This window comes from Pecten maximus, chromosome 2 (genome assembly GCF_902652985.1).
Source record: "Pecten maximus chromosome 2, xPecMax1.1, whole genome shotgun sequence".
NCBI classification, from domain to species: Eukaryota; Metazoa; Mollusca; class Bivalvia; order Pectinida; family Pectinidae; genus Pecten; species Pecten maximus.
Genome location: NC_047016.1, coordinates 11,188,596 through 11,332,774, shown reverse-complemented (window position 1 = coordinate 11,332,774; position 144,179 = coordinate 11,188,596). Strand labels below are relative to the sequence as shown.

At 35.7% G+C, this 144,179-nt stretch overlaps 1 protein-coding gene across 2 annotated transcripts; it reads right to left on the bottom strand.

Annotated features, from left to right (window-relative positions):
• Window positions 1–24,758: 24,758 nt before the first annotated feature.
• On the bottom strand, window positions 24,759–127,705 carry LOC117317425 (sonic hedgehog protein A-like). Of its 2 annotated transcripts, XM_033872238.1 has the most exons (5): window positions 127,572–127,705; window positions 77,968–78,226; window positions 61,862–62,837; window positions 31,495–31,756; window positions 24,759–27,493 (listed from the first exon to the last, which is right to left on the bottom strand). In XM_033872238.1, the coding sequence occupies exons 3-5, from the start codon at window positions 62,159–62,161 to the stop codon at window positions 26,820–26,822; spliced, it is 1,236 nt and encodes a 411-aa protein (XP_033728129.1). In that variant the 5' UTR covers window positions 62,162–62,837; window positions 77,968–78,226; window positions 127,572–127,705; the 3' UTR covers window positions 24,759–26,819. The 2 variants fall into 2 exon arrangements, with proteins under 2 accessions (XP_033728129.1, XP_033728135.1); XM_033872244.1 differs by lacking the exons at window positions 77,968–78,226; window positions 127,572–127,705 and having other exon boundaries at window positions 61,862–62,941.
• Between the last annotated feature and the right edge of the window lie 16,474 nt (window positions 127,706–144,179).

The window sequence follows — 144,179 nt, the reverse complement described above, 5'->3', positions numbered from 1 at the left end:
TCGTTGCCCGATATGGCGCTTGACGTTATCATAAATGTAAAAGTAGAGAGTATAACGTCACCTTACTAACTCAGACTAGCGGAAATTTCCCTATGGTCTAGTGGTATGATGTTTTCATTGAGAGCAAAAAGTCGCCAGATTTTCACTACTCCTTCTTATTACATTAATATACCGGCTCGTTCCATTGTTAACACTATTTTTTTTATTGAATCCGTTTCATTGTTTTCTTTCTCATCTTTTATCGATCTAGCTTTAGAATTTGTGTTTTTTTTTGCTGTTATTTTCAGAAGAGTTAATACTGTATGCTGTAACAAGTATGCTTCCTCAGATTCCGAAAACAGCAAATATAACAACACCGGGGGAAAAAGCCGGCTATCACTCTTCCACAGAGGGGTACCATTGGGAGGAGGATGGGCGACACCCAGAGTATCAGGTAGGTCTCTATGTTTTTATCTTGTTTGATTTATCATTCTTTCCTGAAACTTGATTAAAATATATTTTATTTAAAAAAGGGCAAACCGTTTTATTCTGTTAAATACGGTAGTACTGTGTGGCCGGTCATAGACTACTCTGCAGACATATGGGATAACAGGACATTTAGTTATATAACAAAAATTCAAAGTAAAGCATGATGTTCCTTGGGACTTGGGAGATATGCACAAAACGTTACCGTCGGAGGAGATATGGTATGGACAACATCCCCCGTCATGCAGAGGAAAGATGTATATAGACCTTTGGGACACTTAAAATATATATGGGTCAAAGAAGTGATGTAAACGATATTTGTCCGGATAATACTGGCTCCTTGCAAAGGTATGTCTGCAGGCGGAGGCTAGCGTGACATGTACAGAACCGAAATATATACGGTATCCCAGGAATAAGAACTGGCACACCTGTGTAACAGACTCATACTATTAAATTTGTTCGTATACGTATTAAGTGGACTAGTCAACACTAATGATCTGTTACGTCAAAATAACACTCATGAAATGAAAATTTTCGGAAAAAACAATGGAATATGGGCATTAACAGAAGTGGCTCGATAAACGGTGTTAATGGTGGTAACAAGCTACTAATATATAAATAATTCAAAAGTCATTATGGCGTGGAGCAGTGGGTTAGTTTATATAAAGTGTAAATTACACAGAAGTGCAATACCAAACATTAGATACGATGTGGTATGGAAACGGGCAGGTGCGAGCCTTTATCAGTAAATAATAGACTGCGTTTTCAGATAAAATAGAATCAGAATGTCATTTTTTTATTAGAGTGCCTTCTTGAAAATAACTTGAGACGTGAACTAGTTGAGAGTGCTAAGTATAATGTGGAAAAGTTTGGATAATAAATATATATTACTTGTAGGGGGTAGTCCAGGTAGGATTGCTTTCACTGCTTCGGCTGATATTGTACACAACCTCGGGGCGAATCAAGTGATCCGATTTCCCTATGTAATCACTAGTGATGGAACCTCCTATAACACAACATACCGGCGTGTTTACGTGTGGTATGGCGGGAACCTATGTCTTCTTTATGTCCATATTAGGTGAATATCAAAGTCACATCCGGACTGCTCTTGTCAAGGACAACATCGTCATCATCCACACACACACTCCTGCGGTCACGCATGAGTATGCAGGTGCAAGCAACCTGGCCTTAGTTCATCTTCAGGTAGGCGATTCCGTTTGGGTGAAGACAATAGATACCATTGTAAATCAGAATGTGAACGAATGGTCGACCTTCAGTGGATTTCTGCTGTTTCCGGATTCCCCCTAGATTTAGATGGAAACATTCATAAGCAGATAAAAACATTTGTATAAAATCTTGGACGATGTTTTGTTCTGTTTTCAATATAACATCTTTTCCCTCAATAGTTAAATATATATATTAGTAGGATTGAACCAGTTAGTCTACCGATGTGTTGACTGAAAATCAAAGTGCACTAACCAATAGAAAAGCGTGTTACAAACAAAATGCAATTATCCTCATACAGGTTTATGTTTAAATTGTTTGTTAAAATATTACTCCTTTGTCCATTTTTTTTCCATTAAAAGAAAACAAGTAATCATGAATGCGGATATTGTCGTCGATAACTCCCGCCTAGCTGTCGTGACATGGTTTGGAACGATACACCTTTTAGGACAAGTCCATGTAACAGGGAAACTACAACTAGACAATTGGTAGTGGTTTGTTTGAGTCTTTATGGTATGACAACATCTAAGGTCATATCAAAAGAGTAATTGACGACTCATGGGTGGTTTAATAGTACTATCATAATGGAATATCATAACCTACATGTAGGTACGGTAGACTACCCACCCAGTCACATAATATAATAACTTAAGTACGGTAGTCACCCCGCCGCGTCACATAATATTATAACTTAAGTACGGTAGACACCCCGCCCAGTCACATAATTTTATAACTTAAGTACGGTAGTCACCCCGCCCAGTCACATAATATTATAACCTAAGTACGGTAGTCACCCCGCCCAGTCACATAATATTATAACTTAAGTGCGGTAGTCACCCCGCCCAGTCACATAATATTATAACTTAAGTACGGTAGTCACCCCGCCCAGTCACATAATTTTATAACCTAAGTACGGTAGTCACCCGCCCAGTCACATAATATCATAAATTAAGTACGGTAGTCACCCCGCCCAGTCACATAATATTATAACTTAAGTACGGTAGTCACCCCGCCCGGTCACATAATTTTATAACTTAAGTACGGTAGTCACCCCGCCCAGTCACATAATATTATAACTTAAGTACGGTAGTCACCCCGCCCAGTCACATAATATTATAACTTAAGTACGGTAGACACCCCGCCCAGTCACATAATATTATAACTTAAGTACGGTAGTCACCCCGCCCAGTCACATAATATTATAACTTAAGTACGGTAGTCACCCCGCCCAGTCACATAATATTATAACTTAAGTACGGTAGTCACCCCGCCCAGTCACATAATTTTATAACTTAAGTACGGTAGTCACCCCGCCCAGTCACATAATATTATAACTTAAGTACGGTAGTCACCCCGCCCAGTCACATAATTTTATAACTTAAGTACGGTAGACACCCCGCCCAGTCACATAATTTTATAACTTAAGTACGGTAGTCACCCCGCCCAGTCACATAATATTATAACTTAAGTACGGTAGTCACCCCGCCCAGGCACATAATATTATAACTTAAGTACGGTAGTCACCCCGCCCAGTCACATAATATTATAACTTAAGTGCGGTAGTCACCCCGCCCAGTCACATAATATTATAACTTAAGTGCGGTAGTCACCCGCCCAGTCACATAATATTATAACTTAAGTGCGGTAGTCACCCGCCCAGTCACATAATATTATAACTTAAGTACGGTAGTCACCCCGCCCAGTCACATAATATTATAACTTAAGTACGGTAGTCACCCGCCCAGTCACATAATATTATAACTTAAGTACGGTAGTCACCCCGCCCAGTCACATAATATTATAACCTAAGTACGGTAGTCACCCCGCCCAGTCACATAATATTATAACCTAAGTACGGTAGTCACCCGCCCAGTCACATAATATTATAACTTAAGTACGGTAGTCACCCCGCCCAGTCACATAATATTATAACTTAAGTACAGTAGACACCCCGCCCAGTCACATAATATTATAACTTAAGTACGGTAGTCACCCCGCCCAGTCACATAATTTTATAACTTAAGTACGGTAGACACCCCGCCCAGTCACATAATATTATAACTTAAGTACAGTAGACACCCCGCCCAGTCACATAATATTATAACTTAAGTACGGTAGTCACCCCGCCCAGTCACATAATATTATAACCTAAGTACGGTAGTCACCCCGCCCAGTTACATAATATTGACATGGGAATATCATAACCTACATGTAGGTACGCTAGTCACCCCGCTCAGAGCTAGGGCAGTGATTTCCTTCTGCATACGATCAGCAATTCCGGGGAACATGGCACTACCACCGGAAAGTGCACGATTGGCATAGTCTTTACGGATCTCGACATCACATTTCATGATACTGTTGTATGTGGTCTCGTGAATACCATCACATTTCATGATACTGTTGTATGTGGTCTCGTGAATACCATCACATTTCATTCCCAAGAATGAAGGCGGGAATAGAGCCTCTGGGCACCTGAGCCTATTGTTGCCAATGGTGATCACCTGACCGTCGGCATATTCGTAACTCTTCTCTGGTGATCAGGAGGAAGCAACAGTTTGCACTTCCCGTATCTTTGTATGATAACACTCACCACAAAATCTAAGTCACTGATAACATGTACATCGTTGTATGATAACACTTACCACAGAATCTAAATCACTGTAACATGTACATATCTTTGTATGATAACAATCACCACAAAATCTTAATCATAACACTCACCACAAAATCTAAATCACTGTGACATGTACATATCTTTGTATGATAACACTCACCACAAAATCTAAATCACTGTGACATGTACATATCTTTGTATGATAACACTTACCACAAAATCTAAATCACTGTAACATGTACATCTTTGTATGATAACACTTACCACAAAATCTAAATCACTGTAACATGTACATCTTTGTATGATAACACTCACCACAAAATCTAAATCACTGTGACATGTACATATCTTTGTATGATAACACTCACCACAAAATCTAAATCACTGTGACAAGTACATATCTTTGTATGATAACACTCACCACAAAATCTAAATCACTGATAACATGTACATATCTTTGTATGATGACACTCACCACAAAATCTAAATCACTGTAACATGTACATATCTTTGTATGATAACACTCACCACAAAATCTAAATCACTGTGACATGTACATATCTTTGTATGATGACACTCACCACAAAATCTAAATCACTGTAACATGTACATATCTTTGTATGATAACACTCACCACAAAATCTAAATCACTGAACACTCACCACAAAATCTAAGTCACTGATAACATGTACATATCTTTGTATGATAACACTCACCACAAAATCTTAATCACTGTAATATGTACATATCTTTGTATGATAACACTACCACACAATCTAAATCACTGTAACATGTACATATCTTTGTATGATAACACTCACCACAAAATCTAAATCACTGTGACATGTACATATCTTTGTATGATAACACTCACCACAAAATCTAAATCACTGTGACATGTACATATCTTTGTATGATAACACTCACCACAAAATCTAAATCACTGTAACATGTACATATCTTTGTATGATAACACTCACCACAAAATCTAAATCACTGTGAGATGTACATATCTTTGTATGATGACACTCACCACAAAATCTAAATCACTGAACACTCACCACAAAATCTAAATCACTGTAACATGTATATATCTTTGTATGATGACACTCACCACAAAATCTAAATCACTGTAACATGTATATATCTTTGTATGATGACACTCACCACAAAATCTAAATCACTGAACACTCACCACAAAATCTAAATCACTGTGACATGTACATATCTTTGTATGATAACACTCACCACAAAATCTAAATCACTGTAACATGTACATCTTTGTATGATAACACTTACCACAAAATCTAAATCACTGTAACATGTACATCTTTGTATGATAACACTCACCACAAAATCTAAATCACTGTGACAAGTACATATCTTTGTATGATATCACTCACCACAAAATCTAAATCACTGTGACAAGTACATATCTTTGTATGATAACACTCACCACAAAATCTAAATCACTGTAACATGTACATCTTTGTATGATAACACTCACCACAAAATCTAAATCACTGTGACATGTACATATCTTTGTATGATAACACTCACCACAAAATCTAAATCACTGATAACATGTACATATCTTTGTATGATGACACTCACCACAAAATCTAAATCACTGTGACATGTACATATCTTTGTATGATAACACTCACCACAAAATCTAAATCACTGTGACATGTACATATCTTTGTATGATAACACTTACCACAAAATCTAAATCACTGTAACATGTACATCTTTGTATGATAACACTTACCACAAAATCTAAATCACTGTAACATGTACATCTTTGTATGATAACACTCACCACAAAATCTAAATCACTGTGACATGTACATATCTTTGTATGATAACACTCACCACAAAATCTAAATCACTGTGACAAGTACATATCTTTGTATGATAACACTCACCACAAAATCTAAATCACTGTAACATGTACATCTTTGTATGATAACACTCACCACAAAATCTAAATCACTGTGACATGTACATATCTTTGTATAACACTCACCACAAAATCTTAATCATAACACTCACCACAAAATCTAAATCACTGTGACATGTACATATCTTTGTATGATAACACTCACCACAAAATCTAAATCACTGTGACATGTACATATCTTTGTATGATAACACTTACCACAAAATCTAAATCACTGTAACATGTACATCTTTGTATGATAACACTTACCACAAAATCTAAATCACTGTAACATGTACATATCTTTGTATGATAACACTCACCACAAAATCTAAATCACTGTGACATGTACATATCTTTGTATGATGACACTCACCACAAAATCTAAATCACTGTGACATGTACATATCTTTGTATGATAACACTCACCACAAAATCTAAATCACTGTGAGATGTACATATCTTTGTATGATGACACTCACCACAAAATCTAAATCACTGAACACTCACCACAAAATCTAAATCACTGTGACATGTATATATCTTTGTATGATAACACTCACCACAAAATCTAAATCACTGTAACATGTACATATCTTTGTATGATAACACTCACCACAAAATCTAAATCACTGTGACATGTACATATCTTTGTATGATAACACTCACCACAAAATCTTAATCACTGTAACATGTACATATCTTTGTATGATGACACTCACCACAAAATCTAAATCACTGTGACATGTACATATATTTGTATGATAACACTTACCACAAAATCTAAATCACTGTAACATGTACATATCTTTGTATGATAACACTCACCACAAAATGTTAAATGAATATTTTACGGAAGGTATGCTTCTACCGAATGGATAATGCTAAATAACCCCAGTCAAAACCTGCCGGTCAAAGGAAGGTTAAAGGTTATTGGAGTTGTCGCGCTTTGGTTGTAATGATATTATGGTAAATAAATGTGATTTTGTGAAATGAGAACATGTGTTATGGAAGTTGTGTTTTTACAAGCAAAAATTCACATTTGTTTTACTTCAGATACTATGTCTCATCAGGTTCTGCTGTATTCTCCTTATTAATTGAATTATGTGTTGACTTTGTTCGATGTTTTGTTTATGGTACATACTTATGCTTTACATAAATGCGAAAAACTGCATAATCTCATCAACATGTCTGCATGCTTAGTGTGTATTTTGTATTATTGATACATGTATGAATACATTGTAACTATACTTTCATTTTAAAATTTTCAAATGATGTGTGACCGTATAGTACAATCACATTTACTTCTCAATGATTCACTTTGGGATTCTAATAGAAAGTATCATCATAACTCATTCTGAGTATTATCATCATTCATCACATTTTTACTAGTGAAATATCGAACATTATTCATTCTATAAGTGATATTTTTCAGTAGTGAAAAATATCACTTTTCTGATTTGACCATTGAATCAAAACACTGCTTACAAACGACTATGGGACAAATTGAAATCTGACCGGGTAAATTTTGCTGTAAAAATGTAATAAACAAAATGTGCGGCTAATATTTTGATATTTTTTACTAGTGATGTGCGTGAAAAATTCCAAAATATTAGCCCCACCCATGAAACATATTTGGTATCACTAAAAACACTGTTAGATATCCTCTATTTATTTGTTTCGCTGATAAATGTTACCCGACACATTTTACAGAGACACGCCTTCAGATTGCTGCACGTTCCTCACCTCCTACATGTGGATTTTGAATTCTGTTTGACTACTCAACATTAATCCTGTTTTAGGGAGTTCATTATCATCTAACCATGAAAGTATAGTCATCAAGTCAACAACACAGTAATACATTTAATGATAAAACTGTACATATAATGATAACAATGCAAAGGTCATATATTTTGTATCAGGATCGGCAAAACATTGAAATATCTTCGCAAACAAAGGAGATTATATACTAGTCCTTCGTAAACAAAGAAATGGATACTTGGATAAACAGATATTTCACTCCTTAAACAAAGAAATGGATACTTGGATAAAAGATATTTCACTCCTTAAACAAAGAAATGGATACTTGGATAAACAGATATTTTACTCCTTAAACAAAGAAATGGATACTTGGATAAACAGATATTTTACTCCTTAAACAAAGAAATGGATACTTGGATAAACAGATATTTTACTCCTAAACAAAGAAATGGATACTTGGATAAACAGATATTTTACTCCTTAAACAAAGAAATGGATACTTGGATAAACAGATATTTCACTCCTCCGTAAACAAATAATTGAAGTAACTGGATAGACAGGTATTTCAGTCCTTAAACAAAGAAATGGATACTTGGATAAACAGATATTTAATTCCTTCGTAAATAAAGAATTGAAGTAATTTGATAAACAGATATTTCACTCTTTCGTGAACAAAGAATTGAAGTTATTGGATAGACATATATTTCTTCTCCTTCGTAAACAAAGAGGTTGATACTTGGATATATATAATAGACACATAGTCCACTCCCCTCGTAAACAGAGAAGTTGAGTAATCGCATAAACGTTTTCTCGTTCATGGCAGTTATGTTTATATTCTTCGACCTTGTACATGTAGAGTTACTTGGTACAATTTTATCTTTTCAATTTCAAATATTATATAACATACGTGGTATTTGGTATGCATTTTTTGAATTATCAATATTCTCAAGGCCTGCTATAAACGCCACTTTCTAACAGATGTTTATCAAGTCGTTATCTCTCAAATTAGTGCATTTTCCAGAAATATCACTACATTATAATCGGTTTATACCAATACCTATGGAAGGTCTGTTATTAATACGCAGAATGTTCCCAAGTGGTGGTATAGTGTAAATCAGATTGTCCATGTGGGTGGTTTAGCGCACAAGTTACAATAACACTTCATGTTAAAGTATAATGTGTTTCCTATAATTATCCAAACAACAAATAAAAGAAGATTTTCAATCTGGAAATAATTTAGTATTTACGAGATGTATGTATATGATATGACATTTCATTTCTCTCTGTAGATATGTTCTGTATCATACATGCCGAAGCCTTCTGCTTCCGGAAACTCTACCAAACAAATCTTTACTATGTTTAGTTATCAACACGAGTAGTCATTCTCTAATCTTCCGTCAATCCTTATGAAATAATACAGAGAAAAATTAAACACTTTCCTATCTGATTGCCATTTAACTCGACATCGAACAATTAAATTTCATAGGACTATAATGACAGACAACATTCATTGCAGGAACCCCTATATACCACTTACCGAAAAAGTACAAATCACACGACAAGGTGCCTTATCGTGGAAATGATTAGCAAACAATGAGAGAATGAGAAGGCGTATGTGACACGCGATAATATCTGATAGGTACATCGGCGTATCGCCCTAAAATAGTAAGTATAGCAAATTACTGTTATAGTGACGGTCAGCTTCTAATGGGAAGGAATTATGTTATACGACATGCTATTGTTGGCTTTCATTAACAAGTCAACATCTAATAATGTAATAAACGTTAAAAGAATAATGAGATCACATTACAATAGCAATAAATCATTTCAGTTAATAATCCTTTTATCCAGAAACATGTCAACGTAGACAATTTTGTTTTTATCTCGTAATTTATCAATGGAATAAAGGAGCGTGGAAATTATCGACACATTAAATTATGGACTGGGATGTTTGTTGCACTAAAGATATTTACCTGAAAAGAGAGACTTGACCAATTTCCCTGTTGTTGATTTTCCATTTTAATAGTAACATACCTGCTTCCTCTACCTACGGTGTTTACATGTCCCAGTCGATTCGATATTCAAGAACATGTTCCCAGTATTAGGAATTCCGTGACAGATATCCACTGCTGACGAAATTTTAACAAGACCAGAAGGTTTCTAGAGATACAGGTTGATAAACGCTATGTAAAAAAAAAAGATAGTCAGCATCATGATCTCATACGGAAATAATCTACTTCCTTGTACGTATCAAGTTTGACGTATTCGATACTTTGTTTTGTTGTCACCGTCCGGATCTTATTTTGATATTATGGCTTCAACCGGATTTGACCTAGATTTCTTTGACAGGTGTCGTCTATTCGACCTAGATTTGTATGGCAGGTGTCGTCACTTCGACCTAGATTCGTATGGCAGTTATCGTCTATTCGACCTAGATTCGTATGGTAGTTGTCGTCTATTTGACCAAGATTCGTATGGCAGTTGTTGTCTATTCGACCTAGATTCGTATGGCAGGTGTCGTCTCTTCGACCTAGATTCGTATGGCAGTTGTCGTCTATTTGACCTATATTCGTATGGCAGTTGTCGTCTATTCGACCTAGATTTGTATCGGAGGTGTCGTCGATTTGACCTATATTCGTATGGCAGTTGTCGTCTATTTGACCTAGATTCGTATGGCAGTTGTCGTCTATTCGACCTATATTTGTATCGGAGGTGTCGTCGATTTGACCCTAGATTTGTATGGCGGGTGTCATCGATAACACCTAGATTTGTATGGCAGGTATCGTCGAATAGGCAGAAGACGTTTGAAGATGCATAATCGTATTTTTCCAGTACTTTTTAAGAGCTTCCGTGCAAATCGATTGTTCTTGCGTTCGTAATAACGATTTAGAGTTAGAATTACAGTTTCGTTGCTATGTCGGTATTCTCTGATGAAATAGGCACATAATCATTAATGGAAGAAAGTTTTCAGAAAAACATTTAAGTCAGTATTCAAAATTAAATAAGGAAGTAGCGATATTTAGTAAAAAAAAAAGTCATTCTTACATGGAATCAACCTAAATATGTTACGACGAGAACATGTCAGATACACGGTAACACAACAAACTGACAACTCGTTAGGACTCATGTCCTTATTTGTAATATTGTGTTGTAAACATGTCTTATAACATTAAATCGAAATAAAAATAGCATATATTCTTAAAATTTGTCCTTAAAATAGCACATATTCTTAAAAAGTGTCAGTGAAATGACATACATTCTTAAAACTTCTCATTAGAATAACACATATTCTTAAAACTTCTCATTAGAATAACATATATTCTTAAAACTCATTAAAATCTGCCAGACAACCGTTTTAGTTAGTGATAATGATGTGATCTATCTGTACTTACAGACGATATTTTGTACGTTGTTTTAATTTTTATAATATATCCTCGTGTTTTCATGGTGTAGTTAGTGATAATGATGTGATCTATCTGTACTTACAGACGATATTTTGTACGTTGTTTTAATTTTTATAATATCTCCTCGTGTTGTCATGGTGTAGTTAGTGATAATGATGTGATCTATCTGTACTTACAGACGATATTTTGTACGTTGTTTTAATTTTTATAATATCTCCTCGTGTTGTCATGGTGTAGTTAGTGATAATGATGTGATATATCTGTACTTACAGACGATGCTTTTTACGCTGTTTTACATTTTTATTATGTCTCGTGTTGTTATTCTGTAGTTAGTTATAAGCATGTGATATATCTGTACCCCTTGAAAATATTTTGTATGTTTTTGCAGTTCTATTAGAAATAACGAAGAATATTGTAGATTAAACTATTACATAGAGTACAACATTGGAAAATGCACTCATGTTTGAAACTATGTATTTTTGAAACTTATGCCCTTAGCGCTTGTAAAAAGAGAAAAAGAATCCGGATTAATTGTCAGCTCAACCAGAAAGAATTCTGACTAAGGTTGTGCACCATATACCACGCTGATAACGAGGCTATTTTTCTCTAGGCTTAGATTGGAGTAAGTTCAGCTACGTATATCTCCGGGTCATTGAAAATGACAATAATTGGTTATGGCATTTAATCCCGATTTGATGTTCTAATTAAAATAATCACAATTCTACATCGAACAATTTCCCGCTGACCACTTAAAGACCATGCCTTAAGGTAGCAGTGTGGCGCCACCTGTTGGCGCTGTCTGGTACCACCCAACCTCTTACCTGGCGGTATAAGCAAACCTTACCTGTCCCGTAACACTGTTATATTAATAATAAAACATCTTTTATAAATATTACAGGCAAAATTTTAAGATCGGCGCCTTTTGAATTAACGGGATGTATCAAAAAGTTTTATCGGGGCTCATCAACTCTGTCGGAGAATGATAAGGGGCTGTTATCGGTCTTATAACTAGAGGTCACTGGCCTGCTGTGCGAACCAGGGGCCTAAACAATATTAAACTTAACCGTATCATTAAAACAATTTCGTGTGTTGTATTGATAAAATCGAACCTGTATGTTACATTTGTTGATACACGTACGAAAACAAGCCAGATGAATTAACATTACTTACACCCTGCAGGGCTGAGTACAGGAACCTCCCACAACTTACACTGACTAGGCCCACAGATACGCTATCTCCACCGCTCCTTGTTATTGATCAAGCCTATCTGTATACACCTTATCTAATTAATTCCTATGTATTTAATAGAATTGTTTATCCTGGTTCTATCACGCACCTGGTCCCTGGATTAGACGTGGGACACAGGAGGGTTCCGTCTCACCGGTAGTCGGTCGGAGACCTGTTATACCTCTCAAACATAATGTAGCAAAATACAAAACTGCGCAGAATATATAAAATAAGGAACCAATATATCAGGGTAAAATCTGTGTATATGAAAACTTTTTACTATTCCCTCAGATTCTAATTGCACATTCTTTCTAGGACCTCGAGCTTCTCTGCAATCAAGAAAAAGACGATTGCATTTTAGATAGAACGTGTTTAGATGGCCCTTCTTTAAAATCAGCTTCAGTTTAAGAAGACCCTGCATGACATTTTAACTCTGATAAATAAATATAGGTAGAAGAATCAGTTCATGGAATACCCACGTATGTCATGCCCTTTTTAACTTATAAATACATGTAGATAAAAATATTGGGCCAGTGCACCACTTTTTTGTTACATCCACTCATACATATATTTACATTTGTTGAAGCTAATTTTGATACATTATTACAATCACATTTTACCAGTGAAATAACGGAATTTAACAATTTGAACAACAAATATAATATCATCATTACTGCAGGGGTAATATAGAAAATCACGGCGATTATATACAATGTAACTTGTTTTTTGCCCAGTCTGAAAGGCGATTTCTATTCATCGCACTGAAATCCATCGATTTTTCAGTTCAGATGCAAATGATTTCCTGTTGAATATAACATATATTTCAATCATATAACAGAAATTTCAATATTGCACTGGAGAAAAGAATCGATATTATGTCAATATGCTCTAAATTTGCTGAAGGCCATTTTGATTCCCCGACATCCCTTCTGGATTCCTGCTTATTTATCATAATTGTTGATACACAGAAAGATCAAAATGTAAAATGTGTTAATTCTAACATCACTGACGATATTCAGTAAGACCAAAATGTAAATTGTGTCTTGGGCGCCTATGAAGTTTAAACCACGGAAATCACGAAGCCTTATGTTAAAGAAAGGTCGAATTTGCCAAGTGAGGATGAAGGTACAGGACGAAGAGATCCCTACCCTTGTAAACAACCCAATCAAATGCCTAGGAAAGTGGTTTGATGAATCACTCACGGATAACATCTCGGTGAAGAAGACGCTTGATCAAACAAAGGCTTGGAAGAAGAAAGTGGAGGGAAGTGGTCTCCCTAGGAAGTACAAGGCCTGGATTTACCAGCATGGGACCATACCTTGACTTATGTGGCTGCTGCTGATTTACGAAGTTCTAGTTACGAAAGTGGAGGGGTTAGAGAAATCAGTTAGCAGTTATCTGAGGCGATGGTTGGGAGTTCCACCAGGTTTCACTTCTGTTGGGCTGTATGGAAAATCAACTCAACTCCAGGTACCAATTTCATCCATAGTCGAGGAATTTAAGGTCGTAAATGTCGCCTCGTCATGACCTTGAGAGATTCTGCAGATTCCAGAGTCAGCGGTGCAGGCGTCCAAACCAGAACAGGAAGGAAGTGGTCGGCATCAACATCTGTAGACCAGGCTGAAAGCATGTTGGAACTGCGAGACATTATCGGAAACACCTGTATTGGTAGACAAGGACTGGGAATGCAGCACTTTCAACAGTAGAAACATGCATCAGTTACAGAAAGACGAGGGATGGTTCAGAGTGAAGTAAGGAGGATAGAAGAGGACCATCGGAAAGCAAAAGCAGTGGAGCTTGGGAAGCAAGGAGCATGGATGAAATGGGACTTACCCGACAGGAAACTATCATGGTCGGAACTGTGGAGAAAGGACCAGTAAAGGATAGCTTTCCTGTTAAGGGCCGTGTATGACACGCTACCGTCCCCGGCAAATCTTCATCAGTGGCGGCTTACTGAGGACCCTAGTTGTCAACTGTGTGGGAATCGGGGAATAATGTACCACATCCTATCAGAGTGTCCGGTAGCATTGTCACAGGGACGGTATGGATGGCGTCATGACAAGGTACTTGGTGAGTTTGCTATCATAGTAGACGCATAAAAGAAGGAAGAAGCGCCAGAAGACAGCAGTAGGTCAGGAAAAGGTCTTCTTGAGACAGGGGAAAACAGCAGAGGCGAAGAAACCAGTTAGTCCATCGTTACTGGACAGAGGAAGGGACTGGGTGTTGAAAGTGGACCTGGATCGGAGACTTGTGTTCCCAGGTATTGTGGAAACAACAAGTCGCCCAGACATGGTTCTCACAGCGACCCAGTCCAAGATTCTCATCCTAGTGGAACTCACTGTACCATGGGAGGAGAATTGTGAAGAGGCACATGAGAGGAAGAACCTGGAATACGCTGACCTGACATCAAACTGTAGAGAAAGGGGCTGGGAGGTGTGGATGTTTGCATTTGAGGTCGGTGGCGAAGGGTTCCCAGCACAGTCGGTGAGGAGGCTGTTGCAACAACTAGGAATGCTGGGAAAGGCCATGTCATCGGCCTTGAGAAAACTGAGAGGCAGCAGAAAGAGCATCATGCTGGATATGTCAACGTCGGAACGACAAAGGCTGGAAGACAGGATCCATCGAGAAGTGGCTTGGCCACCACTACTGACCCACCAACCAGAGGATGTCGTGGTTCAGGGTTGAAACATCCGAGTAAAGTTGGCGACCACCTGATGACGTTGGAAACTGGTATCGAGCACCACGGGGCAGGAAACCAGGCATTTACAGACGATGCCAGGAGAAGAAGCAGCAGTAGGTCGACTGTAAGTTATCATTGTTATTTCTAACACCACTGACGACACACAGAAAGACCAAAATATAAAATGTGTTATTTCTAACACCATTTACGATACACAAAAAGATCAAAAATGTAAAATGTTATATCTAACAACCCTAACGATAAACAGAAAAAAAAAAAAAAAAGGCTGTATTCACCTTTTATGGTAAAATGTCTTATTCACTGGTGTGGCACATGATTATAGCAGATACAATTCAAAGTAAGATGAATGATAATAATAGGAAAATAGCATCACTCGGACAATATGAGTCGCCATCCCAAGTAACAAAAACGTTAGTACCGTTTAGGCGCTTTTTCATGACTGATTGTAATAAGCCACCAGAAATGGATTTAGACATAATTATCGCTATTTCAACAGTTGTAGACATAATTATCGCTATTTCAACAGTTGTTTAATGCCAGGTTTAAACACCAGAAGCCTCATATGCAGTGTAACACTTTGTACACGTCTGTCAGATAAGGGCGATAGCTGCTGTGACGACATGGCCGGTACTGCAGAGATACAAGGTGATACTCGGACCGTGACGTGCTGCAGCCGGAAATAGGATCACGTGAGACACCCTTAGTGACATCATTGTCTCCAAACTGCTGTGAAAATCGATATTCCTTCCGATAGCAGAACTGTAAGCACTCTTCCCAGTCAATGAAACAGTAAAACTATATTGACTTGTCAGAAAGGAGTGTAGTTAATTACGCGTGAACGATCAACTAGGCATCATTAATATTGTCCTTAAATAAAGTTGACACGTGTGGGGACAATATGTGACGTAATATCAGATATCAGTCGTCATCAGGCAGTTAACAAACCTTGTCACAGCAAGCAATTACCGACACAGACTGAACACTGTACATCAAGTGGTTAAATCTGTATATTTATACTGACACAGACTGAACACTGTACATAAAGTGGTTAAATCTGTATATTTATACTGACACAGACTGAACACTGTACATAAAGTGGTTAAATCTGTATATTTATGCTGACACAGACTGAACACTGTACATCAAGTGGTTAAATCTGTATATTTATACTGACACAGACTGAACACTGTACATAAAGTGGTTAAATCTGTATATTTATACTGACACAGACTGAACACTGTACATCAAGTGGTTAAATCTGTATATTTATACTGACACAGACTAAACACTGTACATCAAGTGGTTAAATCTGTATTGTTAAAATGGTATCAGAGTTTAATGTGACGTTTATTACAATTTATTAATTGTACTATCATAGTACATGTATATAAAAAATGTACTTTAATCATCCCAGTATTATAATCCTCATCATCTCAGTGTTATAATTCTCATCATCCCAGTATTACAATCATCATCAAGTATTTGAAATCTTATCGTCCCAGTATCATATAATCCTCATCATCCCAGTATTATAATCCTCATCATCCCAGTGTTATAATCCTAATCATCCCAGTATTATAATCCTCGTCATCCCAGTATTATAATCCTCGTCATCCCAGTATTATAATCCCCATCGTCCCAGTATTATAATCCTAATTATCCCAGTATTATAATCCTCATCATCCCAGTAGTATAATCCTCATCATCCCAGTATTATAATCCTCATCATTCCAGTATTATAATCCTCATCATCCCAGTATTATAAACCTCATCATCCCAGTATTATAATCCTCATCATCCCAGTATTATAATCCTCATCACCCCAGTGTTATAATTCACATCATCCCAGTATTATAATCCTCATCACCCCAGTATTATAATCCTCATCATCCCAGTATTATAATCCTCATCACCCCAGTATTATAATCCTCATCATCCCAGTATTATAATCCTCATCACCCCAGTATTATAATCATCATCATCCCAGTGTTATAATCCTCATCATCCCAGTGTTATAATCCTCATCATCCTAGTGTTATAATCCTCATCATTCCAGTATTATAATCCTCATCATCCCAGTATTATAAACCTCATCATCCCAGTATTATAATCCTAATCATCCCAGTATTATAATCCTCGTCATCCCAGTATTATAATCCTCGTCATCCCAGTATTATAATCCCCATCGTCCCAGTATTATAATCCTAATTATCCCAGTATTATAATCCTCATCATCCCAGTAGTATAATCCTCATCATCCCAGTATTATAATCCTCATCATCCCAGTGTTATAATCCTCATCGTCCCAGTATTATAATCCTCATCATCCCAGTAGTATAATCCTCATCATCTCAGTATTATAATCCTCATCACCCCAGTATTATAATCCTCATCACCCCAGTGTTATAATCCTCATCATCCCAGTATTATAATCCTCATCACCCCAGTGTTATAATCCTCATCATCCCAGTATTATAATCCTCATCATCCCCAGTATTATAATCCTCATCATCCCAGTATTATAATCCTCATCATCCCAGTATTATAATCATCATCATCCCAGTGTTATAATCCTCATCATCCCAGTATTATAATCCTCATCATCCCAGTGTTATAATCCTCATCATTCCAGTATTATAATCCTCATCATCCCAGTATTATAATCCTCATCATCCCAGTATTATAATCCTCATCATCCCAGTATTATAATCCTCATCACCCAGTGTTATAATCCTCATCATCCCAGTATTATAATCCTCATCATCCCAGTATTATAATCCTCATCATCCCAGTATTATAATCCTCATCACCCCAGTATTATAATCCTCATCATCCCAGTATTATAATCCTCATCACACCAGTGTTATAATCCTCATCATCCCAGTGTTATAATCCTCATCATCCTAGTGTTATAATCCTCATCATCCCGGTATTATAATCCTCATCATCTCAGTGTTATAATCCTCATCACCCCAGTATTATAATCCTCATCACCCCAGTGTTATAATCCTCATCACCCCAGTATTATAATCATCATCATCCCAGTGTTATAATCCTCATCATCCCAGTGTTATAATCCTCATCATCCCAATATTATAATCCTCATCACCCCAGTCTTATAATCCTCATCATCCCAGTATTATAATCCTCATCACACCAGTGTTATAATCCTCATCATCCCAGTATTATAATCCTCATCACACCAGTGTTATAATCCTCATCATCTCAGTATTATAATCCTCATCATCCCAGTATTATAATCCTCATCACCCCAGTGTTATAATCCTCATCATCCCAGTATTATAATCCTCATCATCCCAGTATTATAATCCTCATCATCCCAGTATTATAATCCTCATCATCCCAGTATTATAATCCTCGTCATCCCAGTATTATAATCCTCATCACCCCAGTATTATAATCCTCATCATCCCAGTATTATAATCCTCGTCATCTCAGTATTATAATCCTCATCATCTCAGTGTTATAATCCTCGTCATCCCAGTATTATAATCCTCATCATCTCAGTGTTATAATCCTCATCACCCCAGTATTATAATCCTCATCACCCCAGTGTTATAATCCTCATCTCAGTATTATAATCCTCATCGTCCCAGTATTATAATCCTCATCATCCCAGTATTATAATCCTCATCACCCCAGTGTTATAATCCTCATCCCGGTATTATAATCCTCATCATCTCAGTGTTATAATCCTCATCACCCCAGTATTATAATCCTCATCACCCCAGTGTTATAATCCTCATCCCGGTATTATAAATCCTCATCATCTCAGTAGTATAATCCTCATCAATCCTGTATTATAATCCTCATCATCCCAGTATTATAATCCTCATCACCCCAGTATTATAATCCTCATCACCCCGGTATTATAATCAAGATCATCCCAGTATTATAATCCTCATCATCCCAGTATTATAATCCTCATCACCCCAGTATTATAATCCTCATCATCCCAGTATTATAATCCTCATCATCCCAGTATTACAATCCTCATCATCCCAGGGTTATAATCCTCATCATCCCAGTATTATAATCCTCATCATCCCAGGATTATAATCCTCATCATCCCGGTATTATAATCCTCATCATCCCAGTATTATAATCCTCGTCATCCCAGTATTATAATCCTCATCATCCCAGTATTATAATCCTCATCATCCCAGTATTATAATCCTCATCATCCCAGTATTATAATCCTCGTCATCCCAGTATTATAATCCTCATCACCCCAGTATTATAATCCTCATCATCCCAGTATTATAATCCTCGTCATCCCAGTATTATAATCCTCATCATCCCTGTGTTATAATCCTCATCATCCCAGTATCATAATCCTCATCCCTGTGTTATAATCCTCATCATCCCAGTATTATAATCCTCATCCCTGTGTTATAATCCTCATCATCCCAGTTTTATAATCCTCATCATCCCATTATTATAATCCTCATCATCCCAGTATTATAATCCCCATCATCCCAGTATTATAATCCCCATCATCCCTGTGTTAGAGTCATCCTCATCACCCCAGTATTATAATCCTCATCACCCCAGTATTATATTCCCCATCATCCCAGTATTATAATCCTCATCATCCCTGTGTTATAATCCTCATCATCCCAGTATTATAATCCTCATCATCTCAGTGTTATAATCCTCATCATCTCAGTGTTATAATCCTCGTCATCCCAGTATTATAATCCTCATCATCCCTGTGTTATAATCCTCATCATCCCAGTATTATAATCCTCATCGTCCAAGTATTATAATCCTCATCATCCCAGTATTATAATCCTCATCATCCCAGTATTATAATCCTCATCCCTGTGTTATAATCCTCATCGTCCAAGTATTATAATCATCATCGTCCCAGTATTATATTCCTCATCGTCCCAGTATTATAATCCTCATCATCCCAGTATTATAATCCTCATCATCCCAGTATTATAATCCTCATCATCCCAGTATTATAATCCTCATCCCTGTGTTATAATCCTCATCACCCAGTATTATTATACCAACCAGCCTGTTTGCTCCTTACTTCTTAGCATTATTCTTAGTACCAGACAAGTGTTTTCACATATATTCCCGAAAAGAGTCTGAACTGAAATCGAGAGTAGCCAAACATCAGATATATCAAATTCAGTCGTGTACCTTCGATAAGAGACAGCAATAAAATGGCTGTAAAAAAACGTATTTCTGAACTAGATTCGATACCATGATAAGAAAATACAAACAACAGATAGATTAACACTGGGACACTCAAAACGTACTGTTAGACGAATGGAAACTTCTTGCGATTCGTAGTAAAGGATGAATGTATATTAGCTACGACTGTAAGATAACTCATGGATATCAATGAGGGTAAACGAGCAAGGTCAGATTTTTATAATTTAAAAAAATTGTTAGAGTCAGAATGGAATGTAGACTATTTGAAACATTGAGTTTCTGAGAGTTTATAACATTTTTGTTTAAGTGATCAAAGTTTTCATATCGCTAGTAAATACCGTTTTTATAACGTCAAAAGGTTTTCCATTTTTTTTTTTTTCTTAATAAATTTCCTCTCTCGTTTTTAATCTTTGGCGCTTTTGATGTTTTCAAAAGTGTAGGAGTATGAGAGGGATCTACAAATATGCACGCATAATGATGTATCTTAAACATCAGGTATCTCTGTCGGGCAGGTACAATCAACGTATTTGTATGTTTGAATTATTACTGGAGATAAAGGGAATTTGTGTTCGGTTCATAATATAGAACAGACTAAACTGTGATGTTCAGGAAGTGTAAGCACGAGTTCTATGTACAGCAGAGTCAAAAATATGAACTTAACTGTATCGTACAGTTGTTTCATCCTGATATGACTTGTCAGTGATGTAAGGGACGTCATACAGCTGTCTCATCCTCATATGATTTATCAGTGATGTAAGGGACGTCATACAGTTGTTTCATCCTCATATGACTTGTCAGTGATGTAAGGGACACCATACAGCTGTTACATCCTCATATGACTTGTCAGTGATGTAAGGGACATCATACAGCTGTCTCATCCTAATATGACTTGTCAGTGATATAAGGGACATCATACAGCTGTTTCATCCTCATATGACTTGTCAGTGATGTAAGGGACATCATACAGCTGTTTCATCCTCATATGACTTGTCAGTGATGTAAGGGACATCATACAGCTGTTTCATCCTCATATGACTTGTCAGTGATGTAAGGGACATCATACAGCTGTTTCATCCTCATATGACTTGTCAGTGATGTAAGGGACATCATACAGCTGTTTCATCCTCATATGACTTGTCAGTGATGTAAGGGACATCATACAGCTGTTTCATCCTCATATGACTTGTCAGTGATGTAAGGGACATCATACAGCTGATTCATCCTCATATGACTTGTCAGTGATGCTAATGGCTTAAGTACCGACATCTAGGAGGTGATGGGAGAACTAAAAACAGGTAGAATGTCGATATTTTGATTGGCTATTTATAAGGATTCTTATGAAGTTTAGGAACCCAATATAAAGATATGTATAAGAAGATCCGCATCCTTCTTTAGAAAAAAAAACCCACAGCGACCTAAACTGTGTAGGTAGTGTTCTCCGGGTTGTCAAGGAAATGTCATAGATTTAGTTAAGAAAAGCTAAAAGCTATTTTTTATAATTCAGATGTCAGTTGTTTAGACTGACGGTAAGTGACATACTTCCAATACTTACAACGGAACGAACAGGGATATCTTTCAACTAAGCTGTATGATAAACGAATTGATTTCAGTTGACCAATAGTTAATTTTCCCTTTCAAGATAGCAGCATCTCGACATTCCTATCTATGGCGTTAACATGTCCCAGTTGATTCGATATTCAAGGGCGTGTTCCAATTATCACGATTTCCATGACATATGTCGATTACTGACGGAGAAATTAACAACAGAAGTTTTCGAGAGATGCCGGTTGATGAAGACCATGGGGATGATTCATTGTCGACATCATCGTCTCATCGTCTCGTTCCGTTGTCACCACTCTCAGCCCGGATTTGACCTAGGTTTGTATGGTGGGTGTCGTCAATTAGACCTAGGTTTGTATGGTGGGTGTCGTCAATTAGACCTAGGTTTGTATGGTGTGTGTCGTCAATTAGACCTAGGTTTGTATGGTGTGTGTCGTCAATTAGACCTAGGTTTGTATGGTGGGTGTCTTCGATTTGATCTAGGTTTTTATGGCGGGTGTCGTCGATTTGACCTAGATTTGTGGTAACCTAGGTTTGTATGGCGGGTGTAGTCGATTTGACCTAGGTTTGTGGTGACCTAGGTTTGTATGGCGGGTGTAGTCGATTTGATCTAGGTTTTTATGGAGGGTGTCGTCGATTTGACCTAGGTGTGTGGTAACCTAGGTTGGTGGTGACCTAGGTTGGTGGTGACCTAGGTTTGTATGGCGGGTGTAGTCGATTTGACCTAGGTGTGTGGTGACCTAGGTTTGTATGGCGGGTGTAGTCGATTTGACCTAGGTGTGTGGTAACCTAGGTTTGTGGTGACCTAGGTTGGTGGTGACCTAGGTTTGTATGGCGGGTGTAGTCGATTTGACCTAGGTGTGTGGTGACCTAGGTTTGTATGGCGGGTGTAGTCGATTTGACCTAGGTGTGTGGTGACCTAGGTTTGTATGGCGGGTGTAGTCGATTTGACCTAGGTTGGTGGTGACCTAGGTTTGTATGGAGGGTGTAGTCGATGAAGCAGAAGACGCTGACTCTTACGGAACACCAGGCCTTATCATCCTTGTACTTTATGTTGAATTACGGTTTCGCTGTTTTGTCGGTATTTTTTCTCTCTCGTATGTTTTGATATTCTATTAAGTTCTTCTATTTGAATGCCCTATCACGTAATCATTGGTCAAACACGATTAAGGTTAGAAGGTTCCCAGGATTTGCCGTTCACTCATTAATAGTAAAATGAAGCAGACATTTTGCATTAAATGTTAAATTCTTACGTGTTTAGTCATCATTCGTTTGTAATGAAAGTTGAAAACTTAAATTTGTGGGGTTTTTTTTCAAACTTTTGATATGTTTCACATCTTTGTTAAGTTGTTTCTACGTTTAGTTCAATTTCCCTCAAATCAGAGAGCACGTGTTTTTCGTAAACCTTTTCTCGTTATATCAGTCAGTAGTCGTTGTACCACTGTAAAGGACCAAATCTATCTGGTACATCAGTACAGTTTAAACGTCCTCGTGTACGCTTATATGGGAATTGGCTTGAAAACGATCTATGTTAACGAGTTAATCAGAACTGTACCCGGATTGATAAAATGCATTGCAATGTTTATCCTATCTTCAGAAAACAGTCTATGATTTGATCATTGTTGATATCCTTAAACAGAGCTGACTATGGTGTTGGGAGCCGAGCCCTGCAGGTAACGGGAATTTTGTCTGTTGCTCTCATTGCACTTTTCGTGAGAGGCGATTGAATTATTTTTTCTCTTATTTCTAAACAACTTGCCACATAATTGGTTCTCTTGAAACTACCTAAATATTGGCTTTTAGTTGAATGCTTCCTAGTTTGAAAGAGGACTCAGGATCAAATTGGTACTTTCGGGGAGGTGGTAATACTGGTTGGCTGGTTTTCCCGTTGTCAGTATGATATACAACACTACCGTATCGAGGTTAGGTGGTAATACTGGTTGGCTGGTTTGCCCGTTGTCAGTATGATATACCACACTACCGTGTCGAGGTTAGGTGGTAATACTGGTTGGCTGGTTTGCCCGTTTTCAGTATGATATACCACACTACCGTGTCGAGGGGAGTTGGAAATACTGGTTGGCTGGTTTGCCCGTTGTCAGTTTGATATGTCGCACTACCGTGTCGAGGTTAGGTGGTAATACTGGTTGACTGGTCTGCCCGTTGTCAGTATGATATACCACACCACCGTATCGAGGTTAGGTGGTAATACTGGTTGGCTGGTTTGCCCGTTGTCAGTATGATATACCACACTACCGTATCGAGGTTAGGTGGTAATACTGGTTGGCTGGTTTGCCCGTTGTCAGTATGATATACCACACTACCGTATCGAGGTTAGGTGGTAATACTGGTTGGCTGGTTTGCCCGTTGTCAGTATGATATGCCGCACTACCGTGTCCAGGTGTGACATTCCGGTGTGACGACACTAATTTTGGCGTCGTCTGTGGTCCCAACAGTCGTGGACACCGTCCTTAAATTACATGTTTGTGTTGGTAAGACGTTAAACGATACCAAGTTGGTGTCTTTTAACTTTTGTAGACCATGTTCAACTCATTCGTAGACTAAACAGTGTTGGACTGTTCGCTCTCTCTGACAACATGCAAATAAAGATTTTCATGTTATGGTATTTTCTGGAACACCTCCTTTCAAACAACGCAAAAATAAACACATATATTACGTAAAACATTATTTATTTAACATCATTTTCTGTTTCGAAAACATTTTAAAGCTAAATAACAAATATTAAGCAATACTTACAATATCTTGAAGCCAGTATGCGTGTCTGTCACATAAAATGATCTAAAATGTCACTCATGAGGGGTGCTACAATCACTATGACGTCAAAGGAATCGATGGCAATTGCATGCGTATACCGTAACTAAACACAACTCCGTTTACGGACACGTATAACTAAACATGGTACCAGTATTGCGCGGTGAACTACCAAACAACATGTTATAAGGTTTCTAACAGTCGCAGTTCATATTAAATAGAAATGAGTCAAATATGTGAATATACGAGTCGAGTAAGAATGTAAACGGACGAATGAAAAACACATATTTTGTCAATTTTGAGAGAATGTAGAATGCATGCGCATGAATTGAAAAGAATTAAAAAAGACCAAGTTGACGTTAGATAATGTACATATATAATCTTAAAGTTTTTGCTTTGTCCTAATATGGTACCAGAAAGGCGATCTATGTCTATAGGTGTGTTACACAGCCGTAACAACAGAAAGGGGGGAAATGTTAGCCTTCAAGTATTGGAATGGCATGGAATGCATTTGAATACACGAGTCATGGCTACAACTGCTAAAATCAGGAATCGAATGAATAAGCATGTCAACTAAAAGTGGTCAGACCACGTAGGTTTTGGTACATAGAAGTTCAAGATTCTGTTTCTCATATCTGCGCGTAAACGTTGGATTTACGTGGTCGAGAGGAGAGAATGTTAGTTTTCAGAGAGATAATGTGGAAATGGTAAACTAAGGAGGTTAAAGCCAAGAACTGAGCGAATGAGAAAGAATAGTACACATTTACAGGGTTCCGTTAGGGAAATAGTAATCAAATAGACGAATTCAATATGGTGTGCAGGTGTTATTTAGTGACAAAAATACAATCGTCTCCAACATTAGATGAAAATATACTGTATAAAATATACAGATAATGTTTGTCTCAGAATAATGATCGTTACAAATACAGCAACGAGGATTCCGTGAAATTACAACGTGCATGCCTAAAATATGATATGAATGAGTTGACTGATAACTCAAGGTGATATGAAACACAATTAAGGTTGTTCATATTACAGATAGCAAGTACTTCATTATACAAAATGCAATTAGACACATCTAAAATCACAATACAAAAAATGTACTTTTATATACAAACATTAAGCAAAGTCTTAAAGCCTTGTTCTTATAAAAGACCATAATATACTAGAAAAATAATTTAAGTCACAAACGTCGTATGCATTTCATGGATGACAAACAAATATTAAATAAACAATTTATCTACTGGCAATGAAATAAATTAAAGGACAATTATATTGACAACGATACTCGACGAAGTAAAAAAAAAATAACACGTGTTTGTATAACACAAACAGCCTCGGTTTGATGTAGCATTCATTTGAGTTTTGACTTTAAAAAAGTCACAGTTTATGAAAACTCCCGATTACTGATCTTTACAGTTAAACACATGCCACAGAAAACCAAACCAGTCAATTGTTTGATAAATCGGAGTGATTGCATCGAACCAAGGACGCAGACAGGAACGACATTTTGCATCTTCTTAATCAATTTCCATGAGCGCAAGAACACATTGTTACACATACATTACTCATAATACATATCTTTATATACACAGTCACCTTCCCATCTAGTCAGAATGAGGAAAAGTGAATTTCATGCATGGGGAATAAAATAAATGTCTTGTGTCACTAGCCAAACTTTGTGTTCAGAAGACAAACAATCCTCATAATTAATGCACCAATTCGCCATGAAACAGGTGCGATGGCAATCATGATAAATTTTGTCATTACTTGAAGTCAGTTCTTGTAGCCAGTCCGAGGGAAATGTATCTTGGTTGAAACCAAGCGAACACAACCTCCATGTACTCAAGTTATTGCTGGAGAACCGTTGGCATGCGTACGAGTCATTTCCTGCTTAGCAGCGTACCATCACGCTGTTAAACGTACAATTTTCCGGGTAGTAAGTTACGCTTTGACACCAAACTATACGAGGTACAGCGTATCTCTGTCTAAAAGGTATTTACCAATGGTGTAAAGGAACTCGGCGTACCAATTCACACCTTCCTGGTGCCGATGCGTTCCGTTAGAATGTGTTTGAGTCCACGGTAATGATATGTGTTGTGAAATCGTATGTAACATTCGCGTTGGTGCAAACACCGCATGCGCAATAAGTTCACTATTGATCACACCGTAGCACGAGGCCACAACGTCATCCACGACGATGCTGCCCTCTGCCGTCAAGGGCGCGTACACACCATCTTGAAAAGCTATTTTTAAGTCAATAATTTTTGATGGTTTAATTACTTCTGTCTTTTCGGCAATTAAAACGTATTGCCCTATTTTAACAGTATCAGCGTATCGTGCCTGGAAAGAATGAAAGGTGGTTTCGTTTGACTGTGAGGTGTAAATGAGATGTTTATCAGTGAGAGTTATCGTTCTTTCGTCGCTTGTAAACAATGTGTAGTATAAACCGGTTCTCTGTTCGTCCCTGTCCAGGAATGTGATGACGTCACTGTATTGAAGAGTTCCAGCTTTCGTCATGGTCAAAACTTGGTCTCCAACTTTGATCTCAGAAATTAAAACGCGTCCTTTATCTGGCGTTTGTACAGTTCCGGAGCCTGTAAAACAGCCTCCAATCTTGATTGCGGCGGAAGATTCTGTGGAAGATAATATACTTTATCAGCAAACACACAAGAAATAAATACAAAATAGTCTAAGAATACATAGACCATGTAGTGTTTGAAAATAAATCCTAAAAATAAATTTCTCATTAAAAATCTAACGTCTATTCAATACTATTACCGCAGTGAACAATGACTTACAAACAAACTGTGGATCTGGTGTGTATTTAGCACTGTTATTACACTTGTTGTCGTTTACATATGAAATATAATGTGTATTTAGCATAATTATCACGCTACAAACAGCGATTTCTTTACAATTAAAATAGTCTGGAGTGGGCATCGGTTCAGTCTGTCAATCGCTTTGTTTAACAAGACTCTGTATTGCTTGGTATTATGTGATAACTCCGATCATGTTGTCAACTTAATTGATGAAAATCGTATTCAATCAAGGAGCTAGCTGTCAGATCTGGCTTCTTATCGAGTACATGTTCAACACGACGTGATTAGCGATGATGACATATGTGAGGGTTTCCTACATATGACCGACACGTCCGTCCCCGATCTACCCGAGTGTTTACCCAACACTTTTCACTGTCCATACTAGTATTTGGGGGTGTATGGCCCTTTTACAAACATTCAATCAAGAAGAATAATTCTCGGCCCAGTTTGAATAAGTCAAAGCAAAGTTTTGATAGACGCACATGAAGGGTATCGTCACCGCGTGCCTTGTAGACTTTGACTGAGTTATATTTGGTCTGGTCGAAGGCGTCTATACCAACTCCTATACACAGGCCACCTGACGTTAGTTACCACCATAACAGGTAGGTAACGACACAATGTCACAGACATGTAATATTGAAATATTTTTAGATTTCGTGAAAAATAAACATAAATGTGTATTACTTACAGAAGAAAAGATTAAAGTAATTCAAAAGATTATCAAAACTTCGCATTTCTGTCCTAAGAATATTATCCAGACGCTAATCGCGCGCTTCCTATTTCTTAATCCCGTGTATTAGATATATTTTACGTTAGAATATCAAAGACTTTAGGTGAAGGTGTGCTAAAGGGTTATACACAGGTAGACTTCGACCTTGACACATTCGTAATCACTCCACATCTCTGTGAAAATATGCCAACATTCTTCATTGCTGTCTTTCAACTTTTAAAACTATTTCGTTCATCCAGTGTTCCTTTCAGACAGAAGGATTCAGAACGCTTTGTGGAATGTTGATTTGCGTGTATAGCGAATGCGCTATTAAAATACTTCCCTATTTCCCTACCGGGGCGCACTGGTAAGGTCATGATATCGGGATGATCATTGGCCGAAATCCAGGCTGTGTAGTGGGGTCAGATCGGTGCCCATTATATCATAGCGTGCAATAACTCTCGGTAATATATAATGGTATCCAGTATTTATCAAATCTTTGCTGAGGTCCATATGGTCGATATAACATTACATTTATGTCAGTCGGAATAATGGGTTCTTAATTTTCACATTTCATGTGTTCATATTAAACAATAATTTGCCTGAACAGGTATCATTTGAAATTTGAATGACCAACAAAATACCTTATAATCAACATTTTTTAAAATGGTTTATTGAAAAATACTAAATAAAAACGTGAGGCAAAGAAAATGCTTTAATTAGAATGGCTTAAAGTATCTAAGGCAAATACATCATCCTATTCCGCCATTTTGTGATTATCAATATATTTATTGTTAATAGTCAATTGTTCTAAATTTAGAAACAAGGAGTCCATATAATTCGGTTGATCTTATGTACATGGGGGCCATATGCTCTGGCTTTACTAAGTTAAGAACCATCAATATAATATAACGGTATACAATATACCGACATACCAAAACGGTATGCTCCGGTATTACCGACTTCACAAGGTTATCCTTTGGTATAATAAAGCTACCCATGTTCTGATAAAACAGGTGCAGGGGTGTGTCCCGAGATTGACAGTGACAAATTCCACATCTACACGTTGATATTATTTACTGCCAGTAATCGTATATCTCTGTACGCAGCGACGGTGTAATCGTCACGCTCATTATTTACCGCGAATCATCTTTCCAGAATATTGAGCCTGAAAATGTTTGAAGAAGACGAAAATCGAGAGATGATACTGTTTTTTCTGGTTAACTTATCTCCGATATTAAAACACTTCCTAGTAGGTCGACGTACGCGTACTAGGTCGGTATTGTAGTTCTTGACAGCGATTCTATCCTCAAAAAACTACTGTAAACTAATCTGCGAGGAATTCACGTAACCTTCGGTCAGTAATACTCCCGTTCAAAAAAACATTTAGATAAAATGTCGTCATGAGAATCCGACTGACCTTAAGTTTGAACTTAACACGTAAAACGTGAAGCATTTCAAGTCTGCCTAATCCTCAGTACACATCGGAGTGGTAATCCGCCACTCCATAGGTGTCTTTACAAGTATGGGGCACCCGAGCGGTCGTCCCCTACCTGATCATAGGAGAATTGCACCGGCAAATTACAGTATTGACACCATTTTGAAACGACAATAGGTAATATTTAGAAGAATTCTATCTAATAATATATTTAAGTGTCATTCAGACCCACACGGCTAACCGAACCTCCTCAGTAACTTCTCCGAAGCACCGCCTCCGTTTGATGGGAGTTGTATATTGTAGCAGGACCAACGCTTGTCCCCGATTTTCTGGTTTGGATGTTTTACGGGATGAATCGTGAGCCTCATTCTTCCCAATATCTGGGCTACACACCTGGCCGAGGTATAATTGTCACCAGCTTTTGAAAAAGAGTTAAAACGAAGAGCATCTCTTAAACTTCAAGGGGACAGAAATAGGCGCTTTACAAGTGCTATGATAATGACGATAGCGTTTTAATAGAGGCAGTAATACAAGCGGGCGTTAGTCGCGTAGACTGTGACTCGGGTCGCCATTGTGTAGCGCCTAAAGTGCACGGTAGTGCTAACAGGTAGCGGCCATGGAATGTCAAACAGGCCAGTCAAACATCGATAACGTCTGTTATGTAACGGACAGATCACCTGTGAATTCGTCAGTAGGATTGGACGTTGAATTAACTCCATGTAAATACTGCCATCCACCTGTTTCTGATAACGTGTCTGCCAGACAAAAGGTTGATGTAGCTCATCGATTTCCATCTTACAGTAAGGGATTTTTCTTTCAGATGATGACGCGTACATTGGTCGACTTTCTCGTGCCCTACCTTATTTCTTTACGTGTATATAACAGCGAGTGATTTACATGTAATCTCACGCGGTAGAACATACAATCATTTATAAACGCCGTACAATTGTGACGTTGAAATCATCCGACTGATGTGTAATGTCTCCCAAGATAAAACATTAGGAATGCCTATCGACTATTAAGATCATTTAACGCCAAACTTTGGAAAATGGGCCAGTAATTATAAATTTGAGTATCGAATCCGGGGAATGACGCTGGTGTCAAATCTTATGTACTCCAGATATTTGTTGATTTCTTGCGATTAGATCACGAAATAATTTTACATTAAAAGGTTACACTGTTTAGCATATCATGGGAGTGTACCTTCAAGTATTCAATAATATGGAAATCAAAATTTCTTTCTTTTCCATTTGAATGAGTTTGAGGACAGAATCTCATCTGAGCATTATACTGTTTTTATGAACCTCCGGAAATTGAAAACATGCTTCCATAAAGTCGATGGTCATAGCCCTGATGCAGGCATATTTGTGATTGACCTAGGTAGTCTAAAATCACATGTTAACAGGTATATGACATCACAATAATACATATGTCAGATAATTGTAATATTGTTTGAGACAATTCCAACATCATAATTCTTCGTTGATGCACGTTTTGACTTTTTTTTTTTATAAAAGCGGAACTTGAGAACGAAAAAGTAGGGAAAGTATACATGAAAGCTGTAAAAAGCGAACCTCATATGACTATGTAGAAATACGAAATGCTCTCTTAATTAAACTTTATAAAATCTTTTCCATGGTTACAGATACAATGTGTAGCTATATTTACCAGATTTTACTGAGCAATGGATGTGGCCACGTGATTCGTAATACACCCAATCAAATCCAGCTTCAACAGCGAGTCGGGCCAGCAGTCCATATTTGGTTCGGTCCCTGTCGCTGGTGGTGATATCTACAGCTCGACCCTCGTAATGGAGGGAATTCTTAGCGTGGTGGTCATCTTCATCCCAGGCTTCAGTCACGCGCAGTTTCACGTTCGGCCAAGTGTTCATCACGGACACCGCCAAAGTGTTAAGTTTGTCCTTGCATCTCTGAAATGACAAAGAAAAGTCAAACTCAATCACTTAAGACGTTTAAAGAAAATATGTCGAAAGTTTATGTTGCCCTGTCTGATAATTCCTTGGTTACATTATCATCTACAGTATCTACTGACTTTGTAGAAGACGCCTTTTCTATCGGAACACCTGGTCTTATTCTCATTCATGCAGATCTATATTTTTTGTGAATATTTCGCCAACGTTTTATCGATTTTCAGTTAGGATAAAGTTTTTTTTAAGTCGGTATTCTGTGTTGAATACCATTTAATCCCGATAACTGTAATATACCGGCAAACCACCGCTTCCTTCAGCATTATAACTAGATGTTTGATTTACAACTCTACGCAATTTATTTGTCTTTTTTGTTTATCCTTGTAAACCCATAGCTGTACGATAAACCTGAAACATTACGATGAAAATGTTTTAATGCCATACTCTTTTGTCCTGCCATCTTGGCTTGAATATGTAATGTTTTTGGTGGTACCCGTGGCGCAATTGAATGTGTTAAGCTGAAATTAAAGGTACTCGTCGCCTAGATGAATGTATTTTGTGGAATGTGGTGGTCAACGTCGTCAAATATGATGTCAAGTTAAGATGCTCTATCTTATATATATCTATCTCGTGTAAATGAAAATCCTATTCTAACTGGTTATCTATCAGAATATCGTACAGGAGTATATACTACTCTAACTGGTTATCTATCAGAATATCGTACAGGAGTATATCCTATTCTAACTGGTTATCTATCAGAATATCGTACAGGAGTATATATCCTATTGTAACTGGTTATCTATCAGAATATCGTACAGAAGTATATATCCTATTCTAACTGGTTATCTATCAGAATATCGTACAGGAGTATATATCCTATTGTAACTGGTTATCTATCAGATAGTCGTAAATGAGTTAATCTATTGTAACTGGTTATCTATCAGAGTATCGTACAGGAGTATATACTACTCTAACTGGTTATCTATCAGAATATCGTACAGGAGTATACATCCTATTCTAACTGGTTATCTATCAGAATATCGTACAGGAGTATATCCTATTCTAACTGGTTATCTATCAGAATATCGTACAGGAGTATATACTACTCTAACTGGTTATCTATCAGAATATCGTACAGGAGTATATCCTATTCTAACTGGTTATCTATCAGAATATCGTACAGGAGTATATATCCTGGTTATCTATCAGAATATCGTACAGGAGTATATATCCTATTCCAACTGGTTATCTATCAGAATATCGTACAGGAGTATATATCCTGGTTATCTATCAGAATATCGTACAGGAGTATATATCCTATTCCAACTGGTTATCTATCAGAATATCGTACAGGAGTATATCCTATTCTAACTGGTTATCTATCAGAGTATCGTACAGGAGTATACAATTGTGTACATCCTATTCTAACTGGTTATCTATCAGAATATCGTACAGGAGTATATATCCTATTAATGTAATCGACATCATTCATCAAACTTTCCGGATCATAAACAATTCAGAAAAATACCGTCAGTCTAATGTCTTACGCTCTGTAATAAATCCAAAATATTGGGCGCTTAGATTTCTATAATATAAGGCTTTTTCCCTTCATTTGTGAAAATAGTGACATGCGCACACGTCGAATGGCTACGTGTCTGGCGGTAGGTGACTTTTATATGTCTACTAGTCTACTACTGTCGCCTTAAAAAGTGACATTCATTAGAGGATATTTGACAGATCCGTTGCCTAAAACAAATCGGTGGTGATCCCCCACAAAGTCAAAACAAACAGAAAACACTGTAATTGTTGCCCTGCCTCCGACCGTGATGTAGGTAGTTATGTTCGCCTGACGTTTATGATGACGAGATCGGCGATGATCGGTTTATTGTTGACTAATACTATGAACCCTAATCAGGCTTTGGACAGAATTGACATTAATGAATTGCTGATGAATGGTCGTACGGTGTAATAATAACTGTCCTGTACTACCTGGTCTCCTAATTACTCCGAGTGGCGGCACATCTCGTGCAGGTCCATCAGATATTGTTTATTTCCTGCACTGGTCCAAGTATAAACAAATCCATCCGTACACAACAAATGTAAACATACCAGATGTTTATGTATTTATCTTTATTATTTAAGTAAGTCTGTAAGTGAAATTGGTCGTACTTTAATTTATGACATTCCATCGGTCTAGAAAATGATCTTATACAATGGGATAACAGCTGTTAATGTCATTGGAATAAGAAGTTGTTGATAGTACAAAATGTACTATATAAAGGCGCTGGTCTTCGCGTGTTCCATGGCTTTCTACAGCGCCTGGGAACTTGTTTATAAAAAGGCTGATATCACTTGGAATTACAGTGGACTAACACTGAATCCATGCCCGACTCTATATACATGTATGGTCACTGATACCGGGCCGGGAACAGAATTTAATAAAATTTTCTTTATTAGATATGAAAATAGAAATACTTTGAACAATGTAAACCTGGGATGTATGTCCTGGAGCTATTTAGCCCTTACTATACCAATATGGTGGTGTAAAAACTAAATTATCAACGAGAGCGCTTACGTGTGACAAATGTCTCCCAACATCAAAGCTCCTTGGGTTGATTCCCCTGACTTTTGGACTATGTAAGTGATAAATGCTGGTACGACAGGCTTACTGGGATAAACCAGAGTCGTTAGATAAAACAGTGAGTATCCCAGTTATGACCTACCCAACTCGATCACGCATCAGACCAGGCACGAGCATTTCTCAAATGTCTTTCACTATTTGGCTGTGAAAAGTTCCCGTAAACACGATCAAAAACGCTTTAACAAAATTGCTTGTTGTAAATGTGACATTCCCCACCCCGGAATGTCTGTGACCCTCACCAGAGATAATGGCGTAACGTAGCCACTTGAGAAAGCTCAGTCCAAAGTGTTCGTTCCCGAATCACCAGGTAACACTAGTGTTTAAAAAACTTTATAACCCCTATTTACGACGGTTAATGTTGTACGTCGCATGTTTGTGTGTAGGTTCAGTGAGAATACAGTATCACAATAAAACAATCACACTGCACCTCAAGGTGTCACTGCAATACCCTAACTCTATATCTTACTCCCATGTATCACATATATACCCTAACTATATATATCTATCTCCCATATAACACTACAATACCCAAACTCTATATCTTACTCCCATATAACACTACAATACCCTAACCCTATAGCTTACTCCCATATATCACTACAATACCCTAACTCTATATCTTACTCCCATGTATCACATATATACCCTAACTATATATATCTATCTCCCATATACCACTACAATACCCTAACTATATATATCTATCTCCCATATAACACTACAATACCCTAACTCTATAGCTTACTCCCATGTATCACATATATACCCTAACTATATATAGCTATCTCCCATATACCACTACAATACCCTAACTATATATATCTATCTCCCATATACCACTACAATACCCTAACTATATATATCTATCTCCCATATATCACTACAATACCCTAACTCTATAGCTTACTCCCATATATCACTACAATACCCTAACTCTATAGCTTACTCCCATGTATCACATATATACCCTAACTATATATATCTATCTCCCATATAACACTACAATACCCTAACTATATATATCTATCTCCCATATAACACTACAATACCCTAACTATATATAGCTTACTCCCATGTATCACTACAATACCCTAACCCTATAGCTTACTCCCATATATCACTACAATACCCTAACTCTATAGCTTACTCCCATATATCACTACAATACCCTAACTCTATAGCTTACTCCCATATATCACTACAATACCCTAACCCTATAGCTTACTCCCATATATCACTACAATACCCTAACCCTATAGCTTACTCCAATGTACCACTACAATACCCTAACCCTATAGCTTACTCCCATATATCACTACAATACCCTAACTCTATAGCTTACTCCCATATATCACTACAATACCCTAACTCTATAGCTTACTCCCATGTATCACTACAATACCCTAACTCTATAGCTTACTACCATATATCACTACAATACCCTAACTCTATAGCTTACTCCCATATATCACTACAATACCCTAACTCTATAGCTTACTCCCATATATCACTACAATACCCTAACCCTATAGCTTACTCCCATGTATCACTACAATACCCTAACTCTATAGCTTACTCCCATGTATCACATATATACCCTAACTATATAAAGCTATCTCCCATATACCACTACAATACCCTAACCCTATAGCTTACTCCCATATATCACTACAATACCCTAACCCTATAGCTTACTCCCATGTATCACTACAATACCCTAACCCTATAGCTTACTCCCATATATCACTACAATACCCTAACCCTATAGCTTACTCCCATATATCACTACAATACCCTAACTCTATAGCTTACTCCCATATATCACTACAATACCCTAACCCTATAGCTTACTCCCATATATCACTACAATACCCTAACTCTATAGCTTACTCCCATATATCACTACAATACCCTAACTATATAGCTTACTCCCATATATCACTACAATACCCTAACTCTATAGCTTACTCCCATATCATCATACAATACCCTAACATATATAGCTTACTTCCCATATATCACTTACAATACCCTAACCCTATAGCTTACTCCCATATATCACTACAATACCCTAACTCTATAGCTTACTCCCATATATCACTTACAATACCCTAACCTCTATAGCTTACTCCCATATATCACTACAATACCCCTAACTCTATAGCTTACTCCCATTATATCACAACAATACCCTAACTCTATAGCTTACTCCCATATATCACATACAATACCCTAACCTCTATAGCTTACTCCCATATATCACTACAATACCCTAACCTATAGCTTACTCCCATATATCACTACAATACCCTAACTCTATAGCTTTACTCCCATATATCACTACAATACCCTAACTCTATAGCTTACTCCCTATGTATCACTACAATACCCTAACTCTATAGCTTACTCCCATATATCACTACAATACCCTAACTCTAAGCATCCCATTATCATACATATAACCATGATCCCGTCCAGTAACATAATATAACTCCCCAATTTTCCTATTATTATAATATACATACAAACCTAATAACTTTCCGTTACACACAATACCCTAACTGGATAATCTATGTCCCTACCGGAACTATATTTACCCTTACCACTACATACCCTAACTATAGCTTGTAAACACTAAATTATCAGAGAAGGCTTACTCATATATCCTACAATACCCTAACATAAAGCTACCCATAGTTATACATACCCTCCTATACTTATCCATATATAAAATACTAATTATTACTCATATACACTACAATACCGATAAACCTAAGTTACCATTAGATAAAACAGTAAGTTCTCCCATTATACCTACAACCCAACTCATTCGATCACTACAATAACCCTAACCTAGATTACTCCAAATGTCCTACATCCTATTTAGCTTAAAATTCCTAAAACTAACTCAAATACTCTGTTATAACATAAATCTTGTACAATCACCCTAACCTATAGCTTCCTCCCATTTCACTACAATACCATAACTCTATAGCTACTCCATATATCAATACAATACCCTAACCCTATAGCTGTATTACTCCAATGTATCACTACAATTACCCCTAACTCTAAGCTTACTCCCATATATCACAACAATACCCTAACTTATAGCTATCCCATATAATTCAATACAATACCCTAACCCTATAGGTGACTTTTTTTTCCCCCATATATCACTACAATACCCTAACTCTATAGCTTACTCCCATATATCACTACAATACCCTAACTCTATAGCTTACTCCCATATATCACTACAATACCCTAACTCTATAGCTTACTCCCATATATCACTACAATACCCTAACTCTATAGCTTACTCCCATATATCACTACAATACCCTAACTCTATAGCTTACTCCCATATATCACTACAATACCCTAACCCTATAGCTTACTCCCATGTATCACTACAATACCCTTACCCTATAGCTTACTCCCATATATCACTACAATACCCTAACCCTATAGCTTACTCCCATGTATCACTACAATACCCTAACCCTATAGCTTACTCCCATATATCACTACAATACCCTAACTCTATAGCTTACTCCCATATATCACTACAATACCCTAACCCTATAGCTTACTCCCGTGTATCACTACAATACCCTAACTCTATAGCTTACTCCCATATATCACTACAATACCCTAACTATATAGCTTACTCCCATATATCACTACAATACCCTAACTCTATAGCTTACTCCCATATATCACTACAATACCCTAACTATATAGCTTACTCCCATATATCACTACAATACCCTAACCCTATAGCTTACTCCCATATATCACTACAATACCCTAACTCTATAGCTTACTCCCATATATCACTACAATACCCTAACTCTATAGCTTACTCCCATGTACCACTACAATACCCTAACTCTATAGCTTACTCCCATATATCACTACAATACCCTAACTCTATAGCTTACTCCCATATATCACTACAATACCCTAACTCTATAGCTTACTCCCATGCATCACTACAATACCCTAACCCTATATCTTACTCCCATCTATCACTACAATACCCTAACCCTATAGCTTACTCCCATATATCACTACAATACCCTAACTCTATAGCTTACTCCCATGTATCACTACAATACCCTAACTCTATAGCTTACTCCCATGTATCACTACAATACCCTAACTCTATAGCTTACTCCCATATATCACTACAATACCCTAACTCTATAGCTTACTCCCATGTATCACTACAATACCCTAACCCTATAGCTTACTCCCATATATCACTACAATACCCTAACTCTATAGCTTACTCCCATGTACCATTACAATACCCTAACTCTATAGTTACTCCCATATATCACTACAATACCCTAACTCTATAGCTTACTCCCATATATCACTACAATACCCTAACTCTATAGCTTACTCCCATATATCACTACAATACCCTAACCCTATAGCTTACTCCCATATATCACTACAATACCCTAACCCTATAGCTTACTCCAATGTACCACTACAATACCCTAACCCTATAGCTTACTCCCATATATCACTACAATACCCTAACCCTATAGCTTACTCCCATGTATCACTACAATACCCTAACCCTATAGCTTACTCCCATATATCACTACAATACCCTAACCCTATAGCTTACTCCCATATATCTTTACTCTATCCTATCCCCATTGCCTAAACATATGTATCTCTGCTATACGTTTACCCTATGACGGGACAATAGTTTTACTCCCATGTGTCAATACAATGCCTCTCGGCAAAGTCTAAAATATATAACACCAACTTTGAAGTGTTACTACAATACCTACGGTAATAGCTTATAGGGGTATAGTTAACTCTGCATTACCACCAGCTCAATGTTATGACGTAGCCAGAGCTGTAATCTGGTATATATAAGTCATCCGTATATTATATCTATTTTACGTGCTAGTTCAGTTTGTTACAAATGAGATTATACCCTTTTTACCTTTTTTCTACAGTGACAATGGTATTGTTTAAAAAAACTTCCACAAACTTGTAAACTGGTTGGTAAACCCTCTAATGGGAGGTCACCGTTAACATAGATACGAGTTCATGTTTTAGCTGCACTTAAGAAGTCAAGTTGTTGTTAGCATACAGTAAAATGCTCAAAGCTTCCACGATACCGCTTAATAATGTCGGACATCGTACATCTCACCAGCCCGCCTCTCTACCTTCCTCCAACACCGTGAAAACATATACATTGTAACCGATAAGTGGTCGGTACATATAACGGACCTTACTTGAAACGAACTAATTTTTTTGTTTTTGCAAAATATTTTTATGAGATAAAATCGGCTACATGTTAGCCTCTGCGTTCAATGGTTGTGGAGGCCGTGCCTGCTGGTCGACCCAGAGGTGCCGCCGTTTCCTAAAGTTCAGAAGTAGGAAGTGTAATGGGACTTTAGTTTTGATTTCTCTTTTTTTCTTACGTGTACTTTACAACGGCTCGTGTTTTTTTTTAATTTTAATGGTGTGTTTATTTCCGTCTGACCCATATGCACTCGTGGTAGTGCAATAATGAGATATTTAGTTGACTATTAGCTAACGTGGTTTATTAAATTCCTTTTCGTTGACTGATGGCGTCTCACTGATTTTTATATTGGATTGACAAATCGACATATTGGTACTTAAACTGTATCTATCTGATGTGTCTTTTTGACACCGGCTACCTTAACTGTTGTCTGTGTCGGCTACACTTAACTGTTGTCTGTGTCGGCTACACTTAACTGTTGTCTGTGTCGGCTACACTTAATTGTTGTCTGTGTCGGCTACACTTAACTGTTGTCTGTGTCGGCTACACTTAACTGTTGTCTGTGTCGGCTACACTTAATTGTTGTCTGTGTCGGCTACACTTAACTGTTGTATGTGTCGGCTACCTTTAACTGTTGTATGTGTCGGCTACCTTTAACTGTTGTATGTGTCGGCTACCTTAACTGTTGTATGTGTCGGCTACCTTTAACTGTTGTCTGTGTCGGCTACACTTAACTGTTGTATGTGTCGGCTACCTTTAACTGTTGTATGTGTCGGCTACCTTTAACTGTTGTATGTGTCGGCTACCTTTAACTGTTGTCTGTGTCGGCTACACTTAACTGTTGTCTGTGTCGGCTACATTTAACTGTTGTCTGTGTCGGCTACCTTTAACTGTTGTCTGTGTCGGCTACCTTTAACTGTTGTATGTGTCGGCTACACTTAACTGTTGTATGTGTCGGCTACACTTAACTGTTGTCTGTGTCGGCTACACTTAACTGTTGTCTGTTTCGGCTACCTTTAAATGTGTCTGTGTCGGCTACTTTTAACTTTGTCTGTTAGCTAAACATTCATATGTGTCAGTGATCATCATTTGCCCTTTTCCATTTAATTCAACCACCAAATCATTGAAGCATATTTGTGAATAAATTCACGTATATATAGGTTTACAACGAGTTTTCGATTAACCTAGTTATCATTAACCATCGTTTAGCATTAGTTCAACAATACGTGACATAGCTATCGGTGAGCATTAAGTCTACGCAATATAACCACTTAATATCATTATCTATACGCTATTTAAATTTTCAATTTTAATTAAGCCACACATTATCATTGTCTGTAAATCCATCACTAGTTATCAATAACTTAAACACTAGATATATATCTCGTACAACGTCTGTTACGTACAATATAACCTTAATATACCAAATGTATCACTGTTACAGAAACATGTTTACCGCTTCAGTGTACCAGTTTAAGTAATGCATTAAATTAATTCCACATACGGACTATATTTAGCCGATAATGACGACGAAACTGTTCCATATGAATCATGTATTATATTAAGAAGGCGTATAATATAAGCCACAATACTATGGAAACGCCACTTGCTTTTATGTTTAAACATCATAATCGAAAAAGAAGTAACATGAGGCAGCAATTGGATTAACAATGCATTGCATGAATATATAGCGCATTTTGATAGCAAACACCACTGACATGGCGTTATGTTGGGGGCGTGGTTTTGCTACAGCGACGATACAACAAGTAAGTATGCACCAATTCATTACAGAGGCATTATCACGTGCAGCACGGCCTCACGCGGCCTAGATTGATGTGGAGCCGTACCATTGGCGGCTAAATTTGGTGTTCCGGAATACGCAACCTCAACACGTCTGATGCACAGCCTCGACAAAGCGTGCCACAAGCACAACGCGTTTCGTAGATATGAGACAACCAATCGTTATGCAATGGGGACTATTAGAAACACCCATAGAGTAACCTGGTGTAATATTGACGAAACAGCAATTTGTTTAACAAAAGGGAAATAAGATAATATTGATATTAAAATTTCAAATATAACGTAATAGTTGACAACATCTTGAAAGGGGAAACCACCGCTCAATGTTATGTACAGCTAGTCGTGTTACACCGTATCATTACGCTTTTTATTTCTTATGAAATTCATAATAACGTGTGCAATTTGAGATTCGTTTTATATCGATTTAAAAATGCATTTAACGTCTCATTTAGCTCGGGAGTGCATTGTGTGTATGATGAGTGTAATGACAGAAGGATGACATCTCTACCCACCTCACACTCATTAATCACACAATCATAAATCAATAAATGGCAATTTAATAATTTGTGTACTTTATCGTTTTCTTTTTGAAATATTCCCCTTGTTCATTAACATGAAACCAACATTTTATAAACTCGTCAGGGCTATCGTTAAAGTGCAATCAGGAGTCTTAGTACACACCCACATGTACCATTGTGTTGTTCGTCTAGATTTGGTACCGGCTTATAAAGACACTTTATAAAAAAAAGGTTCTAGCTTTGGATGAAAAAATATGGTTAAGTAATTGTATATAAAACACAATCAAATTAAAACAATAATTTTACAATAGTAAAATGGTAAAACACCACAGACACACATCGCCTGACTTTAACGACCCGGAGCATTGAGATATCCCTAAAAATGACGACCCGAGACACATCCCCGAAAAGCAGTAAAAGAGCATCGATACCAATGACGGCGGTGAGTTTATTGCGCCTGTGCCGGGGCGCGGGGACCTTGATCCTATTTTAGTATGCAGCCACATGGGTGCCCGTCTTTATTGATAAACATTGTGCCGTTTTATTGGCGAGTTGGAGTACAAGAACAAAGCGCTGCCGATCGGTTCGACAACACTATAAAACACTTGAACACAGTCATGTCAACATAGTCTGTCAGCATAGCACTCTCGGACCAACTTAAGTATACAAGTGGGACAAACTGTGTATTTTTAGACCTGTTGAAACGAAATTACTAATTGAAATCTTCAGACACTCTACGTATTGTTAATAAAAGCCTCACCTACTTAAAAGGAATGAAGGTTTCTTATAAAAATTTAAACATTAAGATTTCCTTTAGTGTAGTAGAAATCTTAACGAAGTGATTCTACAGCCAAAATACCAATCATTCTTTACAGCAATATGTAAATACTGTAAACATTAGTTTTGACTCATGGTAAACGATACAAGCAGACCAAAGTACTATAAAGTAAAGTGTTATTAGTGTGTAAATATATATAGAAAAACAACTTATAATACATAATATACCAACGCGTCATCACAACGGCACGGTAAACCACAACGTCATCACACAACGGCACGGTATACCACAACGTCATCACACAACGGCACGGTATACCACCGCTTCATAACACAACGGCACGGTATACCACCACGTCATCACACAACGGCACGGTATACCACCGCTTCATAACACAACGGCACGGTATACCACCACGTCATCACACAACGGCACGGTATACCACCACGTCATCACACAACGGCACGGTAAACCACCGCGTCATCACACAACGGCACGGTATACTACAGCGTAATCACACAATGGTACGGTATACTACATCGTCAACACAACGGCACGGTATACCACCGCGTCATCACACAACGGCACGGTATACCACCGCGTCATCACACAGCGGTACGATATACCACCACGTCATCACACAACGGCACGGTAAACCACCACATCATCACACAACGCCACGGTATACCACCGCGTCATCACACAACGGCACGGTATACCACCACGTCATCACACAACGGCACGGTATACCACAACGTCATCACACAACGGTACGATATACCACCACGTCATCACACAACGGCACGGTATACCACAGCGTCAACAGTCAAAGACACACACAAGGCACAGTATACTACAGCGTAATCACACAACGGTACGGTATACTACATCGTCAACACAACGGAAAAGACATAGCGTCAACATGTAAGGAGACAATGCTCCATATCACAAAACACAAAGTCATGGTATATCACACACTTTAACTCATACCTCATCGTCAACACTAAATGAACAATTGCACCACGCCGTCAATAATAAGGGCACAATATACCGAAGGTAACAATAAACCTTTAAGGCAAGACACAGAAGCAAAGTATATTATAGCGCCATCACGTCAACACACACTGACATAATATACACAACAATGTCAACACACACTGACATAATATACACAACAATGTCAACACACACTGACATAATATACACAACAATGTCAACACACACTGACATAATATACACAACAACGTCAACACACACTGACATAATATACACAATGACGTCAACATACACTGACATAGTATATACTACAACGTCAACACACACTGACATAATATACACAACAAAGTCAACACACTGACAAAATATACACAACAACGTCAACACACACTGACATAATATACACAACAACGTCAACACACACTGACATAATATACACTATGAAGTCAACACACTGACAAAATATACACAACAATGTCAACACACACTGACATAATATACACAATGACGTCAACATACACTGACATAATATACACTACAAAGTCAACACAAACTGACATAATATACACAACAAAGTCAACACACTGACAAAATATACACAACAACGTCAACACACACTGACATAATATACACAATGACGTCAACATACACTGACATAATATACACTACAAAGTCAACACACTGACAAAATATACACAACAATGTCAACACACACTGACATAATATACACAACAATGTCAACATACACTGACATAGTATACACAATGACGTCAACATACACTGACATAATATACACTACAAAGTCAACACACTGACATAATATACACTATGAAGTCAACACACACTGATATTATCTACACAACACCGTCAAAACACACTGACATAGTATACACAACAACGTCAACCCACACTGACATAATATACACAACAACGTCAACACACACTGACATAATATACACAACGACGTCAACACACACTGACATAGTATACACAATGACGTCAACATACACTGACATAATATACACTACAAAGTCAACACACTGACATAATATACACTATGAAGTCAACACACACTGACATAGTATACACAATGACGTCAACACACACTGACATAATATACACAATGACGTCAACATACACTGACATAATATACACTACAAAGTCAACACACTGACATAATATACACTATGAAGTCAACACACACTGACATAGTATACACAATGACGTCAACACACACTGACAAAATATACACAATGACGTCAACATACACTGACATAATATACACTACAAAGTCAACACACTGACATAATATACACTATGAAGTCAACACACACTGACATAGTATACACAATGAAGACAACACACACAGACATAATATACACAACAACGTCAACACACACTGACATAATATACACTACAACGTCAACACACACTGACATAATATACACTATGAAGTCAACACACACTGACATGATATACACAATGACGTCAACACACACTGACATAATATACACAACAACGTCAACACACACTGACATAATATACACAATGACGTCAACACACACTGACATAATATACACAACAACGTCAACACACACTGACATAATATACACAACAACGTCAACACAAACTGACATAATATACACAACAACGTCAACACACACTGATATTATCTACACAACAACGTCAACACACACTGACAAAGTATATACTACACCGTCAACACACACTGACAGTCAACACACACTGAAATAATATACACAACAACGTCAACACACACTGACATAATATACACTATGAAGTCAACACACACTGACATAGTATACACAATGACGTCAACACACACTGACATAATATACACTACAACGTCAACACACACTGACATAATATACACTATGAAGTCAACACACACTGACATGATATACACAATGACGTCAACACACACTGACATAATATACACAACAACGTCAACACACACTGACATAATATACACAACAACGTCAACACACACTGACAGTCAACACACACTGACATAATATACACAACAACGTCAACACACACTGATATAATATACACAACAACGTCAACACACACTGACAGTCAACACACACTGACATAATATACACAACAACGTCAACACACACTGACAGTCAACACACACTGACAGTCAACACACACTGACATAATATACACTACAACGTCAACACACACTGACATAATATACACTATGAAGTCAACACACACTGACATGATATACACAATGACGTCAACACACACTGACATAATATACACAACAACGTCAACACACACTGACATAATATACACAATGACGTCAACACACACTGACATAATATACACAACAACGTCAACACACACTGACATAGTATACACAACAACGTCAACACACACTGACATAATATACACAATGACGTCAACACACACTGACATAATATACTCTATGACGTCAACACACACAGACATAATATACACAATGACGTCAACACACACAGACATAATATACACAACAACGTCAACACACACTGACATAATATACACAACAACGTCAACACACACTGACATAATATACACAACAACGTCAACACACACTGATATTATCTACACAACAACGTCAACACACACTGACATAATATACACAACAACGTCAACACACACTGACATAATATACACAACAACGTCAACACACACTGACATAATATACACTATGAAGTCAACACACACTGACATAATATACACAACAACGTCAACACACACTGACATAATATACACAACAACGTCAACACACACTGACATAATATACACAATGACGTCAACACACACTGACATAATATACACAATGACGTCAACACACACTGACATAATTTACACAATGACGTCAACATACACTGACATAATATACACAACAACGTCAACACACACTGACATAATATACACAACAACGTCAACACACACTGACATAATATACACAACAACGTCAACACACACTGACATAATATACACAATGACGTCAACACACACTGACATAATATACACAACAACGTCAACACACACTGACATAATATACACAACAACGTCAACACACACTGACATAATATACACAATGACGTCAACACACACTGACATAATATACACAACAACGTCAACACACACTGACATAATATACACAACAACGTCAACACACACTGACATAATATACACAACAACGTCAACACACACTGACATAATATACACAACAACGTCAACACACACTGACATAATATACACAACAACGTCAACACACACTGACATAATATACACAACAACGTCAACACACACTGACATAATATACACAACAACGTCAACACACACTGACATAATATACACAATGACGTCAACACACACTGACATAATATACACAACAACGTCAACACACACTGACATAATATACACAATGACGTCAACACACACTGACATAATATACACAACAACGTCAACACACACTGACATAATATACACAACAACGTCAACACACACTGACATAATATACACAACAACGTCAACACACACTGACATAATATACACAACAACGTCAACACACACTGACATAATATACACTATGAAGTCAACACACACTGACATAATATACACAACAACGTCAACACACACTGACATAATATACACAACAACGTCAACACACACTGACATAATATACACAACAACGTCAACACACACTGACATAATATACACTATGAAGTCAACACACACTGACATAATATACACAACAACGTCAACACACACTGACATAATATACACAACAACGTCAACACACACTGACATAATATACACAATGACGTCAACACACACTGACATAATATACACAATGACGTCAACACACACTGACATAATTTACACAATGACGTCAACATACACTGACATAATATACACAACAACGTCAACACACACTGACATAATATACACAACAACGTCAACACACACTGACATAATATACACAATGACGTCAACACACACTGACATAATATACACAATGACGTCAACACACACTGACATAATATACACAACAACGTCAACACACACTGACATAATATACACTATGACGTCAACACACACTGACATAATTTACACAATGACGTCAACATACACTGACATAATATACACAACAACGTCAACACACACTGACATAATATACACAATGACGTCAACACACACTGACATAATATACACACTGACAGTCAACACACACTGACATAATATACACAACAACGTCAACACACACTGACATAATATACACAATGACGTCAACACACACTGATATTATCTACACAACACCGTCAAAACACACTGACATAGTATACACAACAACGTCAACCCACACTGACATAATATACACAACAACGTCAACACACACTGATATAATATACACAACAAAGTCAACACACACTGACATATTATACACAACAATGTCAACACACACTGACAGTCAACACACACTGACATAATATACACAACAAAGTCAACACACACTGATATAATATACACAACAACGTCAACACACACTGACATAATATACACAACAACGTCAACACACACTGACATAATATACACAATGACGTCAACACACACAGACATGATATGTACAACAACGTCAACACACACTGACATAATATACACTATGAAGTCAACACACACAGACATGATATACACAACAACGTCAACACACACTGACATAATATACACAACAACGTCAACACACACTGACATAATATACACTATGAAGTCAACACACACTGACATAATATACACAACAAAGTCAACACACACTGATATAATATACACAACAACGTCAACACACACTGACATGATATACACAACAACGTCAACACACACTGACATAATATACACAATGACGTCAACACACACTGACATAATATACACAACAACGTCAACACACACAGACATGATATACACAACAACGTCAACACACACAGACATAATATACACAACAACGTCAACACACACTGACATAATATACACAATGACGTCAACACACACTGACATATTATACACAACAAAGTCAACACACTGACAAAATATACACAATGACGTCAACATACACTGACATAATATACACAATGACGTCAACACACACAGACATAATATACACAACAACGTCAACACACACAGACATGATATACACAATGACGTCAACACACACTGATATAATATACACAACGACGTTAACACGCACTGACAAAATATACACAATGACGTCAACATACACTGACATAATATACACAACAACGTCAACACACACTGACAAAATATACACAATGACGTCAACATACACTGACATAATATACACTACAAAGTCAACACACTGACAAAATATACACAACGACGTCAACACACACTGACATAATATACACAACAACGTCAACACACACTGACATAATATACACAATGACGTCAACATACACTGACATAATATACACAACAACGTCAACACACACTGACATAATATACACTATGAAGTCAACACACACTGACATAGTATACACAATGAAGTCAACACACACTGACATAATATACACTATGAAGTCAACACACACTGACATAGTATACACAATGAAGTCAACACACACTGACATAGTATCTACTACACCGTCAACACACACTGATATAATATACACAATGACGTCAACACACACTGACAGTCAACACACACTGATATAATATACACAACAACGTCAACACACACTGACATAATATACACAACAACGTCAACACACACTGACAGTCAACACACACTGATATAATATACACAACAACGTCAACACACACTGACAGTCAACACACACTGATATAATATACACAACAACGTCAACAAAAACTGACAGTCAACACACACTGATTTAATATACACAATGACGTCAACACACACTGACTATTATACACTATAACATCAACACACCATTCAGTTCTGTTGCGATATGACAAGGTGTTTCCACAATAATTGATTCACGAAACCACCCTTGTCGTAGTCAGAAATGACCATTTATTAACTGGTAAATGAGTCTAAGAGCCAAGATGCCAGACGAAGATCCAAATTTAAGACATATACTTGACAACGCTACTGAAACATACGACGCGATTTAAGACATTTACTTAAACGTGACACTTAATTACGTTGTGTTTTGTATAAAATTACAACAATGCATCCTCATTGAATGTCAGCAGACTAGACACTCAGTCAGTGACGAAGACGAGTCGCTGGAGTATGAAAGTCAGGGTATTTGTCAGGATAGGTGATTGATAAACGGCCCACGCACAGGTCAGTTGGGGACAGGCAGCAAAGCTTGTCCAAGCGACGGAAATAAACAAGAGATCAAACAGTGACCTGTTAAGGAGATGGAAACGGAAAATAAATGTTATCAGTACCTACAGACATATCAATCTAAAGTTGGGACATAAAAAGGATGGAGACTGTCGAACACTAAAGGAACAAACATCCATATGTTACAGTGGGTAAAGGTAGCTGGTCCCTTAGGCTTTCACTCGCGCATGCTATGACGTTCGGTAATTATGGGAGGATCTTTTCTACTGCATAGTAACACATACATTATCAGGAGTAAGTTTCATCAATATAAATCAACTTAAGGAAATTAGTTCACTTGAATTTTTTCATAGGAAAGCATTATAGAATTTAAGGATGTTCTTTAACTAAGATTATTTTATTAGATTCTATAATGCTTTTCTATGGAAAGGGATTTCCTTTAAATTAGAAACATTGATGAATCTGCGGAATAATATCTTTTAACATGAACTAGATTGCATTATACAAGATGATATTTTCATATCAAAGATCGCAAATGCCGTAAAATAGCATTACCACATACTTTTGTTAAACTGTTATAAAAGTTATTGCATACGAAACACAAACCTCTATGTCAGATGTATTCACAACACAGTAGAACTATTTGACTAAATGCACTATAACGCTATTCTGTACTTGTTGTTTCAAAATCACAAGACAGCCTCTCAAACTAAAACTGGTATGGAAACTCTAACGTCCTTTCTTCTGGACCACAAAACAAAAATAAACTCCCACTCGGGTACATGGTTTGCTCCATCACATCTACCAGGTGAAAATACCATTTACCAGCTTTTTGTTCAAAAATACAATTTGCGTTTTAAGCACTTTCATGATTTTGGTAAATGTATAATGAAAACGTGTCTTAGATACAAAGGAGATGAGTCTATTCGAACTTGATTTCTTAATTACTGTAAATCACTTATATTCCGCACTAAATTTGTACGAAAATAACATCTTTGGATGGCGACCAAGCTATCGGTTACCATAAAGGACCCTTCCATAGTCGATGGATCTAAAAGCTCATCATTCCCAAATTTAAAGTAATTTATAGATCAGTGTTCATGAAATCATGTATTCGCGATCATGTCTGGAAAAGTTAGTTCGCCAAATAAAGTGTTCGCGAAATCTAGGTGATTTACAGCATATCCTTATATTAGTCTGATATTACTTCATATTCCTCAACACTTCTATGTTTTTACTTAAATGTCAACTTAAGGAAAATGATGGCGTTTAAGAGAGTATTCTTTAAACTACACGCGTGACTATAAGATGATAGAGTTTCATCTAAAGGTCTCCTCACACTTTGTGAATGCTTTAGACACAATAAAAAAAAGGGTTGCTATGCATTACCTGCAAGGCAACCGATCTGAAATTGACGATGATGATTATGAAAACAAAGCCACGTGACTCTATCGTCAAGTATCAAGACGAGTCGTTCTTGTGACTAACGGTAATATATGATCCAACAATGTATGGTGGTGCAGAGGAATTGAGATATATCGCCATGCCCGACAATGAACATCCAATCTGGGGTTAGATGCTAGGCAATTTATTCTTTCTCTGTAAACTTATCTGGTTACCAGAAAATGCAATATTTCACCCGACCAATTTCCTATGGTGAAAGTGAGCATTATTTTTATGATTAATCTTGATTCCATGTGGCTGTGTCGCTACCATGGATCGCTGTAAGAATAAATGACTGGTTGTATTGAAATGCGAGTCCTCTCATGTTCGTCGCATTTTACACGTGGCTCACATTCCCGTGTAATGTATATTGTTCGGTCTAGTTCTTTAGGACTAGTTATCTTAACAAATGTTGTCAACAGAAATCCTACAAAATTACTACACCCGCTAAAATACCAATTTTAAACATTTTTTGTTGTTAATGCAAAATTTCGCCCTCGTTAATATTTGCTTAGGTTATATGTTTCAAACGAGAACCATTTTCTAGCTTTGAATAGTGTAGATACAATGGACGTCCAATGTTCCGGGATTGCTCTCTGACAAGGGATTTTAGTAGAATTCCTATTGTGATCCGTACTTAAAGTCGCCACATAGCGCCCGCATACCCAGGCGTGTCATAACGTTTTCCACAGCACGAAGTCGTGGTGACACTACATCATATGCCTGTTCACTGGGTCCGGTATGTATGTAGAGTTGGGCAACTCTATATAGTAGGATCATTACCTCCACATGGTGCTGTTTGTCTACACAGTAATGCGATACATATGTGCAATGACGGTCATAATTCGCACATTTTTATATTGTTATAATTCAAGAAAGAACATGCATAATAACCTACTTCTGCCATTCCTCAACGCAATGTGCATTATATTTTAGTGTACATTTTAGCTCCATTTGCCTTTTGATGAGAACATTAAGGACATTGACAAAATATCTTAGTACTCGGAATAGATTCCCAGAAAATGCAGGTCATTAATCTAAAAACCAATCTAACCGTAACATAGGTTACAAAAGAACAAGTGATCGTTTGGCACACCAATGGCTTTGCTACCTCATACCGGTAAATAGTATGTTATCGTATGTATCTTATATGTTTATATTCTTTATCGTATGTAACACAGTGCACAGCAAAATGCCATAGAAACATAAACACACAACCAAAATGCAATGAATGTTATAAAGTGTTGATGAAAGGAAGCACTGAGTAACGTATTTAACACTTCTTAACCTTCTCTGGTTCATCACCATCCTGTATATCACTGTAATGATGTATTTCTCAACCCTGATATCATAAAGCTTTAGAATCCGTGACAACATGTTACTGCACATACATACCTGCTATTATCCTATCTTCTCATCCATTGCATTTCTATATTCCCATGCTATTATCGAAAAAGTAAATTTTACAATATCGATACGTATTTCAAGTTACTAGTATAACGTTTCTTAAGAATTGGACGACTATGATGTGGTTTTTAGTGATTTTGCCTATAAATAAACCTACAAATTCATGATACCCAATCATATCACATATACTTTACGTGGAACATTTTCGAGTTTAGCTTTGTCAAAGTGTAATTAATAGAAATAAGAAACTCCAAATTATTTACGACCAATGTTTTGTAATAACTATCCCTGTCTTCTATTTTAAGATGTAACTGTTTTTGTCTATGAAATGTTTTCCCTGGTAACTGCATTGTTCTTATTTTTGTATTGGTATAGTAGTGATGATACTTTTCCCGTACTAAATATAAAACTGTACTAATAAGGTAGTGATATCAGTAATCAGTCCATTCAGCGGTTTTTTCTCTATGGAAGAAATTCTACATTTCTTACATCACTTGTACATTTATTTTTCTAAATATACCTTACTGTGTATTTTCATGTAGGAGTTTCCTTAGCAGGTAGTAACAGTATTTCTATGCAGGAGTTTTCCTTTATCTGGGAGTGATAGTATTTCTATACCGGAGTTTTCCTATATCTGGAAGTAACAGTATTTTTATGTAGGAGTTATTTTTATCTGGTAGTAACAGTATTTCTACATAGAGTTTCCCTTATCTGGTAGTAACAGTATTTCTACATAGAGTTTTCCTTATCTGGTAGTAACAGTATTTCTACATAGAGTTTCCCTTATCTGAAAGTAACAGTATTTCTACATAGAGTTTTCCTTATCTGGTAGTAACAGTATTTCTACATAGAGTTTCCCTTATCTGAAAGTAACAGTATTTCTACATAGAGTTTTCCTTATCTGGTAGTAACAGTATTTCTACATAGAGTTTCCCTTATCTGGTAGTAACAGTATTTTTATACAGTAGTTTTCCTATATCTGGTAGTAACAACGTTTCTATACACGAGTTTTCCTATATCTGGAAGTAACAGTATTTCTACATAGAGTTTCCCTTATCTGGAAGTAACAGTATTTTTATGTACGAGTTATTTTTATCTGGTAGTAACAGTATTTCTATACACGAGTTTTCCTTATCTGGAAGTTAGAGTATTTCTCTGTAGTACTTGAGGACATGATGCCTTTGTGTGACGATAGCGGGAGTAGGAAGCGTGTGAAGTGGCGAACTAGTAGTGTATATAATTGATTCAATTATCATACATATGTTATCGACATAAAACCCTATCTACATATACTAAAGCCTAAGTGAAATAAATTTAAAGATAAGACCAATATGTTCACATCCCTTGTTGTAAACTTTAGGTGTTAGATCAATACTATACACTCATTATATGAGTGTCCAGTGTGAAAGGTGATGGCTAGGCCACGGTTTTATATATTGTTAGTGGACAAGTGCTTTATACCAATTATAGCCTCAGAGTTAGTGACCACACGGGGTAACAAATCCACTCACCCAGGACCTCGACTGATATTGTTGTATAATAGAAATGGACAGCACCTTTTCGATAGGCATGATAATAACACTTCGATCGTAAATTCTAAAAGGGTCTACATGGATCGCTGTTGGTTTGATGATAAAACATTGAAGTGACATTTCCACAATTTTAACAGTACTTCTTTGTGATTTTTTTTGTTTCCATTTTTCTTTTACTTAAAGTTTTCTGGACTCAAAGAAAGTATTTATTTTGCCTTAAGATATTAGTTTTATTGAAGTGGGACGCACAGACTCATATTTTACGATTCATCAGATAAACAAACCTGTAACAAACCAAACAAATACAGATGGTTTCATCGTTTATATTATTCCGATTCTTGATTTATATTAATTCAATGCATATGTCTAGAAATGCATTTGTTATATGTTTCCCAAAAAATAATTGGTTTTAATTGAATACATGGCATATTCGTAACTAAACCAACCATTGTGCACTTCACTTTCCATTATATGATACGTTGGAATTATTTCTTATTGCACATTTCTAGTTGTTTGCAAACATACATCTTAAAGTTTAAAATGCGTGTGGTATATTTAAAGGACTTTTTTTTACCCTCACATATTATATTATCATTTCTTAATACATAAGCCCTTGAAATAAAGCCGAAAGTTCATTCAGGCAGGGGTGGTCCGGCGCCTCTAATGCTCTCACTACAGGTAGTCGTCTTAAATGTATCATTGTGTTTAAAGTTGATGTGAGATTATTAAAAAACAAAGTAAAGAGACATCTGATTTCAATTACGAACCCTTCAGGGGCAGATAAGAATTAGTGTTCAGATATACTACTTTAAGTATATAATACTATTAAAGTATAAAAGAAATTGGAATAAACAAATGTTCTTTGTAAGTCAGTAATCTGATGAGTGACTACCGAGCGGCCGAATGGGCTTTTATTATAGTTGTTCAGTTCGGTTACAGAATCTATTAACTTCCTCAGCGCCAGTGTATCAAAAGACGGGTCTAATTGAAAATAGTTCAAAATCTCAACCTCCCCAGTTTTCACATACATATAATCCCATATTCCATCATAGTATAATGAAGATTATGGGCCGCTGGGATCATATCTGTTAATAAAGTGATTTCCTGGTCCCGAGTATTATGGTCTGGCCATCTGAACGGAATTAACGCTTAAAAGAAGAACAATAAGGAGAGACAAGTACAGAGTTGTTCACACCTCAGACTGAGGGTAAGGCCCGGGAACTGGACGGATATAGTCAAATGGATTTTACAGTTCCCAGGAATGGTGTAGAATTGGAAACTGGAATTATGTCATTGTGAAGGTAAAGGGAAATATAAATAAATGAAGACCACAAAAATGTTGATATGATTCTATGACTGGATATACATATAGTGTAATTAATTTTAGTTGTGATGTAAAATACACTACCAATGTGAGTTCAGCTAGTAAAAAAACGTCCAATTTTGATGTTTTGAAATTTTTCAATTGCCCGAGATGGGTTATGTTGAAACTGATTTTTGGATTAACTTCATCAAAACTTTGATGATTATAGGTAAGTATATTTATTTATGTATAAATATCCGATAAAAAAAGTTTATATGTACTGATTGCCAGATTATGTTGTGTCTCGAAACTTGAAATTTGTCATACAGGATGTTTGCAAAATTTAGCTTTTTTATTTGAAACTTGGTTTCAAATAAAAAAAAAAGCTAAATTTTGCAAACATCCTGTATAACAAATTTCACCAAGATATTCATTTTAAAGATGTTTATGAAATATGATGTCTGAACAACAATCCGGTTTATGAATTCTTTTCAGTTGAAAAATACATTCTTGAATTTTTTACCAGCGGTATAATTGTATTATGATGAACGTTATCTTGACGATTGTATTACCGATAAGCAGCATATGAACAATTACTAATGACCATTATCAGTGATTTTTTTTTTTATATTACTGACGAATAGTTGTTTTTACTTTTATATTACTGATGAATAGTTGTTTTTTCTTTTGTATTACTGATGAACCGTTCGGTTCACTATTATCTTACTAAGGAACGGTATTATTGAATTACTAATAAACAGTATCTGTATTATCAAATAACTGATGAACGGTATATCTATAGCTTTCAATTAAGGTTTCTTCATTGTTAATTATTGATTAACGGTATATGTATTTAATAAATGATGAACAATATCTGTATTGTTAAATTAATGATGAACGATATTTGTATTGTTAAATAAATGATGAACGGTATCTGTATTATTTAATTACTTATGAACGGTGTCTATGATATTAAATGACTGATGAACGGTATCTATGATATTAAAAGAATGATGAACGGTATATATGATATTAAAAGAATGATGAACGGTATCTATGATATTAAAGGACTGATGATCGGTATCCATGATATTAAAAGAATGATGAACGGTATCTATGTTAATAATTACCTGAGGAATGTAACCTATATTATGGAATAACTTTAAACGGAATGTTATATTATGGATAAAAGGTATATGCTTCCGAAGAATGATAACTGTAGTTTTTATTACTACATTAGACTTGTTCACTGGTTTGATGTCATATTGTTTATGTACAGTTTATACAGATATGTCCGCGTGTTTGAGTATTATAAACGAGTATTGAATAAAATAAGACGTTATGTGTTATCCGTTATTTAACGAAGTTTAAAATTTATATCTGCATGATTAAAAAAGATAACGTATAGCCTACTCGATAGAAACTGCTATAATATTTATCCGTTATATCTGGTAAACGTTAATTCAAACGAAACGATAATTGCGAATAGTTAATATATAGAACGATTAAATTATATCACACACTTTACAGATAAGGCTCTAAATATATTTTGGCATACATAATTTCGTACCAAGCAAACAGTATATTATATTATGAACTGTTTATATGTAATAAATTGCTTTGGGTGAACTTACGTGAAGATGAAAATATATTTCGATACATATGTTTTAAACCAAAATTTGACGTCTATAAATTATCGGAACTCGACCCATACGCTAAAATACCAACCATTCCCATTAAAGCACCTCAATACTACCAACCATTCCCATTAAAGCACCTTAATACTACCAACCATTCCCATCAAATCCCGTGAAATAAAACATAAAATATCAACACTTTCCTTAATAAGACTTCGACTCATATAATTACTGTTTTTAATTTGATAATTGCAAAATGAAATACAAGGTAAATAAAGATTTACAAGAATTGTTTTTAGAATAGATAGAACATCAAGTATGAATCCACGAACGTTTGGCTATCGCGTATTCATAGTAAACAAAACATCTGTACCGCATCAAAAAGCAGACACGCATTTGTTTACAAGTTCACATAAACATCGACTGTTTTATAAATAACTGATTTAAAATACTATGCCGTTTTATAGGAATGCTTTACGGTATATACTAGAATAGGGCTAGTTAGCTACAGAGGGTTTGGTCAGCCCAGAAATCACTAGTCTGCCATTGACATGTTTTCAGTTTATGATCGGATGTGGCCTGCTCGTCAACAGACGTCACATACTGGGTCATGTCGTTGACGTGTATTGAAATCATGATAATTGAAATTCGTGAAATTTATCTTGAAATTAAAATTTAATAAACATGCGATTTTATTAATTGGCAGATGGAACACAATACAAACATGTTGTACCTATGATAAATGAGTATTGGCAATGAACAAAGGAAGATAATTTGCCGGGCTTTCTTGGAATTCCTTAATACTTGTTAACAGAACATAACAGAATATAAATTATAAATGTTACGATATATCGTTAATGCTTAGTGACTATTCAACTTCCCAAGAACATCATGGCGATAGCGGATTTGCCTCAACAAAATTGTGAAATTGTTAAATCTGATTATAGTTGATTCAATAAAAATAAAACAGGTAATGTTAGCAAGGGTTTTTCATACATAAACATGGCTAAGACGTAGTTTCATCAAAATATTTGCATTGAATTCAAAATAAATCAATTCTATAAGGCAGAATTTTACACATCAATAAAGAAAGACCTCTTGTTATGATTCAATAGCTCTAATATACATAATTATATTTTTTCAAGGACAATCAACTTAATTAATTGAATTTCAAACGAAATAACAGTAGTTTTCTACTTTGAAAGTTATTTTCTCATTTACTGAAACATCTCTTATTAGAAAATTGTAATACTTGAATCGGAGCTGATTTCGCAATAATTAGAACTATAATTATTCTGTTTTATAGATATACTTGTTGCTGAGGCCTCAATATTGTGATGCTAATTTTACGTGACGTTTCCAGATATCAGTATGGAAAACATCGCATGAATCCGAGACACCCATTTTACTGCTGTTTCAGAGACTATGTCAAATATGGTAAACACTAGAAAGAAGATAAGATCTGTTTTATATAATGACACGAGACAATAAAACAGTCAGGTGCCGGCAATCGATAGGTAATGTTGTGTCTGTCACACAATCCAAGTCTATAGTGTCTAGTATTGCCGGCCTGGTATACTTTGACAAATTCGCTCATTAAAATAACATTTATCATTCTCTTGCAAATATTCCAATTAGAGGAAACGGTCTTTTAAATATCATCAGCAAATCCTACATAGAAATATTAATCACTTCATTGATAGTATCTCCTGTCTAGAGAATGTGTCATATTTTGGATCACAGTTCAAATAAAACATGGTCGATAACCATACTAGAATCAGACTATCAACACTGGACGAGTATGTGGTGATATTTGTTAAATAACTCTATTTTGGTTCGTTTAGAATCAGGATATAATGTATATGTAGCTTGAGATTTTCTTTACAGATTTAACAAGCATATATTCATTTCAGAGTTTAATCATTACAGGAAACCAAACATTGATCCAATAGGACATGACTATAACACACCGATCTACTTATAAAAATCAATGTCCGTATGAAGGTTTTTTTACTTCAATTTTTAACAGCCTTAAGCTGATAAGGCATTTTTTTCCGAATGTAGCGGACGTGATTCCTGACGGAACAGTGGTAATTATATAATAATCAAAGGTAGTTTTAATTGACGCCAGGTTATATAAGGTAAATGAATCCTAAAATCTGTTCCAAAAATAAGATATCGATTATTATAGCCAGTCACTACATTGTTTATACTATGATACTGTGGACTTCTTTGTTACCAAGAATCACATGTCTAACGTAATCATAGACTGTTGTTTGTAGCAATATTGGTACTTTGTCGGAGAGCAAAAGATACATAGTGATGACAAACATGGCTTGTTCCAGTAATAGGCAGCCAAAAGATATATACGAAAATGGTACCAAAAGAAATACATTGTTGTTTTCTGGTAAAACTTGAAATTTGTTGGATACCAAATGAGATATACTGTTGTTTTCTGGTAATACTTGTTATTTGTTGGATACCAAATGAGATACACTGTTGTTTTTTGGTAATGTTATAAACTTTGGTCTTATCACATAAATGTACCTTTTTGTCTCTAGCGACAATGTTACTTTATCGGGTAACACAAACACTCACTATTTCTGATAATACTGTTAGATCGTCTCGTACCGCTTTTGACGATGACTTCTGTTCCTCTATTTTGGCCAGATGTACTCTTGTCTAATGTAAACATTACGTTTCATAATATCAGAACTGAGACATTTATGCAGTTAGGAACAATATGCAGAATTACTTCCCGGTCTGAACACATTATTAATACAATGTTACCCATACTTTTAAATCATTTCTAAGTTGTATCAACGCGTCATCAGCTTAAGAAACCAGAAGACTGAACCTTGACTAACTAGTAATGCCATTATTAAAAAAGTCAAAACGCATTTTTTCTTATGAAAAATATCAACATGTCATAATAATGTGTAATGTGTAAAACGTACACAATAATTTAAACAGATTTTACTGTATTACGAAGCTAACGACGGTCGATACAACTGCACCTAGGGTTTTTATAACTAATTTGGCAATGAAAAATAGCAATAGGAGAAATGTTCGTCTAACAAGGAATTTGTATACTTGGGAGATGTTGGATAAGGTGTTGACATTTACTGTTAAATGTGACCAAGGACGAAACCTAATCAGTATGGCGGGTGACTAGATACTTTACAGAATATGTTGAATGGAATAGGTTGTATTTGACGCTGTCAGGTTACATTAGGGTTGTGGTCGCCCTCTCAAAAAATCACATGTTTAAGGAACTTTTAATTAATACCACTTAACGCACCAATAAACCCTCCATGAACCTGACATATTTTGACAAGATCCAGACAGGAAGGTTTTGATCAATCTTATAGGGTACTTCATACGTGTCGGTTCCAATAGACGCTTATCTGCTACAAGGTGATTAGTCTGTAAGAGAGACAGTTTGAAGACCAAACAATGGGTCAATTGTGCGGTAATAGATAATAGATAAAAGTAATTTTGTTAACAATCTCAGTGTCAGTCTACGGCTAGTTGTGATGTACGTGAGTAACAAATTGGAACATTTCTTATGTTATAAGTGTTGAACATTTGTTGTGGTGAATTTTAATCGATTTTTACGTTAATTTAAAATTCCCCACTTTTATAATTTATACTTTCATTTCAAGATTCTTTTAATCTATTTCATAATGGATTTATTAACAGCAATCAGGAGGGTAGTGCTATTATTCTTCTAGATCCGTTTCTCAGTAAAATCTGGAGTGTGAATGAAGAAACAGATATATGTTTTCGTATACGAATCGCCTCCATGTTACATAATTTACGTGACAGATAAGGTATAAACAAATCCTATGTATATACTAGATATTATAGTATTGTGCTATATGTAAGTACGACGCGTAAGTGTGTTCATAAAACTACTCAGTCAAATGGCGAATGTACCACAGAGAGGTCTACCAAATCATCTCCACAGAGAGGTCTACCAAATCATCTCCACAGAGAGGTCTACCAAATCATCTCCACAGAGAGGTCTACCAAATCATCTCCAAAGAGAGGTCTACCAAATCATCTCCACAGAGAGGTCTACCAAATCATCTCCACAGTAAAGTTTACCAAATCATCTCCACAGTGAAGTTTACCAAATCATCTCCACAGAGCCGTCTTTTAACAATTGCACTGGAGTTTATGTATATTTTTTTACCTCTTCAATATTTCATTTAATAAATCTTGGTGATTTTCATAAATCCTCCTTATACGATTGTTTCTAATACTTATATAATAGACAATGATTTGTGTAATTGCTTTGTAGTGAAACCTCTCAGCGTTATACCATTTTGAGCCTCCGTAAACCTCCGTAAAATTGGACTATTTTGAGCCTCCTGACGTTAAACTATTATGAGTTATAAGGGTATAAATGGTTACATACCTGTGACATTATTCTGTCTGATCCGTTGCCCTCCTCGTCCTTGAATATGATGTTCGGGTTATCGTTGGTAACCAGTTGTTTAAATTTCGGGTCATCTCGTGTTATGACACCCTCGCTAAGTCCACTAGCTCCAATAGTGTTTTCTGACAAATTCGGCACACCCTGTTTGTGAACCAAGGGGATCATTTTTGCAGGTCTTTTCCTTTTGCCGACCACCCGGCCACATTGTAGAGAAGGCCCAGTTAGAAGTAGGAACACGATTAATCCCGTGTAGAAGCGTCGATATGTCGGACTGTACATACCGGTGTCTAGCAGTATTGTTTTAAACTCTTACGAAAAAAATATAAATTACTCGTCTTAATGCTTGGATGAAATGAGACACGTTATATATACGTCTGGAGCAATGAATCATTTGATATGTCAATTTGTTTTGAAATAATTTTATTTCACTGTAAATAATTAGATAATTAACTGTTAGCCTTTTTTAGAAACATATTCGTCGGTAGTGCAAGTCCAGTTCACTATGGTTACCGATCGTTGAGACATCACAAGACGATAATGTACCTCTATAATCCAATCACCAATATCTATATAAAACGCATGCTGTCTGTCAAACTTAAGTTAATCATGTGTATGAAGTGGCGATGATTTCCTAGTGTCCTATGCTAAGCGCCGATGTGATTGATTGATGAACATTAGGGAGCAGTGGTCTAACGTTAGTATGTAAGGTCGTCTTTAAGAGCTCTAGACCACAGCACTCTGATTGGTAAGAATATTATAATTAAACCACCTTCCTTCCATACCTAGACATATAAAGCGACTAGTAAAATCTTATTGGATCGTGTGACCGCCGCTCTGACACTGCTGTCAACTAAAAAAACTGACGAAGGCTGCCCACTCTATGCTGGCCTCTGATAAGATCGGGCCTTCCCGTCTGTCATGCTGGCTCGCTCACTTATCCAATACAGGTGGCAAGCTGAAAAACGAAAGCAAAATAAATTCTTAAACTGCACACATCCCACAGGTAAAAGGTCAAACAAGCTCCTGATATCATTCGAAGTATTTTCTACCAAAGGGTGTGACTTCGTTAGAGGTATAGGTGTTTATAATAGGGAGGGTCTTCTGACCAGGTAGGGGATAAGGTGTATACATACAGGTGATTGACGTGTACCTTCCTTCCCAAGTCAACATCGCCCACCTCCACACCCCCTTGTTTAACGATATCTCAATCTCTAATGTAATAAAACAAAACTATCAGATAAAAGCTCCAATATATCATGGATGATCTAGCACTCAATAACAAATCAATGGAATATATTTTCTACTAGAATGGCAATTAACAAGGCAGTGGTTTCTCTTTATATAACAACTTTCAGGCCAATTACCCACTCGCAGAGAGAGAATGTGTACTGTTGGAGAAACGGTTCGTTGGTGAGTTCCCACACTCTGACTAAATCTTCACACGATATCCAACAAACAATTCTTTATGTTAAACATCTATAAGATCTGTTGAAATTCATTTTTGAAATTTTTATGTGATACGCTATAAACTTACAGCACACAGATATTATCTTACACGATTTAGATTGAAATATTGCTATATTTGGAATTATATATGATTTACTTTTAAGTGAATATTTCCTTTGTCACCTTTCAAAAATTAATTCAGATAAGAATGTTACACACTGACGAACTAAATATCATAAACAATCAATTATAAATCATTGCCAAACTTGTTGGCGAGCATGCGAGATAAAAGGTAATAAAGGTTTTGCACGTTTGATGTACTGGCCAAAATTTTGAATTGTAGATCGAGGGATCACCCACTCCTTGTAGTTACGATTTTCGTAGAAAAAATATCAACAAAAACCAACATACAGAGAGAATCATTAATGATAATTGAATACCTCACATAACTTAAAATCGACCGGGTATGTCAATTGTATTGGTAAACTAAGCAAAAATAACCACATAATGATGAAATGGTTTTCTTTGTATGTTTTCATGCACTTCAACTTTACAATTTTGGTTTATTTGTCCTCCAAGAAAAATAATTTTGTTAATGTATCATGGATGATATGTGTGCACACTTCGATCACAGTTTTATGTTTAATTTTCTAGTAAAGAACATTGATTAATAGTTACTATCTTCGTAATATCAATACCCCTTGTTGGTTACATAACACATAATATTATACAGTTTACGACAACTATCAGCTAAATGACATATTAACTATAGCCTCTATAACCATTGTCCTAAATAATAAATAAACCGTAGCGGCATCTAGGTCCAATTTAATTAATTCTTACTAATCATAGATATGTATATAACCAAGGTCAATTATATATAATATTAACCATAGCACCGCATATAACTACGGTCCAATTTAATTTATAAACTTAGGTAGCATCTGAGTCAAAGTTGATTCTTACTAATCATAGATCCGTTTATCACTACGGTTAATTGTATTTGATATTAACCATAGCTACGTATATAACCAGGGTCCAATATAACTCATAACTATTGACATCTGAGGCAAATTTAACTAATTTTACTAGTCATAAAGCCGTATAAAACTATGCTCTACTATAATTAATATCAACCATAGCGCTGAATATAACCAGTCTAATATAAGTTATATTAACCGTACAGGCATCTAGATCAAATTAAATGGATTAATATTAATCATAGATCCGTATATAATCACAGTCTAATAAAACTAATATCAACCGTAGCGCCATCTAGGTCCAATTAAATTGATTAATATCAATCACAGCGCCGTATCCAATACAATTAATATTAACCATAACGCCGTATATAACCACGGTCTAATATAAATGATATTAACCATAACGGCATTTAGGAAAAAAATTATTGATTGATATTAACTATAGCGCCATATATAACCACAGTTCAATATAATCAATATTGATTATAACGCTGTATATCACCACGGTTTAAAATAATTAATATTAACCATAGCGCCATGTATAACCACGGTCTAATATAATTGATATTAACCATACCGACATCTAGGAAAAATAATTGTTTGTTGCTAACTATAGCGCCTTATATAACAATAGTACAATAAAATTAATATCAATTATAGCGCCGTATATCACCACGGTCAAATATAATTAGTACTAATCATAGCCACATATATAACCATTATCCGATATAATTGATATTAACCATAGCCCCATATATAACCACAGTTTAATATAATTAATAGTAACCATAGCGGCATCTAAGTTTATTATATTTCGATAATATTTTTACGCAAGATTCCTTTACGTCCAATATGATTAATGTATCTTGACCATAGAGTCGTGTTGGCCCAATATATCTTTTTTAATTAATGTTAACCATAGTGTTATCTTATACAGACAGTTTAACACAAACTATCGTCTTACTTATGTACACTATCAGTTACATTGAAATGGTACACGAATATCAAACATTTCGATGACTCGTTAAAACAAAATAACACAATTTGTAACACTTGACATAGCATCAACAGATAACAGAACTGTTGAGATGTTTAAAATGACAGCAATGCTGATAATTGATGTTATATGTAATGGCGGGTTGACATCGGATCGTTATATATACGAAGTAAACACATATATATATATTAATCAGCTATACCCGTGTAAAGTGACCTGTCCACTGTTCAAACTATCAATGTTATTATCGGCGACGTAAATAAACTTTGTACCATTTACATAGCGGACAGCGCCTGATCGTGAGGGTCAATATAGAAATGGTGAAAGAAGTGATTTGTACACATATCAATCAATCACAGTACACTACCGTATAAGGAAGGTCTACTTAGTGACAGAGGACATATCACTGTAGCACTCGTTGCTACCCGTGGAAATTGATCAAATGGATATAGTTATAAAATGACGTCACTGGAATTTTTGACGGAAATCATCAAATGACAGAGATCATTAAGTTACTACCGACAGGAAATTATTACAATACAGGGTCCAGCTGATCGATATGTGTTATATCCGACTGACCAAGGTGTGGTGGGTCAGAAATAAACAATCTATTATTATTTCTTAGTAATAAAAGAATTAAAGCATCGTAAAATAGCATTACCTATGTGAATCAGCCGTTAAATGATTGGACATATCATTGTTGTAACATGATTTTACCATTTACATGATGTGATAATTAAATACATATAACGGAGATAAATTAGGGCCTATCAAAGTACTTTCAGGAGTTTAACATGACAAAATATAATTTTTCAAAATCGATGTTGAATTAAAATCCGACTTTGCAAAGAAGTATGATCTGAATCAAGTTGATGAATTGTTTGAAGATGGTTTCGATAAACTTGGACTACCTTTGTTGTCAGCCAATGTTTCTATAAACTTGGACTACCTTTGTTGTCAGCCAATGTTATGCGAGGAATGGCCAATCGCAGATCTAGACAATACATTTATCATAAAAATGAACCCAAGAAAAAAGGAAGGAAGATTAACAGTAAAGCAGAAGGCCAGTCTAGACCGTTACGAGAATACGTACATTATGGTGTTTTAAGTGAAGCGACTTAACCCCATGGACCCTCTGGCACCACGGCTAAGTCGAGTTAAGCGCTAACCTCTAGATTTATGCAGTACACTTCTTTTCTTTTATGCATTATTTCTGTATTTTTTTACCCTGTTTGACGTTTAATATTTACCATTGCGACAAATGTGTGTGAAACGGAAATACAGGTATAGATATTCACAGATACAATACTCAAATAATCACTGTACCTTTTGGCCCAATTACCCACCTGACGTTTGCTTAATTTTCCATTACATTCAATCGGCATTTATCAGATTTATTTGTTACTAACATTCTATAAATACATTGACATAAAATGTGAAACTAACTTCCGTACTCTGGTTTTGAAATAACATTCGAAAATTGATTAGTTGGAAAAGTAATTTTCTCTAAAATATATTTCACTGACAAAAATATTAATATTTCTATTAAATGTTGAATGTTTTAAAACCTTAACAAAAATATACTTCTAATTACTTAAAATTTAATTACTGGTCAACTATAATGTTATTCTACTTACAGTACCTTAAATGACGTGTTGAGTATTCTAACTTTTCCACCCAAAATCAATAGGTACAGTTCCTAACGTAAGAGTGCAAAGGTATATAAATCACAGTCATGGTATCTCGTCACTTTGATGATTAAACAGAAAGTACAGAAATATTAAGTTTTACACGAATAATCCAGCTTAAACAAACTCTCTAAACCTTAAACAAAATCAAGAATGTTTTATCCTATTTACCGGGGCTACCCACGGGGGCGAATACTAAATAGGCATACAAATTAATTCTTCAACGAAGGCATATAAAATCAAATATTAAAGAGCCTCTTTATAAATTCATATCGTGTTTGAAAAGTTTATCATATAAATTCAGACTATTGCAATTCAAAACCATTAACACTTAAATACGTTTTCATTCCTCAATTAACTTAGAGGCGAGCTTATAAAACATGTAGACCCTCAAGGAGTATCTGACTGCTTCCACACAAATTGACATGTCTCTATCCAGTACGAGATACAGCGATAGGGCAATGTAATTTATTACCTATGCAACTGGTCGCTGTGCCGCACAGTATGTATAAAAACTGTATGTTTATCTAGAATAAACAAAGATTAGAAGACTTTCTCTCCGATAACACCTTAGCCTGTCATCCTTCCTCTCGGTATTTAGAGAAGGCTCATGTTAAAGCTATCAAAACATCGCATTAACAAGAACATTTCTTTCATGCTCTCTATTCACCTTACTGAATATGTTGTAATTGTTTCATTTAATCATTTCGAATATTTATCCAAAGGAAGTGTTTTATGCATTTTATGTAAAGCTTTCATTGACTATAATTTGACTGATAGCAACATTATGTTATTTAAAACCACATCAATAACAAGGACCTTCATATTATAAATAAATTTATCACTTTAAACAAAACCTTTAATCCAGCATTGGTCAAACTATAAAAATGGGCGAATATTTGAAGACTTTTTTTATTAAGAGGTATACAAAGAAAACAAATGAATTATTTCCTAGCAAGGTTATGCTGATGCTATCTACTGTTACCACCCAACACACCACTATAGGGCGAATGTTATAATTAATGCAATGTTTCCACCATGGAACACTCAATCTATTGTGGACTAATGAGAAGTGTTTAAGGCGTCGTTACCTACACAATATTACTACACCCTCAACAGTACAGTCTAACACCTTCGCCAGATCAGGCGTTCATAGTGAAATAAATGTATTTAATACATACCTACAATACATAAATTAGATTCCGCAATCAAATCGGTGATAATGTATATTGACACGCCATCCCATTGACAAAGAAATTGATTTAAAATTCGAAGCATTATGAAGTCAGGTTTAGCAATCGTTTTAAAATATGTTAAATGCATAAAGTCTTGAATGAATATTTGTCTTGTGTTTTTCTCTCACTTACGTTAAATTATTTCTGTCAGAAATGGTGTTTTAAAACTCTCGCCACACTACTTGTACGCATATTTTTGGTCTACGTTGCAGCCTTGTTAAATGTATTTATTGTTGCTTCATCCCATATCTAACTGAACTTATTATTATCATTAGTCTACTTTTTATATCTTTAAATTTGTTAATCCTATTAGGATTTCCCTAAATTTAATGTTACAGACCAACATTGTTGACATTTTCAGCATTGCCGTGGAACTAGGAAGGGATGAAACCATTATATAAATCCTTTTTATTATTTACTTTGAATACACTTCATCAAACTCTAAATACGCTATTGACGTATGTGAGTCTTCTGTAAATCTTTTGATAAAGTTACAAATTGAGCAAATGTCAATTTAGCAAAGTCAGTATAATACAATTGAACCTTTCGCTCCTTTAACTTTTACTACGTTACGTGGTATGTTGTGTTTGATTACAAATCACAATCAGATAAAGGATGAAGTACATAAAAATTGTCATAACCATGTCATTTATATTACTAGTAGAATTTTGTGTGACAGTTTGGCTAACTGGTCCATCTTAATTGACATTGCTAACTAACTCATACGTAGCAAGATATTCTCATCTTAACATGGTAACCTAACTTATACCCAGCAGGGTACTTATACCTAACAGGGTACTTTTATCTTAACATGGTTACCTAACTTATACCTAACAGTGTACTTTTATCTTAACATGGTTACCTAACTTATACCCAGCAGGGCACATTTTTTTAACATGGTTACCTAACTTATACCTAACAGGGTACTAGTATCTTAACATGGTTACATAACTTATACCCAGCAGGGTACTTTTATCTTAACATGGTCACCTAACTTATACCTAACAGGGTACTATTATCTTAACATGGTTACCTAACTTATACCCAGCAGGGTACTTTTATCTTAACATGGTTACCTAACTTATACCTAACAGGGTACTATTATCTTAACATGGTTACCTAACTTATACCCAGCAGGGTACTTTTATCTTAACATGGTTACCTTACTTGACAACCTGATGTAATCCAATAAAGGAACCTTACGTAACCACACGAGGGTAGCATATCACACTTTGTAAGGATACCATTGTAATCCTTGACGATACGGTCTTGGTTGTTCATGGAAATTAAACTAAAGATATCATATCTAACTCCTATCTAACTTAACGGATACTGCACGCGTACCAAATATATCGAAAGTACTTCGTATGTAATTAAAAAAAAATATTATGATATGGATTGTACAAATGATCTTATATTTACAAGTCAACTGCCAACATATACATATGATGTGTAATGAATATTGTTAATCACAGATGTCTTGCTTAGGGCTTCTCTTTTGTAAGGATAACTGTGTCACACACAGGACTGCTGGCCTGGTTATAGAATCCCATATCTACACTGAGGTAGGCATTCATTTATATATTCGTTAAGTTTGAGGCCTGTGTTATATAAATGTTTTGAGGTATATCAACATACCTTTCAGTTAAGTTTTTCCCTGTGTTCCTTAAAAATACACTTTTCTGAAACATGATCCAAGACTGACAACATTTTACTGCGTCTCAAGGGAAATTGCCCCATTTCTTTATCGTAACATCGAGTAACTCTTTGATGACGCTTATTACTCACTTGGGTGCACGTCTTAATCTGTATACGATGTGTAATACTATGCACATACTGGTTTAGTAAATATTCAGAAAGGAAAAGTCAGTCTGATAAATATTTAAATTTTGGCAAAAATATTGTAGACGCCAGAAGGATAGATAGATAAAAAATTAAAAAGTTCAACACTAGAAATGAAGAGACTTACTAGACAATGATTTGTTAGTATGGATTAACATATAAAATAAAAATCACCTACATGGAGTCTTTATATCACAAGCTATACTACAACTAAACTTTATATAGTTTAAATTAAAGTTAATATACGTTATACGTGTGTTACAGTTATTATACGTTATACCTGTGGTACAGGTTAGGTACATTATACCTGTGGAACAGTTAATATACGTTATACCTGTGGTACATGTTAGGTACATTATACCTGTGGAACAGGTTAGGTACGTTATACCTGTGGTACAGGTTAGATACGTTATATCTGTGGTACAGGTTAGGTACGTTATATCTGTGGTACAGGTTAGGTACGTTATACCTGTGGTACAGTTAATATACGTTATACCTGTGGTACAGGTTAGGTACGTTATACCTGTGGTACTAGGTTAGGTACGTTATATCTGTTGTACAGGTTAGGTACGTTATACCTGTGGTACAGGTTAGGTACGTTATACCTGTGGTACAGGTTAGGTACGTTATACCTGAGGTACAGGTTAGGTACGTTATACCTGTTGTACAGGTTAGGTACGTTATACCTGTGGTACAGTTAATATACGTTATACCTGTGGTACAGGTTAGGTACGTTATACCTGTGGTATAGGTTAGGTACGTTATATCTGTTGTACAGGTTAGGTACGTTATACCTGTGGTACAGGTTAGGTACGTTATACCTGAGGTACAGGTTAGGTACGTTATACCTGTTGTACAGGTTAGGTACGTTATACCTGAGGTACAGGTTAGGTACGTTATACCTGTGGTACAGGTTAGGTACGTTATACCTGTGGTACAGATTAGGTACATTATACCTGTTGTACAGGTTATGTACGTTATAACTGTGGTACAGGTTAGGTACGTTATATCTGTGGTACAGGTTAGGTACGTTATATCTGTGGTACAGGTTAGGTACGTTATACCTGTGGTACAGGTTAGGTATGTTATACCTGTGGTACAGGTTAGGTACGTTATACCTGTGGTACAGGTTAGGTATGTTATATCTGTGGTACAGGTTAGGTACGTTATATCTGTGGTACAGTTTAGGTATGTTATATCTGTGGTACAGGTTAGGTACGTTATACCTGTGGTATAGGTTAGGTACGTTATACCTGTGGTACAGGTTAGGTACGTTATACCTGTGGTACAGGTTAGGTACGTTATACCTGTGGTACAGGTTAGGTACGTTATACCTGTGGTACAGGTTAGGTACGTTATATATGTGGTACAGGTTAGGTACGTTATAACTGTGGTACAGATAAGGTACGTTATATATGTGGTACAGGTTAGGTACGTTATAACTGTGGAACAGGTTAGGTACGTTATACCTGTGGTACAGGTTAGGTACGTTATACCTGTGGTACAGGTTAGGTACGTTATACCTGTGGTACAGGTTAGGTACGTTATACCTGTGGTACAGGTTAGGTACGTTATACCTGTGGTACAGGTTAGGTACGTTATACCTGTGGTACAGTTAATATACGTTATACCTGTGGTACAGGTAAGGTACGTTATACCTGAGGTACAGGTTAGGTACGTTATACCTGTGGTACAGGTTAGGTACGTTATATCTGTGGTACAGGTTAGGTACGTTATACCTGTGGTACAGGTTAGGTACGTTATATCTGTGGTACAGGTTAGGTACGTTATATCTGTGGTACAGGTTAGGTACGTTATACCTGTGGTACAGGTTAGGTACGTTATACCTGTGGTACAGGTTAGGTACGTTATACCTGTGGTACAGTTAATATACGTTATATATGTGGTACAGGTTAGGTACGTTATATCTGTGGTACATGTTAGGTACATTATACCTGTGGTACAGTTTAGGTACATTATACCTGTGGTACAGTTTAGGTACATTATAACTGTGGTACAGGTTAGGTACGTTATATCTGTGGTACAGGTTAGGTACATTATACCTGTGGTACAGGTTAGGTACATTATACCTGTGGTACAGTTTAGGTACATTATACCTGTGGTATAGGTTAGGTACGTTATATCTGTGGTACAGGTTAGGTACGTTATAACTGTGGAACAGGTTAGGTACGTTATACCTGTGGTACAGGTTAGGTACGTTATACCTGTGGTACAGGTTAGGTATGTTATATCTGTGGTACATGTTAGGTACATTATATCTGTGGTACAGTTAATATACGTTATATCTGTGGTACAGGTTAGGTACATTATACCTGTGGTACAGGTTAGGTATGTTATATCTGTGGTACAGGTTAGGTACGTTATATCTGTGGTACAGTTTAGGTACGTTATACCTGTGGTACAGGTTAGGTACGTTATATCTGTGGTACAGTTTAGGTACATTATACCTGTGGTACAGTTTAGGTATATTATACCTGTGGTATAGGTTAGGTACGTTATATCTGTGGTACAGATTAGTAATGTTATATCTGTGGTACAGATTAGGTACATTGTACCTGTGGTACATTGTAGGTACGTTATACCTGTGGTACAGGTTAGGTACGTTATAACAAGTACACAGGTTTCACTTCATGAAAATATCTTAAAATTATATTAGATATAAAAAATGCATGCATGTAAAATATAAAAAACATTTTTAATTGAACAAATGTATGCAAAACTTACTTATGTCTTATGATGGGTTTGTAGAGTACAGTCTAAAACGCTACAGCCCTTGCAACAAGTGCAAGATACACACTGATGTGTTATATATGATATGGGTATCACTATATCAACACATTATAAAAGTTCACAGAATTAAACTGATATTGATGACTTTTGAACTCCATGACATGAAAACGATATAACGATACCTTAAACAAAATGGCTCCGTGTATATTCAATTTCAGTGTTCAGATCTAGCTATGGTACGCTTACCTTGTAAAACGATCAAGTTCGATTCCTTTGGACGTCAAATACAAAATGATATATAAAGAACCAATGATGAAAAAACTCGAGTTGATAGCCGAAGCACTTTTTATTACTCGTCTTTGCCTATACGAATCAGTCCTTAGATGGATCGATAACGATCTCACCCTGCCTTTACACCCTCTTGGTAAAGACAGACAAAGTCTTGTGTTCCATCGGTCAGACCTAAACGAACGCTCGGCTCGAACACTTTTCTGTGGTAATGTTATCCCTGCATCTAGCCCCGCCCATTATGTGCACCCCTTGCTCTGGGGCTCAGGCTGGGTTGGCTCAGCCTATAACAGTCTTTGGGGATTAATAGATCTCTGATATACGGGTATATGAATATCTATAATGTACAAGACATCAAGATCTATCAGGGTAAGAGAAAACCTTGCATGGAGCCATTGTTTAAACGTTTTCCCGTACAAACAGATGCCTTGTAGGATATGTAAGACGTCAGATACGGGACAAAATTAGCATACGTAACCCCGAATATCTACATCACTCCAAAAAAATGATTTAATGTGAATTAGGTGGTATCTTATCTCTTTTCCGCTTCCAAAGGTATCACATGCGGTGGGTTTGAAATTCACTTGTAGTATTAACAATTAAAATCCGATACCGATTTTAATTTACGAGACAAAAGGTGAAGTTGACAATGCTGACATATTTTGTACAGGTGGATGGTGAAGCTTACGTGACGCATTTCAGACACCTAATAATTATCACAAATCGCCATCTATACTCTGTTTATATACTACAATCAATTTATTTATAAAAATAGGTTTTTACTGATAAAGTATGCGGGAAATTTTTTAGTCACGGATCGCACCAGAAAGTAGTGTTCTGTGATATACACGGCAAATAGTGCAAAACAATTAGATTATTTATTCAATATTCACAAGGCACAATGGATCATAAATCATAGCGTTAGCACGCGATTACAACCTCTGATCCCGAGAACTTAACACACTATACAGTTACCATTTTATTACCTTCTAAGTGGCCTATCAGAAACAGATTCCGATTGACATTCAGTAATTGATTTGATTTACAAGTAGAAGCATCCCACTGACACGGCTGTGTTTACTTATCATATTTACACTTCAATACATTTTGGCAATGAAATACCTAGTTTAAGCAAAACCAAGACGCTGTGTTCCGATCGTTGTAGTATCTGTGCGTAATTTGCAGTAATACATATGTACATGTACTATAGTAATGAACCTATACAGTATAGCATTAAACCTATGGTTTATCGCATTGAACTTATCAACAATGGCATTAATCATATGACCATCGCATTGAACTATCAACTATAGCATTAAACATATGATCTACCCCATTAAACCTATCAACTATAGCATTAAACATTATGATATATCGCATTAAACATATCAACTATGGCATTAAACATATGATCTATCGCATTAAACCTATCAATTATAGCATTTAAGCCTAAACACTAAAGTATTTAATATTTGCATTAATACAGCTAACATATTAACATGTTTATATTTGTATTATTACATTAAAATGAATTGTTGTTCATCGCTTCAAGCGAATATTTCGTGTGATTTTCTTTAACTATTTTACTCTGATATTCACTTTAATGTCTTGATAAACTGATCATTTAGTAAAATTATTCTCTATGTTATTTCTAAAAGGTATAGCTCGATATAAAATATGCTATCATTAAAACAACAATTTGTTGAATAAGTGATAAACACAGAACATCGTCTCCCGGTTAAGGTCATCTAATAAAAACACTCGCTTTAAATCATGAGAATTTTATTGTCAATAAAATTGCGCCAAAAAATCTTACTTCAAATATAAAATTTCGAAATTGGAAAAAGTAACGTATTAAAAATATAGATGTCCTGGAGGCCTGCTGATGTTCACGCCCAATACTGGGACCGATAATGCTTAATTTCCCTAAGTGAGTGGCTACCATCATCATATAGATTCTTCGCCTTAACTAACAGTAGTGTGTTTCTCCCCAACATATACCCCGATTATATTTAAGGCCCGTATAGAGACGTACAATACTCGGACCACTGTATCTAAGGAACTAACAACACAACACCTGGGTAGAAGAGAACCCTTTTCACTTGACGGACCAAAGGACCCGTTAAGCAAAGCCGTGCTTGTGTTTTATACGACCACCTGATTTATGGTAGAGATGCTTATCGACTTAACGCTAAAGAGAGATGTTTATTATTCAATGTTTAAACAAATATAATAAATTTTACTGTTGTTTGTCAAGCATCAACTAGCAGACTGGCGAAGGGTTTCGGTACATAGAGGACTGTTTTTAGGCCCTTTCGGGTAGTTAATGTATATCGGTGAGCGGACATTGTCCCATGGTAATAGATACGTACGCCGATACAATCCAACACTCTGTATAATTCTAGCCGGACTTTAAGCACTGTGAAGTAAGAGTATGTGGCAAGTGCATTTATATTTGAAGATAAAGCAAATTTTGTACCAGCATGACAAACAGTGTTCTCATATGTTTACTTAAAAAATGTTTTCATTTTTTTTCAAATGCCTACCTAATAAGTTTACATATTTTTCGGGCATATAGTGCATTTTACGATTTGAATGTTAACATGCGATATTTAAAAGTGAGGTTATTATATAAAGTAGTTTGTTGTTACGCGTTTTTAATGTTTCGTTTAAGATTTCGGTCATCAATTCTCATGAAGCTTTCTTTCTGTTATATATCTACTGGATTCAACCTTTTATGTATTGCAAACAATACTTTATGAAGTCAGTAAATACATTTCCTTACAGTTAGTTCCACGACTATATCTGAACTTCGCTGTTATCCTGTTCTCTACATTGTTTTCTCAGCTTTGCTATTGGATTGTATATTATATGACCTATATCTTACCTATATAACATATACAGGTGCCACTTATAACCGCAAATATATTAAGACTCCGATGAAACTTTATTATTTACTTCACCTGATTAGCACTTCATTACAGTCATCATAAATACGAATTCTATCCATACCAGTTTTTTCTAAGTCAAATGTTGCAATAATTAGTTTAAAAGCATTTAACCGTTAAAGGATATCCATAGACATACAGTATAATACCAAACTTCTAAAATTTAAACTATTACTGAAACACATATCAATATTTGAATATTACCTGTTTATACGTTTTTTATGATTATCAGACTCGGAGAACCGTTGAAATGAGTTTTGTAGCTCGCTGGGAAGTTCTGGTATTGGTAGTGTCGATCTACACTTCCCGCCTGTCATCTGCTCAATTTCACATGAGCGATGACTTGGCATGGAACCCATTGCGCACTCACCATAACGGGTTAATAATGTACACAAAAATATGCTACATGTTCAATTACAAGATAACGACAGTGTCATTAACAACGTTTGGCTACATCTCTGTGGAGGACAGGACTGGTCTGACAGGGAACTCTTCTCTAAAAGTCAAATGAAAGTTCACATTCGAGAGTTCTGTACGGTAAACAATGGCTAAATGGAATTTCAGATAACGAAACAGTATAAAAAAATCACTGACATTTGAAATCGTTGAAGATGTAAAGACTCCGTAAACAATGATCGCGATAGTGAGTCAGCCCCTAACACATTAACTTAAAAACGTAAAATAACAGGTAAGATAGACACTCAACTCAACAATAACAGGTAAGATAGACACCCAACTCAACAATAACAGGTAAGATAGACACTCAACTCAACAATAACAGGTAAGATAGACACTCAACTCAACAATAACAGGTAAGATAGACACTCAACTCAACAATAACAGGTAAGATAGACACCCAACTCAACAATAACAGGTAAGATAGACACTCAACTCAACAATAACAGGTAAGATAGACACTCAACTCAACAACCGTGGATTTGATAGCTAAAGCAATTCACTTCCATTGTACAACCAAAGGAAACCAGAGGATACAACGTTCCAAATTATAACAAATATACATGAATGTTCGACACATTCGCGGGTATTCATCAGATTAAAAACGTAACGACGAAAATATTATTGTTATAAAGACATTGTGCAAATATAACGGCAGATCACAAAATTCCCTCCTTTGTTACATACGATGTACTATCATTGTGATGCCATTTATGGTATATCAAGATGAGCCAAGTAAATTTGTAGGATGAAGTCTGGTAATATAATGATGCTGTCATTTCTATTTCCGACAAATACCGTAAGCTTTTAACCATAAAAATGATATTGTTAAAGTATTGATAGATAAATATAATGAAGATTAATATTTACATAATGAACACATTTACTCAAACATTTAAGAACACCAGATAAAATGAAGTTTTACACAAATATGGGTGTAAATATGATGTAAAAAGCTGAAGAAAGTACATCATAGGAACTTTGAAATACATTTCTATCTAACTAAAAACTCAACTAGAATAGTGAATCTGTTATTAATACAGGCGATAATATGATGTGTTATATATACCCATATTAATATGGTACCAGAATAACACGAATCCTGTTAAAACATATTTTGAGAGATGCTCAGTACTGATATGTAATGCACTGGAAGTGTAATAGAGAAATATCACATATTTCTTTTTAATTTTTTTTTTTTTCCTTTTTTAATTTTCTGTTTTAATTTTGATACTTTTTACGATAAAAGGAAGGGAAGTACTAGCGCTGTGACGATCAAGTAAAACAAGCATATTGTTTTCGCTGTTTTACCTTTTCAGAAGAATTTCACAGTAGTATTTCTATCAACTTCCGAAATTATGCTGAACCTAGACAAATAAAGAAATATGTACAGCTGATTACGAAACAGTGACATTTAAGTTAGTTGAAGTTTAAGTATTAAAAAGCATTACCTTTTGTCTGTGTTGTTGCTATTCTTCCTCTGGCTGTTCAACAGGTGAAACTTCGACAGCGTCTCACTCTCTGGGGGTAACGGACGCTTTAGGTCTATATATAGGTGCCAGTGTTTTGTCTAAGATTCTGAACGTTTCGTGCTAAAACGTTTATAATAGAGATTTTTTTCTTTGAGTTTATCGACAGCATCAATTCTTTCTTCTTCTGTAGACTTCCAAATATTTTCTATAGAAAATTTGACGGCCCAAGTTGTGAAATCTGAAAGTAAAAGAGAAAAAAAGAACTTTTTATATGTATGTATGAAAGGCGTTTGCATAATCTTATCATAATAGGATAATAAAGAGAAAACAGTAAAAATGACAAGGGATACGTCGGTGAATTGGTGTATCCCGAGCCTGTTTCCCAGACACAATGTGCCTTTAAAAAGCTTTTGTTCTGTTGGTTCCGTGAGTACTGACGACTATTTTATGACTTTAATGAACACTACAGGCTTTTAGCACCTCATGAACAGTTAAACATTTAGTTAGGCAAGCGTTAAATTACTCAATATTATCCATTAGGTTATGAATTTTCACACACGATGTAAATATACCTTTCAGTCACATGAAACTGACGTCAGATTTGGTAGTTTTTGTAACAGTTCCTGCTAAACTGTCTTTTTTATTTTGCCTGACAAGACCTAAGATTGTCATCAGCGAAAAATCAAAAATAGTGCATACATGTGTACTCCTGTTCTAACGATGATTATAATTTCAGCTTCAGCATGTTTGATTATTATTTCAGCTTCAGCATGTTTGATTATTATTTCAGCTTCAGCATGTTTGAGTCTACTGATGCTTGTGATTTTGATATCATCACTGTATATACAAGAGTACATCAGTCAAACAGCATTCCATTATCATTACTATGCACTTAGAATCCTGCAAGTAATTAATATATTTGATACTTTCAACTGATACCTTTAAATGTTTATAAACTTTTTCATTTAGTAATATATTTCATAGTTGTTATATACAATTAAAGGGGGAGAAGAACAACAGGTAAAGCAAACGCGAGTCACTCCTTGAATAAATTCAACAAATTATCAAAATGTACAGCTAATCAAGTTAATGTCGTCGATCGACAAGGGAAAATAAAATAGTCTTGGCGTAATCAGGAATACCGACATGACCACTGCATGACGTTTTATAGATATACGAGTATATATCGTTATATAAGTGTCGTGTCGGTGATATCATTATGGTTTGCACGCTGGAGAGAGAGCTCAAATGATACTATTTAAGGTTAAAGTTTTTCTACTACATTCATTCGGTTATATTATTAACATTTATTCAGACTACGTAATATTTAAGCAATATTAAGCTCCATCAATGCAGAAAAGCAAAAAAGCAAAACATTCTTTTTGATTAATGTTTCTATCAAATGATTAATTTCTGGCTTCTTTATTGTTATGAAAGTTGACCTGATATGTTGACACTCACTCTGAATGATTTGTTATAAATAATAACAACAACCATCCTTGATGACACATGCTGTATCTGTTGTTGACGTGCTACTTTACTCTCCTCATTATCGACTGGTTTATGATTAATATCCAACTGCTAATTGGGTTCAGGATCGTTGTCAATTACACACTCATTTTATGTCATTTCTTCTATTTATATTACAAATACAGATTTGAACAATAACTGGCTGCTTCCGAAGTATTGTGCTTCCCGTACGTGCGACAGAAACACCTGTACGAACAATACGGTTCGTCATTATCAGGACTAGAGCATATATACAATGCTGTACTAACACTGATATATCCACCAAACATTCTCATAGAAATGAATAACCATTCAGTACAAATTTAGTTTGGTAAATGAAAGGAGACAACAGATAGATGATTATGATTAAAGGATATGTTATCATGACTTGCTGGTTGTTATAACCTTTGGCTATGATAGTACACCAGAGTCACATTTAACTACACTCTCCTTTTGGTAAACGCTAACTGTAGAAACACAAGGATACACACAACTTTATAAGTAATTGAAAACATCTGCAAAGGAAATGATCGATAATAAACATAAAAGCTAAACAAATTCATAATTAATTTAAAGGAAACCTATTTCAATATGTATATATATATAACATGTAATATGGAAATAAGAATGATGTTTGTGCCAAAACTCTGATCTTTTAAAATGAAAATAAATAATAACACATTTATTGCTTTTATGGTATATTCTGGTTTTCATGTTTTATAACAAAACATTTCTGATTTATTGAAAACGACACATACATTTTCGTGTTCAGTTGAATTGAAACGTGTGTTGTTTAGATTTAAGTAAGATCTATATATAATTTAATGTTATATATCTTATCGTCAATAAAATATAACATCTTATGTTCCTTAAATCGCTGTCTGTTGCTGTAAAATATTACAGAGTTCTTTAGTGATGTTGATCGCGTGATAACAGCTATAACGACGGAGGGCCTTCATAAACTACAAGGTGATTACGAGGACTTGCAGTGAGGCAGCACACGTTCGTCCAATCAGGAGAGCTCTCCTACTGGAACTCAGATTAGTGCGCGCTGTTATGCAGGCTGGAGACGGCACACTCGACCATGTTCTACACCTTAATATATTTACGTATAAATTATTTTTTAACAATATAAGTAAATGTTGACCAAAGACCATCCGCAATGAGCTAGAAGGTGTATCTAGTATCATTATAATTCGTGATAGAATTAATAAATTAATTAAAATGATAGAACATTTATAACATTTACGTTACAGCCGCCACGCAATACTTGTTGATAAGATAGAGGAATCGAAGTAATGTTTCTGTCACGTTTGTCGATAAGGTTATTGTAATATACTGCTTACTGTCTCACGTATTCTCATAGTACGAATAACAAATGACATCACCTCAAATATGTGTATCACAAGTCAAACGCCATGTAAGATAAATCACGCATATTATCCTCACAAACATTCATATCAATCTATAACTATCATCTCTAACATATAAATCACAAATAAACACCACCTATATATAAATCTATAACTATCATCTCAATCATAAGAATCACAAATAACACATTCTATATATAAATCTCTATAACTATCATCTCTAACATAAAAATCACAAATATCATCCCCTATATATACATCTATAACTATCATCTCTATCATATAAATCACAAATAACATCCCCTATATATAAATCTTTATAACTATCATTTCTAACATATAAATCTCAAATAACATACCGTGTATATAAATCTTTATAACTAGCATCTCTAACATATAAATCACAAATAACACTCCCTATATATAAATCTATAACTATCATCTCTAACATATAAATAACAAATAAACACCAGATATATATAAATCTATAACTATCATCTCTAACATATAAATCACAAATAACACCCCCTATATTTAAATCTTTAACTATCATCTCTAACATTTAAATCACAAATAAACACCCCCTATATATAAATCTATAACTATCATCTCTAACATATAAATCACAAATAAAAGCTATGATCTCAAAATTACAAATTACGAGTAATATATCCCACAAAATATACATCTCCATAACCATGCTCTCAAACATATAAATCACAAGTAATATACCACCAATATAAATCTTTTAAACTATAATCTCAAACATACAAAAAACAAGAAAAATATCCTAAATAACATTAAATGTACTTTCAAACACACAATTCACAAGTAGTATATATGAGCACAAAATCCTATCTTAAAGTTTAGGTAATTTCACATGAAGTGTCATAACTATAATGCTTGTTTCTTGAAAATGAATTAAGTATGAAATACATATAGTTTAAAACGAAATAATATTGTACACTGTTTCGGTTTCTTGCACAGAAGGTCTCTAGTGAGTGTGTTTTTGCTTATTGTTTCGTTGTTATTATAATAAAAATATCTGAGTATTTTTAGTTAAGTAAAATGTTAATGTCTTACACGTGGTATTAACCATAGCATTACTATAAATTGATACTAAGCAGCCTCACTTTAAATGCATTTCACCTGCAGTTTTATACAAAATGGTATTATTGTTTCATGTATATCCTATTTAACATCAAACGTTGTATTTTTGGAACATACACCATTTCAGCTGCTCGGAACAATAGTAAATGAGTTAATCATTGTTATGTTGGATGGTATCTTGAGTAATTGTCTCTGTTATTTTATCTTAAACGAAGAAACGGCCTTGAAAAAACGCAAGCAAATCTAAACTGAACTGCAACGCACGGGATTGGATAAAAAATAATCTAATGCATATTTTCAACTCTGGAAGAGAAGCTTCAGCGATGGTGGGGCATTTATATAACGACAATGTGCATTTAACAAATATGCCCAACTGGTTTGTCTGATATTAAAAACCCGACGCTTGCAAAACGAATCATGATAATCAATTAAGACAATCTGGAGAAATTGTTCTTGCCCCTTTACACAGTAACGCCCCCAGGTTATTATCGATTGTATCGTTATGGCCTGTTATATACTCCTCAGACCACAGACAACGCTTCCGGTTCGTACACCGCTGTTGTTATATGTTATGTGCAGGTTTCATACAACAGACATCGCTTCCAGCTCGGTGTGCAGCACTGTTCTCCATTGATGATTTTTGACTCTTTACTAAATCAATTTTTATTTCCTTAAAACTGTAAAACTCATTGGTACGCAAAAATGATGAACGACTCTGGTTGAATTTTCCCCTACTAAATCAGTTTTTGTTAATTTTTGCTGTCTGAGTGGGTAATTTGTTGGTCCTCCGATTAAGAATTTTAGGGTCACAACATAAGTTCTGAGGGTGTGTTGACATTATTGCAACTATTGTCTAATTTATACAGGTAAAGACCAATAACATACGACCAGTATTGGATACTTGAACGCAACCTCTTTAACAATAAAATTGGTTTTGCTTTGGTAGACCACTAAATGAAATTAAGATATGATGTCTGCAAATCGATATGTATTGTCACAAAGTTCTGTATTCGGATTGTTGTGTGTTTATTCAAACAAAATGTATCTAAAAAGTGTACAATTTTGCTTTTGATTATGACCACATACATGGGAATACAGAACTTCTGTATACACAAAAAGATACAAAAATGGATTATTATTCTCTTAAATAATAACTAGAACGCAAAAACAAGGAAACAAGTCTCTCAAAAACTTATTGTGTCCTATTTATAATGCCAAGGAATCACTGAACAATACAAAGGCCAAACTTAACCCTTACCCTTAAGGCACTGTCGCTCTGTTTACGTCACTCAGAACCTATCACAACTTAATCATCAAAGAAAAACGAGATTGAGAATACATCGATACTTCATCGAATGCATCATAACAACGTTTGTTGTTTAATCTGGCAAAGGTAGGATATTTCTATACTATGAACAATATTTTTCCCTTTGGAGTTTGATAGTGTTATCAATATAAATGTTTTCCTACAAGCTTTGTTATACATACATATATATACGAGTTTAGATACAGATGCATATATTTAGTCCCTGTAATAAACAGCTTATTAATTTTAACCTGATTAAAAATGCGTTTATACATTGATTACAATTGAAAGTATATTAGAAAAAATAAAGAATTATCACTTACTAAAGCAAATACCATATGCTAGTTTACTGCTAATACGTGTACGGATATGGTCTAGAAACATAACGTAATTCAATCAACTCCATAATTCCTCCTTAACGTATCCGTATTATGTTAAAGTGATTAGTGTATACATCAGTGATTAGGGTATACATTCTATACTCGTTAAATTGATTGATGTATATATTTCATACTTGTAAAAGTGATTAGTGTATACATTTTATTCTAGTAGAAGTGATTATAGAAAATACATTTTATACTTTATAAAGTGATAAGTGTATACCTTTTATACTCGTTAAAGTGATTGGTGCATACAATTTATACATGTTTCCGTTAATATATCCACATTTAAATCTTGGTAGAAAACTATAAAATTTTAAACATTTTGAATGAAGCGTTCCATTCCATTAGCTATTTAAGTAGCTATTGATGATAATGAAAACGAAGATATTTTAATCTTTAAAGAGGTATCTAGTTTCCTTTATATACTATCCCAATACTCGAACACCATATAACGTTTCATTTTGCTTTGTAACACATTCAAATCATAAAGGTCGCCTTCGAAGCCCCGGCTATGTCAGTTTAGACTATTACATAACCTTTCTGTGTTTGAGACATGTTTACTTAACGAGGACAATATTGATCCACGCCCAGCCCGTATATTGAGACTATGATATCACAGTTAAATCATTCATACGCTTTATACTATTTCGTGCATTCGTTACAAAAACTGAATCTCAAGCATTCATAGTTTATCGATATTAAATAATTACAAATTATTTTTCAATTCTTGGTTATGTTAGTGAGCAAATGATACATACCACTCAATTATAGACCGGAGCCATCTTAACTCATGTATAATCGAACTGCTTACCCAAAGTTCAAAGACGAGTTGTTCATTCTTTACTCCAGAAACTGTCAAACCATATCACGGCCTCACTCCAAACCGAACTTCTCTTGTTCTACCTTAAACTTGTCTATGCCTTTTTTATTCTAACGTCAGTAGTTTGTGTGTTGCCTGACATTTGGTTATCCCAAGGCCGTGACATGATTGTAATCTTTATAATGTTTTTTATCCCAGTGTTTCAATATTATGTAATCTTCTTGTTTTCAAACGTAACTGATTCAGTAAAAATGAGTTAATTGCACGTACCACTGTATAACAAGTAGTTGGTCTGAACAGTTCTAATCTAAAGATAGCTCTCTTCAACCATTCATGTTTGAATGCATGGACTATGTTTACATAGGGATGTATATATAACGTCGAAGTGCAGTATAGCTTTTAATGCGATTTAATTGACAAAAACACCTTGTTTGATTTAAACATTAAATCTAGAACAAAGATTTTATCTGAAAGCGATACACTGAAATAAGATAGAATGGAGGCCATTTTCAGTGCACATTGTCTAATACCGACCCCACCAGGGGTTCACAGGAGCACACAACTTATAGAAGTCCACCTGGGGTACGGATCTACATATACTAGATGTGAGGTATATTTCTGTTTTGATGTTTTAATAATATATCATCTTAATGACAGTAAAAGTAACATGGTGTTGAGAACATATCACTCTTGACGTCCGCATATTTTTCTGATAATTTTGGATTATATATACAAAAGTAGTCAAAACATCGCCTAATTTACTGTGATTGTTAATAGTCAGACAGTTCCCCTCCAACAGGTGCGTGGATGTGTGTCGACATCGTCGATGATATCAATTGATATTTACAGAGACAAACGAGGCCTATCACTGTGAGGATCTGGGATTAGGTCTGACGGCCTGGAGCTATCCGGGTTTGTCAGATTAAACGGTACGCTTGTACACACCACATCCTTAATTATACTATCAAAACATTGAAACACATACTTAAATCGTACTTATGATTGGTATCTGTATTTTATTTTTAACTATAATAGATCATTGCTGACATAACATATCTAAGATAAATCGTTGAGGGCCAATAATAATGGAAAATAACAATTTGTCTGCTTTATAACAGGAACATCTAAATTATTACTTTACGAGAAACGTATCTTAATGAACCAGTGATATCTTATCAATTTAAATTACCTTATGGTAAACATACCATTTCAAATCTTTTAATTACGATTGGATTTCAGTAATCTCTGAAGACCTTTATTCTGCTATTTGATATACTACACACCGCTGATATCTAGTAAAGGTATAGGTTTGGCTAATGTTGAAAATCACCGGAGGGAGGAGCTGATGTGGCGCAGCAACATCGCTGTAGAGTGAGGCATGCATGGCGATTTAATTTAACACATCTTCACCTTTCCATCGTATGCGTCTAAATCTCATTTGATGATGTTAATATACAGTTAATACCAAACCTTAAATGAGAGATATTACATTATGAAACAGGAGCAGGCAGTGGTCATGATTACTTATTTATTAGATAATAACTGTCATTACAGAGGAAGTAAAAAGCGAAAGTTTAAATGGTCATACTTACATAAGCGTAAATGATATTCGTCATAAATCAGAATAAGAATGTTTTAATCAATTACTGTTATTTGATATACCATATACTGACAAGCATTACCATAAGAAGGTTGATAAGTGTTTGTTATAGGAACCGGACCACCCGTAATAACGAGTAGACTTTATTACATATAACCACATCACAAGGAAAAAAATGAGAGTATCGTCATATAATTAATCAGTGACAACATATACTGAATAGGTGCTTCTGAGTGGTTAGTGAAAATAAGATAAAAAAGGTATAAAGCATTGCAAAACCAGTCGGTCAAGGAAGGCAAGACAAAACTAGGTGTTCAAGAACGGTACAGTTAAGGAAAATAATCCGTGAAGGTAAGGAAAAGCAAGCGGATAATTTATAAAGGTAAGACAAAGCCAGATTAATCAATGAAGGTAAGTTAAACCCAGGTAATTTATCGAGGTAAAAGCAAACCCAGTTAATTATGAAAGTAAGTCAAACCCAGGTAATTTATCGAGGTAAAGCAAACCCAGTTAATTAAATAAGTTAGTCAAACCCAGGTAATTTATCGAGGTAACGCAAACCGAGTAAATTACGAAAGTAAGTCAAACACAGGTAATTTATCGAGGTAAAGCAAACCCAGTTAATTACAAAAGTAAGTTAAACCCAGATAAATTATCAAGGTAAGTAAAACCCAGTTAATTACGGAAGTAAGTCAAACCCAGGTAATTTATCATTGTAAAGCAAACCAGTTATTTACGAAGTTATGGAAAAACTCGACAATTTACGAAGGTAAGAAAAAAAGAGGCAAGGCAAGGCAAGGCAAGGCAAGGCAAGGCAAGACAAAAAAAATAGATGATTTACGAAGGTAAGGCAAAATGTAGTAATAGTTAGCAGGGTAAGGCAAAATTAGATAATTAACGTAGGTAAGAAAAATAGATATTTTACGAAGATTAGGTAAGGCTAGATATTTTAAGACGGTAAGGCAAAAACTAGGTACTTAGCGAGGGTAAGGCAAAAACTAGATAATTTGCAAATGTAAGGCAAAATTCGATAATCAAGGTAGGTAAGAAAAAAATTAGACATTTTACGAAGATTAGGTAAAGCTATATATTTTAAGAAGGTAAGGCAAAAACTAGGTATTTAGATAGGGTAAAGCAAAAACTAGATAATTTGCAAATGTAGGGCAACATAAAAGGAAAGGCAAAACTAGATAGTTTACGAAGATAAGGTAAAACAAGATAATTGACTAAGGTAACGCAAACCGAGTAAATTACGAAAGTAAGTCAAACACAGGTAATTTATCGAGGTAAAGCAAACCCAGTTAATTACAAAAGTAAGTTAAACCCAGATAAATTATCAAGGTAAGTAAAACCCAGTTAATTACGGAAGTAAGTCAAACCCAGGTAATTTATCATTGTAAAGCAAACCAGTTATTTACGAAGTTAAGGAAAAACTCGACAATTTACGAAGGTAAGAAAAAAAGAGGCAAGGCAAGGCAAGGCAAGGCAAGGCAAGGCAAGACAAAAAAAATAGATGATTTACGAAGGTAAGGCAAAATGTAGTAATAGTTAGCAGGGTAAGGCAAAATTAGATAATTAACGTAGGTAAGAAAAATAGATATTTTACGAAGATTAGGTAAGGCTAGATATTTTAAGACGGTAAGGCAAAAACTAGGTACTTAGCGAGGGTAAGGCAAAAACTAGATAATTTGCAAATGTAAGGCAAAATTCGATAATCAAGGTAGGTAAGAAAAAATTAGACATTTTACGAAGATTAGGTAAAGCTATATATTTTAAGAAGGTAAGGCAAAAACTAGGTATTTAGATAGGGTAAGGCAAAAACTAGATAATTTGCAAATGTAGGGCAACATAAAAGGAAAGGCAAAACTAGATAGTTTACGAAGATAAGGTAAAACAAGATAATTGACTAAGGTAATGCAAAACTAAATAATTAGCAAAGGTAAGGCAAAATCAGATATTTTACGAAGGTTAGGCAAAAACCAGATATTTTAAAAAGATAAGGCAAAACCAAATAATTTACGTAGGTAAAGAAGAGTTTGATATTTAAAAATGTAATGCAAAATCTAGACATTTTACGAAGGAAAGGCAACAACTAGATATTTTATGAAGGAAAGGCAACAACTAGATATTTTACTAAGGTGAGGCATGACTAGATATTTTACTAAGGTATGTACAACCCAGATTATTTACTAAGGTAAGGCAAACACAGATTATTTAGGAAGGTTAAAAAACTAGGTATTTACGAATGCCAGACAAAACAAAATAATTTACAAAAGAAAGGGAAAACTAAATGTTTTGCAAAGGTAAGGCCAAAGTTAGATATTTTAGAAAGGAAAGGCAAATAGTAACATAATTTACAAATGTTAGGCAAAGCTAGATTATTTACGAAGGTACGACAAACCCATATAATTCATAAAGGTCAGGCAATATAAGATAATTTCAAACGGTAAGGCCAACCCAGATTATTTACTAAGGAAAGGTAATGCAAACAATAGATATTAAAAACAAATATGGCAATAAATGTATATTTTATGAAGGTAGGGCAAACGTAAGATGTTTTATGAAGTTAACGCAAAAACAAGATCATTTACAAAAGTAAAGAAAAACTAGATATTTTACGAAGGTATGGCAAATCCAGATAATTAATAAAGGTCAGGCAAAACAAGTTAATTACTTAGATTTGGCAAATCCGGACATTTTATAAATGTAAAGCAAAACAATTACGAAGATAAGGCAAATCCAGGTAATTTAAAAAGGAAAGACAAAATAAGATAATTTCCAAAGGTAAGACAAACTAAGATTATTTGTTAAGGTAAGGTAATACAAACAATGGATACATAATTTACGAAGGTAAGGCAAAACTTGAGACTTTACAGACGTAAAGCAAAAATTGATAATTTACAAAGGGAGAACAAGATATTTAACGAAGGTGAGACAAAAACTAGATATTTAACGAAGGGGAGGGCAAAAACTAGATATCTTAAGGCGATGTAAAAGCTAGATATTTTTAGAGGGTAATGCAAAAGCTAGACATTTTACGAAGATAAGGCAAAAACTAGGGTATTTACAAATATACGGCAAATCTAGATAAATTACAAGGGTAATGCGAGTACTATATAATAATATATAATATAAATATAATGCAAAACTAATCGTTTTACGAAGGTAAGGCAAACACTAAATATTTACAAACTTATTGCAAAACTAGATAATCCACGAAGGTGAGGCAAACATTGAATAATTTACAAAGGTAAAGCAAGCCCAGGTAAGTTAAAGAAGATATCCAAGAAGGAACGTCCACCATTGAATGATTTTTTTTTGGTTCTATGTAAGACTACTCTGTTACATTCATTCCTCTGCTTTCCCATTTTTCGTTTAATTATTCAATAAGGGAAACCTACAAATGAAATCTTAGAGGAGTCTAAGAAGAAATTTATCTTGACATGAAATAGAGATAACAAACTTCAACATAGTCAAAATCAAAGATAGCTGCCAGCCGGCTATTTTGTTTTCAAATCGATTTGAAAAATTAAATTGGTACAACAAAGGGGCAAGGGGAACCTACACATAAACATCCATCCAGTACTTCGGAAGAAAAAGTAATAAGAATTTTCAACTCTCCAAATCCAGGATGACCACCTGATGGCAATTTTGTTTTATCAATCAGTCAATTCAATATGAGCAACTCGACGCCAAGGTGAACCAACATACAAAATTCAAGAAAGATCCATGAAGAACTTTCCGACAAATAGCGATGAAAAAACTTCAACCAGTAAATTCAAAAATGGCCGCTGTTGGCAAGTTTTTTTTTTCTTTTTGATCAGTCTCAAACTTGAACATGAACATCCAAGAACCAGTTGAAAGCTACAAATGACGAGAATTGTTGAACGACGGACGGAAAGCCCATAGACCATGGGCGAAACCTGATTTAAATCGTCAACCATCTAATGTTGGTGCACTTAAAGGGTTAGATAAATCCAGATAGTTTACAAGGAGGCAAAACTAGATAAATCAAAAGGAAGGTAGGGAAACCCCAGACAATTTACAAAGTTTAAGAAAAACTAGATAATTCACAAAGATAAGGCTAACCCAGATAATTTACTTAGGGAAGGCAAACTAGATGGTTTACAAAAGTAACAAAATCTAGATAAATAACGAAAGTAAGACAAACTAGAACATTTACGAAAGTAAGATAAAAGAAGATAACTTACGAAGGTAATGCAAAACCAGATGATTTGCGATTATAATGCAGAGACTTGATAATTTGAAAAATTAAGGCAAAACATGATAATTAAACAAGATAACTTAAATGAAGATCTTTAGTGGTTTTATGAAAGACTGGCCTTTCCTCTACCTTTCCCTCCTTTCTCATGTTCCCTTTAATCATTTGATAGCACGGGAAACCTACGTGTGCAGACTAAGAAAGATCTAAGAACAACTTTCTGAAATATATCAATAACGAATTTCAACTGTCAGGACCAAAATAGCATGGGACATAGATGAAACCTACATGAGTAGTTTGAGAAATATTCCTCTAGTACTTCTCAAGAAATAGCGATAACAAACTTAGACTGCCAAAATCCAAAATGGCCGTCTGTCAAAATTGAATAGGCACAATTAGGGACCAAGTGGAACTTACATGCAAAGTTTGAGATATATGCCTCCTATACAAGAAATAGTGATAACCAGGTTGTTTAAAGACGGACGGTGGACCACGGCTGTAGCGAGCTGTTAATAGCCCAGCATCTAATGATGGTGGGCTGAAAGGATGTGATGAACCAAAACACCAGTTAATAAACAAAGATAAGACAAAATTAGATAATACATGAGGGTCACGAACATCAGCTAATATGCATAGATAAGGCAAAATTAGATAACAAATGAAGGTAACGAAAATCAGCTAATATACAAAGGAAAGGAAAGCGATAATAATTTACAAAAGTAAGACAAAACTAGATATTTACAAACGTAAAGCGACGCAAAGTAATTTACAAGGACAATACAAAACTAGGTAATTTACAAATATAAAACAAAACCAGGAAACTAACAAATATAAGACAAAACCAGATAGTTTACAAATATAAGACAAAACCAGATAATTTACAAAGACAATACAAAACCAGGAATTTACATAAAGACAAGTCAAAACCAGGTAATTCACAAAGAGAATACAAAACCAGGTAATTCACAAAGAGAATACAAAACTTGGTAATTTACAAAGACAAGACAAAACTAGGTAATTTACAAAGAGAATACAAAACTTGGTAATTTACAAAGACAAGACAAAACTAGGTAATTTACAAAGACAAGACAAAAATAGGTAATTTACAAAGACAAGACAAAACCAGGTAACTTACAAAGACAAGGCTAAACTAGGTAATTTACAAAGACAAGGTTAAACCAAGTAATTTGTCACGGTAAAGAAAGCAATGAAGTGTTCCATAAAGAGTAAACTGAGTGAACTATTTCCGGTAACTGTTTTGCAAGAATAATGTCATGTTTCTTACAAAACAATGAAGCAACAGGTTTTGTCCTCAATATCATTTTCACATAAATGTTGGCTATAATGGAATACCTTTACTGGTAAATAACAATAGGAAAGCAATATACCTAAGCGTATTGCCCAAACATTATTTTCCCATAGTCCATGCAAAAACCGGAAGTTAACATGTGTCTCTTTTATGACAAAGGAAAACATAATTAGACTGTTATTAATGAAATTTGTGTGGGAAATATCGTCGTACCCTTGTCATGTCATGTTGTATCGCCATGTGCAACAGGGGGATCACATCATATAATACTCAATTGAACTTGTTCAATTTCCTGCCGATTACATACAGGCACAGCTTGTTTCATACCCAGATGATTTTAAATAGATTTTGGGAGGGAGCTGAGTCACAATATTGTACAGGTGATAAACGGCTATACATACACATATTGAACATTGTATGACATTTCCGCCGACGTGCTAAACCCTCAGCCAAAACTAACGATAATTCATATGATATTATGGTGCCAAACAGTACAGATTTAACAAAGCAAAGATATTTTACAGCATAATCAGGCAGATATTTCTATTTATCGGTATATTTATACAGGCACATACGGATACAGTATGGTTGCAGATTTATCTAATGAAATCGAACATCGTTTTAATTCATCTTAAGATACGATATCGACGTTCAATATACATTATGTATTTAATCAATGTATTAAGGAAACGATATATCACTTTAAATGGATATGAAGGAGAAATCATACATCAAACACACGCACATTTAGAGAAGCTAGTGAAACATTTACAATACTCCCTCCTCTTTTAGTACAACCCTACATATTCTTTATCAGTTTCGGTTTCAATATTTCCGGGCGAGATACATTTCGCTATTCCTGTGGTAGTTTTGAGGGGTCCCCAATATTCATCGTTGTATGTCGTCATGACAATAATGTATTAATGTTACGTTGATACTTTGAGGACGTGACGTCAACAATACCCTTCACTGAGAAAACATAAGATATATGTGAGGGCAAAGGAGGAAGTGAAAAGGATCATCCATCCCCTTAGGGATGAGGTAGGGGGTCTCAAAGATTGTTTAGTCGCCACCCTCCTGGCGGTCAACTTGCGAATCTTTGATTTGCATTCAACTGACACAAACGAAAATCTGTGAATGATTCTGATAATAGATATGACTGTATAGATACACTTATATTCTTAATACTCTACACTTGACATTCTTGTTCCTAATTTGTGATTTGCCTGACGACTCCGCTGTCAACACCCTGGTCCTCACTTTACGGATGTGATTGACCCGGAATCAATCTTGGTTTACGTAAAAGGTGTCGTCGATGAAGCAGAACACGCTTACCCTTCCGGAACACCAGACCTTATATTCTCTCTTGCAACTTAAAATGGTCTCTATGTAAATGTGATCTTAGAATATGGCTTCTTTTGCATGTCGGTAATCTCTGGTTTCTTTAAAGATCGGCAATGCAATAAAATGATTCTTTTGATATATTCGTGCTTTAATGGTAGAATTGCTCGATTAGCCAACTGTTCAGGGAATAAAATTGATTATTATGATAATACAACTGAGGGAAGCGCAGGTATTCTAGTATAAATCACCTTTATTGATTCGTCACAATCAAGTCAACTGTTCTTCATGTTAAAAAAGGACTAAAATGAAGATATTGATAAATACGCATGGTTATCAGACGGAGACAGGTACTAACAAAAACTGTAATGATTGATATACCGCTGTACCACTGTGGTGGCGACGTATTAACACTTATATAAGAGTTCAATTTCAAGGAAAGATTGCATCAGATATAGTTACCATAGAATTACAAAATGTATTAAAACATAGTCCCTAATAATTATTTATGCACTGTGCTTTCAATTTAATATTTGTACATAAATAAATGTATGTTTGCTTGATAACATGGTGTTATATATAAGTGTAGATATATATAAAACGTATTGGTATACATACATTTTTCCGAAGTTTACAGATACAAGGAATACAACGTCAGACTCGTATCAAGAGATTTAACATTTGTTTTGGGTTGATTTCCTTTTTATCATCCAGCACCCCCTTTGCATCCTACACCATTTAATCTAAATAGCATAATATTATAATGGAGAGATGATACAGAGAATCGAATGTGTACTAAGGCAATGAAAATATATGATCCATTTGAAAATCAATTTAATAAGTATTGTGTTTTTGTATTTGCCTGCTACATTTTCCCATGTAATACCTATGTGTTGTGAAAGTAAGCTTTCTACACTGTCTAGGTAGTGTGCTATATATGTAACACTAATTAAACAAGGTTTTGTCGGCGTTGCCTACAGAAGTGATCTATCAATTCCTAATGTCTCTTTAAGTATTTGTATGTTATCACTGTCCTTTACTTACATATTTGTAGTTAACTAGACGGGACATATTGTGTACTTAAAGCCAACCTATTAATAGACAAAGACAAATTGATCGCTTGCATGCAATCATTTTTAAATGGGTACTTTTGTGTTTTGGGGATAGCATCAGTATTTCAAATATCATTGCACAAGTTTATTTCCTTCAATGCTGCTGATGATAAAAACGAAGGCAATTTATTGACAAAATATATCTTCGATTTTATTTAAATGTAATAACTTAATATTGGCGTATCTTGATTGCAGCATTGCATATTGAATTCAAATGAAGTCCTTGTATTAACAGAGAGCTTCGATGATATTAGTGTTATGTCTCTTAACAGATGGAGTGATCCGTCGGAGTTTCCTTTAGTAATACGAGGTGGCGTGTTTCGCAAGGTCATCAACAGGGATGTCTTCATCATATTCCGCCAGAGGGCGCGTGACGTTAACTGCCGTGAGATTGGCCAGGACGTGATAAACATCTAAACTGGCCAGACGATCGAGCAATGTAAGCCGAGATGTTCCGATAATACAATATGTCAGACGAACGGAAATTAGCTCTGGATATATTAAAGAATAGTATGGATAACTAGGTATACAATCAGGGTGAGATACAGCGATACCTTGGTCACGGCCAGTCGGTGTAAGATGGCGTCAGCCCTTTACTGCTCACTTTTGGATTTATATACGGACGAAGATATCAGAACGGGATTTCTGCGAGACAAATATGTCAATAACAGAGTCGTATCGACTCAGACGTGTATCGTATTGTTTGTATTTGTAATTTTCGTTATTAGCCATCCAAATCAACCGTAACGTGTAGTTTTGATTTCTTCTAGTATCCGTTTTCTTCTCTTTAACTTCTCGTCTACACTAAAGCCCTCCTGATATCGTCGACCTAGATTAGTCATAATATGACCCAAACATCCCTATTACTTCTAAGAAGCGTTAATGCATCGATATACTCTTCTTAAAAGTTATATGTCATCTTTAGATGCTTAAGGAACAAATATTGTTCAAATAGCTAGGCATAACTAGGCATGTCCCCTGCGGTACTAAATGCGGTGTGTGTGACCGCTGGTACATGATAACGCACTTCAATTGTGCAGTGCTTTAATGATGAAACCGTAAGGAATTTTAAGGATCTTGTTTATTAAAGTATGGTGCCTCTTGTGGGTCATATAAGGTCATAACCTGCCTGTCTGTCCATAGAATGCGTTAGACCCTGTGGGTCGATCAAAGTTCTGTGAGTTGTTTGAGAGTCCATGGAGGTGCACTTCACCTCTACAATGCCCGTCAAAGAAGGGCCATCAAATGGCCAGCCTTTCATCTCTAGGATAAGTATGGTCATTCATAGCGTTTTAATTGATCGGCATTAACTGTGACAGTGTTTTGTGACGGGTATCCAACGTGCCTGGTCAGTATCAATAGGACAGATAGATACCCTGGACAATCTCTACACATGCCTCCTAACTTGTATGATACGAGTCCCCTTCCTTATCCACTAATTAAAACTAGTTTAATATACTGACGACAATCAGCACGGCCGCTGTGCACCCTAAGGACACAAACTGCGTTACTATATAAATGTGATAGCTGATATGATACTTAAGAGGATACTGCCCCAGTAAAATCGAGGTGATTATATGAAAGGCGAATAAAGTTCTCCGGATAAAGTACAGTAAGCTTATAACGGCATAAACTGTGTCTACATTTAGAAAAGGTAAATTATAACTCATCTTAAAATAAGCAATTTGCAATTGTTAAAGAAAATATTTAAATGAATGAATATGTTGACAAATCAGTTTAGCTTGTGTCTAAATGCGTACGCCATTGATAGTAAACGTTATTGCCGTAATTATGTATACATTTTTTACCTCAATTTATTATTTATTTTCTTTTTTTGAAACTTTTTCGGGTTTTTTTCCATACATAGCATTATAAAACCGTTACATGTTCCATAACAACACTTTCTTACACTTTAACACTAATCAACATATGTAGAATATACATCATACCAATTCTAGTGTAATTAGTTATTCCGGTGTCCAATGATAAAAGAAGTGTGCATCATAAATGTCAGTACTTATATATATATATATATGCATGATGTATAATATCACTAATAGATTCATAATTATATGACGTGTTAGGTAAAAACTATCAGGCGATTAAAAACAAAATTGTACTCGGACTGTTCGCTATTAAGTTGTTACATTGTAGTTTCATACCGATCTGCATTATATCATCGTCCCTCCTATATGCTCCACAATAAAACGTGACAAGTGAGATAATATTTAATTATTTCATTGTTTTACCCCATCACAGAAAGTCCACGTTTATCTTATAGACTTCCAAGTACTACAGAGTCCAGGCATGTAACAGAATCAGGTTAGCAGACACAACACGTGCCAGGTCGCATCAATCAGCTGGTACCTGTTTTCCAGCCAATGGAATTAAAGAGTAATTTCCAAAATGTCGAAACAAAAAGCCGATATAGGTCCAAATCTGATAATGCCTTTATATAAACACTTTATGGGCGATTTATTGTTTTTATTGTGATAAGACTTATATTGTCGACGGAGCGTACCACTTAGCATTTACTTATCATGGTAGCACGAGAATAATAAAGAAGCCAGTCTTTTGTACGTTTCGTTTGAAGTAGTTTTTCTAATCATATTAATATCACGTGAATTTAACATTAAAACAAAGAATATTGTGTTGTGCTATCGTTATGGACAAATGATTGGTATCGACAATACACGGTGGTGCAGACATGGATAATACGTTAGTCGTTTTTACCCAATACCCCATTACAGTCTTACACAACTACACACACAACAGTCGTATGTACCCAGTACCCCATTCCAGTCTTACACAACTACACACACAACAGTCGTATATACCCAGTACCCCATTACAGTCTTACACAACTACACACACAACAGTCGTATATACCCAGTACCCCATTACAGTCTTACACAACTACACACACAACAGTCGTATATACCCAGTACCCCATTACAGTCTTACACAACTACACACACAACAGTCGTATATACCCAGTACCCCATTACAGTCTTACACAACTACACACACAACAGTCGTATATACCCAGTACCCCCATTACAGTCTTACACAACTACACACACAACAGTCGTATATACCCAGTACCCCATTACAGTCTTACACAACTACACACACAACAGTCGTATATACCCAGTACCCCATTACAGTCTTACACAACTACACACACAACAGTCGTATTACCCAGTACCCCATTACAGTCTTACACAACTACACACACAACAGTCGTATGTACCCAGTACCCCATTACAGTCTTACACAACTACACACACAACAGTCGTATATACACAGTACCCCATTACAGTCTTACACAACTACACACACAACAGTCGTATATACCCAGTACCCCATTACAGTCTTACACAACTACACACACAACAGTCGTATACACCCAGTACCCCATTACAGTCTTACACAACAACACACACAACAGTCGTATATACACAGTACCCCATTACAGTCTTACACAACTACACACACAACAGTCGTATATACCCAGTACCCCATTACAGTCTTACACAACTACACACACAACAGTCGTATATACCCAGTACCCCATTACAGTCTTACACAACTACACACACAACAGTCGTATGTACCCAGTACCCCATTACAGTCTTACACAACTACACACACAACAGTCGTATGTACCCAGTACCCCATTACAGTCTTACACAACTACACACACAACAGTCGTATACACCCAGTACCCCATTACAGTCTTACACAACTACACACACAACAGTCGTATGTACCCAGTACCCCATTACAGTCTTACACAACTACACACACAACAGTCGTATATACCCAGTACCCCATTACAGTCTTACACAACTACACACACAACAGTCGTATATACCCAGTACCCCATTACAGTCTTACACAACTACACACACAACAGTCGTATATACCCAGTACCCCATTACAGTCTTACACAACTACACACACAACAGTCGTATGTACCCAGTACCCCATTACAGTCTTACACAACTACACACACAACAGTCGTATATACACAGTACCCCATTACAGTCTTACACAACTACACACACAACAGTCGTATGTACCCAGTACCCCATTACAGTCTTACACAACTACACACACAACAGTCGTATACACCCAGTACCCCATTACAGTCTTACACAACAACACACACAACAGTCGTATATACACAGTACCCCATTACAGTCTTACACAACTACACACACCACAGTCGTATATACCCAGTACCCCATTACAGTCTTACACAACTACACACACAACAGTCGTATGTACCCAGTACCCCATTGCAGTCTTACACAACAACACACACAACAGTCGTATATACCCAGTACCCCATTACAGTCTTACACAACAACACACACAACAGTCGTATATACCCAGTACCCCATTACAGTCTTACACAACTACACACACAACAGTCTTATGTACCCAGTACCCCATTGCAGCCACACAAACTGCATGCGTGTTCATCCCCACATGATTTGGTCATTGGTATAAAACATATAGAGAATACGAATCTGAGAATGCAACCGTAATTCTAACTCAAAACCGATTAACAGCAAAATATGAACAAAATGTATATTACAATTTTGAATAAAACTGAACTTTCTGAAGTGAAAGAGCCTTCAGCTTCATCGACAATACCCAGTCTGCGAGTCAAGGTCAAAACCGGGATACGCCATATCCTCAAAATGAGAATAAGTGTGTTCACACAATGGAACAAGGTACGAACATCAAACATAACTGACTTTTAGAGAAATACAAAATTTCTCAATAACAATAACTAAAAAACTTAATTTGATTATTTGAATAAACTCGATCTAAAAAATCTTACAAGCATACAGAATGCATTTCACCATGTATCTTTGACGTTTAACATTTTAAAGGAAAGTTTAAATGTTCTGATATAATAAAATTCTGCAGAGCATCTTTAAAATACAAGCTGCAGAAATAGGATACAAACGTTTAAATCCAAACCATCTAAACAAACTGATAAACTACCGGGGTAATTCAGTAGGGCAAACTATAACACAACATGCGACACCTGGGTATAACAGAAAATATCTCCTAAGGTACGTCTGCTGAAGCTTGATTTTATTTAAGCATTGAACGGCTTTCACTTGGCATTCATAGTCAATATGAATGCCAACTGGACAGAGGCAAATTCCATGAAGCGCGCTAGCGCTGCTTATATTTACCATCTGCGATTTTTTATTTGTCGTGCGTTTTTTTTGAAATTTTCAAATTCAAATTTCAGTTGGCAGTTCATAAGCTGGTGAACTCGCAACTGAATTGGTAGGGTTATATAGTGGCAGTGCCATACAATGGTAAATATAAAACAATGAACAAGATGTTTGTTAGCAATTCATAAATGATGTATCAGTCATTTTCTAAACAGCTATGCCTACTTTGTTAGTTGCTGGTTTATCGCCTACATGATTCAGTCTACGTCATGCCCTTCGCATTACTATAGCGTATATGATAGATTCCCCTGCCTTTTACTAACTGTGACTGAAATTACACGACAGTGTATATTGAGATGAGTTCTATTGATAAACCAACCATTTCTTTAAACAATATCTTATCTTACGTATTTAAGAAAAAACAATATTATTGAAGGTAATTAGTGATGAGCTCTCCAACAGGCTATTGACGAAGCAATCAAGTGTTTTCCAGTCCAGCGTTAATGACACATACACTTGGGGGTCTTCCATTCCCAATTAGGGCTGTGACAACATTCACGTTTTCAACCTTCTCGGGTATGAATATAAAGTGGGAATTAAATGAACTAATATGTCGTGTCTGTAAAGACTGTTTTTATATTTGTACAAACTGTGTATTCTAAGTAAAGATTAAAAGTAGATAAAAAGAAATGGCAAACCAATCTTTGGCAAAGAAAGCGATCCTTTACGATGATAAAGCTAACAACGTGTCGTGAATATTGCGAAACCATGTCGAAAGTTGAATGCATACCATCACATTTTACCACTAGAAGGTGCAAAGGACTGTACAAACAAATGACGATGTGTATGTGTATTTGACCATGGTCGAGCACTGACGTTTACAGGTGAAATAGGCGACTTTTAAGCACAGACATCAAACAGACCCGAACTATTCTGGACAGCTAACTGCCCACCTCCAATCAGTTCAATGTTCACTTAATGAAATGTAAATACGAGGATTATAACTGTAGAAACATCACACCTTCATAGGTAAATATCATCACGGTGTTAATTCATTTCTAAACATCCGCAAAAATGGTCTCTCGCCCGTTTCCGTTGTATAGGAGTTGTGTATAAACATATAATATCGACTCTGCATACAATCGTCTAAGAATTGGAAACTAACACATGGACGCCAGCTATAAAAACCAAAGCAGACGCGTCCATATGACCGTAACCCAGAAAGAGGTGCATACACTCTAGTTGAGCAAAATATCTATTTATTTCGTGTTTTTGTCAATGATGAATCCTCAATATAACCCCACGAATCGTAATAAGGTAATACTACTGTTTTGTATAGAATATATAAATGTATCGTATGTCGGGTGTCGTCGATAAAGACCCTTACCTCTCCGGAACACCTGTTCTTATTCTCCTTGTACTTTTTGAAGGGTCTCCATGTATATTTTTGTTTTATCGGTTTTGAGTCAGAATTACTGTCTTGTTGTTATGTAGGTAGTCTATGTTGTTTATGTAACATAATTATCAATTTCATTTTTATTTTACGACAGGAACGCTCATCAATCACTCTTGTATGATGCTGACAGAGAAATTTACACCTCAGATGATAAACTGCAAAGCTGCACTGGGCTGAGATTTTCCCGTCACATAAGAGAGATAAGTTTAATTATTCTTTATATCATTATTTCTGGATTAAAATATTGCAATTACAGTATATCATTTGATCACTTTGAAGAACATGCCCTTATCAGCCTCTTTTTTGATATTTTTATGTGTTTCATCAAGGATAGTACATTTTAGCTTCTTCAGCAATAAACCAGTCTTGACATGATAGAAATCATTGTTTAAAGCTTTGACATAAAAATCCACTTCATATTGTATAAAATAAAACAACGCATCTTCAAATTCGAAGATATCAATATCACGTCATTGAGTACGAAAGAAATCATATAATTTAATTCGGACTGCAGGGAGGTTCACAGGTATCAGTTTTGGGTTCTATTAAACAATGTTTTCTTACAGTGCATTAAGTATCCTTTATCACCCACACACGTGACGGAGGGCACAGTCTCATGTACCAAGAACTTACCTCACTGCAAGTAGGTCATGTACCTTGTGTTACCCTGATGTAAGTTTTAATGTTATTTAGGTGGTGAGGAGACTAGACATTTTGGAGACATCGTCCACTCCACACATTGTGTGTGACCGGTCTCCGGCGTCACCTGGCCTTCCGAACACCCCTTCACAGACCCGTGCTAGCCCAAAACCCAGACCGAAGACTCTCCGCAACTATCATCGTAATCTCTGACAGGGACGTACCAGCTAAACGATCAGGTGCTAAAATACACAGCTGATGTCCAATCGACGTTCTAAATGAAGAAAATCACCTCATCTGACCTGTCCCTGCCTATCCCAGACAGGAGTCTGTACTCTACATAGGGAGAGGAGGGGGAGGGGAAGAAGGAGGAGGGATGGAGTAGACTGTACCTTTCATAGGGAGGGGAGGGGGAGGGAAAGGAGGAGGGATGAGTAGACTGTACCCTACATAGGGAGGGGAGGGGAGGGGAGTATACTGTACCCTACATAGGGAGGGGAGGAGAATAAACTGTACCTTACATAGGGAGAGGAGGGGAGGGGAGTATACTGTACCCTACACAGAGAGAGGAGGGGGAGTAGACTGTACCCTACACAGTGAGAGGAGGGGGAGTAGACTGTACCCTAACAGAGAGAGGAGGGGAGTATACTGTACCATATACAGAGAGAGGAGGGGGAGTAGACTGTACCCTAACAGAGAGAGGAGGGGAGGGGAGTATACTGTACCCTACACAGAGAGAGGAGGGGGAGTAGACTGTACCCTATACAGGGAGAGGAGGGGGAGTAGACTGTACCCTAACAGAGAGAGGGGAGGGGAGTATACTGTACCATATACAGTGAGAGGAGGGGGAGTAGACTGTACCCTAACAGAGAGAGGAGTGGAGGGGAGTATACTGTACCATATACAGGGAGAGGAGGGGGAGTAGACTGTACCCTAACAGAGAGAGGGGACTGGAGTATACTGTACCATATACAGAGAGAGGAGGGGGAGTAGACTGTACCCGACACAGAGGGAGGAGGGGGAGTAGACTGTACCCTACACAGAGGGACGGGGAGGGGGAGTAGACTGTACCCTACACAGAGGGAGGAGGGGGAGTAGACTGTACCCGACACAGAGGGAGGAGGGGGAGTAGACTGTACCCTACACAGAGGGACGGGGAGGGGGAGTAGACTGTATCCTACACAGAGGGATGGGGAGTAGACTGTACCCGACACAGAGGGAGGAGGGGGAGTAGACTGTACCCTACAAAGGGAGAGGAGGGGGAGTAGACTGTACCCTACACAGAGGGACGGGGGGGGGGGGGGGGGGACGGGGAGGGAAGACAGCATCCTATTTGTTAACATCATATCAGTCATTATTACTTAAACCATCTACGGGTTAATGTCAAATTTTTTTCGTAGTTTGATAATTGGTCATTAACTTGTTTATAACCTGGTGCATAATGTTGAAAAGTTCTTGTTGAACAATTAAACCACTTGTCACTCCTCGAGTGGTCATATATGATACCACTTGGTATCATACAAAGTATAAAACGACATGGCTGTTGACAGCAAATATACTTCCTATCGCACTAAGATGTTGACATGAGCGAACATTTAAATGGGTCAGTGGCCATGGAAAATACATAATCAAAATGAGTTCTTACAGATAAGTAGATAATTTATTATTTATTAAGATCAGCAAAACAAGCACGATAACACTGCCGACTGTTTATTTAGATCAATAAAACAAGCACGATATCACTGCCGACTGTTCATTAAGATCAACAAAACAAGCACGATAACAATTCGTACTGTTTATTAAGATCAACAAAACAATCACGATATCATTTCTTACGGTTTATTAAGATCAACAAAACAAGCACGATATCACTGCCGACTGTTTATTAAGATCAACAAAACAAGCACGATATCACTGACGACTGTTTATTAAGATCAACAAAACAATCACGATATCATTTCTTACGGTTTATTAAGATCAACAAAACAAGCACGATATCACTGCCGACTGTTTATCAAGATCAACAAAACAAGCACGATATCACTTCGTACTGTTTATTAAGATCAACAAAACAATCACGATATCATTTCTTACGGTTTATTAAGATCAACAAAGCAAGCACGATATCACTGCCGACTGTTTATTAAGATCAACAAAACAATCACGATATCGCTTCGTACTGTTTATTAAGATCAACAAAACAATCACGATTTCACTGCCGACTGTTTATTACGATCAACAAAACAAGCACGATATCACTTCGTACGGTTGATTAGATATCACTGCCGACTGTTTATTAAGATCGACAAAACCAGCACGATATCATTTCGTACCATTTATTAAGATCAACAAAACAAGCACGATATCACTGACGACTGTTTATTAAGATCGACAAAACCAGCACGATATCATTTCGTACTATTTATTAAGATCAACAAAACAAGCACGATATCACTGACGACTGTTTATTAAGATCAGCAAAACAAGCACGATATCACTTCATACTGTTTATCAAGATCAATAAAACAAACACATAATCACTGCCTACAATCATTAAGACCTACATTTAACTTAAAACAGACTCAGACTTCAAAACACTATGATGTGACACTTACATCTTTTATAAAAAAAATATTATTACCAATAAGGCCTTTCATTTAATGCAATATTACAGAAGAAAAATAAATAGATAAATAAAAAGCAAAAAATGTAGCTCTTTCAAAAATCTCTAATGCAACAGATTGATATTAATAGAAAGTACAATATGGTACATGACTGTTTAAAGAAGATAAACTATTACAAATAAGGTCTTACAAAAACAAAGACAAAACACTATATAAGGTATGAAAGGAAAATACATGAATTACAAATTAGGTCTCCCAAAACAACAGAAAACACCGTCAAAGGGAAAACAAGCTATTATCACCCTTACAAACATTATTCGAAGTAAGATAAATTAGAGTCAAAAGGATTTAAGATAGGACTCGTCAGTGATGGCTAAAGGCCTAAAGTGTTGATAATAGGAGGCAACCAAAACACTCGGTCGAAAGAAAAATAAAATATGGATGGGGAGATACAATAGGGACATAAACAAATAAATTCTATAATGTTCAATATTGGATATCGAAATAACATTTAATACATGTATATAGTCTGAACCGTGTAACTAAAACTACAATATCATAAAGAAGACACAACTGAGCATATCAAAGTCAAAATTAAAGACAAACGACATCTGTAAAATATTTCTCTGAAGTGATTTCTAGATCAGTGTCAGTAAACACTGTAAGAAAATGTCAGGGATGAACCTGTTGACGCTGAGTGCATGAAACGCACTTTCTCACCGCCTACGATACTACCCCAGGGTCCGGGCTACATGCTCTGGCGTAATTACTGACGACAGGTTAATTCACACGTAAAACGGAAATCACTCCAACTAATAAAGACGCTGGCAAAACAGTGAAAGGAATGTTTAAGGAAAGAATAAAAATTGAAGGCAGAGCAATGATCCGTCGTGTGGTATTGTAGTGGACAAGGTTACTTGGATCATTCTCCTGTTGCAACACTTGTCTATTTGATTTTAATGTAACACTCGCCTATCCGATCGTTTGGAAAGCGAATTTGATGAGCATCTGAATGTATTATGAATTAACATTTTGAATAAAAGAAATATTTCTTTCTTGAAGGGATAAGAAAGTTTTAATAGACTCAAAGCCCTGCCTTGGAAGACGCCAACAAATAGTAATAGAAAGAAATTGAATATTTATTGAATGTGGACGTAACCTTACATAGAGTGGGAGGGGCTGGTGTCAAGCAACCCTATAATTTCGGATCACTTAAAAGAGATGAGAGCGTGGTAGTGAACAAAAAGAGCAATACAAGGGGATAATATATTTGCTCTAAGAATGAACATCTATTCAATTTGATCAATCTTTGATTGTTCGATCGACGATCGACTGCATTCAGAGGAATGAGAAATATATATTAAAAGGAATTCATCATACCCGTACCGTCAAAAAGGGTATTTAATAATAGCGCTTTAGAGATAAAACGAAAGCTGACCTTTACTAGTTATGTGGAAGGTATCGTTAGAATGTTCTTTCCTCTGGTCTTTGTGTTCCGATTAACCAGCTGATTAATCACTCAGGAAGTGTAAAGATGAATAATTGTGGGCTCTATAAGATTTTATAATTCAAAATGCAGATTCAATTACTATAAAATCATATTCTAAAAACAGTGCAGATTTAACCATGAGTGCACTGAAGAACCTCTTAATATATCTGATATAAACTACATGTATGTATAATATTTTACTAAGTAAAACCCATAACAAACAATGACTTAGTTTAAACAATGGCAATGTAACACATCAGAGTAACATAATCATCAGATACACGATATTTTCCATCAATGTCTGATATTTTTATAACATCGCACTAACCATCACAGTACAGATTATGTTCTAGAAGAGAAAGAATTCTTTTCTTCATGGACCCCTTGACTAATTCTAATATCTTACACAACATTTCACTGTGTCATAAGTCTGTTGTAAAACTCAAGAGCGTAAAGCGTCTGAAATATCTTATGTAAACGATATAACCATCCCTAGGTAAATATTAACAGAGTGGTAAACTCAAATTAGCCCTAGCGATGGTTACAACTTCCGGTTATTCATCGCGAGATCAAATTCAACTTCCGTTTTCTACGAGTAGGAGAACAACATACTTTCCATACTGCCCAACCCTGATGTTTTATGATATCATGGGGACTTATCAAAACTAATAACCAAGCTTTCTCATCCCGCCCCCTCAAACTCATACACAAAATGTTAAACACAGTCTGATAATGATGGTATAACCAATCGTACAGTTTCGTTCTCTGCTATCATTCCTCTGATCAATAATTCCTGAAGCCAAAGTACCTGTACCATAGTTTTCACACACAAAAAAAGACATATCTACAAAACGTACAGAGTAATTTGCTTTAGTGATATTTATCGGCGTATTGCGGTAAGATTGGGATCAAATTATGTGATAAGTGACTGTGTAAATCTAGCGTTTAATTGATGCATTTATTGCCGGATATTTATCAAACATTATGGTACCTACTTAACATCTTACGTGCACGTCGACTTTATTTATTGCATTACGTATTTCTCGTCTTTATAACTGCTTTGTGTAGTTGTGTAATAGTCGCTACGACATGAAACCGACCTCGACTGACGTGATTGCTGCTCTCAGACAGTCTTCGTCTCGACATGCAATTACCCACGACAACATAAATCTTTACAAATACCACTCAGAATATCCCGAAATGTATATTTCATGGTGTTATGTGAACAAGTGTTATTGAAATCGTATAAAATTGTTTGGAGCCCTGTACTGGCAGTTAAAATATGTTTCTTTCCAATTCAAACTATCAAGTATTAAGGAGCCGTCAGCAGTGACAGTGCTGAACCGCCCATCTTTTAAAATACTGGCAGGACATCGCTAAATCTAAATAGGCTTCTCCGTCGTAAATGGTCTGTTTGTGGGTCATGTGCGTGCCGTCTCCACACCTGAAGCCGATTGACCGTGAGTCCTACTCATTTCTACAATAAATTTCTGCATTAACTTCCTAACTACAATAGTTACCGTCGATCAATGTATTTACTTTTATACAAGTTTTCTAGGCTAGTTTTATTGTAACTCAATAAGACTTATAATAAAAATTATCCGAATGCCTTTCTGATTTAGTATCTAGCAAGACATTTCATAAGATGGAAACAGCGGCGAACGGATAGCTTCCGCGTTAGCCGTACCAGTCAAAATGATACAGTTTTAATTTGAATTCATTACAACAGAACCACACATGGTAGAATATTATAGATACACAAAGCATTTTAATGGAATTTATTCAATATTTCACAGGTATTGATACTACCTTATTGAAGTAATAGATTCTTTAAATAGGAATTGTTGATACATTCAATGCAGAAACGTATGGTGTAAACATGTCTGTATTGAACATCACAAAGGCTGCCCAAAATTATTTCAGAAGGCACTTGTTCCGGTTCAGTGATATCCCTAAAGGATTATTTAGATAAGGAATTACTATTTTGACTTATAATAATTTGTTGAAAACAAAAAAAAGTGAGACATAACTTTTCCCAGTTTTTGCTACAAAACCGATTTACTGTACGAGGGAGACACTGAATGTAAATGTTACGGTAGGATTGTTTGGACACGGTCCACTACATGTGTTGTCAGATAACATTGATGGTGAAAAGAGGATTAATGTTGCACTTATTCCTTCCAACTCAGCGTAATGATGAACGGTAAAATATTCCATATAAGGTATAATTCAATCCATCGAGGAGTAGATTATGTGTATGATTTTAATTGGACGAGGACAACAGCCATAGAAAACAGTAAAATATTATCCGTTTGAAGTCGAGTTAATATGTACAACGTATTCCCTATCACGGAGACATGTGAATGTTATTGAAATGGATAACAATGAGATAAATCTGAGAAATTATAGCCAGATTAAGTTTAAACTACAATACGCCAGTCATTTGGTTTATTAAAGACAAGTAATAACACAATCAAGAGTGAAACGACAAATAACAAGTTCACTATTTAATTTAACCAATAGTTCAAAACATTCTTTTTTTCATGAGTTAATATGTTTGTCACTTGCAGAGACCTGCTAGACTTTTGAGTATGGCGCTTTTTAATTTTTTCCGATGCGGAATTCTTCAAATCACATGCAGAGATTGCCCCCCCCCCCCCCCCCCCCCCCCCCCCCCCACCCATGCTATAACATTTCCCTTTCCCCCATGATATAACATTTCCCTTTCCCCCATGATATAACATTTCCTTTCCCTTTCCCTCATGATATAACATTTCCCTTTCCCTCATGATATAACATTTCCCTTTTCCCATGATATAACATTCCCCTTTCCTCCTTAATATAACATTTCCCTTTCCCACATGATATAACATTTCCCTTTCCCACATGATATAACATTTCCCTTTTCCCCATGATATAACATTTCCCTTTCCCCCATGATATAACATTTCCCTTTCCCTCATGATATAACATTTCCCTTTCCCCCATGATATAACATTTCCCTTTCCCACATGATATAACATTTCCCTTTCCCACATGATATAACATTTCCCTTTCCCCCATGATATAACATTTCCTTTCCCTTTCCCTCATGATATAACATTTCCCTTTCCCTCATGATATAACATTTCCCTTTTCCCATGATATAACATTCCCCTTTCCTCCTTAATATAACATTTCCCTTTCCCACATGATATAACATTTCCCTTTCCCACATGATATAACATTTCCCTTTTCCCCATGATATAACATTTCCCTTTCCCCCATGATATAACATTTCCCTTTCCCTCATGATATAACATTTCCCTTTCCCTCATGATATAACATTTCCCTTTCCCCCATGATATAACATTTCCCTTTCCCACATGATATAACATTTCCCTTTCCCTCATGATATAACATTTCCCTTTCCCACATGATATAACATTTCCCTTTCCCCCATGATATAACATTTCCCTTTCCCTCATGATATAACATTTCTCTTTCCCTCATGATATAACTTGCTTGCCTTTTGAGTATGACGACTGTTTTCCTGTGAGGTGATATATTTTTCTGTGGGGTGATATTTGTTTTTCATTTGGGTGGTATTTTTTCCATATGGGTGATATTTTTTCCTGTGGAGTGATACATTTTTTCCTGAGGGGTGATTTATTTTTTCCTAAGAGGTGATTTATTTTTTCCTGAGGGGTGGTATTTTTTCCTGAGGGATTGGTATACTTTTCCTGAGGTGTGGTATATTTTTCCTGAGGGGTGGTATATTTTCCCTGAGGGGTGGTATATTTTTTCCTGTCGGGTAATATTTCAAGGTGTCACTGCCGCCCCACCATCTGTGTTAACATTTTAGGTGAATTGGTACCATATCGACGTTTGTAGGTACTGTTTTAGATACAGTTAATGAATGATCTCTATTTTAAAATATATGTAAATAATAAATTAAAAATACACTAAGTGCTTGGCACTACTTTAAGATTCTAGAAGTCATAATGGAATGTCTGATGTTTTCGTTTGATGTTAAAACAATGCAAACTCCCATTTACTTGGCATATTGACAACTGTGAATATCTCCCCACCAACTTTAGGGAGGGACTGTATCAATGTAATGATATACACATAAAACCTCAACAACTTACGACGTGAAAAGTATGTAGCGATTTGGTTAACATATAGTCATCCTCTGAAAACAAATTAACAAACTAACTTTGTGTTTATTTATGTGATAGAATTATGTTTTTCCATTTACCAGTTAAGTGGTAGTGTTTGTCTAGTTAGTGTGTCACTACTAACCCGTGTGACAGTCGGAGGGCTCTTGTGACCTGTCGGTTACGGTCTGGGGATCTTAATGGCCACGAACCGATGCTTACCTTGACGAAACAACATGACCAGCTTAATACCATCATATAACAGTATGTGTGGTAACATTATGATAATGATCGATATAATATGTATACATGTTTATGATTCAGTTTTACAGATAAAGATATATGTGCCAAGAATTACATTTTGTTTACGTAAACAACACCGACGTTCAAATATACGACGGTCTTTGTCAAGTTATCAAGAAGTCGAGCACACCTGTTGAGATGTTCGGTACCCCTCGGTCTGTACATGTATTTGATATCAGGGTAGGTATACACGTGCTAATTGACTTCATTAGAAACTTTTATGTGACAATTGATAATAAACTGTCTCCACATTCCCTATGAGATTGTATCGGTTAACTGGCATGTGCTTGTGTGTTAAGTAACATCCCGCAGTGTGACATTTAAAGCCTCACCGTGACTTTAACATTTCTGATTTCCAAGTTACACCAACAATATGTCGCTGTGATTACTGGTCGTCAAAGGTTTTATTACATATATTTTAGATGGGTATCATGTTCGATGTTATTAGACATTTCTTTATTTAATTGCTTTATTTTCGCTGAGTGAAAAAACGTGGTCTACTGCGTCATAGCTTTTCCAATACAAAATCGCCGCTTAAATATATATTTTTTAAAGGTGAAAAAAACAAAACACAAAAAACGCAATAATATATATATATATATATACAATAAGTAAAAGTACCGAGGCTATAGTATTGAATGATCTAGGAAAAGAACATTAAGACGAATAACATTATAAACATTGCTTTTATCTATCTTATATTGATATCCTTTTTACAATCAAATCGAAACTCACGAAGAGTACCTATATACTTATTGTATAAATGCTTTGTCTGCAGATATATTGTGTTTTAGATTATGTTTAATGTATAAATGTTGTAAGAAGACATGACGAAATAAACCAATATTTAAACTGCAATGTAATTTCATTACTTTAATGTAATATAATAACATAACACGAGTTGTATGTTCATTTTATGTAGAGTATCTTAACATTTACATGCTAGGTACATTTGTATTACGGCGATTTAATTCTGTAATGTATTAATTCGCTTGTAAGTACATAAAATCTGTAAAATTGTAATGTGTCTTGTAGTAATGTCATATATCTCACTGATGCACCTACCACCATGCTCGTACACAGGTACAAATACAATCGGCAGTACTATGAATTCATAAACAATTCATCACTTTCACATCATTTACCCATGGCATTAAAATCGTAACTTCCAATATTAAATAACCTCTTCCTGCGATGAAAGGTAGACTTCTATTGAATTGATGACATATGTTAATCGGGGATACGACAGTAGGCGATAATGTAAAGTTTTCATAGAAGAAAAAAACCCTTCATCGAATATGATTGCTTTAAAATTAACTATTGTACGGAGTGGTCCAGTGAGCTGATGCGGAGATGCTACAAAGAGGAATAACTCCGACATACTTCGCTATAACTAACCTTATTATCCACAGCTGATGTGGATACATTAACTAGAGGCACATACTCCTCGTGTTAAGTAGACACGTCTGTAATCTCATGGCAATCAGTGGGGATAATGTCTTCATTGAATGGAGACGCATAATAACATTTCTTTGAATTAAGATCATACACTTTTTTTTAATGAGATACATCACATTTCTTAGAAGTGAGATACACTTGTACATCACATTTCTTAGAATTGAGATACACTTGTACATCACATTTCTTAGAATTGAGATACACTTGTACATCACATTTCTTAGAATTGAGATACACTTGTACATCACATTTCTTAGAACTGAGATACACTTGTACATCACATTTCTTAGAATTGAGATAAACCACATTTCGTTGAGTGGAGATGCACCTCATTTCTTAGAATTGAGATACACCTCATTTCTTAGAATTAAGATACACCACATTTCTTAGAATTAAGATACACCACATTTCTTAGAATTAAGATACACCACATTTCTTAGAATTAAGATACACCACATTTCTTAGAATTAAGATACACCTCATTTCTTAGAATTAAGATACACCACATTTCTTAGAATTAAGATACACCACATTTCTTAGAATTAAGATACACCTCATTTCTTAGAATTAAGATAACCACATTTCTTAGAATTAAGATACACCTCATTTCTTAGAATTAAGATACACCTCATTTCTTAGAATTAAGATACACCACATTTCTTAGAATTAAGATACACCTCATTTCTTAGAATTAAGATACACCACATTTCTTAGAATTAAGATACACCTCATTTCTTAGAATTAAGATACACCTCATTTCTTAGAATTAAGATACACCACATTTCTTAGAATTTAGATACACCTCATTTCTTAGAATTAAGATACACCACATTTCTTAGAATTAAGATACACCTCATTTCTTAGAATTAAGATACACCACATTTCTTAGAATTAAGATACACCTCATTTCTTAGAATTAAGATACACCACATTTCTTAGAATTAAGATACACCTCATTTCTTAGAATTAAGATACACCACATTTCTTAGAATTAAGATACACCTCATTTCTTAGAATTAAGATACACCTCATTTCTTAGAATTAAGATACACCCACATTTCTTAGAATTAAGATACACCTCATTTCTTAGAATTAAGATACACCACATTTCTTAGAATTAAGATACACCACATTTCTATGAACGGAGATTCATCATATTTCTTAAAATGGAGACACTTTTCATTGTTTTGATTAGAGACATATTTTATTGTTTAAATGTAAACTGCATTGTTAAGATGAAATGACATTTACAACAAATTATGAGAACATTCCCTATGAGTAATTTAGGATTTATTAATTTAGGAATGAACGATTAATTTATAAATAGCGATGACGCAAAGACCATTTCGTGTATGTGCGTAACTGTTGCAATGGCCTTCTGTGCTTTTGTTAAGTTTGGGGACCAGATTTAGGAATACTACTTTAAAACGTTGACAGACATAACCTTTAGTACAAATAATCATTGCTGTGTATCTGAATTACTGTATTCATTTTATACCAGGTAGGGAGAACAAACCCACAGAACAAATTGTAATATGATAATGATGTTACGTTAAACATGTAGTTAAAACATTAAAAGTGGGCTGTTACTGTTTTTTATTTGATTTTTAGTGGTGATAGTCGCCAAACCTAGAAATCATGATGAAAAGTTAGAACGTTTAAATTCGGTCTAAACAATGTCAAAATATGTCTGCAATAACACTAAACATTTAATGTTTTTGGTAAATTATTATGTTAGATAGTTAAGATTTTAACAAACACATGATATTATTACATAATTTAAGTAAGTACAGTTTTGAGTGTGTACTTATTGAATTTCCTAAATATCGCTTTCAACCAAAGGCAGTTGATGACCAATGGCTGGTCGAGACAAAATCGTGTAGTCATTGTGACCAATTTAATGGTGCCCATATGATGAGTGCATAAACGTTCTGGAAAAGGTATACACACCTGTGTCGGTAACAAAGAAGGGAGAAATGTCACCCCGTACGTCCGTTCACACAGGGAGAGGGCACAAATTATCTGTCCATTCACATCTCTCCAACAAAAGCCTAATCTTCTGGTAAAAATCAATTATCTTGCTTATAGCTACACAGGACAAAACAAGTTGGCCTAATTATCATTTAACTCTGCCGGTTTTGCAGCGGATCGGTAAATTGGAAAATAACATTACTGTGAATGGTAACTAAGATAGTTCAGCGTATAATTCGACAACGAGAGGGTATCTGAGGTGCGCTCTCAAGCTTTTGTGGTGGGCACGAAGGAAACAAATATTTGATGTGTCAAAATAACTAATGTGGATATCTGTATCGTAAATCAATATAGAGATTTACGTATTGATAACGGTTTGTAAATCAAGTTGATAAAAGAATAGTTTGACAATAACAACTTCGTTGATGTGGCGGCGATGAAATAAAGGGCCATGCAATATGGGAACTTGAATGAAGTACCAGGCAAATGAAGTACCACGCAAATGAAGTACCAGGCAATGAAGTACCAGGAAATGTGGGGACCCGAATGAAATATCAGGCAATGTAGGAACTTGAATGAAGGAAGTACATGTAGCAGGCAGTGAAGTACATGGAAATGAAGTACCAGGCAATGAAGTACATGGAAATGAAGTACATGGGAATGAAGTACATGTACCAGGAAATGAAGTACATGGAAATGAAGTGCCAGGCAATGAAGTACCAGGCAAAGAAGTACATGGAAATGAAGTGCCAGGCAATGAAGTACATGTACCAGGCAATGAAGTACCATGAAATCAAATATCAGGAAATGAAGTACCAGGCAATGAAGTACATGTACCAGGCAATGAAGAACCAGGCAAATGAAGTACCAGGCAATGAAGTACCAGGAAATGTGGGAACCCGAATGAAATATCAGGCAATGTGGGAACTTGAATGAAGTGCCAGGCAATGAAGTACAAGGCAATGAAGTACAAGGAAATGAAGTACATGGGAATGAAGTACATTACCAGGCAATGAAATGCCAGGAAATGAAGTACATGTACCAGGCAATGAAGTACAAGGCAATGAAGTACATGGAAATGAAGTGCCAGGCAATGAAGTACAAGGCAATGAAGTACATGTACCAGGCAATGAAGTACATGTACCAGGCAATGAAGTACATGTACAAGGCAATGAAGTACATGTACCAGGCAATGAAGTACATGGAAATGAAGTACATGTATCAGGCAATGAAGTACATGTACCAGGCAATGAAGTGCCAGGAAATGAAATATCAGGCAATGAAATGCCAGGCAATGTGGGATACATTGTGGAAGTAATATTGGTAGTAGGGTAATTAAAGTGGGGTAAATTGGGATGTAAGGTGCTAAAAGTTAGGTCGTAATTTGGGATATTAGGAACTATAACAGTTGTAGGGGATAGGTAAATATTGGGGATAGTTAAGGGTATAGACTATATAACAGTTGAGGGGTAGTATATGGGGATAGTTAAGGGTAGACTAGTATACATTGGGTAGTAATATATGGGAGAAGTTAAGGGTAGACTATAAATTGGGTAGTAATATTGGGGATAGTAAGGGTAGACTATATAACAGTTGAGGGGGATAGGTAAATATTGGGGTTAGTTAAGGGTAGACTTATAACAAGTTATGGGGGTAGTAATATTGGGGATAGTTAAGGGTAGACTATATAACAGTTGAGGGGGTAGGTCAGTAAATATTGGGGATAGTGTTAAGGGTAGACTATATAACAGTTGTAGGGTAGTAAATATTGGGGATAGTGTTAAGGGTACACTATATAACAGTTGAGGGGGTAGTAAATATTGGGGATAGTTAAGGGTAGACTATATAACAGTTGAGGGGGTAGTAAATATTGGGGATAGTTTAAGGGAGACTATATAACAGTTGTAGGGTAGTAAATATTGGGGATAGTGTTAAGGGTACTATATAAAGTTGAGGGGGTGTATAAATATTGGGGATAGTGTTAAGGGTAGACTATATAACAGTTGAGGGGTAGTAAATATTGGGGATAGTTTAAGGTAGACTATATAACAGTTGAGGGGTAGTAATATTGGGGATAGTTAAGGGTAGACTATATAACAGTTGAGGGGGTAGTAAATATTGGGGATAGTTAAGGGTAGACTATATAACAGTTGAGGGGGTAGTAAATATTGGGGATAGTTAAGGGTAGACTATATAACAGTTGAGGGGGTAGTAAATATTGGGGATAGTTAAGGGTAGACTATATAACAGTTGAGGGGGGGGTAGTAAATAGTGGGGAGAGTTAAGGGTAGACTATATAACAGTTGAGGGGGTAGTTAATATTGGGAATAGTTAAGGGTAGACTATATAACAGTTGAGGGGGTAGTAAATATTGGGGTTAGTTAAGGGTACACTATATAACAGTTGAGGGGGGTAGTAATATTGGGGATAGTTAAGGGTAGACTATATAACAGTTGAGGGGGTAGTAAATATTGGGGTTAGTTAAGGGTGGAATATATAACAGTTGAGGGGGTAGTAAATATTGGGGTTAGTTAAGGGTAGACTATATAACAGTTGAGGGGGGTAGTAAATATTGGGGATAGTTAAGGGTAGACTATATAACAGTTGAGGGGGTAGTAAATATTGGGGATAGTTAAGGGTAGACTATATAACAGTTGAGGGGGGTAGTAAATATTGGGGATAGTTAAGGGTAGACTATATAACAGTTGAGGGGGTTATGGGATAGTAAATGGTAGATATATACTTAGGGGTTAGTAATAGGGATAGTTAGGTGACTATATAACAGTTGAGGGGGTAGTAAATATTGGGGTTAGTTAAGGGTAGACTATATAACAGTTGAGGGGGGTAGTAAATGTTGGGGATAGTTAAGGGTAGACTATATAACAGTTGAGGGGTAGTAAATATTGTGGATAGTTAAGGGTAGACTATATAACAGTTGTGTGTGTGTGGGGGGGGGGGGGGGGGGGGGGGGGGGTTAGTAAATATTGGGAATAGTTAAGGGTACATGATATAGCTAGCATTATGTGCCAATTGTACTTTACATCAGCTGCTTGTTATCGACTATAGAAATTGAAGATACTGTATCTTGGTATATTTCGTCACGTTGAGCTCTATATAAAGGAGACAAATCCTACCTATACAGTTCGCTCTTAAATGTCCTGACAATCCGAAACAGCCGTTCTCAGAGCAGTTTTAATGGGTAATTTAAATTAAATAGGAATTTACTGGACTATTGCTTCAAACAGACAAGCAGATTCCTTTTGACTGGGGTATAGTGTAGACGTTATTATTCCGGAGAACACATTCTTTGTGTTTTATTCGCATAGCATAACGTTTTGAGGCTCTCCTGGAGAGAGTCGGCGTAGGTTTCCTCACCAAATACTGCCGTAAAAGGAAAGTTGGTCTTGATGACGTCATACGTTTTATGGTTATTATATGGTCTTTAAAGATAACAGCTTTATAAACAAATAATTATGTATATAAATGACCTTATATCATATAACTACTGAAAAATTATCCTTAAAATAACTGAATGCATTCCTAAAAAGTAATAATGAAACTGTACTGCAATAGGGAAATAATAGAAAGCAGATATATCTACAGAATGTATCCCCCTTAAGTTATTATACATGCATAAAAGACATTCGAGGACAAGAACGTGTTAAACTTAGTGTTTGTTCCTGGAAAATCAAGATAAAGACTCTGATAAAGGTACATACTTTACTAGCTATGAGATATTAGAGTATATGGACTACTTGGTCTACTGGGCTTATTAATATGTAGTAAGAATTATTTAAGTATCATAAATACTTGTGTGTGATTAGATAGTGTGAAAGTAGTTAAATTGTAATTCACTCACCATCAATATATAATTCTGTGTGTACAATTTAATTGTGATGTCAATTATTTACCGTCAGTATATACAATGTATGTGTGTACAATTTAATTGTGATGTTAATAATTTACCGTCAGTATATATACAATGTATGTGTGTACAATTTAATTGTGATGTCAATTATTTACCGTCAGTATATACAATGTATGTGTGTGTAATTTAATTGTGATGTCAATCATTTACCGTCAGTATATACAATGTATGGGTGTACAATTTAATTGTGATGTCAATTATTTACCGTCAGTATATACAATGTATGTGTGTGTAATTTAATTGTGATGTCAATCATTTACAGTCAGTATATATACAATGTATGTGTGTACAATTTAATTGTGATGTTAATAATTTACCGTCAGTATATATACAATGTATGTGTGTAATTTAATTGTGATGTCAATCATTTACAGTCAGTATATATTTTTGTGTGTAATTTTATTGTGATGTCAATCATTTACCGTCAGAATATATTTGTCAGACAATATACATCATACATGTTTACCAAACGAATTTTTTTTTTCAAGAAAAAACACCTTTAGTTGTTTACGTTCATTGTGTTATCACTGTCAATGTTCCGACTTCATTTGCTTTCCAGCAGAACAATTTGGTGCTATTTATCAATACGAAATGAAATCAATTCGTCCAAGCACTGCAACGCTGTCATGCATGACAGATGAGATTTTCAAAACAATTTCTTTAATGATATCCCCCCGCTTTTAATAATATCATCAATATATCATAATAACATACTTCTAGACTTGTCTAAACTTGTTATTTATCCTAAATATCAAAACCTCCCCATTTAAAAGCATTGCAAATCTGCTATCCAGTGGCTTCGATCCCGTTGCAGTCATGGCAAAAAGCATTCGGAAACAATGGCTAAAACAACAGAGAATATCGACATAATAACAAAATTGTTTGCGAGCTGAAAAATCGCCAATACGAGGACAACATATGATTCAAGATTTCCATGTGTAACTTTGAAAAAGAATGGGAATAGGACCAGGCGTTCCAGAGGAGTAAGATCTAAGTGTATCTACTGAACTCTCTTACAATCTCTTGTACTGACAATGAGTGGGAGCCTACCTCGATCTACCTAGCAGCGCCATCTACAGGTGTCACTCGTCTAAGATAAACGTTCATAAATGTTAACATAAAAAGTCCCCACAGTCAGAGATTTAGTTCGAGTTTTATTTCATTTGAGTAATTTAATTTGAAAAGCCAGAAATTTCGACCCAGATTACTTTGCTGTTCCTGGGAGGTGTGACGGGGGAAGACTCTTTCGTTGTCACACAAGCGTATAGCCACGATTAAATTGCCGTGATAAGCAGCTATTGTTAAATGTATCCCGTCGGCCGATTTGTATGTATTTATTTATACACTGAAGAGAAGAACGTTGAAGTTGGCGTTTTCAATTTCACCGTAAATAAACAACAGCAGGGTAGCGCCGATATGAAATAAATTAGCTACTGTAATGTTTTGTCTTGTTTAAGCCAGTGTCACACGAAGATAAGGACGGACTGAACTCGCTAGAGCTATTTTTCCCTGTCGAGCGTAGGTATCCTCCCCAGCAAATCTTTTAATTATCATTCATGTATGAAAATAAGATATGTATAGACCCGAAACCTCACGCAAAATCTAAAACTTACACTGAACTACCTTTTCTGAAATTAATATTTATTCAGGTAAACCAACACACAGTGGATCTCATACTAAGTATCGTCAAACGCCAAAACCAAAACAAACATGAGTTTATCTGCAAGCCATCCAGTAATTATACAAGGTATAATTAGTATAGAAATGTCACTTGTACTTGCGATCAGTAGAAACACATTGACCTAAAGACATCGATAATTTCGGTCAGATTTTAAATGTGATATTCATTAAAATCAAACATCATTGAACTAGAGAATTCACAACTGGGACGGACGTCATTGCCGTAATGATCAAGGAATTTCGTGTCATGTAAATGTTTCAGATATTTTTCTTCAAAACGGGAATATAATGATTACAATAGTAAACCATTAACAGTATCTAGTACCTATGGTCTGAATGATCACTCATGGAAACATCAATCTCGATAAACCATTAACATCGCCAAATTCATATTCCCTAAATGAACATGAATTCTGAGTAGATATTCCTTAACACATCGAAATTATACCGAGTATACATCCTCTAATACACCAAAATTATACCGAGTACACATCCTCTAATACACAATATATAATACCGAGTACACATCCTCTAATTTACAATAAATAACACCGAGTACACATCCTCTAATACACAATATATAATACCGAGTACACATCCTCTAATACACAATACCTAATACCGAGTACACATCCTCTAATACACAATATATAATACCAAGTACACATCCTCTAATACACAATACATAATACCGAGTACACATCCTCAAATACACAATATATAATACCGAGTACACATCCTCAAATACACAATATATAATACCGAGTACACATCCTCTAATACACAATATATAATACCGAGTACACATCCTCTAATACACAATACATAATACCGAGTACACATCCTCTAATACACAATACCTAATACCGAGTACACATCCTCTAATACACAATATATAATACCGAGTACACATCCTCTAATACACAATATATAATACCAAGTACACATCCTCTAATACACAATACCTAATACCGAGTACACATCCTCTAATACACAATACCTAATACCGAGTACACATTCTCTAATACACAATATATAATACCGAGTACCATCCTCTAATACACAATACCTAATACCGAGTACACATCCTCTAATACACAATACATAATACACAATACACATCCTCTAATACACAATACATAATACCGAGTACACATTCTCTAATACACAATATATAATACCGAGTACCATCCTCTAATACACAATATATAATACCGAGTACACATCCTCTAATACACAATACATAATACACAATACACATCCTCTAATATACAATACATAATACCGAGTACACATTCTCTAATACACAATACATAATACCGAGTACACATCCTCTCATACACAATATATAATACCGAGTACACATCCTCTAATACACAATACATAATACCGAGTACACATCCTCTAATACACAATACATAATACCGAGTACACATCCTCTAATATACTATATATCATACCGAGTACACATCCTCTAATACACAATACATAATACCGAGTACACATCCTCTAATACACAATATATAATACCGAGTATACATCCTCTAATACACAATATATAATACCGAGTACACATCCTCTAATACACAATATATAATACCGAGTACACATCCTCTAATACACAATATATAATACCGAGTACACATCCTCTAATACACAATACATAACACCGAGTACACATCCTCTAATATACAATACATAATACCGAGTACACATCCTTTAATACACAATATATAATACCGAGTACACATCCTCTAATACACAATATATAATACCGAGTACACATCCTCTAATATACAATACATAATACCGAGTACACATCCTCTAATACACCATATATAATACCGAGTACACATCCTCTAATACACAATATATAATACCCACTACACACCTCTAATACACAATATATAATACCGAGTACACATCCTCCAATATACAATATATAATACTGAGTACACATCCTCTAATACACAATATATAATACCGAGTACACATCCTCTAATACATAATACCGAGTACACACCTCTAATACACAATATATAATACCGAGTACACATCCTCTAATACACAATACATAATACCGAGTACACATCCTCTAATACACAATACATAATACCGAGTACACATCCTCTAATACACAATACATAATACCGAGTACACATCCTCTAATACACAATATATAATACCGAGTACACATCCTTTAATACACACTATATAATACCGAGTACACATCCTCTAATACACAATATATAATACCGAGTACACATCCTCTAATACACCATACATAATACCGAGTATACATCCTCTAATACACAATATATAATACCGAGTACACATCCTCTAATACACAATATATAATACCGAGTATACATCCTCTAATACACAATATATAATACCGAGTACACATCCTCTAATACACAATATATAATACCGAGTACACATCCTCTAATACACAATATATAATACCAAGTATACATCCTCTAATACACAATACATAATACCGAGTACACATCCTCTAATACACAATACATAATACCGAATATACATCCTCTAATATACAACACATTATACCGAGTACACATCCTCTAATACACAATATATAATACCGAGTACACATCCTCTAATACACAATATATAATACCGAGTACACATCCTCTAATACACAATACCTAATACCGAGTACACATCCTCTAATATACAATATATAATACCGAGTACACATCCTCTAATACACCATACATAATACCGAGTACACATCCTCTAATACACAATATATAATACCGAGTACACATCCTCTAATACACAATATATAATACCGAGTACACATCCTCTAATACACAATACCTAATACCGAGTACACATCCTCTAATACACAATACATAATACCGAGTACACATCCTCTAAATACACAATATATAATACCGAGTACACATCCTCTAATATACAATATATAATACCGAGTACACATCCTCTAATATACAATACATAATACCGAGTACACATCCTCTAATACACAATACATAATACCGAGTACACATCTTCTAATATACAATAAATAATACCGAGTACACATTCTCTAATATACAATAAATAATACCGAGTACACATCCTCTAATACACAATATATTATACCGAGTACACATCCTCTAATACACAAAACAAAACCGAATACAAATCCTCTTATATACACTACATAATACCGACTACACGTTTAAGAACATAAATAGTACTACAATACTTTTTATTGTTGGCTGGAAACTATACTACAATATAAAACAACATTTCAATTTATGATTATTTGACGATTTTACTAAATAAGATTCGGTTAAATGATATAAAGTGCTCCCGTAAAGATTGATAATTAGAGCGGTATTTTCACCGTGGCGATAATTACACAATACACTCGAAAGGACGATGATAAATAAATGTCGACCAATAATAGTGTATTCCCTCTGGTTTTATCGTTTGATATTAAAATTTTACAGCACATTTCACTTTCGGCTTCCTATTGAATTTTCCCAAGAGTAGCAAGAGTCATCTTTTATGTCCACATGTACACGACGCAATTACCCCTGAGGAGATAGTATCAGTGATTTTAAATGTCGATTTGAATGTCTATAAAAGTCTAAACCGTTTACGTATGAGTCTAACCACTATTTTGCAATCCTCTGCTTTATCTGATTGTAAAACTGACAAGTGAGAACCACAAAAATGTTATTTTAAACTTTCTTACAATTTCCGTTTACTTTCATACCTAATAGAATATATATGATTACAAACAAAGCAACAAAACATTGAACCTAAATCGAACTCAAAAACGTCTGTCGTACCCAACTTTTTTTTAATTTATTCAGTCAATGTTAAAAACAAATGCAACTCTACTGTGACAAACCAATCAAGTCACAAACAAGTTCATAGTTTGAAAACACCAGATGGTTTCACAACTGTTTTCGAATTCTGACACTCGGGTCACCTGACCTGCGCATGGGTGCATTTAAGATACCAAGAAAGATAACATGAAAGAAAATATCCACATGAGATCTTACAACTGAAAACAATGCTTGAGCAAACTTATCAAACAATCAGAACCGCCCCTATGTGAATAAGCTGTAAATTTCAATAGCAAAATGTGTAAGGTATGTAGCTTTGTGACAGGAATCTTTAAACCCCTATACCACATGAATATAGAATTCAGCAACTCGATATGCTTGTGGAAATAACCATTGGCTTGTTATTGGACTTGAGAAAATTGGACTGAGGAGTCATCCAAATCAACATAGGAATATATATACAATTTTCTACAACCCCTCCTCTAGATCAGCAGGTATACACTATAAGGTACCTTAGTATGACAAAGACAAGAAACACCTGTGCTTCTGTCATTTCAAAGACAGGTGTTGTGATTAGTTAAGTGTTGATGATTAAAACATCTCAAATTAAACTATAAATGCACCACGGTGCCAATTCCTAGATCTGTTGCACTAGTTATCACTCCATCAAGAGTTATTTACGCTAAATCATACAATTAAACTTATTTGTATGTAATGGTTATATAAAGATTAATCGCAATATCATATCACTGCGATCGGCGTTCGGAGTTGTCCGATTCCCCATGTCAATAAGCCTTCAAATTACTCGAAAGTACAGCCATTGATTAAAAGTTATAGTGGGAAAAAACTCAATGTTTTGGTGACATTCTTTGAATTTTGCATAAAAAGGCCTGATAACGATCACAAGCAGGATTGGTACAGAACTGATATCAGCCGATGAATGGGTGGTCTGCAAATACAACCGTATTGACATACATACATAATTAAAAGGTAAAGTCAAGCGATAACGATCTCAGCTGATATCTTATGTACTATTGTCAATCAAACATAACGCACCACGTGCTCGACCTTCAGCTTAATCGTGTAATACAGATTGTTCACTGAAAATAATTATTATAAAAAATAAGCTGATTCTGATTTCATGTCGAGATAATGTTCTTACATTGTAACCGAAAAGTGGGTAAATATTCATATTACCATTATGGCTGATCATCGTATTCGATATGAAGTAACTGGTCTGTAATCGAACAACGCTTACACTCAAGCTCTCAAACTTAGTGGGTGTACCTATTATCATACCCGCTATTGTCTACTTCAGGACTGCGATTAGTCATCGTGAAACCAGAGTAGGAGCCAAAATTGATGTAATATTACACGAAGTAGGAACTGTCAGAGGACCAATGTTGTATTACGTTTCTCGGTATAAGATACCTGTACTACCTTGAATCAATATAATCTTAGAACATGATTGTAAGTAAGGAACGTATTTTGTAACTAAGGGAAATATTGCATCAGTCACTAAATATAAACGTATCTTCAGGGATTTCAAAGAAATCATTCCACTCTGAAAAACGTTTATGTACAGTTTCAAAATATAACTTACAGAATGTACAGACCTTAACAGTGTGTTATAGATATCACTTTATAACGTGTGAAAACTGACAATACAACGGAACACTAATTCTAACTCAAAACCCTTAAAACAATAGTAATGTACACTATGGACAAACAAGTAGAGAAGACCAGGCGTTTCAAAACGGTAAGCGTCTGTTGCTTTATCGGCGACTTGCTCTTTGCAAAATCTTTGAATACCAAACTTAGGGAAATCAGCGTTTCCCTAATAATAGTTAGTATGGAGAAAAATTAACAATTGAGACTGAAATCATCACGCTTAGCATAGAGCGGAGTTGTAAGCTATCTATGTGGGTTACGCTTATTTGTATATATACATATATGTATAGATGTCCAAAGAAAACAAAATTCAATGAGGGAAATATACAGTTTCACAATAAAGTTAATGTTAAAAAAAGTATTGAGAGTACATGTCATCAAGAGTGTTCCAGAGGAAATCGTTTATAAAGCTCAATAATGTTCTATTAAAAAATATGTGTAAGATAAAGAGATTCACAGTAAAGACATGTGTGTAAGAAATATGCAAAGAAGGTTAGGAGGATGTTACAGCTACAGTTTGGACACTTGGTAGTTGCTAGAAAAGTATATATTTTAATCATAAACTAATAATTAATTTTCCATTGTTTGTACGCAGAATGCGGCTTTCTGATTGGTTGAGATCTTTTTCCGAGAATGGCGCAAAAAATGTGACGTCACAGTACGGCAACTGACGTTGTGTATTGATTTGAGAAAAAGAATCCCATGTAAAATCAGTAAAATTGTACATAAAGAATGTTTTAAATTAGAAAATTATTTTCAAAAATTAATTATTAGCGTTGATGTCAATTATTTTTAGGTTCATAGGGGTTTACAGTTTGTAAACAAAATTCTGTTCATACCCCGATGAAACTAAACACAAATTGACATCAATGCTTAATTAATTCCTCATAGTTTTAATGATAAATAAGCGGTTTCATTAGATGATACATAATACACACAGAGTAATGAAGAAAGAAATGTATTTAGCTTCTATCACCCAGGTAACAGTGTTCTATGTGTACCCCATGTGAGTTGATGTTATGATGAAGACACACGCTGTCGTACACCGGTCTAATTGGCATTGTTTACGATCGTGTATCATGGGGTTATATGTATTACAGGATTCTTCACAATAAAAAAAATCCTCATAAATGTTACAAAATATGCGGCGTTGAACAACTAATTATGCACATACAAAGATATCACATTTACAGATATTTTCTAACTGTAAACCATTAGCGCGTCTAGGCGTTGTCTTCTGAAGGATGGACTGTTTAGAAATAATATACACAATATGAAACACTTAAAAAGGTGTTACAGAAGAGATTGTTTCAATTGTACTGATACCTAGTAAAGCCCACGTATTGTCTACTGGACACCATTTTCTTTGAAATGGTATGAAATATCAGCGACATCTCACTCTATCCAACAAAATGATATCTGTACCCGGTATTATATTATATACACCCTGCCCTATTGACTATTTATGGCGCATTCTCATTAACATCTATTTCAAATATATTTTGAAATAAATAAGCTCCTTACAACAACAAAAAGGTGTCTTTGTAAGTAAAGATAAACCAAGGAAACACGTAAGGGTACTTCACAAAAAAGAAAATTGTAATCACTCGAAACAACCGAGAAGGAAAAATGAACGCAAATCAAGACCATAGCCAACTCCTGAAATGAGTCAATGCGATAAAAGTATACAAACTAAGGAAATACAAGGTAACTCCGGAAACCAATAAAGGTAACTCCTATAATAAATAAAGGTATACAAACTGGGGAAATACAAGGTAACTCCGGAAACCAATAAAGGTAACTCCTATAATAAATAAAGGTATACAAACTGGGGAAATACAAGGTAACTCCGGAAATAAATAAAGGTATTCAAACTGGGGAAATACAAGGTAACTCCGGAAATAAATAAAGGTATTCTAACTGGGGAAATACAAGGTAACTCCGGAAATAAATAAAGGTATTCAAACTGGGGAAATACAAGCTAAATCCGGAAATAAATAAAGGTATTCTAACTGGGGAAATACAAGGTAACTCCGGAAATAAATAAAGGTATTCAAACTGGGGAAATACAAGCTAAATCCGGAAATAAATAAAGGTATTCTAACTGGGGAAATACAAGCTAAATCCGGAAATAAATAAAGGTATTCTAACTGGGGAAATACAAGGTAACTCCGGAAATAAATAAAGGTATTCAAACTGGGAAATACAAGCTAAATCCGGAAATAAATAAAGGTATTCAAACTGGAGAAATACAAGGTAACCCCGGAAATAAATAAAGGTATTCAAACTGGGGAAATACAAGGTAACTCCGGAAATAAATAAAGGTATTCAAACTGGGGAAATACAAGGTAACTCCGGAAATAAATAAAGGTATTCAAACTGGGGAAATACAAGCTAAATCCGGAAATAAATAAAGGTATTCAAACTGGGGAAATACAAGCTAAATCTGGAAATAAATAAAGGTATTCAAACTGGGGAAATACAAGGTAACTCCGGAAATAAATAAAGGTATTCAAACTGGGGAAATACAAGCTAAATCCGGAAATAAATAAAGGTATTCAAACTGGGGAAATACAAGCTAAATCTGGAAATAAATAAAGGTATTCAAACTGGGGAAATACAAGGTAACTCCGGAAATAAATAAAGGTATTCAAACTGGGGAAATACAAGGTAACTCCGGAAAAAGATAAAAGTATGCAAACTGAGAAACACAGGTAAACTCTGCAGATAGGTAAATAAAAGCACGCAAACCAAGAAACACAAGAAAATCCGCAAATAGGGTAAAGTAAGCAAACTCAGGGACACTGCCCAAAAACGGCAATGAGGCAAACCAAGAAAACAGGGAAATTCTACGAATAGGTAAATATTCATTAATGGAGGAAACTCCACAACAAGATAATACCCAATGGTTATCGGACTAATTCTAAATAACCACCAGATTGACGTCACGACCTGATCACATGTTCTCCAAAACTCAACATTGATGTTACATGGATATAATTAATGACAAAGATTGTTTAGTACAGCGTTGTTCAGTAAAATTATCTAACAGAATAACAAATACACTGTAAATTATAGCAAAATTAAACTAAATAAAAATACTCACCACAATATTACTGATTCTGTTACTAAACGATTACTGCCGGACATTGAATAAGCTTTTGAATAAATTGTCCATATTTGAGGATGTGCATCATTCAATGTTGATTCACGGAATAAATCGTCCCTGTGACAGTAAGATCACTGATAAGCAATTCGAGTGACAAGCTTATTTTACCTGAAATCTCAGTTAACATAATGACAAGTCCATCATTGTTGAAACTTTAACATAATTTTCAGCCTTTTAGTGATTCTACAAAGAGATACCCGTGGTACAGTCGTTAACGTACGACAATTTCGCCTTGATGAGGCAGGTGCCTACTATAAAATCCCCCAGTGCCGATGACGAGGTGTGAAATACACCAATAAATAGCCTACTCATCAATGTCAGTGATAATAAGCGAGACTACACCAGTATTACTCACGTTCTGAACTATCTAGGGCGAAGTTCAACGTTGGAGCCATACTAAGCAAGGAATGTAACACATTTAGATGTGATGTTGTCCCAATAACATGTGGACAAATCTTCGACAAATATAATGTAGACAGTAATGGTCCATTTCGATTTAAATGATTTGATATGAATACAGTATGATTATGCTAAGGTTTTAAAAACTATTCTAAACATTGTAAAATTAGTACAAGGTTATGGATAAAAATGAACTACCAACTTAAGTACAGCGAATCAGGTGGTATACCAAAAAAATCATGATACATGAATAGAGACACTAGTCAACATTTCCATATCATCACTTACCTCTATACTCAACAAACCATTCTTTTTATCTAATTTCTACTGCAATGCATGTTTATCATGGTCCCAAGAAAAAGTCGTTGTGGTCAAACGACAGTTGCCCACACAGTCGTTGTATGCTTATAATTATAAGATATTTGGAATAACTTTCGGGACATGTGCAGCTGCATCACACGGGCATACCAGAAGCATGGTCAACTGTGTCCGCAAACGTTTTATATAACAAGGCCAGGATATATACATTGTAATAATAGTTCTCTCGGTCACATCGAGTGGATAAGTAAACATCACCCACCATAGTTACTTTTCTAGTCACACGTTTAAAAACTCAAAATGACAATAACGTGACTTAACAATAATAAAATTAAAATATTTAACTATGGACATTAAAATAAAAGCGAAAAGGAAATGAGAAATGAGATTTGCTTCTCTGTACTTTCAAGCTTATAATGCTTCATTCAAGCATACTTAAACTACAATTGTATCGTACTTACTACGTTACATCAGTGCAGCATACTGCCTTTCCATCGTCGTTAGTTAAGATGTACTGCAGTAATAGCCGGATAATGTATCGGGTGGCTATTATATAGATATGGTATATCATCAAGGCAGGTGCACGGTAAGACCTACCCTGGTTTGTGATGGATACCCCCTACCGAAAGATGACAGCAGCGTCAAGAGTAGGGCAAATAGGAGAGCCCGGGTAGAGGGAGGAGATATAACAGATACTCGTATAGATAGTGCTATTACGGTTGATACGTCAGTATGAAATTAAGTAAATCTATTTCGCAAATGAGAAAAAACATGCAGTCTATTCTTAAAGATGGAGAATTACATGAATGATCCAAGTGGGGCGGAGATCTCGTGTCAGACATGACACACTGAGGTGTTGATAAGTTCATAGGAATGATGGCATGTCATCACGAGAGCCACAGAGGACATATACCTCACGAGCGACGTTTGGTATGATTATCAGACCACCCAAGGTAAACCCAAACGCCCTACTGGGATAAAAATGGCTGATACAGACGGCCCAAGGTAGAAGCATCTAGAAGAGGTAGTTGCTATGATCAGCAAAACGCCGGCCCAATACCCTGGTACGAGGGGGTTCGTGGGATTCGTGCTAGGTCCACTTACACTCCGATCTGTTTACAAACTCTTTCAGAGATGCACTCTCAGGACTGGGAGTGCAGAAAGACCGATTTCTGAAGAAAGATCAAGGTCTTCTACAGCTTTAACGGGGCCAAAGTGTTCACTATTTTTGCAAGGTCATATAGCATTTCAAATTGTCCCTGTGCCCATCAAAGATGTGATCATTTTATATAGAGCACCTCAAACACATTCACATAAAAGCCAACACGGAAACGTCATAAGAGTACATTGAAATATAAGCAATGTTGTGCATCATTACTTAACATAACACTGATACAATGTTTATTTTTCTTTAAGCGACCAAAGGGCAAAGACAAACGGTTAATCGTACAAATAAGTATAGATCACGTTAGAAACACAGCTTTGATAAAAAACGGGCGATTCAGTTGCATACTGGTATAACGTGTCACGGATCTGACAGATGTCTTGTAAAGCATATGTAAATGGTTTTAAACAAGCCAAATACAGATAGTTGACGGTAAATATGTGTGCCTTATGGGGACATTGATACTGTTGAGGCCTAAATACGATATTGTCAATGACATAAGGAGCTGCATCAGAATATCGACATTGACATAAGCGACACAGCCAAAACAAGGAAGCATTGTGGTGTCATATTAAAGGCCATAAATCGCCGTTTGAAAGGTTCACACCCTTATTTCAACCCTATTAGATGCATGTCCCATGTATTGTTTACAGTCCTGTTAAACACACGATAATTAAATAGATGATCATGTGAATCGATGAGAATCTTCACTGATCAAACGACCTAGTGTTAGGGCCATCATCATATCAACCTAAATCAGTAGTCAGAAATGTTAAAACTACCTTTAAAACAAGTCTTTGAGGTGAAGATAAGATAGTGATTTCTGTCCAAAGAACCTACAAGATGTCTATCTGTAGGACCGTAAATACAGATGGTTTAGCGAAGGTGCAGTTAAGAATAGAATATCGTATTAGATTAGGTCCCCGAGATCAAGATAAGATAAAGGAAGGGTCAGTGAGGGGCCGAAACCTAATAACGTAATAGGTCGGGTAAGGGGTAGAAACTGGAGAGGTTTACACGAGATAATAACACTAACAACTCCTCGGCCTGTTAATCCGGCATCAGATGGCAATCATCAAAACACAACATGTATTTGATGTTCTTCCGTGCAAACGATACTCCGCTCATTCATAAGCATGCGGACCTTGGCCGATTAATTGAATTAATTGTTAAAGGTAGACATACATAGCAAAGTAATTAACTATAAAACTAAAAATATCAATAAAAAAAGAAAAAGAAACAAAATAAAAAAAATAGAAACAAAACAAAACAAAAATTTCAAACGCCATTATTTTTTTCCAAACAAAATAGTTCAATTGAAAAATAGAATGTATAACGATTGATTGTGTAACAATGTAGATATATGGTGATTTTTATTAGCTCTGTTATTTATAGAAGCTATCAGTCACGCTAAATATTCTTTGGTCCTGAAATAACGCCAACACAATATATATGTGATCCAACTTAAAATAGATATATTCATTGACTCCTGCGATAGACAGCAATATCCGACACGTGTGTATATATACTTGTACAATAAATGCGCGAGAAAAAAATATCCAACATAGGTTCAATTGTCCATAACACCAATTAAAGCAAATACTCTTTTTTCCATTTTCACCATTTCACGAAGCCAAATGTTCACAATGTGCAACTTAGAATGAAGTAATGTTCTTGTACGATCATTCAATTTCATATAAAGATAATGTATTGGTGCTTTGTCCTGAATTACAACAATATCGATACTATGGAATGTTCAGGGGCATCAATTCCAGCTGCCTGGTACTGGTAAACAAAGCGATGAAACACATAAAATGTAAAACGTTATAGCCGCATTAGGAATGTACCACCACCACCTGTATTTGATCAAAATACTTCTTCGTCGGGGTATTAAGTTTACATCCATATACCAAGAAGATATTATTTATTTGCCAGGGAATTTTGGTGCCTTTTTTGTACTCAATTGGTAAAGAATAGATCTCAAAACTAGAACAAGTTTTCGTATTCAGGTAAGGTAATATGGCTGTACTGTATTCAGGTAAGGTAATATGGCTGTACTGTATTCAGGTAAGGTACATTGTAATATGGCTGTACTGTATTCAGATAAGGTAATATGGCTGTACTGTATTCAGGTAAGGTAATATAAGGTAATATGGCTGTACTGTATTCTGAGCTTTGTTTTTGGTCGCTCCTACCATCAACCCTTTTGGTCTCTAACATCACTGAAGATACCTAAAATGACCAAACAGCTGTATTATGTCCCTAACAACGCCGATGAGATCTAAAATGTATGATGTCCCTAACATCACTGATTTGATCTAAAATGACAAAACAGCTGTTTGTTTTTGGTGCAGACTTATTTTTGCTGTATTTACATCTCCCTTTTCCCCAACCTATATATTTCGATTATCGTGATAAACATTTTCTGTTGACAAAAAATGTAATGCATATTTTCGAGGGATGCATTTTAATGAAGAAATCAAATCCGTATGATGGTACAAATAGAGTTATTATTTTGGTGACTTGTTGACAAAATACTACAAGTGAAGTGAACTTTTAATAAGTAATGTTTACATGATGACGATAAATGGGGCAGGTCAGGATGACTATAAAAGTGGTTCAGTCCGTCATGTCATCATGACGATAAAAAGGGTGTACGTCATGATGACGATAAAAAAAAAAGGCAAGTCAGGATGGCGATCAAAATGGGCAAGTCAGGATGGCGATCAAAATGGGCAAGTCAGGATGGCGATCAAAATGGGCCAGTCAGGATGGCGATAAAAGGGGGCAAGTCAGGATGACGATAAAAGGGGGCAAGTCATGATGACGATAAAAGGGGGCAAGTCAGGATGACGATAAAAGGGGACAAGTCAGGATGACGATAAAAGGGGGCAAGTCATGATGACGATAAAAGGGGGCAAGTCATGATGGCGATAAAAGGGGGCAAGTCAGGATGACGATAAAAGAGACCAGTCATTGTGGCCCTTTCAGGATGGCGAAACGAAACAAAGTCATGATTGCCATCAAGTAGACCTAGTGAGGGTAACCATAAAAGGGGTTCCATTAAAATCAGGATGACTGGCACAGGTCAACAACAGGAACAGTCAGGATCAACCAAAAACTACAAGGCACTTGTTACCAAGTAGTCTTTAGTGAATCCTCTTATACTTTGTCGTCATGGTAAGGAAACACATTTCAGGAGAAAAAAAGTTCTTAAACTGAAATAAAAAGCGTGGATACACTGCATATAACATTAGTTTTTATGGATATTTTACGAGTGAAAAGGACGTTCGTTTTCATATACCTGATATCATACCTGTCACTTCATTCATAACAGTGTCATGAAAACACAGGTGAAATAGTTGCGGACTAGCGGAGCGGGGTATTAGTAAATTTAATTATGATGTCCCGTTTTTGAAATCCATCTCAGCTACTCGGTAGTTTCTACCCCCAAGATGATTTATAATGGTATCCTATTTCCCACAAGTATAACATTATAGACAGTGGAACAGAAGTTGTCGGAAATCGAGCAATTTCTCCTTTTAGCCCTGGACACTTTGATGTATTTGAAACACAGGTTAATCTTGATCTCTCGTAAAACACGGAACAATAAACGTTATTTGCATACTGTTATAAAAACCTTGTTTTTGTAATTTATTGTATATGTTTTAGATGGTATCGCCAATGAGGACCTTAAACTCACTGATCTGTCACCTACCTACTAAACCAGACCATGACGGGGCAAGTTACACCAGGTGACCAGGGACCAGCACTGTAGTTACACTAGGTGACCAGGGACCAGCACTGGAGTTACACAAGGTGACCAGGGACCAGCACTGTAGTTACACCAGGTGACCAGGGACCAGCACTGGAGTTACACAAGGTGACCAGGGACCAGCAATGGAGTTACACAAGGTGACCAGGGACCAGCACTGTAGTTACGCCAGGTGACAAGGGACCAGCACTGTAGTTACACCAGGTGACAAGGGACCAGCACTGTAGCGACACTAGGTGACCAGGGAACAGCACTGTAGTTACGCCAGGTGACAAGGGACCAGCACTGGAGTTACACCAGGTGACCAGGGACCAGCACTGTAGTTACACCGGGTGTAAATGGACCAGCACTGTAGTTACACCCGGTAACCAGGGACCAGCACTGTAGCGACACTAGGTGACAAGGGACCAACACTGTAGTTACACCGGATGACAAGGGATCTTCACTTTAGTTACCTCGGGTAACCAGGGACCAGCACTGTAGTTACACCGGGTAATAAGGGACCATCAATGTAGTTTCAGCAGGTTACCAGGGACCAGCACTGGAGTTACACCGGGTGACCAGGGACCAGCACTGTAGTAACGCCAGGTGACCAGGTAACCTTCACTTTAGTTACACCAGGTGACCAAGGACCAGCACTGTAGTTACACTAGGTGACCAGGGACCAGCACTGTAGTTACGCCAGGTGACCAGGTAACCTTCACTGTAGTTACACCAGGTGACCAAGGACCAGCACTGTAGTTACACCAGGTGACCAGGGACCAGCACTGTAGCGACACTAGGTGACAAGGGACCAGCACTGTAGTTACACCGGGTGACAAGGGAACACCAGAAACCAGCACTGTAGTTACACTAGGCGACAAGGGACCAGCACTGTAGTTACACTCGTTTACCAGGGACCAGCATTGATTAAGCATTATGTCAGTGGGTATGCAGATGTAGGACTATGTCAGGGTGTACGCAGGTTCAGGACTATGTCAGTGGGTACACAGGTTTAGGATTATGTCAGTGGGTATGCAGATTTAGGACTATGTCAGTGGGTACACAGGTTTAGGATTATGTCAGTGGGTACGCAGGTTTAGGATTATGTCAGTGGGTACACAGGTTTAGGATTATGTCAGTGGGTACGCAGGTTTAGAATTATGTCAGTTGGTACGCAGGTTTAGGATTATGTCAGTTGGTATACAGGTTTAGGATTATGTCAGTGGGTACACAGGTTTAGGATTATGTCAGTGGGTATACAGGTTTAGGATTATGTCAGTGGGTATACAGGTTTAGGATTATGTCAGTGGGTATACAGGTTTAGGACTGTATTAGTTTGTTTTATGATAATTTCAGTGTAAACATAGTTTCAGATTTATCTTTTGATTACTCCTATTCTGATGAACACATCAACAAGTAAAACAAACAGAAGTTGTCGACAATACATTCAAACAAGAACTGTCACAAACAGAAGTTGTCGACAATACATTCAAACAAGAACTGTCACAAACAAGCTGTACAGAGTTCAACAAGCCAGAATATAAACCCGTCGGTACATCCTCATGTCGATTTTCCATCAGGTTGAAAACGAATAAAGAACAAAAATCATAATACTGGTTCTAGTGGATTAAGGATAAAGAATTAACCAAAACACTTGTCACCTTTAGTGTGAAATGTTCAAGAATTTGTATAGATCGTACCCAAGGATAACAATTTGTACATATCGTATTACACAGCGATTATTTTATAGTAAGAAAATACCTCCTGAATTCCTAGTTAGGCTTGCAGGCCTACAATTACAGAGTGTACGGTAAACCCAAAATCACCAAGAAGAGGCTCCGAGACACTGATCGGGTAGCAATCATAGCAATCCCATGTGAACATGCACAGTGGATGTATATTTATTTGTCAGTCAGGGGGTTGCGACCTTTGACCTCTATAGGTTCACTGCGCAGGTAATTGAAGGTATACCTTAACTTGTAAAGAAAATGTAGACAGAGTTGATTTAAGCGTTTGACTTTTAGAGCTTTTCTTTGTTCAATACAAGTATTTCCATGAGAATGATAACCACTTAAGTGTGACTGAATATATAGAGCCAGTAATATCTTATTACTTAGGTCGTTGGCCTCGCCGATTTGTTTTAATATACGTTTCATGAGCTTAGGTGTGGTGTCTGATTAATATAAATACCGAAAGTTGACAAAGTCATCATATACTGACAAATCCATCAATGAATTGGAAAGTGTTCACAGTCATAGAAGCATGGGTAAACGTAACATGCTGGCAATATTGTTTATAACATTTATAAGCTTAATAACAACACGTGACTGTCTATTGCCTAACAAGACCACGCGCGACATGGACGTGCTGTTATCAAAATTTAATGATAAAATAAAAGAAACGAAAACAAACAAACAAAAACACACAAAGAAATGACTGGTGGTACAAGTGTACTTAGTTTTAGTACCTTTATATAAATATTGAAAATAGACGTAGCAATGAAAACAATGAAAGCCAATGGGAACTGAAAATGGATATAGAAATTTAGATGAATACTCACACCAGTACAATCTTAGGCAAAATTGCAACATCATTTCTACAGACAAGAGGCACTTTATACCTATAATGACATAATGTTATTTGTATCGTTGTCACTGACAAGGGAGATAACCTTTGGAAGAGGGGCGATAACCCTGCATACATTAAGCTATTTCAGTAACGTATTTATCTAGGCGAATGTTTTCTTATCAATAAAAATAACTGTTAGATGAATCAGCTGGTCCGCGTGACCTTGGGTGACGCTATGCGTTAGAGTGGATTATGGACAGGGTAGGTACCCGCTTTAGATAACCGATTTAGTCATTCTATAACTGTATATATATTGGCCTATAGCAATTAGTGCTGAATTACGCTTACATATTGTGTAATTCAATGTATTCTAAGCATTATTTAGCTGCTACATCCATAAATTCATTCAAATATGTAGATTTGTTCTCAATGTGGCTGTAGCGTATTCTATCAGTATTACATCTTAATTATCATATTGGTTTAACGTGTAAGCTTCACTGGTATGATATGGTATAACGATGATGTATTGACCATACTGTATAGACAATTTATGAGGCTACTATATAACATAAAATAATGATATTTTGATCACAAACCTATCTCATTTATTCTCATTGAACTAGAGAGAAAGAAAATAAAGCATTATATATAACAAATATACAAAAACATCACCAATGATGGATAAACAGGAACGAAAAAAACACCGAGATGTCATCAAAAATAAGACAAAGGACACTTACAGGTAACGAGGTGACATCACAAACAAAACAAAGGACACTTACAGGTAACGAGGTGACATCACAAACAAAACAAAGGATTTTACAGGTAACGAGGTGACATCACAAACAAAACAAAGGACACTTACAGGTTACGAGGTGTCATCACAAACAAAACAACGGACACTTACAGGTAACGAGGTTACATCACAAACAAAACAAAGGAACTTACAGGTAACGAGGTGACATCTCAAACAAAACAAAGGACACTTACAGGTAACGAGGTGTCATCACAAACAAAACAAAGGACACTTACAGGTAACGAGGTGTCATCACAAACAAAACAAAGGACACTTACAGGTAACGAAGTGACATCACAAACAAAACAAAGGACACTTACAGGTAACGACGTGACATCACAAACAAAACAAAGGAAACTTACAGGTAACGAGGTGACATCACAAACAAAACAAAGGACACTTACAGGTAGGGAGGTGACATCACAAATAAAATAAAGGAACTTACAGGTAACGAGTTGACATCACAAATAAAATAAATGACACTTACGATGTGCAAATAGAACTACATAATTAAGAAAACATGGCCCCCTGAAATACCATGAAACCAACAATAAGGCTAGCATAACGTCGTAAACAGCGACGCTGATAATATGTTACGTAGTAGTGCACAGTTAAATGTCAACAGACAGCCTAATCCCTTATTAACAAAGATCAAAATATAAGATTTAAAGTTCACTAAACTAAACTCCGGTCTGTAGCTATTTATACAATCCAAACATACATATGGGTCAGTTTGATTGTGTCCAGATCTAACGCAAATCACCTCAGCCATGCCCCGACGTTAATTGCAGCATGTCACATACAATAGGTGGGCTGACACCCTTCCACAGCCCTGGCTCCCGCGACACGTAGACGTTAAAGGCTTGCAAACATAAATATCCTTTAGCCTCTGATATTTCAAACGCTTGGATGTTTTCTTTAGCAGACATTGATATAAAATTCAATTAAATATTTGAAATTTGAAAACATAACAGTACGCGAATAATTTGTCTATTCTTCTGTAATTGGGCCGTGGAAGAGGTGTGCACATAAACTTGTAATTAGATATACTATGAGAATGGTATCACATGCCGCTGTCTTGTATAAAACATAACGTCGGTATAATTCATGGTTTGTGTTACACAACATTACTTTTATACCCTATGAAGCGTATTTGGTTCACTCTGGTGTTGCTATGGTTTATATTTCATCTTATCCTATAATAATCTTAGTCTAAGCAAACTCCATACCGCCAAGGTTCAGTTTACTTCGCTCTATATTCAACATAAAAAGTATCCGTACATATGAGGGCATATAGATAAGCGTACAATATGCTTCAACAACATGTGTATGCGTAAATGCACTATTAAGCAGATTTGACATACACACTTACCGGAAGATGACAACCTCCTGTATATTGCCGGGACACGGGTATATCCCCAGCCTAGCTTCCTGTTTTGTCACACATGAGTATCAAACTGTCTGTCAATGTTCACGTCATAATTACACCACAATGACCTTTGACCGGGTAGTTCTATCACTACAGACCGCCATCACCTTGCTATGTCGTGGCGGACACAGGTCGACTCCACACACGTCCGTATATAAACAGACCATTTAAGGGATTCAGATGGGCACTGAGATTGACAGCCTCTACACAACCCGCCAATCTACCTATCAGGCGATGGTTAGGATAAAAAGGAAATCTGTCTCATGAAAAGAGCAGGTTTTGATACCCTTCTGGTCAAAGTGTAGGGGTGGCTTCAAAGAAGTAGATTACTCCATTTGGTATTATCTTGCAATGTATCAGTTTCTCAACTCGACGTATCGCTTACGTGAACGTGTTTAGGTCTTACTATTGTTGCATCCTGACAATTATGCACACGATGACATCCAGAGAGGTTTATTTAACAATTGAATCTTCCGACGGTTTCACCTTATATTACTGCATGGACCATATATGTTGAAATTTTAATTTCCATTTTAGTATCCAATTTTATATCTTATGAAAATGTAAAATACTGAACAAGAGAAATACAATACATAGTTCATAATAAAGTTCCCGGATGGGAAGTGAAGTAATCAAAGTGGTTCGCTGGCCCACATGTATACGGTTAACTGGAGATGACATTAACAATTGATAGAGTTGGAAAACATATGGAGGACATTAAACAATCAGCCGATGGTAAATGTTTTATTAACATATACTACATCTTAATGAAACGAAACAATGTGTACCAATGAGAAACGTTATATTTATAACACATACAAAGACAGTATCAAAAACAAGTAAAAGGCTAACACAACATAGACACACATACACAAAACTTTCAAACAACAGAAACCCTCTAAGAAACAAACAATGTCCTTTCACTAAAACATAAACAACAATGTTCTACAACAATACCATCTCACTTAAACATTAACAACAATGTTCTACAACAATACCAACTCAATCAAACATAAACAACAATGTTCTACAACAATACCATCTCACTTAAACATAAACAACAATGTTCTACAACACTACCAACTCAATCAAACATAAACAACAATGTTCTACAACAATACCAACTCAATCAAACATACACAACAATGTTCAACAACACTACCAACTCATTCAAACATAAACAACAATGTTCCACAACACTACCAACTCACTTAGATATAAACAACAATATTCTACAACACTACAAACTCACTTTAATATAAACAACACTCTTCTACAACACTACCAACCCACTGAAACATAAATAACAATGTTCTACAACACTACCAACCCACTGAAACATAAACAACAATGTTCTACAACACAATCAACTCAATCAAACATAAACAACACTGTTCTACAACACTACCAACTCAATCAAACATAAACAACAATGTTCTACAACAATACCAACTCAATCAAACATAAACAACAATGTTCAACAATACTACCAACTCATTCAAACATAAACAACAATGTTCTACAACACTACCAACTCAATCAAACATACACAACAATGTTCTACAACAATACCAACTCAATCAAACATACACAACAATGTTCAACAACACTACCAACTCAATCAAACATAAACAACAATGTTCTACAACACTACCAACTCATTTAGATATAAACAACAATATTCTACAACACTACAAACTCACTTTAATATAAACAACACTCTTCTACAACACTACCAACCCACTGAAACATAAACAACAATGCTCTACAACACTATCAACTCACTTAGATATAAACAACAATATTCTACAACACTACAAACTCACTTTAATATAAACAACACTGTTCTGAAACACTTTGAAATCACTTTAACATAATTAACACTGTTCTGAAACACTTCCAACTCACTAAAATATAAACAAAAATACTCTACAACACTATCAACTCACTAAATATACACAAAAATACTCTACAACACCACCAACTCACATTACCAGCAACAGTGCTTTACAACACTGGTTAAACCTACATGCATATTAGCAATACATGAACATTAATACAGACACAGAGTGCCCTGACGCTTGATGAAAATGAATGTGCTGCACAAAATCACTCAAAGTAGACTTAAAACTAATTTTACAACCCTCTAAGCCATTAAAAAAATCACATCAAAAGAAAACAATGAACAACATGTATCAATTAAATATATCGTAACTCTTTGATTGCAGATGTTCGTTGATAGCAAGAGGTTGGCAATGTTCGCATGACGAAGCCAAACTTTAAAAGAGCATTTAGGCCAGGTCGGACTGTCTTTGTTATAGATGTGGCTTTTGACAATCTAGGTGATAATGTGTTCACGCCATTTGGTAATCGTCACCTTTTTTTCGCCACAAGCCTGATTAAATGTATTTCTAACCAAGCTGTATTGTAGTAAGTACCTGCAGATGTGAGTGTATGGCTTCTATAACCACTGTCTCACTTCTGACAGACGGCGGCCAAGGTAGTTGTCGTACCTCGGACATCAGCAATGCACAGCAGGAAGTTGGCCGCTTTACGGCAATTACGGAGCGCGGTGTGACAGGAAACTAACACCTATGATAGACAGGGGACAAACTATCTCTCATCCGGGTGCTCAGGTCTTGTCTAATTCTCTAAGCTGTCTCCGGTAAGCTATGTCCGGATTACAGACATAAAAGCATTAAGGAGTTATTGAAGAGTTTACAGCTAGTAAACATGAAATCTATATGGTTATATATTGTATAACTACAATCAGTATGTACTGTATAACTACAATCAGTGTGTACTGTATAACTACAATCAGTATGTACTGTATAACTACAATCAGTGTGTAATATATAACTACAATCAGTATGTACTGTATAACTACAATCAGTGTGTACTGTATAACTACAATCAGTATGTACTGTATAACTACAATCAGTATGTAATATATAACTACAATCAGTATGTACTGTATAACTACAATCAGTGTGTACTGTATAACTACAATCAGTGTGTACTGTATAACTACAATCAGTATGTAATATATAACTACAATCAGTATGTACTGTATAACTACAATCAGTGTGTACTGTATAACTACAATCAGTGTGTACTGTATAACTACAATCAGTATGTACGGTATAACTACAATCAGTGTGTACTGTATAATTACAATCAGTGTGTACTGTATAACTACAATCAGTATGTACTGTATAACTACAATCAGTATGTACTGTATAACTACAGTCAGTATGTACTGTATAACTACAGTCAGTATGTACTGTGTAACTACAATCAGTGTGTAATATATAACTACAATCAGTATGTACTGTATAACTACAATCAGTATGTACTGTATAACTACAATCAGTATGTACTGTATAACTACAATCAGTATGTAATATATAACTACAATCAGTATGTACTGTATAACTACAATCAGTATGTAATATATAACTACAATCAGTATGTACTGTATAACTACAATCAGTGTGTACTGTATAACTACAATCAGTATGTACTGTATAACTACAATCAGTATGTACTGTATAACTACAGTCAGTATGTACTGTGTAACTACAATCAGTGTGTAATATATAACTACAATCAGTATGTACTGTATAACTACAATCAGTATGTAATATATAACTACAATCAGTGTGTACTGTATAACTACATTCAGTGTGTACTGTATAACTACAATCAGTATGTAATATATAACTACAATCAGTATGTAATATATATAATTACAATCAGTGTGTACTGTATAACTACAATCAGTATGTAATATATAACTACAATCAGTATGTAATATATAACTACAATCAGTATGTAATATATAACTACAATCAGTGTGTACTGTATAACTACAATCAGTATGTACTGTATAAATACAATCAGTATGTAATATATAACTACAATCAGTATGTACTGTATAACTACAATCAGTGTGTACTGTATAACTACAATCAGTGTGTACTGTATAACTACAATCAGTATGTACTGTATAACTACAATCAGTATGTACTGTATAACTACAATCAGTGTGTACTGTATAACTACAATCAGTATGTATTGTATAACTACAATCAGTGTGTACTGTATAACTACAATCAGTATGTAATATATAACTACAATCAGTATGTAATATATAACTACAATCAGTGTGTACTGTATAACTACAATCAGTATGTACTGTATAACTACAATCAGTATGTAATATATAACTACAATCAGTATGTACTGTATAACTACAATCAGTATGTACTGTATAACTACAATCAGTATGTACTGTATAACTACCATCAGTGTGTACTGTATAACTACAATCAGTGTGTACTGTATAACTGCAATCAGTGTGTAATATATAACTACAATCAGTATGTACTGTATAACTACAATCAGTATGTACTGTATAACTACAATCAGTATGTACTGTATAACTACAATCAGTATGTACTGTATAACTACAATCAGTGTGTACTGTATAACTACAATCAGTATGTACTGTATAACTACAATCAGTGTGTACTGTATAACTACAATCAGTATGTACTGTATAACTACAATCAGTATGTACTGTATAACTACAATCAGTATGTACTGTATAACTACAATCAGTATGTACTGTATAACTACAATCAGTATGTACTGTATGACTACAATCAGTATATACTGTATGACTACAATCAGCATGTACTGTATAACTACAATCAGTACGTACTGTATAACTACAATCAGTATGTACTGTATAACTACAATCAGTATGTACTGTATAACTACAATCAGTGTGTACTGTATAACTACAATCAGTATGTACTGTATAACTACAATCAGTATGTACTGTATAACTACAATCAGTATGTAATATATAACTACAATCAGTATGTACTGTATAACTACAATCAGTGTGTACTGTATAACTACAATCAGTGTGTACTGTATAACTACAATCAGTATGTAATATATAACTACAATCAGTGTGTACTGTATAACTACAATCAGTATGTAATATATAACTACAATCAGTATGTAATATATAACTACAATCAGTATGTACTGTATAACTACAATCAGTGTGTACTGTATAACTACAATCAGTATGTACTGTATAACTACAGTCAGTATGTACTGTATAACTACAATCAGTATGTAATATATAACTACAATCAGTATGTACTGTATAACTACAATCAGTATGTAATATATATTTACAATCAGTATGTACAGCTGTTTAGGGTCACCATGCACGTTTATGGCAGTATAACACCCAGAACACTGTTTCATTAATAAAAATCGAGTGAGAAATGAAATAGATATCTAACTAGTATATTTTTCATCTCAAAGCTTATTCCGGTTACAGTAAGTAATATAGCTCAGCAGATATCGACACAATAGACATTGTTATCAACAGATACAAAAACGACTTGTTTCCGTAAGCATCTCGTACAAAAGGTAACTGGCACGACGTTTGGCTGTCTTAATGACAACATTATCCGTAAAATAGTCTCATTTCAGAAACTGTACCATCATTATAAGGATAAAAACTTCCACAAGAATTAATTATCCCATTGTTTACCTTTTTGAGCAATCCATTGTTTATCGTATTTGGCGTTACTGTAATGCTTAAAGACTGAAAACCAAGATACATTCATGCCAAAATGAGTTGGAGCTTGTTAAAGTACTTACTGTTAGCTGTTAGTCTAAATACGTTGTTGTTATTGTAATACATTTCAGTTCTTCCATCAATTGTTCACTGCTATAACAATACATTGTAGTTCTTCCATCAATTGTTCACTACTATGGTAATACGTTGTAGTTCTTCCATCAATTGTTCACTACTATGGTAATACATTGTAGTTCTTTCATCCATTGTTCACTGCGATGTATATTCATATATATCCCTGTTGACCTTTGACAATGACTGTACCAATTGAAACACCTCAAAATGATTTTAAAAACGCAGATTTGTATTTGATTAGAAGCGTATTTCCACCCGGATTCCGTTGAATCTCGTACAATCATCATTACAGCTATCCGAACACACGCACAGGAAAAGATTCGGTGTTACCGGAACGTTACCGACACATGGTACCCTAAACCCCAATGAC

What these genes read in the sequence shown, in the direction of transcription:
- LOC117317425 (XM_033872238.1), bottom strand. Translation starts at nt 62,161, where the DNA reads ATGTACAGTCCGACATATCGACGCTTCTACACGGGATTAATCGTGTTC. An exon ending in CAGACAGAATAATGTCACAG is followed by an intron (nt 31,757 to 61,861) that starts GTATGTAACCAT and finishes TTGTCATTTCAG; the next exon opens with AGATGCAAGGACAAACTTAA. An exon ending in CCATTGCTCAGTAAAATCTG is followed by an intron (nt 27,494 to 31,494) that starts GTAAATATAGCT and finishes TATCTTCCACAG; the next exon opens with AATCTTCCGCCGCAATCAAG.